At 39.6% G+C, this 122483-nt stretch overlaps 1 protein-coding gene across 1 annotated transcript; it reads right to left on the bottom strand.

Annotated features, from left to right (window-relative positions):
- Positions 1-41508: 41508 nt before the first annotated feature.
- On the bottom strand, positions 41509-117746 carry col18a1a (collagen type XVIII alpha 1 chain a). The gene is made up of 42 exons (XM_054615091.1): positions 117645-117746; positions 117468-117541; positions 72904-73445; positions 70450-70533; positions 67908-67979; positions 63986-64064; positions 61517-61647; positions 60183-60209; positions 59790-59996; positions 59489-59515; positions 58687-58749; positions 58516-58593; positions 58370-58420; positions 58112-58243; positions 57917-57979; positions 56928-56972; positions 56110-56241; positions 55924-55995; positions 55532-55558; positions 52466-52564; positions 51314-51349; positions 50847-50936; positions 50710-50742; positions 50314-50349; positions 49049-49108; positions 48861-48938; positions 48639-48674; positions 48448-48501; positions 48268-48333; positions 47713-47778; positions 47386-47416; positions 46984-47037; positions 46838-46872; positions 46619-46750; positions 46267-46426; positions 46020-46084; positions 45618-45746; positions 45194-45226; positions 44761-45081; positions 43549-43746; positions 43102-43217; positions 41509-42874 (listed from the first exon to the last, which is right to left on the bottom strand). Exons 1-42 carry the CDS (start codon positions 117653-117655, stop codon positions 42661-42663), a joined length of 4059 nt encoding a protein of 1352 aa, XP_054471066.1. The 5' UTR covers positions 117656-117746; the 3' UTR covers positions 41509-42660.
- Positions 117747-122483: the final 4737 nt, after the last annotated feature.

Below are 122483 nucleotides of genomic sequence, written 5' to 3'. Positions count from 1 at the left end.
ACCCTGAAGTATTGGAATTGTGCTAAATCTTCTTTGTTAGCTTTCAGATAACCAGAGAATCAGATGAATATGTGCATTTTTCATATATGCAATATCTGTGTCCTAAGGAGATGTGGCCGTCTAAAATGGATAATTTTTGAGGGGCCCTGTGTCCTGAATGGTTAGTCATTGTGGTTAATCAAACCCCTTTTCAACATTCTCTCATAAGTAAGGAACATGTAGGAAAATAATAGTTTAAAGGTTCAGATTTAAGGACTTGGCCTAGCGATGACATTGCAAAAAAAGTATGATGGTTGATGTAAAAAATGCAACTGGCCCTCTTTAGAGCCAGAGCTTTGTTTGTCCATTCTTGGTAACATAGTGGGCTCCATATTTAGATAAACAGCTAAGTCTAAGGTCACAAAAACACAACAATTCTTATTCTCAGGTGATTACACAGTTAAGAAAACATATTTATCAATATTATATTACATTTCTGCCAATAGATTTCCACAGATGCTACACAACGGCTCTTTAAATCAGGTCAGAAAGTGATTTCTTTCAGACGGAATGCCCCGAAGCAAACAATCTTATAAGCAAACAGCTAACACAGCAGGATGAATATCTTACCATTTTCACGCACACCCGTCCCTGTCCACACACAATATTCACATCTCAATCATCAGTATCTACATACGGTGAAATTACAGGGCATGCTGAATAATAACATCTCAATCTGTAGCGTTATTGTATTTCACCCAAGTGAGCTCTAACAAAAGTTAATATGCAGTTTGTTTGCATTTGAAGTGTCGTTCTTTTTGTTTTTCTTTCTCATGATACACTGAAAATAAATGCTGCTTTCTGAAGTAGAGTACTCAAATAGCAAAGTAAGTGACAGCCTCTGCCTCTTTCAATATCCGTTTTATAGCTATGTTGGCAGCTCCAAATGGGAGCAGTATGTAAATGTTTGAACAATTTAAACTTCAAAATCCAGAATCATGTCACATCATGTTTGTGATTCCGGTCTGTGATGCTTGAAATGAAAGAAGACTTACTCTCTGGATGAATTAATTCCTGGCGACTGATAAACAGTTTTTGAAATATTCAGTTCAGCTCTTACTGTCGGCAAGTACACATATGCCAGTGGCAGAATTTATTTAAATAATTTTATGACTAAAGCGGGTCTACATTGATTTACAAGCCTTTTATCTGACTGAAGCCAACTTGTCAGCAGCAGTCCAGACTGTGGTCAGTCATTTAGTGCGTCTTGTCCAGTTGTGTGCATGACGTTGTGCAACAAATCCCGTCATCATGTCTATCTGACAGTCACAGTTTAAGAAAGCCAAAGAAAAAACAAGAAAAAAAAAAGTGTGAAGATATAATTTGTCAGAACAAAAGAGCATTCAATTTGGAATCCGATGTGTTTGTATGCACTTAAAACACTTAAAAAATAGTCATGCAGCAGAGATGCAACTATACTCAGACTGTCCAATATGCGAACTGACGATTTTTTGTCCTTTTTCACAAAGCCACGGATCAATGTCCTGCAACTCTCTTTGTTAGACTTGTTGGATATTTTGGCAAAGAGTTAAGGGAAACACACACCAGCGCATGACGTCCATCAAAACAACCACATCCATTTTACATGTAAGCCCACACTGGTGGCGTCTTGATGCCTGTCAATCCTCAATGACATCTGACAAATTTATCAAATTCGCCCCTCCGATTTGAAACAATCCCTAATGCTGTATGACTACTCCTTCTGTCTTCATGACACATCCAGTCTGGACTGTGGGCATTGTTTGACACGTGTCAAATGGCTGATGTTGGTGGAACTTTAGTCGGATCAGAGACAAGTGGCCTTTAAGTAGATTTAAATGAATCAAATCTAAGAGATTTAAAATAGATGGTTATTTAAAAACACTTGTTGAGTTTTTTCAGTTTGAAATATCATAGTGTAAGTGAATTTGTTTTGTCCAATCATAAAGTGTCTGCATAGTTAATAGATAACTGAAATGACACTGTTCATTCTTAAAAGCAGAAACCAAGCATATTGCTAAAGCAAACTACCTCAAGCAACATTACAGAACAGCCAAAATCACAAGTCAATCAGTTGTAGAAGGAGCCAATCAGACTGAGGCTCGTATGCAGCTGTGTAGCTTACATATGGGAAACCCCTTGCAAGATTTAAGTCAGTGGGATCATGTCATGAAAGCAAATTTCATCATTCATTTCAGCTCATTGATATTCGACTACATTGCATTGCTTTGGTGCTCATCCTCAGCCAGTTTAGAGATAGTGCTGGAGCAGGATGCAAAATAATGAGGGCAGAGCTGCACTATGACATTTTAGTGCATAAAACGTTGTTCAAGAACTGTCTTTGCTACTTTGGAGGGTAGATTAATCAGGTCTCAGTGTGTGTGTGTGGGTTTATGTGCGTTACACAGTTTGTAATTGCTCCCAATGGTTACTAGATTGCACATCCTTCTTATATACTGTATACTCTGTGGATGTCCTTGATTGATTTATAATTTATTTATTTTGATGATGCTTAATTAGGTGAAGTCTGGGAAAAGACAGTGAATTACATAACCCTCCCTTCTATCAATAATACACCTTTCTCTGTGCCCTTGTCTATGCCATTATATATGAATATAATTTGAATAAATATTGAAATGTCTTTTTAATCATTGTGCCATATCAACAATAAGGTTAACATTAAGTTTAGTTATGACACCACATCAAACTAAAATCTCCAACAGATCTGTAATTTATTTCTCTATCCATAAAGGCAACATGTATTGCAACATTTTTTTAAAACATTTTTCTCCCACTATCAGGACATTGGAATTGAATATGAGAGCACTATACAAGAAGGCTGCCATCCATATGAAAACATTCACATCTGAGCTGAAATCTGTAACACTACTGTACCCGCCTTCCACCAATCTTGTTCATCAGCAATAAACTTATCAAATATTGCGAAGAAGGCAAAGAGTACTATCCAATCAGAAGCAGAGTAGGGCGGGTCTAGAAGGAATACGGGTGCGGACTAAATCAGTCAAACTACTGTAAATAACAGTCCGTGCAAATGCCAATGGCAGATGTAAAGATGTTATTTGACATGTCAATAAGAGGACACTTCACCGTTTCAAGAAAACTCTTATTGCTAAAGTGCCATTGGTTCAGCTGCCACATGCCAATGGTGCCTAAGGTTGCCTACCCCTGGTCTAGTACAACAGGCTACTGACCAGAGCAATGGTACTGGGGCACTTAAAGTTACAATATGAGCAACGGTATCAAAGTGAAGCATGTCATTTGCTAAGACAGAGCATAAATGCCCAGTGAGCATTTTAGGATGAATATGGGTGAGTGCTTTCCTTTTATACAACTCAGCACCTGCCTCCATGTTTCAGTTTAACGTACTGCACTTAGTGGCATTGGTTCATACTAATCCTGTTACTACCTCCACCAAGGAGGTCATGTTCTTATTTCGGTTTGTTTGTTTGTCAACAGGACTACGGAAAAAACTACTCACCTGATTTTTTTTATGGTGAAAGGGTGTAGCATGGGCCAAGGAAGAACCTACTCAATTTTTGGGATGGATCCAAATCACAGGACAGATATACAAATTATTCTTAACCTGTGTTAACATTGCAAGATAGGGCAGGGCCTTGGTGGAGATCTGCACTCTTCAAGGGCCCTTTTAGTAAATCTGATATAATCTTGATCAAAATTTTGTCAACAAGCACTGTCAGCCACACTGTGCTTAGGAGAAATGTTTTCTGAAATAAGGCTCTTTCTATTATCCTCATTTGTGTGAATATTGAAAGAACCAAAAATCAGCATGCTTATAAAATCAATGGAAATCACTATCCGTGGTTGTGCCTGAGCATTTAGGGTGAAACAATATTTTCATTGGAACCACAAAACAATCTGCAAAAGCAAAAAAACTTCTCTCAATCAAATCAGTAAAACATGTGACGCACTGCATGGGATGTGAAATGAACCCACTCAATCAACCTACTCAAACCAGATTGTTAGATGTCTTTTTTAAACTAATTCACATAGTAATTCTGAATGTGAAAGAGTATTAAATTGCCAACCTGTTTGTGTCTAGCCAAAAATATGCTTGCCTTTAACTAGTCATTCGTATATGCATGATGGCTGCTTCACGTATCCTGCATCCGTTTGGAGAGTTGGTTAGAAGCCATATTATAGCCAGAGGTAGCAAAGGCACCGTGTTTCCTGTAGGGTTATGAAAGGAAGCCAGTATCTGCTGACTTGGTTCCTATCAGTTCACAGCAGTGCTCTAATAGAGGGAGCCAGCTTTGATATTTTTTTTCTGAGGATCCATCTATAAAGTTTTGCTACAAGTATTTAAAAGTCAAAACTCACATAAATGTGTATGCACAGACACGTACAAACATGCTCAAAGAATAAGAAACACACCGACAGAGAGACCATCATGTCCATGCAGGGAAATTTAAAAGCAAACTTCTAAATTTCTACTTTCTTTCTTCCCCCCCACTGGTTTGGATGTTTTTGCTATCACATGAAGCAGTTATGGTGGACAGAAAGCGTACGTGAACTATTAAAAGACAGAGTTGAAGCTAAGCAATATCAGTCACCGCTAGAGATATGGGCTTCACCTTGATGTGGAAAATCATGGTGAGCAAAATAATTCAATACAATTTTTAGTAATACTCTGTGACCAACCTGACTTTCTATCTTTGATAAATGTTAAAAAAAAAAATGTGTAAGAAATGCTTTATATGTATAGCATGTCATCTGGAATAAATGTTATATTCCCTTTAAACACAACAGAATAGTTTATAAGTGAAAGTTAGGAGATAATATGAAATATGAGTCAGATGCAGGAAGTGCGTGAATAAGATAAGCTTTGTACACAGCCTGTACATGTAGTCTAACTCAGTTAGCCTCTGTTGTTATTGTTGATAAGCTTTAGATGCCTTCAGAGTTAACTGACTTAACATTTGAGCCACATGTCTTGCCACAATCATTTACTGCCTCTCTGAAAGTCACATGTCAAGGCTTGATTTCATAACGGAAGACAATGCTGTCCAGTCCCCATTGTCATGATGAAGTCTGAATGTTGGGAAATATGATGTGAAGATGTCATATCAACCAGGTCTTTGTCATCAGTCACTGGTGAAAATTTAAGAAATTAATGTTAACATGTGTGTTGAATCAGCAGGGATAACATAAATATTTGAAAGCAATGCAGAATTCCTGATAAACGTACTTCATTCTATTCTGTTCTATTTTTCATGTTTGAATTGTAAATTTTATGTTTTCCTTAACATTAATTGAGACATTTCGACCATAAATTGCTGCATTCAAATTTACCAGAATGCAGGAAATGAAACATTTGACACTGAAAATCTCATGGGGGAATACCCCAAGACTCCCAGCTTAATTATTTTATTTTACCTCATGGCTTTGTGTCAAAGAGTTTGGACTTGATATTTTGATGTGCTATTTTCAAACCAGACAGTGTTGACTTTCTTTGGTAACTCCTGACACCTGTTGCGATATCAAAAGCTGTTACATTGGAATTCCTCCCCACACTCCACAGTTTAAAGTAGTCAAATGGACTTTCAATCAACAAAAAAGGCAGCCCAATCTGGTGATGGACTTCACAATGACATGTCCTAAAATTATTAAGAAATGAATCTGGAAGGTCCATGCATGTAATTCATTCTGGCTTGTATTCCTCAACACACAATTAAATCTAACCTACGCAGATTGGCATATTGAGATGGCAGAGTGGGCTGAAAAAAACAGCTGATAAAAATGTCTTCTAGTTTTTATGAACCCTAGTTATCTCTAAGAGAGATGCCTGCTTGCATTCCAGCTGGATGGATGGAGCGAATACTTCTCACTTCTATCACCTACTGTCACTTTGCTGCTGCAGTAATTATGTCTCCACTGAAATACGGGAAATGTTGCAGAAGCGAGCCATATCTGTAGTTGAGGCAGAAAAATGGTATAGATTTTTTTTTTCTGTCTCCTGCTCTTATAGAAGGCTGGAGACACATCCTGATTTTTGTCATGCTGAATGTCTGCAGAGCATCTTTGCCACATACTGTCATTGGTTCAGCCAGGCAGCCATGGCTATAGTATTAAAAGATGTTCGCTGTGAAATACACCTGTCAACGTTTCAACTGTTCTCTGGTACCTTTTTACTTTTTTTTTGACTGAACTTCATGAGGACAGCATTGTTTTCATCAATGATAACATTTGTTAGCAGCCGGCATCCTTGGTTTTGCTGCCACATGACTCAATTCCGGGTGCTTTTTTTAGCAGGTATGTTATCGCAATGCCTGCTAGTAGTCAAAATCTCCATAAGATAAGATTGTTAAATAAAAAAATAAAACGTGGCTATGTGTAGGCTGCTACACAAATAATAAATCATACCTCACAAATCATCTCACACAACATAGTCTGCTGTGTCAGGTTGATTGGTAAAAGCAGCCAAGTTTGGAAAAAGCCTTCACATTACTATTATGTTTAGGCAAACCACTACCGCATCAGGTTCTTACTGCCAGTAAAAACCCTAAGCCTCATGGGAGATTTTGATTAAACAGTCTGTGTGAAATGGAACTGTGTTTCAGAGGAGTAAATTTGTAACTTTTATCTAACATTCAGAAAAGATAAGAGGAAGATAAAGAAGAGGTAGGAGAATATGAAAAAATGATCAGTGACTATTTGATGTGTCAACACTCTATCTTCCAGTCTGAAACTTCAAAGCAAGGACACCTGCTTGCTTAAACTTCTCCATTAATTTTCCATTGTTAGATCAAATGTTTGTTGTTACTCACCAGATTTGCGCTGGGTGTTGTGGTCCCAGGGCATACAGGACACCAGAGCAATGTGGTCTCACACAGATCAGTTCATCAGCCTTTGGACTTCCCTTCAGGTTGATAACCAGCCCATGCTAAAGCCCAATGAAAAATGATAGACATGGAGGTTTAAACAGATATAAAGAAAAGTATTCATCAGGATTCTGTGCACTCCGATAATTTTTATCATATTAAGATTCTTCAAAATGATATGGCACCACAAATTTGCTTTAAAAACTGTATTGTAGTTTACATTATCATTACACAGATTGTTTTTTTTTCTTGGCAAAGCCTGTGTTTCTGCAGGATCAATACATTTTGAAGAAAACTGAGACTGACCAAACAACCACTGTCTTTCAGTCAGAATGGAGCAACCCATCAATCATGTTGCTCATACTGTGTGCATGCAATAACAGTAGGAAGGTGAAAAATGATAGACATGGAGGTTTAAACAGATATAAAGAAAAGTATTCATCAGGATTCTGTGCACTCCGATAATTTTTATCATATTAAGATTCTTCAAAATGATATGGCACCACAAATTTGCTTTAAAAACTGTATTGTAGTTTACATTATCATTACACAGATTGGTTTTTTTCTTGGCAAAGCCTGTGTTTCTGCAGGATCAATACATTTTGAAGAAAACTGAGACTGACCAAACAACCACTGTCTTTCAGTCAGAATGGAGCAACCCATCAATCATGTTGCTCATACTGTGTGCATGCAATAACAGTAGGAAGGTGTGTCTCACCGAAGAGGGATCCCAAAAGTCTCCCAGCTTTTTTCTTCCAGGTCATGTGACCTGTGGCTGGCAGCCTTCCAGCAGAATGGGGAGACAAGACTTCTGGCCGATGGACCTAAACAGATCACAGGGTAAAGAAATTAAAAAAAGAATGGTAACAAGTTTGCTCACGTGAAAGGGTCAAAAGTTTAGTATTAGCTGATCATTAGGGGATCTAACAGATAAAATATAATGATGTGCCGCAACTAGTAGCCGAGTGGTTAGAGAGCGTTCCATCCAACCGCAGCAAAGATGAGTGGGATAAAATTCCAAAGTCTAAATGTGCAAAGAGACTTATTCACTAAGACTTTTTTTTTATCTGGATTTTTTGCTTGTTAGAAAATCAATAAAAAAATGTACTTTTCTAATACCTGCAATTTCATAAGGTTGGGTAGACTTTTTATAACCACTGAAGATAAATGTCTCAAACATTCAGCAGGCCTGCATTTGTATTGCTACAAGTAGAAGCCAATTGTGAAGAGCATAAAAGTCCAGGCTGTATACTTAAAAAAAAAAGTGGAATCTTTGGAAAAAAATTAACATGAACTCTTACTTTTGTGTGCCGGCCCAGCAGAAACTGATTAGATCAAACAAATTGTTGAAAGTGGATTCAGTGGATCTGTTGGAGAAAGGAAAATACTGCTTTATAGGAAATACTGAATAAGTGAAAGCACACTATGCACCCCTCTGCTGTTGGAGTGAATTATTACATTATCAAACTGAGTGAAGTGAAGGCATGAAGGGTTCTGAATACAAGCAAAATTACTGAATGATTCATCAGCGTAAGTTAGTGCTCATGTTTCTTACAATGTGCAGTTGACTTGTTGACAGACAGCGCTCCAGGGGACAGGAGAGGAGAGGGGAGGAATTCCTGTGAAAGAGATCCATTTATTAATTAATGTGTCAGTGTAATTTAAATTTTGTAACTCGACTTCACAGCAGCAGCTCCTTTCATCTTCATCTGCCTAAACGCCACCCAGTCTCATTCAACCCCAGTCACACACAACTGTATACAATAAATACATAGACACACTCACACACACATGCACACACATACACGCACACACACGGGGTTTGAGGTAGGGTCATTTTCACAGGGTACTACTGCCCTCTACTGGTGCTTCACCTGACAAACACCATTCAGTTAGAAAGATCTTCGATTAATGAACTGTTATTGCTGCACCATTTAGTAAAGATGATATAAGCATTGTAACAAAAATATATGCTTCTTTTACATATATGTTTGTAAGTAATTTTCGAAGTCTATACATTATAACAGTAAAGTGCAACTGATTATTGACAACTTGTGAAGAGTAAAGCTGAATAATGTGTCTATTGATCAGTTTTGTGACATCGATTTGGGCTTTGGCAAACTGTGATAGGCATGTGTACGTTTTTGTGGCATTTTAAAGATGATACGATAAATTGAGAAAAGATTCAGCGGATTGATAGATCATTAAAAAGAATCACTGCAGCCATACTGAACTGAATTCTTCAGAGCACATGAACAGTCTTCCTAACAATAGAATATAAGATGACACTGTTAACACGTCTTTAGTCTATAATTTACTAATACTTGAATTAAAGCAAAAGTACTTGGCTAAATAGTTGAAGCATCACTGCGCGTACAAAAATATCTGAAATGTTTCTCAGGATTAAATACTGGGTTATTATATGCAAGTCCCTTCAGGAGCCTTTAATAGTTTAAGAATAGTTCTAATGCATCGTGAGCCAAAGACAGAAAAGCCGCAAGAGAGAGTGCATGACCTCCAATAATCCACAACTAAAACACTGACACGCTAAGCTTATCCTCAGAAGCGGGGTGGCGATCTGATCTGCTCTTAATTTCAGCGCTGCACCGAGGGCCGGGTGGGGGGGTGAAGGTCCCCAGAGGTGGAACTCTATTAGCACGCAGCATGAAAGTCAATGAAAAGGACCCCAGTGTGCTACAGCCCCCTGACAGTATTAATGTTTAATGATATCTAAAAAGGCTAATACTCATCCCCCCATTCGCTTTTGCTTTTATCCTCTCATTAAATATCCTCACAATATCATCACCTCCTCAGATTAGAGCGCTGACCCCGTCTGCTGAAGGACTCACCCTTCAATGACGATGAATGCATCTCTCTCTCTTTCTCTCTTTCTCTCTTTCTCTCTCTCTCTCGCACACACTCACATACACAGACACACACACACACACAGAAAAGGTCAAATGAGCCTTTAAGATGTGTTAGCGGTTCGAGGGAAGGCTGCAGAGCACCACATATTCGAATATGTAAAATAATACCTAGTGTGCACACAGATAATTTACATATACAAATATACATATTCAAAGTGTAAAGAAATGCATAACTCTCTTTGCACATGTTTATTATGTTGTAACTGTGTCTTGTTTCAGCTGGGGGATTCATGAAATAATAATGGGCCACCAGTGGGGCTCCCCTCCCAGGCACCAGTGGCAGCAAATCTGAAGGCAAGAAGGAAATCTACTCTCAATGAGGCCTGCTTAGCTTTAACTACAGGTCAGAGAACCAGTCAGGCTTTTTGTCATATAAGCATTCATTACAGAATCAGGAAGAAGAAATAAAGCTAGGAAAACTGAACATCACACACGTTCAGCAAACACTGTGACTTATCACAATTAGAACATTAGGTCAAATATTTTATATATTTTATCTATAGATCGATATCAAAGTATCCATTTTGTGCCATTTACTTGAGTGAAGACTCATTAAGACTATGACCCCAATGGGGATGAGTTATGGGAATGTAGCAGGTGAGATTTATTGGGTGAAAGTGGCCGATGAGCAGCTTTTACTCCAAGGCAAATATAACAACGCCTTATTTATTTCAAATATAGGTTAAATTTAGGTTGCCTGTATGTTGTACTTGCAACACAGACAAAAATTGTAGTTGTGCCTATGTTGTTGGAGGTTTGCATGAATAAACATAACACATACTGTAACACAGGGACTGATATAGTACATAATAGTAAAGACGTGTGGAAACATCTTATTATGTGAACACATGTGCCAACCACAACATCAACAAGCCTGAATATGAAGGTGGCACTTTTCGCGTGTGTTTTGTGACTAAACGCTTTATGTCAAAGTGGTGTTGTGTGATGTTGCCATTGAGTATACAGACACACTAGAGGCTCTGTGAGACTTTACTTGAACAGCGTTGCTTTGATTTTAATGTTAATGTCGCCTTTCTAATATTGTCACAACGAAAATCGTCACATGGGGAAGTTAAGCAGGTATAATGCTCACCAAGTCTTGTGATCTTAGTTTAGCATGCTAACATTTTCTAATTAATATTAAACACAAAGTACAGCTGAGGGATGTCCTTAGTTTAGTAAAAACAAAGTATTGGACAAATTAAAAGTATGACCAGATGGAAGCATTGTATGAAAAGTCAGTGGATCATTGAAGCGATAACAATTTATTCTGGAAAGGGGGAATGAATGTCTTCACAAAACTGGATTGTAATCCGCATCATCCAATAGATGCTGAGATACTTAAGTCTGGATCACTGTGGTGGACAGACCAACTGATGTTAGATTTTTGGTGGCCTAAAGACAGCAAACATCTGGGTATATTTTCTGGTTAGTTCTTTCAGTCCTGTACTTCAGACATCTCCACTCCTTCTTTTGAAAATCCTTCAGTGCAGTTAAAGGTGCAACACACAGAAACCAGATGGATTGAGATCATGGGTGTAGCATGGCTAGTGAAGACCTGCCAACACCTTGTCCGCAGTTTGAGGATCATTCATTTGCTAGTATAAAATATGTAAAAAGTTGTTATACAGTAAGTATATAAGGGTCAATACCTTGAAATAAGAAAATAACACATCATATTAAAAGGAGATGACTCATATTTTGTTTGTGGACATTATCTGGGTCAGGGAATGGGTCTGTGAATCTGTGAATAATCTCGCTTTCAAAAGCTGCTTAACTGGAGTAATTTTTAACATGGGGCATAAAAATCTTGTATGAGATGATGCAAAAACATCTCATCACCACCATTAATCAAGGCTACACAGATGTACACCCTCACACAAATGCACACCACAGGAAAAACACCACAAATGCACAAGTGAGCATGTACTTGTACACACACACACACACACACGCGCACACAGAAATACATTCTCTAGGACTCATACAAACAGACAGCGCGAGCAGGCAAAAAGTCAGAGGAAGTGCTTATGCCTACAAACACACTCAGGAGGGACTGCACAGCACTTAAGTGGTCACTTTCGCACACAAAGGCCAATCACTGGAGCTTAGCTGGCCCTATCAAGCTTTTTAGCAAATGCTGCTGAGCTGAAATTGCTTGTTTAGTTAACCCTGTGTGTTACTGACAGGAATGTAGTTCCATCACTCAAGTCTGTGTTGTGGCAAATGCTTTGCTTTGAAGTCAGTCAGAGGGAGACCATTCTTTGTGTGTAAGATGACTAGGCCTTGTCATTTGTGAGGAGGGATTAGTCATGCTATGTTTATTGGAGAGTGTGCATCTGCTTTCTTGACTGCTGCGTTTTGGGGATTTTTCCCCTTGTGAGGTGTTTTTTCTCAGAGTTGCGGAACACTGACACCGAACAACTTGAGCATCGTGCAGACTCTACAACTATCACACAATAGTCATTTTGCATTTAAGAGAGTTAAAGTTTCTCGAACTTTGATGTCCACTTGTTGTGTCACACCATTAAGTTCATGGAGTTCTGCTCTCACAGAAATTATAAAGCAAAAAATAAGTTTGTCCACGTTGGCCATGAGGGTTAGGACAAAACATTTCATACAATAGTTTAGTTCAATTGTTTAATGTTGTTGGGTTTTCATGCTGAATTAATTAAATTAAATCAAATCTGAAGGTACCTGAATACAGGTAATTACAAAGAGTAATACTGACCTTTTTATCTACTTGGATATACCGTGATTCATACACCCTGCCATACATTGCGCTTCAATTCTGTTTAGAACCCATCCATGTTGAAAAGATGATTTGGAATGTCAGTGGTTATAAAGATTAAATGGGATTAAATGTGTCCTGTTGCAGCCTGATCTCATCCCTACTCGTCATATTTTGCCCCTTGGGCAGAAACCCTTCGTTGTGTAGCTTTTGCATAGTATGTTGACGCTGAAGGTTGTCGCATGGTTAATGTTGCGAAATTGTGGCAGTAATGTTTAGGCAACAAAACTACCTAGTAAGGGTTAGTAAAAACATCATGGTTTGGTTTAAACCATGTGTCGTGACTCACAGGACATAACGTCAGCAAAAATCATTCAACGTTTGGTTTCATTTGGGACACAAACGTTGGTTTCCAATGTGTAAGTGGAACAAGTTGGAAATGTGCACTTATACAAGTTAAAGGAAATGGTAAATTCATGGTCTGTTATGTTAAAAACTGTGATGTGGTTAAAAAGATAATTCATAGACAAGAAAAGGGTTTACTAAAACTATAAAGTTATGAAAGAGTTCAAATTCATCATATGTTAATAAGTGGTTAAAATGCTAAATGGTGATTTTCTTACATTGATACTTTGCTCTTTATTGTGTAATTGTAGGTACAATACTATTAAACTGTGATTTACATAGTGGTCTTGATCTTGAGTCTCAGATCGATTGCTTTGGTCTTCGCCCACATACCGAGGCGATACCGCAATCTTTTCCTCATTACAGTAAAGTTCTTACCGAGGAAACAGCATCGCGTCACTCTCGTGATTATTTATCCCCATTTTTCAGGTATGCTGTGGATTGTGAACAGTTAACATGGAATGCTAACATGTCATAAGTTCTAAGAGATTGTTGTAATTACATTTTGGGCACTTTAGAGCTGAGTTTTGCCGAGTTTCTGAAGTGTGTGTGTACGTGAATTCCCGCGCTTTAGCGATGTAGTTGTAGCTGTCTCAATTGTAGCTGCCATTTTTTGAATTCTCATTTACAGATAGTAATATTTAGTAGTAATACCTTATTTATTTTGTCCGTATAATACGTTTTTTGCACTTTAAGAGAGTCCTGAAGAGTTTTATGTGAAAGTAATGAGATTAAGCTATTCTGTGCTTGATGATATAATGAGAAAAGCGAGAACTATCTCAGCTAATACTTTGAATACTGTTTTTACGTATACAAGGTATGCACTCTCTACTCTCCTGTGGATCTCTCCTATGTCAACTGTTGTATTTTTGTAAAAATTATAAATTAAAGTGCTTACTGAGGAAACAGCATCACATCACTCGTGATTATTTATCCCCATTTTTCAGGGGCGTAACATAAGTCCTCTTGGATTGCCTATCCACAACCCCTCGCTTTTGCCCTAAAAGTACTTCTCACTACTAAAACTACACCATGGTAGTGAGATGAGGCTGCGTTTTGGTGGGAGAAGCAGTTGGATCAGGTCACACATGACATTTCAATATCATCTGTACAGTCAAAATAGTACACAGAGTTAAAACGTAGCAGATTTGATTTACATAGACAACGTTTTAAAATGATATCTGTTCACAGTGATCACTGAGTATCCTGGTTCTGGTGGGACCATCCAGACTGCTTCCTTTGTTGTAGGTTGCTGCTCAGCTGCACACGGCATCAACGCACAATGGATGGATGTGTTTGCATAATCCTCAATAAAACTGAGAGGTAATTTTAATTTTGTTATATATCCCTTCTTTGACCCCCCTCATTGTGTGTGTATTTCACATGTCTGTGCTGTGCATGTACACGTGCAAGGCCATGCTTTTGTCTGTGTGTATTGCACGCCTGCATGAGTTGCAGGGAAGGGGCAAAAAGCAATCGCTGAGGCTTCAGCTGGAGATGGAATTGCCAGTTGTATATCTTGACGTTGGACATATTTATGCCCGGAGAGGCTCTCCTTTCTGCCTGCTCATCACAGACACTGGCGGTTGGTGAACTGTGTGTGTGCAGGGTTTGTTTCCGCTGTGTGCATGCCTTGATAATTTGAGACCTTGTGCATGTGCATTATACATGTGGTGTACGCGTCTTTCTTTTAGCATGTTGTGTTGTGTGTGTGTCCAGTGTCTTCTACATTCAGTTACACTTTTTGTCACTGAGAGAGTGCACTACAATTGCATCGCTAGTACGAATTTGCTTCAATGGCATAATCATAAGTACGTTATTTCCAGAGAAGGTTGTAAAAAAAGGTTTTATTTTAATACACCAATGCAGGATGTGAATGGTAAATGGTTTTCACATTATGAATAAAAGTACATTTCAATGCCATTTAGCACCGAACAGACAGTAACAAGTTATTTTACCCAAAAATATGTAATACTAATTGTTATAAGGTTGACACTTCCTACATTTCCTGACTTGTTATGTTGTTTATATTTGTGGAACAGCAGACTTCTGAGTACATGGTGGGAAACTCAAAGTTGCCTTTGAGTGTCTGTTTCACCTCAAATGTTACTTCAGTTTTCCCGTTTTGTTTATCATCACTTGAATGAAAAACTGAAAATTTAAAATATAATAACATAATATGGAAGTCCAAGTCAGCAAGTCAGCAGCTGGTTTTGGGATACTTAGACAGTGTGTTCTGTCTGTTGCTTTGCCTGACTCTACTGCTATGAGCTCATCGGCCAAATCATCCAGGAATTAATCAGCATGTATTGGGAAAGTAAATGATGTGGAAGGTCCCTTTGGTTGCTACAGATCAACGGACAGCATCATATCAAGCCACCAGTCTCTGGCCTGCTGAACCGTGACATGGCCTTTGAGTTATTCAAAGGTCAGTACATCGTCCTAAACTTTGATTAATTCTTCTCTTTGAGCTGTTGCATAGAGGATCTGCCGTGCCATGACATTCGTCCTGGAGATGGGTTGAAAGTATTGAAGGTTCCTATTGCCTTGTAAAGCTTTAGAAATGTGTTCTCAGAGAGCAATTGGGGTATTGTGCAGTGTTCTATTTCAACAGTGGGAAAAATGTCTTTAGCAAAGAGGTACAATTGTCTGTAATTGGTCCTGAAATGGTCGTTGTTACGCCCAAAACACACCAGGCAGCAGCAAAGTGCGCTTTGCCATAAAAATGTTAACTTTCTGGGTTAGGGAGTAGTGTTCATGTGTTTTAGGCAGGAAGAAATTGTAAGTAAGATAGGTTAAAGTGTCATGAAATCATAAAATATCTTAATTTAGCCGCACTTTGCTGCAGAACCAAAGCGCCTGCAGCTCCTTGATATGGAGCAGCTTTGCATTGGCATTGCATGCCCCCACCAAAGTAAAACAATGCCATGCCATCCATACTCTCAGTCCCAAAAACTATGAGATGATGTAATCTTCATTGATTTATAGAGGTGCAGCTGTGATGTGTGTCAGAGTTCAGACTGCACAAAAAATGGTATTTGCTAAATCTGTTCAGTTTCACTTGACAGATTGATTTGCAACAGTTAATTTTTTTATACTAGAATAATATCTACATTGCAGCTGCATAACCCTGAGAGATGTGCGAAAGAGACTTGAGTCCAAGCCGGAGTCAAACCATAAAAAGGACAGAGATAAATATGTGAGCAAACTGAGGCCTGTCAGGACAATTTTAGGGGCCATTACGTCGAGGCGTCTGATAAATTACATTTCACACTGGTTATTCAAATCAGTTCATCCTCTGTGACATCTGTGTGCACGAGCGTTGAGACACAGAGCTTGGAATACAAATGACACATTTCTCAAAAACGCTGATTATTTAATTTGTGTTCTTTTTGACACCTATCACTTTTATCCAATCAGGTCAAAGAAAAGCATCCTCATGCTTTTGCAATATGTTTTTGGTGTTTCAATTTGCCTACATACTGTTATGTGTGGGAAAGAAATGACTGATCGTTTCGTCTTATAACACATTCTAGAACAAATTTGAATGAAGCATATTTCCAATCACAGTGCTTGAAGAGCCAGAAACTCTGGCCTAATGCTCATCATCACACCTTGACATTTCATATCTTGACGGAATCCTGTTTTAAAAGTGCAGTCTCCCCCTGCCCACAGTTGGGGGTCACCCAAAGCTTATTGGTGGTTGCAAGCTGCACAGAGGACTTTTGACAAGCAACTTGTTCAATAAAGACAATTTCACCACCAATTTATTCCACAATCGGCAGTCAATCACATACTCCTTAATCAGTTGTATGAGCATTTCTTAGCTTTACAGTCCCAACAATTCTCTTTTCTAACTGGTATGACATGTATCCTCAAAGCACAACACATTGTTTGTGAACAGATTAAAATTTGTTCCGTTATTTGCTCTGTTTTTATCAGATGTGTTTTGTACATGCATCACCTACCATCTGTTTCTGAAGTCTGATACAACTGATGTTGCTCTTTCAATTGTTTGATATAAAGTATGGAAGAGTTTTTTTATTCCCTTCAATTGAGACCGAGGCATAAATTAGTGTGAATCTTTAAAAGGACACGATCAATGTTTTTCCTGATTATATCACTATAACTAGAGTTAAGCTTATTCCTTATTGCCAGATGAGTAACATTAATGTAATTGAGGATATTAGCCTTATTGATCCTGCCTACATCCCCAGAAGGAAAGAGGCAGATCGCTCTACCACGTATTCATATTTCAGTTTTATATATTTCTGAAAGAGAAGTGGAATTCTATAATGGGCCTTGTCTTACATATCCCAATTCTTTATCCACAGTCAGCTAAATGAGTTTCATGCATCACGAGACATAACCCCCTTATGTGCATGGATATTGCACAGCTGTTTTTTCCCCTTACTAGGACATTTTTCCACAGATAAAAAGTGCCAGCTTTAATAAATCTGATAAATTACCAGTTGCAAACTGTTGACCAGTCATTTTTTTTCTGACAGACTGTATTACCTGATTTCTCCTTTTTATCAAGACACACTGCAAATGGAGCTTGATTGCTCCCCAAGGTGGTGAGTAACAGATTTAATGATGTTGAACTAACTCAGCTTTATTCCTTCTTAAGTGAATTTTCTCACATGAAGACAGCATGCTGCTCCGTTCAATATCTTTCCCTCTCATTTTGACTCTCACACACACATAAAGAGGTCCACACAAAGGAGCCATTCATTTAGAACGGTTACATTAATTGACATGACTGCAGATTCATAGACTGGCTTGACCAATAATAGAACAGCTGACTTGTTAATACACTAAACAGGGATTTGTTCACCTATATGGCTTGTGAGCCTTTAAAACAAACCATTACCTTCCAATAATCACTCATCAGATGTAAAACAGTATCCTCATGTCCAGTGAAAACGTTGTATCTATGGAACTATGAACTATTAAAAACAGCCTTGTTTCAGGCCTGAGGTGTATTTTGTGACCAAGATATGATCTGAACAGGGCTTGTCAGAGCTCTCTGGTGGAGCTCTCTCTCCTCCGCTGCTTTCTACAGTGTTTTCCATACATAGACTTTACTTAGGCGTACCATCCAGGTATATTAACAGACGCCCAAATAATATTTAGCTACCCATTAAAGCATTTACATTTTTTTTTACTAGTAGTGGCGTGATGCCTTAATGCCGCAGTGGAGCAAAGTGAGAGAGACCCACTAGTAAAAACTTTGTTCCTCAGCGCTACTAGTGGTCAAAAACTTTACAGGGTACCTTTAACGCATGTATAGTGGCGATATATCTTCAGCCAAAGAATATTTTCCCGTGTGTGGGTTCTCCAGGTTCTCCGGTTTCCTTCCACAGCCCAAAGACATGCAGCTTGGGTTCATTGATGACTCTAAATTTCCCACGTAGATTGCAGCGTGAATGGTTGTCTGATTGTGATAATCTGTCGACCTGTCAAGGGTGAACCCTGCCTTCGCCCATAGTCAGCTGGGATTGGCTCCGTGGCTACGGATAATGGAATGGAGGTTGTTTTATTTGCATATTGCCCCCCCCCCAAAAAAAGCAAAGCACTCTTGGTAACCTACAAATAAAGGCACAACCCCCAAAACTGTCTTGCAGCCCCCTGCGACGTTCTGACCCTGCGGTTGAGAACCCTGTTGCTAGATGGTAGATAGAAGATAATAAAAGACTGTTTGATTCAACCACATTAATGAGGTCAGCGGCTAAGAAGACCTTTGAACAGCACTGGCGCTCTGATGTACATGCAAATGAATGGAGCTACACATCAAAGGTAAAATTGTTCAAATCCTCAAAACCTTCACGCTGTTCATTGCACCAATGAACTGATATTAAGAGGTTAATGTGCAGATTTAAGAATACTGTAGTTCTGTGGTTTGTGGAAACTTCAGTGTGTAAATGTCCATGTGCTTCCATGCCTGGGAATGTCGGTTAAATCAGTGTGGTGCAATTAAATAGCACTTAGTTAAAAGAGCCAGTCATATGTTATACATAGGCTTAATGTGTGTGGTAAAAATGTGTTTGATTCTTATACGTATATGTGTGTCTCAGGGGAAGCCTAATATCCTGCATCGCTGAGTAGCATTTGACAACTTCACACCTTCCTCATAGAGCCTCTCCTTAACATGGAGACGACACTGAAACTCTTTGATGTTCCAGAGTCTTTAACCACTTAATCCCTAAGAGAGGGGGGAAATTAAGAACCTCCTACGTTTGAATGTCGTTTTTGTGTAGCTTTTCAGTCCCTGAACATTGTACACGCACACAGACAGACACACACACACACACACACACACACACACACACACACACACACACACACACACACACACACACACACACACACACACACACACACACACAAATCCACATATATTTGTCTTTACTAAAGTAAAGAGACATGTACATTGCGCTTTTGTAGCTTGACAACCATGCATTTCCCACTCCTCCTGTGGATATTTCAAAGGGTTCCCTAAGAATTAAATTAAACCGCAGAGATCAGTTTAACCCTTCAAGTAAATTCAGTGAACTCCCCCCAACAGCTGAAGTTACAAGGTTTGCACATGACAACAGAAATATGCTCATGTGTGGCGAAGTGATCGCGTGGGGGAAATCATGATGTCATACTGCTCTCCCACTTGCAGAACGACGAGAGCGAATTAGCCGATGGATCAAGTTCCATCAAATCCGGGTGCGTGGAGATCACACCACGCTGGTTAAATAATCTTCCTCTTTGGGTTCTCCAGCAGGGAAACAGATTGTGTGGATCAGCTCACGACGAGCTCTACAACATGTCAAAAAAAAGTCGTTAGTGCCGTTAGTTAAGTGATTTGATAGGGATGTGACTAGTTTGTCACTAGCTAGTCAAGTGAGATTTCAGCGCCGTCAGTCAAGTGAGTCAAGAGAGTTGATAGTGATGTGACATGTTTGTAACTCGCTTTTAACGTGAGACACGAGCATACAAAATTACGTGAGTCATTATTCAAGTGAGTCCCTAATGTCATTAGCCATGTGAGTTGTTAGGGTCGTTAGTTAAGTGATTTGGTAGTGATGTGATTAGTTTGTCACTAGTTAGTCAAGTGAGTCAAGAAAGTTGATAGTGATGTGACTCTTTGTAACCAGCTCGTTACATGAGTCACTTGTGTAGTACTTCATGTGAGTCATTATTCATGTGAGTCATTATTCACCTGAGTCGCTAGAGTCATTAGTCACATGAGTTGTTAGTGTTGTTAGTAAGGTGAGTCAAATGAGTCACTAGTCCCAGGGCTCATGTCAATGTCACTGCTACTGGCGTAAGTCTTTACACAGTCAAGTAAATGTCTTGCACTTTTCCTAAACTTATCTTTTAGTGGTTTTGTTGTTTAAATCTGTTTTCCTGCAAAGAAATTAGTTTATTTTGAAATAATTATTTGCATGTATCAAGTGTTTATTACACACATTGTCCCTGTCACTTCCAAAACTGACAATAGGAGGTAACCTAGAGTGTCAAAGTTTAAGAAAACTGACCAAGCGTGATTGATTTGACAATGTGTTGTCAATACACAGGGGATACATGTTGCAGAATGTACATTATAATTAAAGTTATGAAAGTGCTGCGTCTAAGCATTGTGTCTACCTCATTCAAGCTTTGAACAAGAGGACAATGCTCAGTTTAAGCTGTCTGAATTATTGCTGCCATTGTTTAGCACTCATCTGAAACAGATGGTGTGTGTCTGAAATAGGCCTCCCAAATGTCATGTGACTAATGTCACCAGGTGATAATACACATCAGAGAGGAGATAAGAGGACAAGGTTATGTCATGCAAACAAAAAAGCAAAGACTACAAAGGCAGTAAAGAGGGAGCTCCAATGTTGCACACCAGGTCTGGTAAAATATCTGAGCAGTTGCAGTGACACAGTTTCAGTATTCCATTAAATGAATAATAGAGGAAGAAGGGAGGGTTAAGAGCATTTCCTCTTTCCTAATATGGAAAGAAAAGAAAGACAGGGAGAAAGGAGCACACAAAAAGGCACATCTGAAAGGGGACATTCTCTTGACAGCTAGTTTAATAGGAGTCAATGCTCACTTTCAGTTTAATTTTGGTGCATCCAGTCATCCAAATATTACTCCTAATAGTACATGATGGAATTGTTAAATATGTCCCCTAGGGGGGTCTCTGAAATTTTTTGGTGATTAATGAATTAGGTTGTACATATGGGTAGGTGGAAAAGCACAGCACAGGCTAATGGGATTTTAAGCTCTCCTTTCTTTCAGACCTGCCCCCATTTCATTACGGCTGCTCTCCCCCCCCAACCCGTCAAAACCCACTACCTAAGATGCTGAGCGCACGCCAGCGGCAGCAACCCGGGGAAGTGTTTTCTCAAGCTCGCCTCCTTTTTCTACATCTGCTTAAGCACACCCGGCTGAGTTCTCGCTGACTTAGCAGCCTCTGCCGCGCATGCTGTAAAGTATGAAAGTATAAATATAAAAAAAATGAAAGAGAGCGTTCAGGAAAAGTGTGTCAGGGAAACAGAGAGCACAGCTATACCATAGTTTCTCCTCTGAGATAGGAGGAGGATGAAATCAGAAAGAAGAGACAGATGAAGGAGAGTAAACATAGTGAAATGTAAAAACACATGCTTTGGAATTTACAGCAGGGTTAACAGACTTGTTGCCTAGTCTTGTTCGCCAGCCTAATAAAGTCATAACAGGTAAATAGAACTTTAAAGTAGCTGTATTTAACAATCATCGAGTTAAGTGGCAATCGAAATGCTCCGAATCTTGTTTCTTGCACCTCAAATTTAGTAATATGCTGAAACCCTGTAATTGCTGTCCTGTTGCAGTTGATTCCCTCAATGACACTTAAATATTCTCATCATTACCTGTAAGGCACTTTGTCATAGTGTTTTAAAGTGCTTTGTCCTGCTGCCTTAAATATTTGGTACTAGCTAACCAAATTCATTGCTCTAAATAGTTCCCCATAGACGTGTTTTGTCATAAAAAAATACAAACATATATATATATATATATGTAGTGAGATAGCGTCCAAAATCATACCAATCAAAAGAAAAATATCGTTTTGAAGATACATATCATATCACCCAGCCCTGAATACAAGCTTTATCCTTTAAATGGTTTGTCTGTTATCAAACCTTCAAATTAGATTCAAGACATATGCAAGGCTGTTGAAGTTGCATTTTAATGCATTAATCCATTGTACATGTCCACTTCATGAGCTGAATCACGAGGTGAGCATCTGCTGTGTCTGTTTCCTGCCTCAGCCTCCAGCTGGGGCCAATCTGTCGGTCAGGTGTGGCTCTGTGGTAGTAGCCACGGCCTTGCCAGCAAGCTGTAGAGTACACAGAGCCCACAAACAGAAAGGGGCAGCTTACACTCGCAGAGCTACCAGTAATACACAACAGATACTAAAGATCTCTGTGGCAATTAATTGTAACCTTTAAGGGAATGTTTCTATATGTCTAGAATGAGGTTTAAATGGGAGCATGAATAGACATGAGTTAGAATAACCTGTCTCAATGCAGTAAAAGAAAAGGGACCGTGATGCAAAAACTATAATGCCAATACAGTGCATGGCCCTTGTGCTATAACAACAGAACAGGGACAGGGAAAGATTCATTTAAACGACAGATCCCTACACATTAAGCAATCACTTGCCCTGTCAACAAAAAGGGTATCATTTGCTGTGATGACAAAACAGCTGTGATATTATGACCTCTCCAGGAGAACATCAGAGTGTAGCAGACAACCACTAATGCATTCAACCCCACTGGAGGGACTTCCCCTTTGGTCTACAGTGTAGGACAATACACAGCCCGGCAACTGCTAGCCAGCTCCGTACAGGAAGTGGGGAGCGAGGACCCTACGCCGCGTGGATTAAGTCTAAATAAAGCCTCGGCAGTGTATGAATCACTGTGTCACTGATCCCCTCTGCTTCCCAGACAACAGGTTTGCTTTCTGCAAGCTGTCACTGGCTTTCCACTCTTTTCAAATGAAGAATAAAAGAGAGGGAGAAATCGAGACTGTGTGAGGGAGAGAGGGGAGTTGACGTTCATCACTCGAGTGCCGTGGCTTAGCCTAAGAGGCTTGAATAATCAGTATGTTAAGCTGTCAGGGTGTGCGCTCGCACCTACCACGCGCTTACAAACTCCTGGGCGCTTTTTAATCAAGCAAAAACGCTGAGAGGCAGTGGCGAGTGCCAAGAGCCCGGGCTAAGAGATGAGCTTCAGAATATCTGTTACACTTTCTACTGACATCACCAGACGTGCATTTTTTACTGTAAGCTGTAGATGCGTCTTTTTCTTTTTTTCCACTTTTCTTTAAAGAAGACACAGTGATTTTTCTTCAATTTTGTATGTGCTGTGAATCATCACATTCAGTGTAACTAGCTCATAGTACGGCGATTCTTTGCACATTCTTCAAACAGATTCCACATTCACTGTGAATGAAGATGTGATCTACATTGTTTTGGTAAAATCCAGCCTACTGTGGATTCAACATGTGGTGACCCACTGCACTAAATGTGAGAGAGTACCGACAGCAGCAGTCGTTAGCATGCTGAACTGTCAGAATCAGAAATCGTTCTATTGCCAAGTACGTTACACATACAAAGAATTTGGCTTGTTGATTAGTGCGTGACAATAAACATTACTACAACACTTAGCAATAATAAAATACATCAATATAAATAGAAAATATGAAAATTTACAATAAAATATGATAAACAATCAAACAAATTGAGAGTATGTTTTAAACAATATGTTATTAAAGTGTCAAATGTAGTAGAATTGTGCAAAGGTAGTTGCCCTGGGGATGAGTCAGTGGGCTTTGTGCCATAAGCAAATAGATTTCTGCGAGTATCATTATAAACAAAATCCGCTTTTGGAAAGTTGACTGAAACGTCTCCCCAAATGATGCATTCATGGGAGTTGCAGAGAGAAAATTGTTTCTTAATCAGATGTTACAGGTGATTTTCAGCACTTAAATGCATCTGATGTTCCACATTGCACATGTAATGGAACTCAACAGAGAAACACTGACTTTTCCTGTGGCACCACGAGGTTGACATCTATTGTTTTAAAATCAAACTAATAAGCGTTTCTGAAGAAGCGCCTATCCAAACAACGTTGACACTGTGCTTCCTTGGGTCCTGATCACACACCCGCCATGACATAGTTGCATCCCCTAGCACGGCTAGAAACATGTCTTTTTAGAGCAAGAGCTCACACGATCCTCAACGGAGAGTGAGCTGTACCCAGCATGGGTTTCTGCAGTGTAACAATTAATAGTGGCCCGCTGGCATACAAAGGGTGTACTTACCCACTATTAATAAATCTGAACTCAAGAGATCACACTCCACACTGCAGCCCCTTGGGTCCTCAGCAATACACCCACCAACTGTGAAGTTGATTGGATGAATGGTTGTAAAAAATGAAAGGCCAGTCATACAGACAGAGACTTCTTCAATTTTAGTTAGATCATTGCATATCTCCACAACTACTGGATGCAGTTCCTTGAAACGCAGCAAATGTTAGCAATACTATGACGCTAAACTAAGGTAAACATGGTAAACATTCCTTAATACCTGCTAAGCTGATCAGCATGTTAGCTTTGCCATTGTGACCATGTTAGCATTTAGCACAAAGCACTGCTCTGCTTAAGTAAAAAATATAAAAAATAAATACATTACATAACGATATTCATGTCTGGTATACACCAGCAGGATGTATAGAGAGGTCAAACATGGAGAGATATGTAGAATCGTTAGAGCATTATGTTGCCTGAGGGATGGTGAAGACAGTTTTTCCAAATTTTGTATTGAAACTCAGCAGGGAGTGGGCACAACTTCTGGGTGCAGACAAGGAGCAACAAGGGAGAACCAACGCTGACACAAGGAGAACATGCAAACTGCACACAGAAGGGCCGCCCAGCCCGGGAATCAACAGTGCTAGCCGCTTCACCACCATGCAGCCCTTACCAGAAAGGTGAAGAATAAGCAGTTCATTATGAACATGAGAATGAAGATGATGAAGAATCTGTATCTTAATTCTTAAAAACTGTTAATCTGACCCCAGGGCACTTATGGTGCTGAGTGACAAACCCTCAGTTTACGACATGGCTGAGATAAACTCACAGTGGAGAAAAAATTCTAGAATAATGAACTAGATTAAGTATCCATTCTTAACATGTAAGCTACTTTATTGAATAATGAATATTTCACAGGCTGATATCTGGTGTCTTTCAAAAGACTCGTAGGAAGACTTGAAAAACCAAACAAAACTAACACTGCCATTAGTGAACATGAACTAATATGCTATGATTGACTTAAAAGTACCAAAGTTTCATTGTATAGTTGGAACTTGGCAGAAACTGAAGAAAGGCCATTAAGAAACAAGCTGCTCCGATTATGACCCCATCCTCCTCCTTTTACTACCATCGTTTGAAAATGTAACCCATAACATCCGAGGTCAAGATCAATACTCCATATCAGCACTTCTTTCCATTGTGCTTATCAAATGTCAAAGTACTGCCAGATTATTGTGGCACATCATTCATTTCATACTTCTCTTGTGAAAAAACATAATTAATTTCACTTGGTTTCCATGAGCACTCATTTCAAACATCATGCTGTTTTCACAGAATTCATGGGAAACGGTCACACCTTTCCTGTTGTTTTAACTAAGAACAAAATACACTGTAAAAAAGTCGACTATGCTCTCCAGTAGGAAAAATAATGTAGGCAAAAATGTGGACCCTTTGGTAGAACGTCTGACCTCTGATCTAACTCTTTAACGTCTTAAACCAAAACACAATCCCTGTTTGGAAATGAATCCAATATAGAAATACTTCAGCAAATATCCCAGCCAGAGTCATAAATGAGCGCATATGAGCCCTAATGTAATAAAGAAATAATAACAAGGCTAATTCTGCCACAGCCGTCCTCCATGGGTATGTGCATAGTTCTTTGATCACTGCAGTTCTCTCAACTCCCAGCCAACAATAATATGTTCTTGTCACTTCACCACTCGAGCTGCTTCTCCAAACCCCCTGCATTAGCGAGTATAAAAATAGCACTAACACAGGGGGCAGAGGGGCTTCCTATTTATGACCATACTTCACCACCCAGAGTGAGCAGCAGGGAAGGCTAAAGCCCTGTTCCTGCTCCACCTTTCCCTTCTTAACCAGCAGCCTCTTCCATTTTTCCCTCTCCCAACTCTTCATCCTCTCTGATTGATCTCACAACCCTTCACCGGCTTAGATTACATCTTTGCACAGAGACAAAACGGACCTCAGGTTTCACAGATCATAATTCACTCCAATAGCTTCCACTTCTAAAAGGTGCCATGTTTAATTTCAGCCTCTGGCACTGCCTCGCAGCTCCAACCCCTCGCATTCTGTTATGAGTTATGACGCAGGATAGATTGTTTTTTAAGTTTACAGCCCAGCTCAGTGACAGAAAACTGCTAACCAATCAAGTGATTGAGAAGGAGGAGCGAGAGGTAAATACAAGTCAGTGGCAGCAGGAGTGTCAAATGTGATCAGCTGTTTGCTAACCCTGTGTTTTGATTTCGGTGCATTACTGAACACACAAATATCCTCTGCTCAAACACACTATTCACTTTAACTTTTAAAAACAACACACTGTTTTCAGTTATGCTGTGAAGATGACTATGGGTGCACTAGTCTGCATCGCGACAGCTTGTCAATCTGAATTCCTGAGCACGGCCACTGCCCGACGTGGAGCTACCACTCTCCAGTAGTCTTTTATTTTCTCATTGTAATGAAGATGGAAAGTGATACCCAAGCAGGACAAAAAGAGAAAAAAGGAAATGCAAATTAGCAATATTCAGCTTCTTTGAGGAACAAAGGTAGTGGAGTTAGATCATGGTGATGGCGGAACAGCACTTGCAGTTGGCAAGTGTCAGAGAGAAGCATAGAGCTACGGTACCAGTAGTGGCAATTCTGGTGGCATATCAGACTATAAGAACTAAAACAAAAAAAAATTCTGCAATTATGTAATAAGTAACATTATGATGATTTTAAGATGAAATAATCTGAAATACCCCTGGCAAAGGCATTGATTTTCATGCGCTGGTTCATTTTTTAAACCTTGACCTTAAACAGCCAGGGTTCAATGGAGGTCGTAGTCCAGCCTTGATTGCAGGTGGTGGTGAACCCCTTTTTACAATGATATTATTTAATAGCCCTTGCATGCTGTTCTGAGTCAGGTGGTCTGTGTAATGTATCAGGTGATCACCTTTAAGAATATAGTAAAGCAGACTGACAAATTATGGAGCAGGAACAAAACATGTCAATCTAAATGTAAATGCTAAGCAATGTGTCTAAAACATTCAGTAACTGGTGATGAAGACATAACTGTATAGCCCCCATGTATTTTTTGATAAATGTTCAAATCATACAGATTCTGGCTTTAGGTATGCTGATGTGTTTAACTATGTGAAGTTATGTACCTGCTCATATTTTAGCTTTCATAATGAATAAACTGAGAAGGGGTAAAAATAAATGTAGAGGTAGAAAGCAGCTCAGCAACTGTCAGTTATCAACAGTTGTTTGACAAATGATATATTGACAATTCACAAAATATGATTTAATTAAAGATACAACACAATATTTAAAAAGTTCAGTGCCTGTTATGAGATATTAAAAAACAGAATTCGATCTAGAAGTAAATAATTCAGTCTCTGCTGTTGCTGTATGACTCACTGGAAAGGCAAATGGAACGTTAAATGACCTTAAAGTAATTAAAAGCCAATAAAAAGTTAAAGCAGGTTTTTGCTTTAATTTTCAAATGTTTTAATAATAAAAATAAAAAGCCAGTTGTTTGTTTTTTATGACATAAACATGACACTTCAGATATAACTTATGCAATGTTCTTTGTTTACCAAAATACAAATAAAGGGGTTCCATGTATTTTTTCTTTCTGATCTGTACTCATCTAAATACATTTTGAGCTTCAAATTGTTTTGGAAAATTTATGACCACATCATGGTGGAAAGTACGCTTCATTTGTAGTCATATTGCAGCATCACAATCTCTGGATGCTTTAACAGTTGTACACTAAGTATTACAAATTTCAGTTCCCCAAATTTAGAATAGAGAAGAGAAACTTTAATTTAGCCCATTAAAAATAATATATACTATGTAAATTAATATGGTGAAGAAGTAGGAACCAGTGTACAGTTCATTTTTCTAATATATGAACTATAAAGTCAGCATCCAAACTCACTAATTCCTCTGCAGGCCCTTTTGTCTACGTCCGTTTGCCCTCCATCATGGTGTGGCAGCTACCAAGACGGCAGCCAGTCAGTGTCAGTGGCCTTTTTCACACTGAGCCAGTCCCTACCGAGGCCACTGCCGGCACACTCTGTGCCCTGAGCCAGGCCAGCGGGAGATCCGGAACGGCTCGAATGGGCCAAGGCACAAAGGGCCAGCTGCTTGCAGAGCATTGGCCTCACATAGAAGGAAGCAGGGCTTACTGAATATGCTGGAAACATGTGATCCATCTTTTTACAGTGTGCTTGTTTCAAATGGCATATTAGCAGCAGAGACAGGAACACACTGAAAAACGAAAGACGTTTAAAGGAAATGTATGTATTTATGTCTAATTATGAGGATTCTCGTCTTTCTCAATGACATAATTTGAAAAACAAAAGCCTGTCCGATCACATTTCATATGCTGCCACTTCAACAACTTCATTTGTGTGTTTCGCTCAGCGCAATTCCTAAAACCTTCACAACACCTAGTGCCCCTGACTGACATCTGTGGCATTATGAGATGTGGAAGTGTAAAACTGGTCTGACATGGAGAGCCACACTCACCGTCTGCATCAATTGCATGCAGCTCAAATTAAGCTTAAAGCAGTGGCTTACGGAGGCATGCAAATGCATGAGCAGGAGTGTGCAAACACACCACCGAGGCTCATAAATATGTCATTCTACAAGGGGTTTTATGTATGCATTCTTATGTGAGCTTACCATGGAAGAGATGACGTGCAGTAAGTGCATTAAATATGGCTGCATAAGAGCTGCTGGGCTCAAAAAACACAAGTAATATTGGCCAGCAAAAGACATTTCCTTTTCATTCATAAGTCTTTCATTCTCTCAGTGACTTTTCTTATCTTTCAATTAGACTAAACATGGACTATGTTACTTTTGTTGATTTAGAGATTTATTATTTTCAGATGATGATTTAAGTTGGTGACATTAAGCTGTCCCAGACTTTTTTTAAGCGTTTGTGAGAAAGAGCCTTTTTCTATCACCAGGAAATAATTTTCCTCTGAGTCAAAACATCATTTGTTCATTCATGGAAATACATAATTCACAAAATACAGCCGAGTGCTGACAATAAAGTCAGTCTGCAGAGTTTGCTTTCATTGTTGACGCACATTTTTCACCTTAATTTGTGGTTTTGTTCAATAAGCAATATAACTTTGCATCCAGCCTTAACTTTATTAAGGTTTAGAGGCCTCCTATCAACATGCTATTTGTGATGAGTCTGGGTTAATACGGTGCTTTAGCATCTGGCCCAGAGCCAGCTGAGCATCTGAGGGTTAGTGCAGACAAACACCTGCATGTTTCTTCATGAAGTAGAGACACCCAATTTACACGTCCTAATAAACTAACAACCTGAATGCATGATTATGTGACCACAGACAACAACATGATAAAAACGCCATTCCCTGACATTTTCATGGTCAAAAACATAATACATATTTTAAATATAAGCGATATCCAGAGTTAGATTTTATGTTGTCAAAGAATTCCGTTCTTTTCATTCAGTTGTTCCACACAAACCATCACAATAAAAGCCTCTTGGTGAAAGCTGCTCTCCCTCGAGGCAGCCTTGATGAGACAACCCGCATTCCCAAGATGCTTTTGTCACAGATGCTTTTTTTTTGGTAAATTAGAAAATGATTATCACAGAAAGAAAGGTCAACTTGTCTGATAGAGAAGGCCAGTTTAATTTTAAAGTTAAAAGTCACGGGCAAACTTTTAATAAAAATAGTTGATTAAAATCATGATCTGGGATTGGATTATAATAGTGTTGTGTTTGTATATTGAATAATTTGAAGACTTTGAAAGATTACCATGATCTCACATAGTTTGGTAGTTCATTTTTTTTAAATTAAGGTGCTATTTAGAAATTGAAATAATATTATCATGTAAAAAAATACAGGAATAAAAACATCAGATTTGCATCCACCTTTGCTCCTCAGTCATATTTAAACATTTAAACACCCACCTCCTCAGAAAACCCTCAGAAGAAACAAAACACCCCACCAGGAGAAGCACTTCCTCGATTGTTGACATTGTTGTAAGGTCCAATTTTCAGATATGATGGAGTGGCTTTAAAAAACTCCAAGCTGACAGTATTGATGTCTCAAGCACTTTAGCAGTATCTCTGTCTCCCTCACAAATACACACATGCACACACACACACACAGACACAAACACACACACCACTTCCCCTTCCTGGTAGAGTACAGGATGTGCGGATGGAGAACTAAGCAGTTTTTTTTTGCGTGTGTCTCCTCTGCTGTTGCCAGGAATGCTTTATAGACCACGTTAATATAGGAGTTCTCTTTCAGGAGGGATTGCTTGATTCAATCAAGCAAGTCAATGCCTTGTAAAGTCATTACACTTTGTGCAATGTCATGCGTTCTGGAGCCAGTGGATGGTCCTGTGTTCCGTCCCGGCATCGGGGAAGTGGCCTAGCGAAAGCACGTGTGCCTGGCGCGTCAGCACCTATAAATAGCCCTCACCAACTAACATAAACACTTTCCAAAGATTAATTAGAGATGCATTTTTTCCGGAACCAAAAATACAGCATGTTGTCCTTCTGCTCTGGGCGGAATTAGAAATAAAAGGCTTTACTCCCTCTCCCACCGAATTTGCACACACTCATAGCCAGAGGGGAGATTCCAAAAGACAAGAGGAGAGAAGATGAAGGGATTGTGTGGTGGAGAGAGAGAGAGAGATGGGGATGTTGATATCAGTGCAGGACATCAGAGGATGAAGAAAAACACAGTGACCTCACTGATATGATCTCCTCCAACTGTGCCACTTTTCTGAGAAGGACAGAAGTGCCACAGGGAAAACTTGAAATATGCATCCAGGAAAGGAGGAGAGGCCAGAGAGAAGCGACACAACCGAGTGTAAAGAAAACAAAAACAAGAGCAGAAGGAGAGGCGGGAAGTACTTTTTTAAAGCCTCAGCAGCAGCTGAGAGAAGCAGAATCTTACCTGCTCAGAGGATTTGGTTTGGTGGGACGGAGAAATGAGGAGAGTCAAAGGGTCCCGGGGTGGTCTGGGTGGTGAGGGGGGTCTCGGTCCGGCTGGAAGCAGGGCTGTAGGGGTGGTCCAGGAGAGGGGAGGAAGGATGGAGTGGCAGGGAGCAGGGAGACGGGGAAGGCTAAAGGGGGGAGAAGAAAACGCTGCTTGCCTCTCCCTCCCTTACTCTCTCTCTCTTTATCTCTGTTCTCCCTCCAGTATACACACACACACACACACACGCACGCGCGCTCGGAGGCAGACACCAAAACCCAGAGTCACTCAGATAATAGGCAGAGAAGGAGTCTTTACATTTACACGCTCTGCCACAGGGGGGAGGATGGGGTGAGCGCTCCTCCCACTCTCCTCCAGGCAGCCAATGGGAGGCAGCACAGAGGGGTCCGGGGCAGCCAATGAAAGGGGAGGCAGCCGGTGCTTTTGCCCCAGCCAATAAGTGCAATAGCTCATAACCAGTTGAAATAATTACAATATGGAAGGAGTCGTGGAAAGCTTTTCCCTTTTTTGAAGGACAGACCTGAGCGCTGCGGTCCAGCCTGGGAGTGTGATTTAGGGCTGCAACCGACATTAGAGTGATTAGATTCTGGGCCCACTTAATCTGGCACAGTATCACCGCATGGTCCTCTGCAGACCTGGCGGAAACCCTTCTGTGCCACACAGAAAAAAAAAAAAGAAAAAAAGATTCAGTCAGCTGGAGTTTGAGAATTACTCATGAACAGTCAAACTAGCCTCACATGCACGAAGCTAGAAACACACGATGACATGCAGTCATGTGTTCACATTCACAGGCTCTCACACACACCCACATAATCAATTCCCTTCTGCCACGTACAGTACATTTACACTCAGCATTCTCCTACGGCGCCCATCAACAACACTGAGCCGAGAGAAAAGTGTGAAATTTCATCAAGCGTTGCTGCCCGTATGTTCACTGAGGAGCATACTTCACTTCCACAAGTCTTATTTTATTCCCCCCCCACCATCCCCTCTCAATCGATGACTGGCAAGCACCCAGCTTGATAAATGATCAATGGTGAACTGTCAGGTTGAGGAATGAAAGGCAGATCACCATTCCACTCCTTATTCTGCACAGGGGGAGTGAAGGAAACAGCAGTTATACTGTTACATCAAGAGCCGCGCAAAGAAGCAGTTCCTCTCCGTTGTTCTTTCTGTCAGCAAACGCAGCTCAGAGACTCGCTGAAAGGTAGACTTTGTGAGGAAGGAAGGGAATTGTCATTCACAGACGGAACGCCGGCTGTGGGGGGTGCAGGGTTTATATATATATATATACTGCTTCTTCATGATGTTTGGCCCTTTGCACAAGAGGCCGGAGTCAACCTGGACAGATCTGCAGTCCATAACACACAGAGACCAACAAGCTCACACTCACATTAAAGCCTGTGTTTTCATTTCACCTAACTTGCACGTGTTTGAGTTGTGGGAGGTTACGAGGCGTACATACTAACTAATGGAAACAGTCAGACAGTGGGTTTCCAGGAAACACTAGTATTTAATACTAGAGTACATTTTTTTACTAACGTCTCCTTCATCTTAAGATCCCTTGTCAACTTTAATCTGGATAAGCTTGACAGGCTTGTCTGCCAACGCTCATAACCCTTTTCTCAATTTCAGATATAGAAGCATAGGTCTCCATGAATTCAGTTCATTACAGCTTTATTTAGACGTGACAGGACCATTTGAGAAATAACCACTTCTCACACAACACTAATGTGACCTGGTGCAGGGAGAGGCAACAGTGACGCATACAACAGCAGAATTCCTGTTATTAGCTGTATTTGAGGCATTTTTTGGGGTCTTTTTTTTGGTAATAAGTTGATTTGATTAACTATTTTCTTTATAAGAACTTATGATTGAGTTTTGGGAGGCAACTAATGATCACCTTCATTATCAATTAATCTGCCATTTTATTTTGTCGACTGACTGTTTGATTTCAGTTTTAATAAACATGACAAATATATCGCAGTATTCTTGAAGCAGGGCAAGATGTGGATTTTCTTCTCTTTCTATTGTCTTATTTCCACTTGGTGGTACCAACTCGACTAAACTCACTTGGAACTGTTATTTTGGGGGTTTTCCAATAGTTAAAGTTGCTGGTGAAACCTGGTACCACCTCGGTCGAGGTTCAGGGCAAGCCGATACCAAAAAGTCAACATAGATCACTGCCGAACACTTATTTTTCAGAGATAATCGTCACCAGCTCAACACAGGACATCCTGCACTAACCCCTCATTTCTAAACGTTAATAGCTGGCACAATGTTTTTATTAATTTGACCCAGATTGTTAAAGAATTCTAGCAAGCACCATGGTCAATTGACAGTGCAGCTATTTCATGCTGATGAAAAGATTCAGCGACAGGATGGAGCAACACACACTGTGCCACGCTGAAAAATATGTCACAACATCGCTATCATCTATATATATTGATTAGGAGTACCGCCTTGACTACATTTATGTACATTCACAAAATATTCTGTTTGATAAGACAATATTCCTGATTAGCTGTTGACATGGCTAATTAAAATGATAATTCAATTTATGCTTTCCTTTAATACACCCTCCATGATGTACGTCCTTAAGCTATGCCCTTTAAAGGAGAAATATTATTATACTTATATTTTAGGTTTCTACTTGAACATGTTTACATGCTTTGATGTACAAAATACTCTTTATTTTTTTTTTTTTTTATATAGAGCGTCTGTATAAACACACGTGTATACACCCTCTGTCTCTCTGTTTTAGTGCCTGGATCTTTAAGCCCCCTGCTAGCTATGACTGTGTAGATGTGATATGATACGATCTTACGGAGGCTGTGTGCATTTCTCCATGAATTGAACATATTGATACTTTCACAATATTCACAGCGTTTTTACGATCGCACTGTATACATATCCAATTAATGCTCCTGATACCCAAATAATATGGGCTAATCCAACATGTCTTAATCAAAAAATGCTTCATTTGGATTAAGGCCATATTTTTAAGAATCATATTAAATTTAGGATATTTTCATATACCAGTGGAATATTAGTGTGCATATAAACGTAAGGAGTGACGGGATACTATCTGCAGTGGAAAACGAATTTGAGAGAAGCACCTGGTATCAGAAGTGTGTACAGTTCGGACGAGCCATGCAATGGAAATTAAGCATATGTGTATTTAACTGTGTGCTGCTGCAGCCTTTACATAAACCTGACATGATTCAATTCAGACTTTCTTTACATTATATTAAATTAGCTTTTAGATTTAGATTCCTTTTATGCAGTAGCTGTCGCCTACAGCTCCATTCCATCATCTTAAACGAAATAAAATTGGATTCAAATCATCTTTATAAAGTACAAAGTACATAATCATCATCAGCTCCGTGAAGAGGTTAGAAGAAATTAAAAATTAAGGAGATCAAAAGAAATTAAGTGTTATTTCTCCATCTAGATAAAACAGTTGTGTAGGGCCTACAGATTATCACATCACTCCCCTTTGAAAGATCTTAGATTAGCAAGGGACCTGAAAATCAATGAGGCTGTCAATACCTGAGTGCATTATGACATGGTCAGATATGCACAGCACAAGTGAGGCATCAATCTGTCAGTTTAGCGGAGAGTAAAATCCAGAAGTTTCTCGTTCTGTGAAATCGATATCGCCAGACGGGGGATGCATGAGAAAATATATCCCATTACTGGACCGTTGCTTGTCTAATGCCAGCCAAGATTAAACATACATGCATGATTCCTTGTAAGAAAAATAATTTCATGGATATTTATTATGTTTGACAGGATTTCCCCCTTTCCTGTGTGCACGAGTTTGGATCTGGCCAATGCAAGGATTGTAAATTTTTTCGCGAATCCGCCAACACTGTGCATTAAATGTCTCTGGACAGAGCAATCAGCAAGAAACCTAAAGTAGTGCGATATACTGTATATCATAGCGGGACAAAAGGGTTGCGGATTCCAAAGGCAACACTGTCATTTACAGTAGCATCCTCTACAGAACAGGGCAGATACGAGTCCCGTCTGCGTGCGAGTGAGAGAGGAAGAGACATAAAAAATTCATTAGAAGATGGAAGGAGATGTCACATCGAATATGTAACCAGCTGCACTGATGACCATGGGCAGTGAGCTGTGTAAGGTTGGCGAGGAAGCTGTGAACTGCCACTGTACTGGAGACCAGACCCAGGGGGATTCTGAGTTACACCATCAGGGAGGTCTCATCAAGAAAGGAGATGCAATAAACGGATTTATGATACATATAAACAGATATTTGTTTTTAGTGGTTATTGTTGATAAAAAGTAACAAACAGTAGCTAAATATCCAAGGAGTGAGCTTCATTTTGGTTCAGAATTTTGGTAAGAAGATTTATTTTTCTGCTTTGCTGCTAAGTGACATTGTCATCCATATAAATACATAAAATATGGGTTAAAACAATTCCATTCATTTAATTGGTTCAGTTATGTGAAAGGCAATCAATGATAGAAAAATGTGTATAGCCCAGCGTGGTAAGTCATGATCTTTTCACCTCTGTCCCTGAAGCCTGTTTGTCAGTAAATTGGCTTCACCATGACTTTGAATTAGGCCTTTTAAATGTGAAGTTCTTGGAGCTGAACCTGGATCAGAGTAAAGGAGAGGGCAGGTATGATGAAGTGGTCAAAGCCAATGCCAGGAATATCCACTCAGATAGCATCCTCCTCATCAATTATTTAAAGACAGGAGGGAAAAAATAGACTTAAATGCCATAAGATTCACAGGGGGATTTAAAGACTGGGAGATTGTTACTCATTATCTATCTAAATGTCAGTGAAATGTGAAAGCCTTGCGGTGGGCCCCAAGTACTTCAGACGCTACACAAATGTTGCTTTAGGCCTCCTTATTACTCTTTAATTTGATGGGGAACACGTTGGTGTAGTTAGAGGCAGAATGAATTAAAACGGTGATATGTGAAGACATTTACTAATCATTTACAGCACGTAGTCATTCTTTACACACTTATTTTCCTGTCTGTATGCTGAGGTAGGTAACACACTAAAATAAGCATCCTCTTCTCTCAGATGAACACAGCACATGGTCAGGAAACAAAGTGGCTGTGTTACCGCGTCCAATCCAGGGTTAAGATATTGTTAGATTTGGGTTAATGTGACAGCGAGTCACCAGCATCCAATAAACACAGACCAGAGATCTGACATCTGTGGCTTTTCGCTTCCGCCCCGAGCGTAATTAAGTCTCCCAATATATGGTTGTCGACCTTGTTGTATCATTACCGTAGCTGGATCATTTCACTGTACTTAGTTATTACTTGGCACCCACTAAATATAGCTTTCCTCAGGCAGACAGTGTGATAGCACCTCGCAGCAAAGCCAGCTGCGGGTTATTACATCCCAACCACCACCCCCCCCCCCCACCCCACCCACCCACTCCAGCCTCACTCAGTCAAGAAGCCTTAAATGGATAATACGCCACCCAGTAAGTTGTGTTTTTTTTCCTTGAAGATTTACCCAACCAAGGACATTGAGGAATCGGATGATGCCGGTCTATTTTTCTTTCAACCGGGGACAGCAGAGACCCCTCCCCCACAGCCAATTAATATAAGCCTTACAGCTCTCGTAAGGCCGCTCAGTTGGCTGAGATGCTTGGGAGGCAGATTTGATGGAATTGAGTGGGAAGTGACGGTATTTACTGATTATTTTTAAGGGATGCTCGCTTTTTATTACGGGGGTGCACTTGGATAAATTCAGCTGCGCCCGATTCGCAAATGACCTGCCACTAAAGATGATGCCTTAAGGCTCCCATCTAATACAGACTTAATATCAAATTCTGCTTTAGTTTATTGAAATGTCAAACTTGAATGACACTGTCCCGAGCAAGTTTCCACAATGGTCACTGTCCTCTGTATTGAAGCACAGGCCTGTTAAGAATCTGTCCAGGAAACTATACAGTATAATAACTTTAACTGTCTCCAAACCAGGCTGATGCAGAATAAATTACGTTTACCGGGTCAAAGCATGTTGTCAGGTTAAAAAACGTATGTATGACTGGATTTTCTGTGATTGTTCTGGATACATATATGTAATGATAACTGGTCAATAATAATATCAGTAGACTGAGCACAGACAACACTATAACGATATGATGTACGGATCATAACCCTAGTTCTATGAAGAGGATCTACTCTACAGAACTGTCTAGTGACACCTAGCAATGCAAATAAGGAGGGTAATAACACACTTTTAGGTGCTGTTATAGTATATAAGAAATTTGGCAGAGGAAACCTTTAAGTTTTTTTTTTTTACCTCAACATCATCTCTCCTTACGACACATTTACTTGAATAATTCCTAATTAAAATATATTTGTATTTCGCCAAGATTCTGCTCCTGGTCCAGAAAATTTGAGCAAACATGTTGATTTATTCACGGGCACTAAGGAGAGTTGATTGAAATTAACAGTATTATAAATAGGCTGATATTTAAACTACAATAGGCTATATATTGTGAAACCAAGCAATTCTATGTAGAATCAGGCATTCCAGAATGGCGTGATATGATATGATGTTTCAGGACTTTTTGCGAAAACGAAACTGCTTATTCAGCAGTATGTTCTGGAAACTGTTTCAAAGCAATTCCATATGTTTATTTTTATTTGTGTGGTTCCTGTTTATTTAGACTTGACTTGCTAAAATAAAAATAAAATCCCACTGCTGGTCTCCATACTTGCTCTTTATCTTTGGAGCAACTTTTTACTGAGCAACTCCAAACTACAGCTGTCTATTTTTGGTATTTGATATTCACTGTCTATCTAACTCAGTTTTGATCATTTGGATGTGTTCAAATAAGTAACCATGATGTGCATTGGCTATAATTTATTCTTGTCAAAGTGCACATACACAACATGAACACATTTTCCACAGTTATAGTGCCTTTGCCATGATGCAAAATATTACATTTATACAGAAATAATTGGTCTTTTCTTTCATTTTCAGCTGCCTTCTAGCATCACTATGACAAACCACCATATATACAGATTATATTTCATATCAACCATACACATCCAGGTCCATCTCTTTGACATGATGACGGTTTCCACTTGGTGGTTGATACATACTCCACACATAGAACATCCCCAGACGTCACCATACCCACAATGATTCTGTCCAGCATGGATATAGAAGCTCCTGAAACTCACTCATTAACACATAATAGCTTGTTTGTTTGCCAGCAGCTTGTCTGGCCACCTCATGGTGAGAAGACTCCAGGAAGCCAAGAACTGGTCACTTAAAATACAGTTCATCGCAGGAAGTATACGCTTCATTTTTGCATGAATGAAACAACTGAGATAATAGGGGTTATACTATGGTATTTTATATGACTAATTTGTGTCACAATCTTATTTTGTACGACTTTGTTATGACATACTATACTTTGATATTTGTATGAATCTTTTATGGCATACTATACTTTAATATTTTTACGACATTTTGTGGCATACTTTACAATGAATTTTTCATGAGCTACTATTATATGGTATTGTATGATTCTTTTAGGACATACCATACTATGGATTTGTTTATGATTATTTTATGGCATACTATACTTTGACTTTTTATGTAATTTCATGGCATGCTATGCTGTGTTATTTTTCATTTAACTTTTATGGCAGACTATACTATGGTATTTTTTGTTAACCTTTTTGACGCTTTTATGGTGTGATTTAAAAAAAAAAAAAAGTATGACTTTTTTATGATCATTTTAAGACTCTTTGATAGTATACTATACTCTGCTATTTTCTAACACTCCTTCATGGCATATTATACTATAATATTTGTTATGACTGTTTTATGACTATAATGTAATCTTTTTTTGACTCTTTTGTGACACTATGATATTTATATGAAATTGTTATGACATACTACATTTTACTTTTAAGTGCATACTTTTAGCAGGCTGCAGCCCAGAGGAGAGAGTGACCTCCTGGTTCACCCACTTCCGGGATCTCCTAGGCACCCACCCAACAGTGGACGGAGCTGAGGAAGAGATACCTGCAGTCCTCACAAACCTCAACATTGACGATGGCCCCTTTACAGCTATAACGGTATCCCCCACTCCTTTCATGGAGATCTGCAACCAGGCATATATATGGTCCCTCTCTAATATATACTATCTGGCTAAGCTATTATTTTGACCTGTGTCATATAAGATGTACAACCGCATGATACTAAACACTTTTTATTCAGAAAGGGAAGGACCACCGTACTTGAGGAAGTGAAGAGGAACAACTTGCTATGTTTCATTGACTTCAAAAAAGCATTTGACTCAATAAACAGAAGCATGATGCTGAAAATCCTTAAAGCTTACGGGGTCCCCCGAATCTACTCCGGGCCACAGAGGCCATGTACAAGGGCACAAGAGCCAAGGTGGTAACCCCAGATGGCATTTCGACATCCTGACTGCTTTTTTATCATATACTACGCGCTATTTTTATGACTTTTTATGACATACCTACTATCTGCCTGGTTCTGACCGCGTGGAGCAGGCACAGGAACTCCTGAACAGAGTATAATGAAATTTTATGACCTTAAGACTAAGGTAATCACCTATAACATATATTACTGGCCGGCCACTGCCATTTTTCTTCAGAGCTGGCCGGGTGTATGGAGAACCGAGAGGATTGGAGACTCCGATGGAAGCTCATACTGAGGACTAATTTTATGAGGCACTATAATATATTATTTTATTATTTTTCATGGCATACTGTACTTAACATTTTTATGAAATACCCCACTATAAAGTTTTATGACTCTTTTATGGCATACCATACTATGATATTTGTTATGACTTTTTATTGAAATACTATACTATGGTATTTTTTATGACTCTTTTATTCCACACTATGCTATTTATATTGACTTGTTTGTGAAACACCATATATTGACTTTTAATTATCACATTTTAATGACTTTTTTATGACGTACTTTACTTCTATGTTATCCTTATGACTCTTTAATGGCATACCTTTCATATACCTCCTGAATGGCAAAATATACTTTGTAAGACATTTTGTATGACATACAATTATATAACTTATGACATTATTCAAAAAAAATACTAAGACTTTTTAATGACACTCTTTACTATGATTTTGTATGACAGACATTACTTTGACTTTTTATGGCATACTAGATAACATTTATAATGACATTTTTATGATATACAACTTTAAATTTGTATAGGATTTCTTTAGCTTTTATATTGCATATTTTATTATGACTTTTTTTCTGGAATTTGAAGGGCATACTTCATTATATTTAGAATGACCTGGTTTTGATATGTATTTCATGACTTTTTCATAACATTCTATAATAAGCTATTTAAAAAAAAAAAATGAATACATTTTCATTGCATACTAAACTATGATTTTTTACATCTATTTTATTATCTCCAATTACACATAGAAAGATAAACACAGTCCACGATAACCACCTGAATGTAAGAATCTCTCTTCTGGTGGGCATATCATTTAAAAAGTAGCTTCTAAATTAGGCCAACTCTGAATAATTCAAATTAATCTTCTTAATCAACTATTATCTTAAAACGCCTCCTAACTTTAAAGAAGAGATTTAAGGGGATTTCATGAGCTATGCCAATGACTGGTGACCCAATTCAGTTCACTTTTAAAATCCACTTTACTTCTACACCTACAGCAAATGTATTCCTGATTGCCTGGTAATTCAATTTATTTTAAATGTCGATCTTAACATGTTCTGCTCAACTCGTGTCCTAATTAGTTCACTATGCAACATAAATGTTTACTTAACTCCTAATCAGGACACATTGATGCATTGTACATTAACTGTTTATGGCAGTACTTTTCATAACCATTATTGTAGTTACTGTTGAATCCTCAATGTTTTATCTGTAGTGATGATGTCATGGTTAAATTTAATTCAATTGCATTTGTAGATTAACAGTGATGATGTATGACCAAGATGTGTTGAGGGCCTCTCTTTACCACTGCCAACAATGATGACAACAATGCCGCCAGCAACAGCTCATTGAACAGGACATAAAAGTGCCAGTCAGGGCAGCTGAGTGAAACCTTTCAAGGACACAGTGCCATCAGGGCTCCTCATGAGATGTTTGTTTCGGCAAATGAAAGTAATTCAACACACGCTATATGTAAAGGACATCACATTATTGTTGTAGGTGAAAAAGATTTTTATTCAGTGCCTGGGAGAAACAGTACAGCACAAATAGTTATAAAAATGGATACCAACAGGTTCAGTCAAGATATTCAAGATATCAGTAGCATTAGGGGCAGGTTAGTCTCTGAAATTCACACAAGGCTACTGCAAGTTTCTCTCTCTTTAACATACTGTTTTTTTTCGGCCCTAACACACGTGACAGCAATCACTCCAAAAAGATTAGCAGCAAACTAATCATTTCCAGCTTACTCACTGATAGGTTTTTATAAAGTGGTAAAAGGAAAAATAATCATTTTTAGATTCATAAGGCTCAATTTTAGCTAGAACGATTCTTGCCCTGTGGATGTGGGATTATTCATTACAGTAGTGTCTGTATCCATCAAGGCTATTTAAATTTAGCAAAAGTAAAAGCATCTGAATGCACTTGAGCAAAAGCTGCTGTAACATTTACATATTTGTAGAATAATGCTTTCCAAAGGAGTGGTTCACTACATGAGCTTATTTTGCAAAGCAGTCCTGGTTGTGTAAAAAGGCACAGTTTCTGAAAGAATGAAATGTTTTTAAATTGTGTAGAATATAAATGAGGGTATTAAGCATTTATTTTTTATTTTTTTCCAAATCATTTTTTTTCCTTACATAACTTCATTTAAAAATAAATATCTATTATCTTCTTTAAAATAGTCTTTAAACGTTTGCTGTTCCCCGTCATTACCCACAATTTTAAAATGAATTGGAAAAAAGTGGAAATGATCAATACCTAATATAAAAATAAAAAATAAAAGGATGGATATAGCATTTTTATAAACAGTTCAAAAGGTAAAACAATGATAACGTCAAAAGAAAATCACAAACAACAGACATGTAATATACAGAATAATAAAAAAAAATGGATACAATTTGAGAACACATTTAGCTTCTCCGCTGTCGTTCCGCACCTCGGAGAAAATATGTGTCAATGCCCCCGAGAAAAAGGACCAACACCCCTCTGTTCGACCCATCTCTTTGGCGTTTATGGAGGGGAGGAGCAGACAATGCAGAGCGTCTCTGCCAGGCAAAGAGCCACAGGGCCAGTTCATTGGACGCCACATGTTCACCAGGCGTGTTCTCGGGATATTAAAACGCTGTTTAACCAGGGCCCAGAACAAAACGAACAAAAAAAAAAATAGGAGGATGGACGGGATTTATTTTTTGGAGTGTGATGCGAGGGCGTTCTCGATGCAGAGGACGATGTAGGAGCCGGAGCAGCTGCTGGAGGTTTGCTGCAGGATTTTGCCGCTCTGTAGTGAAGACGCCAGACCAGTCACAGCGTGGTCGCCCGCCCGCCATGTTTCACAGTAGTGGTCTGTTTGCCGGTGGCCTTTGTTGCTTGATCCATGCCAGACCATTTTCTCTGGCCTGGAGGAAAGCAAAAACAAGAACATGGTTCAGAATATATATATATATATATATATATATATATATACAAATGTATGTGCCCATGGATAGAAAATCAACAAAGTATACAAAATATAACAGCAAAGGAAACAAATTCTGCTACTACTACACTAACAGCACCATGTAAGTGCATAGGATGCTGTAATTAAATGGAACATAATGAACAAATGAAATGAACAAAGACTCACCATGCGCTGTCCCTGACGATGTCTCTACCATCGAAGGAGTAGATCGGTACATTCTCCCTCATTTTGCTCGCATCGTCAGTGAAGATAGACTCCCAACTGCTGAACAACACTTGGTCCTGCAATGAAGAGAATATAATGCCTTATATTTCATTTCTTTATTTTTCAGCAAGATACATAGAAGAAAATGTAGTTCAGACAACAGTCAAAACTAAGTAGTAGACCACAGAATCCTCTTTCCTTTCAAGAAACCTTAAAAATAAAAAGGTGTCAGAGCTTCAGTTGGACTGAAGTGAAAATCACCTTCATGCTTAGGAGCCATCAGGTTTATGTGATGTTAAACTGGAAAATGTGTCTATATCTGAGAGGGTCAGCCTATGCAGACACCCAATGTAGTACAAACAGAAACCCCTCAGCATTGCTGCCACTTCCCCATCAGTAGTAGCTCACCTTGAGGTTCACGATGGGGGTGCTGTCCCTGTCCGACCTGCGGACGATGGTGTAGAGGTCTTGGAGCTTGGAGGACAGGAAAGCTCTGAATGTCCCCTTCAGGCCCACAGCGCGGGCCTGCTGGAAGCACAGGAAGTCGGCCCCGCGGATCCCTCGCATGTTACCGGTTTGAGGGGCGTTCAAGGCGATGAGGTGTAGCTGGTGAGGAAGATACAGGATTCTGTTAAAATAGCACATCGCATAGGATATCTTCTTTTTAATATGTTTAGTTAAGCACATTGTTAACAATACATTTTAAAATGATTGTTGTGATCAGACTCTGTCTAGTGAAAGTCCTACAAGTAATACAGCTAGCCATGAATAGGCAGTGTCCCTGTATCAGCCAATATTAGCTTATTGTAGATGTAAATTTGTCTGCAGAACAGAAACCTCTAATATATATTTGAGGTTATTTAGAAAAAAACATTGTCTCTATCAGTTTGTCCAACAGTGAGAAGTGAAAAGTTGTTTGTCAAGTGTGTGGCTCACTTATGATCCCAGTAAAAAGAAAAAGAAAAGAAGACTGTTACATCTTATATTACTACTGGATATTGGATTCTCTCAAATATCGATATCGGTATCAGCCTAAAAATTCCAGTATCAGTCAATAGGGATGTCAAGTTACCAGAAATGAATCAATACCAGTAAATAACAGAGAAATTCCATGATTCCTGATACCTGATAACAATAAAACATCACGTCAACATGCACCCTTTTCCTCAACTGTTTGCATACTGTTTTTTGCAAATGCATCATATCATGAAATAAAATATTGTATTATATTATATCCAACCAGCATACTACATTATTTCGACCCGAAACGAGTCAACAACATTTCCTCAAATACTATTTCTACTCAGAAAATAGGACAAAAGAAGCACTAATTGGATGTGACAGGAAAGAAAAACAGAGCAGGTGGTTCTTAGACAAAGGTCAATAATGACAACAAAAGAGGGAACAGACATGACTTCAGGCTTCACTTTCATTTCTGTGGATAGCAACAGAGGGAATAAAATCTCCAATCAGTTTACTGAAATAAATTATTTTTTAACCTCCATGTCAAATATACAAACACACCACATTTTCATAACTATCACTGCCTTTAAGATGATACCCTCCATAACTAACTAACTTGTTAACATTCATGAGCCCTCGTGGTTAAACTCTACTCACTCCTGATGCTGTTGGGTCCACATGGCCGGCAGGCTGCGGTACAGGTGGGCTGGGTCGTCGCTGTGGAGTTACCGGGTATCTGTTCTCAGTCTGCTGGGTGGCTAATCTCCCATCCGTCTGGCCTGTGTGTTTCGGGTCTGGGAACCTGGGATCATACTGTGGGGGGTATCTGGGGTCTACAGGCGGGTGTGGTGGAGGCTCAATGGGTCTTATGGCTGAACCCCCCTGGGAGTAATGGCCAGCTCCGTTGTTGTGGGACTGGTCCTGGGACTGGGGGTACAGGATCACAGGTGGAGGCTGGACCTCTGCCACCTCGTTCTCCTTTAAATGAAAGTAAGAGGGATTTAAAAGAAAATACAAAAACAGTCAGTGAATGAAAACGGCTAAATATGTGTTCTATCGTTGTATTCTATTTTTCTTCTGTGGAACGTACCAGATCTCTGAAGAAGGGACTGTAGTCTCCAAGCTGAGAGAGGGACAAACAGCTGTTTAGTTAATACTGACATCTCACCTCACAATGAATCAATCCCCTGATCTGAATTACATAATAATGTAGCTGGAGTATATTGTACTGAATCAAATTACTTTTTCACACAAACATTATTTAAAAAAACAAAGGTATTGTTAAAATGTTTCATTCAAATAATTAGAAATAAAAACGTATAAAACAAATCTATATATTTTGGCATTTCAATACTAAATACCAATATTTAAGTGAAAACACATTTTTGGCCTCCTGATGTATTGTTTGATGGTGTGTTAGCCATACTAAGTGTAAAAAACAGGGATATGTGACTGTGTGAACTTCTTTTGATTTTTTTTGCCCCCTAGTTGTTTTTTGGTGCAAAGTACTGTACCATGACTTGCCGCAGTCCATCGCGCACTCTCAAATAGAGGTCTGCTTTGTCAAGGATGAAGATGAGGCTGCCCTCCGTCTGGCGTCTCGCAGTAGCTATCATGGTGTCATATGACCTCAAAACAGTAATCTGTGGAAAACAAATATACATGGCATTTAGCTTTTGTTAAACATAAATTAAATAACAATAATGAATGGCTGCCAATTGCTCCTCAAATGATAAATTATGATCAGCCCTGAATATTCTGTCAGGCAAATTTATTTTAGACACAATATGATCAATTGGCAACAACTGCTCCAGTATGCAAGAACAATTATTACAAATAACTCAACCTATTCTCAATGCCAGCCTAACAATCACAGAATGGGTTGGATGATATTAAGGTGCAGTGATTGTATTTACCCCAGAAGAGTGACCGGGAGTTCCAGGCGGACCAGGAGGACCAGGAGGTCCAGGAAGATTGAGGGCTTCAAACGTAAACAAAAACCTGTTAATGATTTGGCTTATGAACAGCTCTAGTGGAGTTTTTCTCCAGTAGCCAGTATGTTGAGTGCAAACAGTAGCTTGAAGGTCACCTCCACACTAGATGTAACAGTGTGTAGTTCAGAATGATTCAGAATATCTAAACAGAGGAATAAAAGTTGCTTACAGGGATTGGGCCTGTATGCTCCTGGAAGTGAGGAAGATCCTTGGGGTCCTGGAGGTCCAGGTGGTCCTGGAGGACCTGGACGCCCATCATAACCAATCCCTGGCGTCCCTGGTGGCCCCTGGGGCCCAGGAGGGCCCAATACAGCTTCTCCCTTTGGACCCTAACATGAAAAACAAAATCTAAATGACTGGAATGCATTTTAAAATGTTCATCATCCCGTTCATGACAAATAGTTATGTGTAATAACAGGTGATTTGCTTACTGTACAGGTAAAACAAACAAACCCTCTGTCAAAATAGGATCTGAGTCATTAATAACTGTAAATATACTAGGACAGACTATTTGAACTCACTTCTAGACCTGGTTTTCCAGGAGGACCTTGCGGGCCTTGTACTCCTCCAAAACGTGGGTCATAATATCCGCCACCAGGCTCTCCCTTTTCTCCCTTCACACCTGGGTCTCCGCTCTGTCCCTTCAGTTCATTCTGTTGGAAACAGTTCAACATTATGAAGTACTGTACATCCAGCATACTGAGGAAACCGATCATGGGGGTAGCGATGAGCTAGTTTACCTTGAGCGTGTAAATATCCAAATTAGTGGCTGTTCCTGGAAAAGAAGAATGTGTTTTTAGTAACTAAGTATTAATAATTCTGCAGTGCAGGGTATATGTAGGTCATATTGGTATTGTATGTATGTTTTATGCAAACTTGGATTTACCTGGGATTCCTGGAAGTCCTTTGTCCCCACGCTCTCCTTTTTCCCCTTTGGTTGCTACAGCAAAATATCATTTTTAACATTGGTGAGTTAGACACTATATCCCACAGGTGTATCTGATACGCTAAACTGTGCCATTGATAGTGACGTCTTCTGTGTTTTATCAATTCATTTTTTAAATCTAGTGAGACCTGACATTCTAATCTCTTGACAATAGAGTGTATATCCCCTTCAGGCTGAGGCAGCTTCATCAAACTGAAATTAAGATAGAACTGTTTATCTCTGCAGACCCTTAAAGCCCTCTCTAAATCTCTCTTCCTCGACTGGCACTTTTTACTTCTCCGTTCTGATCCCTCTCTATCTTACAGTATTATGAATCGGTGCGCTGTGTGAGAGAGGTCATACCTGGGTAATTCCTTGAAGTTTCATCATAGCGCTATGGACGGGAAAAAGAAAAGTTCAATGAAGAAAATTCCCAGCAACAATAGAGGAAAAAAATGAATCAAAGGTTTATGCTAAATTATGCAATTAGCGACTGACTGTCTAGTTTCACCATACAACAAGGCAACGGAACAAAAGCACCAGATAATGACTGGATATGGATATAATATGATATTGTTTAGCTGTCAGTCACCAGGTGCTACATGAGAGACATTAACATTTTGCTAAAAAGTACATGTACATGTCCCAAGTTTATTTCATTGTACAAGGTTTTGGATCTTGTGTACTTACATTGAAGCGGTCTAAGGGAGCGGCTGGTCCAGGGGGTCCAGGTGGTCCCGGCTGGCCGGGGACTCCCTGATGAAAACAAAGTTATTTACTCTTTCTTACTGTTTGGTGAGAATGTACAGAATGATTACTGACATACTATTAAGAGCTTTGACAGTATTTTGATATATTTGACAACTGCTGTGACGCAATGATTGCTAGTGTTGATGTAAACATTGTTATCTAGGTTTGTTAGGGCATTCTCCCAGCAAACACAAGTCTGAGTAATGTTCAACTTTCATTGGGATTACGGAAGATTACTGTGCAAAACATATGTACAGTATGTATTTATGTACATGTTATACATATATTTTAGTCAACATTGTGAATCAACATGTATCACATCAGCTCTGGCAAGACACAAATACAGAGCAGAACACATTTGTTAAGTTAAGAAGTGGTTGTGTTTTTTATACCCTGGACCTCATCTTGGAAAAGTAAACAAGATTAACTTAATTTATGCAACTGTCAAAAATGATCTATCTAAGGTAGACTATTGGTAATAATATTAACACTTACTGGGTAGCCATAGCCAACTCCTGTCTCTCCTTTCTCACCCTTGTACCCATTTACACCAGGGCGACCCTGAGGGGAGAAAGTCATCGATTAATATTTCTCTGCACTTGGTAGAACGGAAACAATAGGATTCCAATATAGGTCAGTAGGATGACTATGTGGTACAGAGGAAGGGACACTTACAGGTCTACCAGGCATTCCAATTTCACCCTTTATTCCAGTCGGCCCGTACTGGCCCTATACAATAAATCATGAAATGAAAGACAATGTGAACTGACAGGAGAATGAAGTGGAAAAAAAAAACACATCTTTGGTTTGAAGCTGTTTTGTTACATCAGTGTAGATATATTAGATAGAGATGCTGCAACACTTACAGGGGGTCCAACAGGTCCAGGTGATCCTCTGTCTCCCTATATGCAGATAAAGGAGACAGATTAGTTTCAACAACAAATGTATCACCGAAACCAGACAACACATATAGAAATTAAAAGTAGCAACATAACATATACTTTAGAGGAGAGGTGCGTACATCTTTTTATGAAAGGGACAAAACAGACATACAGTTCGTGCACACAGTCACAAGCATTGAGACTCACCTTCGAACCCGCCAGCCCTTCCTGATGCAGAAGGTTTCCATCAGGTCCGATTATTTGGCCTGGTTCACCTTTCTCACCCTGAACACGGAACAGCACAGACGAGACAACGCAGACTCGATTACAGCAGTGTCTCAATGATGACGAGTGGCTAAAGGGATAGTTTAAAGTACCAATAACCAAGACTTTACCTTGATCCCGTAGCCTGGAAGGCCAGGGTCTCCTCTGTCACCCTTTGGCCCAATAGGACCCTGCAGGATAAAGACAGTTTCGTTTATTAACTAACTTTGGCAGCAGGAAAGTGTTCCCCTAGATCAATTCAGGCCATTCCATTAGTCTCCGTCTACACAGTTGAGATTATTTTGCTGAGTTGACCACTATTAAAACATTCAGTGTAGAATTAGGTGGATGGGATGTTGTGGGCTTCTTTGAGTAGATACAGTGCCAATATGTTATCTGCTAACTGTCGTGCAGAGAAGCATTGTTTGTTTCATTTTGTGGATGCCAAACTTCACTGTTAAATTTTCAGGAGGCATTTTGGGAATTTGAAAGAAATGGAGGAAGAATTGATTAAAGACTCCATAATCCAAGTGAGTGACCCACACCATTATTCAGCATGCTGAATTGGAACCTGTAATTAAAGTAGAGGACCAGTTCCAACAATTAATTGATCCTACAAGTCGGTATTGTCTGACAAGCCAAAGCCTGATAGCTTGATCTATCTTAGTCCTCTTTGCCATAGAGTTTTATTGTTGTCCAAAATCATATTTAAAACTGTTTAAGTGAGCTTATCTAGAATCTATAGTGCCCAACTGTTTAAGGAAATTACTTTAAAATTGTATCTTCCTTTAAGCCTGTCGAAACATGGTTTCATCTCTGAAGTATTTCTCCATAACATTAAATATTAATTCCTAAATGTGAATCATTCACGGTCAAGAGTTTAACACTCTTAAATAAACCCGGAAACCTGCTTCATTAACTACACACAGTGAAGTGGCAATATAAGCAAACAACTCAAACAGCTGTTATCCCTTTTTCATTCAAATGTTAAATCCCGATTGGTGCGCTTTTTTAAACTGAGCACCGATCACTTCACACCGGTGATAATAGCTCAGCCAACACAGAAAAACAAAGACATTTCTCATGTGAAATAGCCAAAACTTTGCCCGATAAAAAGTGCATCCATGTAGGACCCTATCCCTAATAGCATGAAGCCGATTGAGAAAAATAGGTGTTCAGGGCCTTTAATTAACGTGCTCTTAGGAAGAAAAAAGAAAGTATAATTGTGACCTGTTTTTGTAAGATTTGCATTTTTAGTAGGAGTGAATGGTCTTGAGGCTGAGAGCCCCAGACAGAATAGGGAAGTTGGAAAGCACTGAAAGGAAGTAAATAGACTTAAAATGTATGGTTATAACAGGGGCAAGGTACATTAATTATGTAACACAGGAAGACTTACAGGGAATCCAGCTTGGCCAGGTAAACCATCTCCTCCCTGTACAGGACAACATAGACATATAACTTTATTTGACTGGTGTTCTGTGTTTTGTTACATTACTATCAACTTTATAATAACTGTAACACAAATTGTCAAGCAAATCAACACAGAACTTATTCTTGCCCTGATTGATCTGACTCATTCTAAAATGTAAACTGTGAAATTAGTGCAGCCTTCTCTCAGTGGAGGAATTGTGTACAGCTGCTAAAATATAATATCTTTAAATGGAAACAGATGTGTTGTGGTTAAAGTCTGTTAGTTAGCAGTTGGCTTTTCTCAAAGACTATGTTGTAATAGTACCAGAGTTGTTTTGCTGTATTTTTGTATCAGTATTACAGTTTGAACATAAATACAAACCTGAGGCCCAGCATTGCCAACAACACCATCAACCTGTAGTGACACACAAATAGAATGAAGTAAAGATGAATGACATCGCTGATTAAAACTGCTCTTAGTTTATAATGACAGTCTAGAGTATGCTTTTTGTTGCTTACATTGCTAGATGTCTGGTAGATGATTTGTCCTGGTGGTCCAGGTGGGCCGGGTGGCCCTGGGAGACTGGATCCATCTCGACCTGGATCACCCTAAAACCAAAACACACACACAGCAACAAGATTAGTAACTGCCCCACCAGGTATGACATCAAAGACAGGAAATTAATCAAATGCTGGAGGTGACACTGCTCAAGTTTTTTTTATATCTGTATAAACATAAAGAAAAAAGTATCTTCAAAGAGGAAAACAAGTATTAGTTGTTTTTTATGTTTTTCTTTTTCAAAAGTCTTTTATGATCTAAGAGATCAATTGAACTACAAAGAAACATTCAGAAGTGAGATGGAATGTGTGGTGCAGTAGAAAGATTCAATCAACATCATTCGAAAATAGCTTTGTAGTGAACATGATGTTTAAAAATGAACAGAGTTATTCGGGTTGAAAAAGATTAAAATGAAGATGAAATTCACCCTCTCTCCTTTGTTGCCACTGTCACCCTTTGGTCCCTGTAAAATTAAAGAGGAATGAGACAAACGATACGTTAACAAAGGTGAAAGGTCAAAATACCTGCTTCACAAAGATCCAACAGACGAGAATATATTAAAAATAAAAGCACTGCTTCTTTCATATCACATTATATAATCACCTTATAAACCTGTTAAATAAGATGATAAATTAAAGTAACTTAAGACTCAATTCATATTTAAAATTGGATTCACAATACACCTGCCATGACACAGTTGCATGCCCCAGAAATGCTAGCGTGTACGCATCATTTGGGTGCAAAACTTGCACGTACATGGACAGAGAGATAGCTTTACCCAGCATGCCGTTTGGTGGCTTTAGAGTTAATGCTGCAGTGTGTGACGTATGAATAAGTAAGAATAACAACTGAGCCATCTCTATGACAATTAAACATTAAATCAAACACGACGAAGACCATGACATTAAATTGAAAGCTCTGTAAAAAGCTAGTAAACTATTTCCAAGGTCAAAAATTTAATGTCATGCTTATATTGGTATAACCCAATAGGATAGTACATTTTAAAGCAGTTATTGACTGACACTGATAGGCAGCCTGATGTATTGTGCAACCGATGAAGCATTGCTGCTAGACTGTCTTTTAACTTCTCCTTATTGCTGGAAACAGCAGCAGGATGTGTAAAAAATGACGATTCTCTGTCTCTATTATAGTTATATTTTAGCAAAATTGGTTGACACAGGCTTTGTGTGAGTTGGCCTTTTCTTCTGTGACTGCATCTTACCAGCATTTTTTATGACTTCAGGTTGCATACTCGGCTGCTTTTCCTCCAAAAAACAAATCCTAATTTTCTAACCTAGAATGTTCTCAATACAAAGGGCTTTATGAAATTACCTATTGCGGCCACGTGGGTATATGACACAGACATAAACATTTGAGAATGCAATATATTTCTGACCCATGGCTTGTTAGATTATGACAAGTCTGCTACATAACACAAAAAAACAGATACAAAATAAGCGAAACATGAACAATTCCTTGAAAGTCAATTAGTAACACATTGACTCTTCAAACACTGTATGACCTTTGGTATCTAGCTGGGGCATAAAATATTCTTATTTGTCATCTAGATGTTTTTTACCTGAGGACCAGGGAAGCCATCCAACCCTGGACGTCCATCCTTTCCTGTGACACCTTCATTGCCCTTCTGTCCTGGCATTCCAGGCAACGCATCTTTGCCCTGCAGAGGTACAATCAAGACACAACAGTGAAAATCACACTTCAGGGAAACACTTCAGGGAAACTCTACGCAGCTTTCAGCTACTCTCTGATCCTTGTGTTGCTTTAGACAGGTCCCAGTGACACGTGTTTGCTAACACACTAACTTGGGTACACTTGTGCTGTGTTGCTATGAGTTTGCCACCTTCATTTTCATAGGTCTACTTCATGAAATAGTCAGTATACAGTATTCATTTATACTTTTTATTTTGGCATTACATTCCACTGTTTCTTCTATCTATGCATTCAATTAATGCTGGGGTGGCCAAACAACTGCTTGTTTTTTGATGGCCGGTACTTTTTTTTTTTTTTTTTTTTAATAAACTACAGTATAGCTTGGGGATATTTCTAATAAGTTGCACAGTATGTACATTGAATTAGATGTTGACTAGGCAAATTTTTATTTTTTTCTTCGTCTTAACCTCTTGGCGCAAAAAACAATATTTTACAATTTTTTCCTTTTGTGTTTGTTACATCTTGATATTAGACCTAGAGATTCACATTTTACAATCTACATTTGTAGCGTAATCTTTTCAGTGAACTCTTAGGCCATGAACAGAAACCAGAAGAGGTATATGGCAATTTTCGCTCATTTTAACTTGGGTATTTACAGATTTACACAGTCATAATATTTTAAGTGGGCACATACAGTGGGTACGGAAAGTATTCAGACCCCTTTAAATTTTTCACCCTTTGTTTCATTGCAGCCATTTGCTAAAATCGAAAAAGTTCATTTTTTTTTCTTCGCATTAATGTACACAGCAACCCATCTTGACAGAAAAAAACAGAAATGTAGAAATTTTTGCAAATTTATTAAAAAAGAAAAACTGAAATATCACATGGTCATAAGTATTCAGACCCTTTGCTCAGTATTGAGTAGAAGCACCCTTTTGAGCTAGTACAGCCATGAGTCTTCTTGGGAATGATGCAACAAGTTTCTCACACCTGGATTTGGGGATCCTCTGCCATTCTTCCTTGCAGATCCTCTCCAGTTCTGTCAGGTTGGATGGTGAACGTTGGTGGACAGCCATTTTCAGGTCTCTCCAGAGATGCTCAATTGGGTTTAGGTCAGGGCTCTGGCTGGGCCAGTCAAGAATGGTCACAGACTTGTTCCGAAGCCACTCCTTTGTTATTTTAGCTGTGTGCTTCGGGTCATTGTCTTGTTGGAAGGTGAACCTTCGGCCCAGTCTGAGGTCCTGAGCACTCTGGAGGAGGTTTTCTTCCAGGATATCTCTGTACTTGGCCGCATTCATCTTTCCTTCAATTGCAACCAGTCGTCCTGTCCCTGCAGCTGAAAAACACCCCCATAGCATGATGCTGCCACCACCATGTTTCACTGTTGGGATTGTATTGGGCAGGTGATGAGCAGTGCCTGGTTTTCTCCACACATACCGCTTAGAATTAACGCCAAAAAGTTCAATCTTGGTCTCATCAGACCAGAGAATCTTATTTCTCATAGTTTGGGAGTCCTCCATGTGTTTTTTGGCAAACTCTATGCGGGCTTTCATATGTCTTGCACTGAGGAGAGGCTTCCGTCGGGCCACTCTGCCATAAAGCCCCGACTGGTGGAGGGCTGCAGTGATAGTTGACTTTGTGGAACTTTCTCCCATCTCCCTACTGCATCTCTGGAGCTCAGCCACAGTGATCTTTGGGTTCTTCTTTACCTCTCTCACCAAGGCTCTTCTCCCACGATTGCTCAGTTTGGCTGGACGGCCAGGTCTAGGAAGAGTTCTGGTCATCCCATACTTCTTCCATTTAAGGATTATGGAGGCCACTGTGCTCTTAGGAACCTTGAGTGCTGCAGAAATTCTTTTGTAACCTTGGCCAGATCTGTGCCTTGCCACAATTCTGTCTCTGAGCTCCTTGGGCAGTTCCTTCGACCTCATGATTCTCATTTGTTCTGACATGCACTGTGAGCTGTAAGGTCTTATATAGACAGGTGTGTGCCTTTCCTAATCAAGTCCAATCAGTTTAATTAAACACAGCTGGACTCCAATGAAGGAGTAGAACCATCTCAAGGAGGATCAGAAGAAATGGACAGCATGTGAGTTAAATATGAGTGTCACAGCAAAGGGTCTGAATACTTATGACCATGTGATATTTCAGTTTTTCTTTTTTAATAAATTTGCAAAAATTTCTACATTTCTGTTTTTTTCTGTCAAGATGGGTTGCTGAGTGTACATTAATGCGAAAAAATTTTTCGATTTTAGCAAATGGCTGCAATGAAACAAAGAGTGAAAAATTTAAAGGGGTCTGAATACTTTCCGTACCCACTGTATGCCATGCACTGTATAAGAGTTTAAAAGTAGTAGTAGTATTGTTGTGTAGTTATTTTGATGGAAAATTATTGGTGTTTTTTTTTTAGAAACAGCTTTTTTTGCAGAGTAACTGATTGAAAACTACGCCTTTACTATTGTTTGGCCCATGACTCCCTATGTTTTTCTCTAGAAAAGTTGTCCTCCCATGATTAAATGTATTTTTATTTTTTTTCAGTTCTGTTTGTATGCTTGTATTGTTTCTTTTTCACCTGCCTCTATTGCTTTAGAAATGGCAAGGACCTTCTTTCATCATCAGAAATCAATTTAGGTGCAGCTTATTTTTCTCAACAACAATGGCTTAGAAAAACACGAGGGCAAAATTACAACAGAGGAGAGTAGCAGGATAAAACTACCACCTGGATGTTAAATTAACTCTTTAAGTTGCTTGAGGGTGTGCAGAGGCAAAACACTACCACCTTAGAGACCTCTGTTCAGTCCCAGGTAGCTGTACCTCACACTTGTTTGTGTGTTTTCACTAATTTCATGTACTCTAAACTAGACCCCTTAGTTGATCCAATAGTTTGCTTTAAAAGTAGAAAACATTTGTGTTGGAAAAGGGGGCAAGAGGACCAGCTCCTCACATATTATGAAAAATGACTTCAGTTACTTACCGGAAGTCCAGGCATGCCAGGAGAACCCTGAAAGCACACACATTAGCATTGGTTATTTTGCAACTTTCTATTTTAAATATGACCAGTTCCAGTTCAATAACCACAGACAAGCAAAGTGTAGAGCTGTACAAAATACACGTCATATTGTTTTTAAACAAACAATGATTTTGTATAATCAAATAATTTACAGAATGCATGGCAGCTCGGCCAAACAGGGCACAAAGGGGCACAAGGACACACTTAATGGTGGTCTTGAGGATGAATGGGTCTCTAAATTACCAAGTGACACTGGCTTGCAATATAAAAAATTAACATTTAAAGAATTTCAGCACAAGGAGGAACCATCAACTATTCAAACCGTGTCTGTGTTTTTTTTCAAATGCAGTACTGACCTGTCTTCCCTCAGGTCCACTGACACCAGGCAGTCCATTGCTGAAACCTCCACCAGAGGCCTCCATGTCATCCTTCAAACAACAACAAAGAATAAATGACAAACAGCCAAACCAAACGTCTTTGGTTGGTTTGTTTCTCTTTCTCTATACCAAAAGGTTTAATCACAATATCGATAGAGAACTTACAAATCCAACACGATAGCTTGGTCCAGGAGGCCCAGGAGGCCCTGGTTGCCCAACTGGTCCGATGGGTCCAGGCAGACCAGCCAGTCCAGTGTCTCCTGAGGTTCCCGGTAAACCAGGGTTTCCTGGAGTTCCCTGTAGGGTGAAGTGACAGAATAAATAAACACAAACTGTTATAAAAGCAAATACAACGATTTCATCTAACCATGGCAAGGTAGTGTAATTGATTGTCTCACATATCCTGCACAAAACAACTATTGCCGTTCATGCAACATTTCATATTAGTACGTTTGGTTTAATAGTACGTAGATTAATGTAACCCATGCTCATTGTTCTGGGGCCAAATTCAGATGTTACCTAATGTTAAACCAAACCATAGCCAGCACTCAGATCAAACTTTAAGTCCAGTCTAGCTGACAGTATTTGAAAAACATTTGCATATTGTTAGAAGACACAAATCCCCTTTGATGGCTGACGTGCTGGAGCCCAGTTACCTGCCGATGGGAAGGCTTAGGAAAGTAGAAGGAGGATAAATAGTGTGGCAGCAGATTGGTGAGAAAAGAAAAGTAGGAGCTTGGCTGGAGAAATGAAAAGGGATGAGATAAGCTTTAGAAATAGCTAATGGGCACCATTGAACAGTACTGCCATTTCAAAAGCACGCCACCAATTCATGAACCTTGTTTTCAGAAGGTTCTCTGAAAGTGGTTACTACAATGAAGGCAATTTGCCTTAAGTTGTGTTTGTGAGTGTAGATCTCATTGAAATGTGACAGCTACTTTAGGGTAAAACTAAATAATAATGTAGACAATGAAAATCTGCACCTTCTGTCCAACTGCTCCTGGAAGACCCAGATCGCCTGAATCACCCTAGTGTAGGAAAAAGAGAAGGACAAAATGTGTTAATAAAAAAACATTCTAAACTATATATAATATATATATATATATATATATATATATATATATATATATATATATATATAATGTGACTGTTGTCCTTGTTTCTATCATTTTTCAAAAAAGGATTGAAAATATTTGGACATTATCATTGAAACAGCATCTGACGGCAAACACCACCCTTGATAGAAAAAAGTAACATGTAGCTTCAACATGCCACTTTGCCATTGCTCCTATGTGTTTTCGGGGAACAAGCCTGGGAGTCAGTTTTGGTGACAAGTCTTAACCCTTTCCAGCCTTCATATGGTGATACAAGCTATTGTTTCTATGTGTTACGCTCACATGTTGGTTATGCACAATCAGTCCCTTTACAACATTTAACATTAGAGAGAAGGGATTGTGTTGAATTTGCTTCCTACTTGGAAGCTGTGAAAGCTAGCAAGCGGACACTAATTAGCCTAGCATGCTAACGTTATCACTAACTCCCACTAGACATATTTTTCAACACCTGCCGAGTCGTTAGCAGATCCCACTCACTCTCATTATAGAAGGGTCTAGCTAGCTGTAGCTGTCATTCTCTCATGGGTTCAGTTGGGGTCAAATGCTATCGACCAGACTGACAAAAGCCACAGCAGCAGGTCGCCATGTAACCTCTGCACTCCTTTTATTACCCAGTGATTCAAATTACAACACAGTCACGTTGAAACTGACCTGAAATTATCTATATTAGTGCCCGCACGCACACATATTGCACCATTCGCATTACAATAATCAATGTTTTCAACAAAGCTAAGCAAAACTGAATTTTTATTTCAGTTCGACTGAGACAGATACTATGGTAAAGCTTCTAAGGATACTAGAAAGAAACATTTTGTTAGAGTTTACAGAAGAAACAATCAGTCTCACAAGATCATTACCTTTCCTCCCTTTGGACCAGAAACTCCTGGGCGGCCATCAGTACCCGGCAAACCAGGCATGCCCTAGAAGGATTTGGTTCAGGTATTCAGTTGTTGTTGATTGTGTTGGACTCTACAGTCACTTTAATCACCATTCAGAGGGTTTAGAGAATTATTTGGCTAGTGATGCTGAGACACAAACACATTGACACCTACAGGTTGACCGGGCGCTCCGTCCTTTCCTGGTGGTCCGAATGCCCCAGAACTCGATGCTGCTCCTGCTGTAGAGGGATTAGCAGGACCGGGGGGACCGGGGGGACCAGGTGGACCTGGTAGACCAGGGAATCCCTACAACAACAAAATGTATTCTTATATACAGATGCTGGTTACAGTCTTACAGCGACTAAGATGATGTCCTCCACTACATAGTTTGTTTCTGTTCAGAGTAGTATTTAAAAATCAAATTCTTCTCACCCGAACGGATTCCAGATCAGGGAACCCAGAGCCTTCCATGTCAACAAAAGTCTGAAAAACATGGACTGGTATCAGTTGTATTCAACAAATAAGTCATGAAGGCAGGCGGTCTGCTGATACAAGCTTTGAGGCCGAGATTAACTCACAGATCTGAGTCCTGGTCCTGGGGGTCCAGGAAGTCCTGGGGGTCCCCTGGGACCAGGCTGACCATCTCCACGGTCTCCCTGTATGCACAGGAGTCATTATTATAATCATGTTTATAATATTTAAAAAACAATAATAATATGTGTTTCTGTTAATGTAAGTGAGCTTGTTACCTTATCTCCTTTATGTCCAGAGTCACCTGGGGTTCCTGGGAAGCCTGGTGGTCCTTCAGGTCCCTGTGTTGAGGAAACAATAATGTTAGGGCACTGATGGTGTTAATACAAGGAAAATCTAAGTGTAAAGGAGTAGGTATCTACTAAAGGTGATCCGATCAGGATTCTTTGTGTACGATCACCGATCGTTGGATGCAGCATTGGCCTTCATCTTTATCCAATACTGAAATACGTCACTTTGCATAAAGTCGCCTCATCGCAAGAATAGCTGTGCTCAGTTAAAGCATGCATTCCCCCAGAGAACAAGCTGCAGCTAAATACTTTAGAATAATCAATAAATCACTCATTAGCTTGATTGACTAACAAAAAAAGACGAACTGATGAAAGAATAATTGTTAGTTGCATCCCTAATCCAGTCCATTTCAATCCTTCTATTTATGTGAAGCATTATTTATTTATTTAACTATTCCTAACAATGTATATTAAGTATTCAAATTAGGAGATGAGAAAGTAAATGAACTGTCAGCTCTGTGTTTATTGGCGGACAACTTGTGCAACATGTTCATATAATCCACTCGTTCTCTCTTAGCCATCTTTGTTTCATCTGATCTGCCTTTACAGAGAACACCAATCAAACTATTTAGAATGAATATCGGCCGATAACAATCAGTGGTTGATCGATCGGAGTAACTTAGCATCTACTTAAACATCCATCAACACATAACCTTTTGACAGTTGTTAGGAGTATAAGTCATTGTGTCGGTGTTCATGGTTTAGTGCAGGGGGAAAAAAAGCTACTTACGATTTTTCCATCCTCACCAGGATCCCCCTGTGAGAATGAAATAAAGAAATACACGTCCTCTGAGACAAATTTCAAGATTGATTTGACGAGTCCTAATTACAAATACAAAACTTTTTTAACTTTATATCTAACCTATTAAAATCATCATATTTAAAACTTTGGAATACATTTTCTTTTTAGAGTTCTTTACAGTTCAAGAAAAACAATCACACGCTGTGACAAATACAGGAAATCCTGCTTGGACAACCACAACGCATCTGTTGTGCTTGGTGATTTCACGAAAATAATTCAGTCTACTAACTGGCTCTCCATCAGCTCCTGGTGGTCCCTGGGGGCCCGCAGCACCTTGTGGTCCGGCCGGTCCTCGGGGTCCGGGGACTCTGGGAGAAACTAAGCCGTCACTGCCAACTGAGAACTCTGTTGATGGTCCTGGAGGGCCGGGGGAACCAGGTGGTCCGGGGGGGCCGGAGTCTCCTTTCTTTCCTTGGTAGCCGAAGCCTGCACTGCCCTGGAGAGAAAGAAGGTGGGGACTAAAGCTTCTCCAAAAAGTACAACAACATAAGATTCATAAAGTAATACTGACACCTGTGCCTAATAGAATAACAATAAAAGTAAGATGAATGTCATTAAAAATTAAGTAAACTAAAATAGAGAACTAATATTGCACATGATTCTTAGATAATCTCTAATTTACCTTAAATCCCTTTTCCCCTGGTTCTCCCTGGAAATGAAAAGAAGAAAAAGTGCCAAGTCAGTGCCAGCAGTCTTCATGGGCTGTCACATTCATATAAAAGCACTAAAATGCACTGCCATACATATTCACAGACACATCCACATGCTGGAGAAATTTCACATTTAGTATATACACTTCCATTAAGGGTGGCACCAGTGGAAATTGAATTAGCTACACACTCAAATTTCTGCATTAAAAACTTTTGAAAATAAAATAAATTGAAAGCAAATCCTGTTTCAGTAACACCACCTCATTAAATAATATATTCTTAGCCTAATCACAACAGAACTATAACTTCTGTGTGTCAATAGAAACAAGTCAGATGCATAACACATTGTTTGTGGTGCCTAAGTGTCTTTTAATCTTTATGCGTCCCTTTCCCCTGCTGGATTGAATCTGTGTGTGACAGAAGGGAATCAAATCAATGTGAGGCCAACAGATATGTACCCACTTTAGAGGATTTTCTAAATCTTACAATTATTGTAAAATAAATGACATTTGGCCCTCATAAGACACAAGAACTATGCATATACACACAGCTTGTCCTTAAAAAATGTAAAATAAAATAAATCAAATATGTAATCTACAGTATGTGATCAAATGAATAAAATAAAATCAAACCTAATAAAGCAATGGCTTGACATTATATTGCATGTGGGCCCTTATGGAACATGCTCAAATAATTGGATTACATAGCAGGTGTTGGCTGCTTTTACTGAGTTTGGAAAATCCTGTTTTCCTCTTTGTGAGACTGCAAACTAGAATAACATGCATTTTTCTTCTTAGGGCTATTTAGATTTTCCATTTCATATTTCACTTCCAGTTGTAGTTGATTCATTTGGTTGAAATTTTATTTGCTTTAATTATTCTTATGGGTTGTATTATTTTAATTAATTTGGCTTGTTATTATTTCTGACTTTTTACTGTCATTTTTATCAAAGCTTCTCTTTTGTCTTTCTTGGTGTCTAGATTTTTTTCTTTTTTTCTTTTTACTCAGTTTTATTTTAAATGAGGTCTCTATCTCAGTGTATTTCTGAGTTAAACTAAAGGTTAATTGAATGAATATGCTTGCATTAAACCAGGACTTGCAGCTCCCTCTAGTGTTCCTTTGAGACATCTCAGTAGAGCCCATATCACTGCTGGGACTACCCCTGCTCCTTCCCATTGCAACCTTCACAAGGGCAAACTCTGGTGTCCTCAGTGCATCCCACCCCTCACACTGCATGACAAAGATGACTTGTCTCATACAAGTATTCCATTCACAATCAAAGAAGATTTCATAAAAAGGTCCAAACCTTCTCTCCACGGGCTCCACCTCGTGAGCTGGAGCCAGAGCCAGCATCTCCCTTCGGCCCAATCGGACCTCTGTCTCCTTTCATTCCTGCATCCCCCCGGTCACCCTTTTCTCCTGAAGCACCAGCTGGACCTGTAAACAGCGACAAAAGGACGGAGTCATTAATGCCCCCATGAAAGGACCTTTCAAAACTGATGAATGACTGTATCCCACATCCCAAACAATGCAAAGCCAAAAGCAGAGGAGAAAAAGGGGAAAAGAAAACTACGTTTTAATTGTGTGTGTGTGGCTGTGATTTAAAAGGCCACTTGAAGGTTCTGAGGTGGTAACACCTTCCCACTGCTGCATGCACTAGCATCCTGGTATTTTTACTCTGGTGTGTAGACCTAAACTCCTCTCACAGAATGTGTTGCTTTCGGTCGAGCACGTATGAAATGCAACCCACTACCTGAGCTATGTAGAAGTAGCACATCTCTGAAGCCGCTGACATGCACAGCAACATGATGTGTTCAGGTCCAGAGATTAGAGTTTAGCAAAGGAAAACAGAACCCCATGCCCTCTGAATGGATACATGAGCATGGTATATTCACTGAAAACAACCTCATATCATAGCGTTGGTAGCTTAAGGTAATATGCAATGTTTTCCTATCCTTGTTATATTCAAGAAATAATAAATCTATGTGAAGTTCCACCAAATTGTTTTCTTACGCCTTTGACATGCTCTTGCTCTCTCTCTCTCTTTTCTATTTTCTCTTTGTCTATATCTTTCAGAAAGATAACAGCCTGAACGGCCCAATCCCCCCGCCCGCCCCCGGCTTATATACGAACATGTCCGCCACCCTGCATGAATTCCAAAGCATAACGTAGATAGATTCATTCATGCTCGTGTGCTTTTTAAATCCATGTGAGGTCCTGCACGAGGAGTACACATGAGGTAGGCAGAGCATCAGACCAGAAAATATAATAAAAGGAAGTAAAACACGGATGCTTGTCTCTGTGTTTTAAACTACCCTCAACCCACCTGGTGACCCAGGAAGTTCTCGCCCGGACTCCACAGAAGGTGAAATGTACTGGGAGTCACTTGCTGAACACAACCCAAGAGACAGTGTTAAATGAACTTTCTGGAGCAACAATTTTTCAAGTCAGATACATGGGTGTTCCAGGATGTGAGGTTAGCTATTTAGTTATTTTGTCCATTCAGTCATGATACGCTTTTTCTTGTTGGAGTCTGGACTGTTTGACTTAAGAAGAATAACATTTTATTTTGTATAAAAAAACAGGAGGGTAATTATCCAAGTAATATTTTACAATGTGAAATTAACCAGTTCCCAGTTAGTCAAATGAGAACACAAGATGCTGTTTCTTTGACATTCAATTGACCCACTTTACTTGATCTAAACCTAGTTCATCACAGCCCCTTTTGTTATCTTCCCATCTACTAGTTGAATTTTCATAGTGTACTTGAATTGTCTGAATAGTCAGCGCTAGTTGGAATTTTCTCGCTAAGACAAAACTACTGGTTTTGTCTCTGTCATGAGCTGACATGAGCATCCCACAACGACTACTGAGTTACGTTGAGTGCTTCATCAGAGACCTATATTGTATTAAGCATGAGTGTTGACGCTTAATTAAAGTCAATATGTTTGTATACTTTATATTGCAACCATCAGAAGATACAAATGAGACCACTGTCATTCAAGCCTCTACCACCAGATGGTGGAAAAGAGGGACATTTTGAAATGTTACAGCCTTCATGGCACAATTTCACATACAGTATGCTCCACTGGAATACCATGTGGAGTATATAATACTGTAAATGAACTACATAACAGACAAGAATCTGTGTCATGTTCTCTGTGGATTAATCAATTAGTAAGATGGGAGTGAATTATCCTCAAGTCAACTACAACCCTGGATGGTTAAAAATATAAATATCTCTTTGCTCCACGTTATCTATTTTAATGTAATTCCCACAGAAAGCAGCTCCTACCCCTGACACTTCAGTGCTCATTACTAATGAGAGCCTTCCAACCACTGTTGCATTAATCACTATGTCCACTAGATGGAGACATGTGTCATTGCGTTTCCTTTGTAGCAAGCTCTAACTAGCTCAGCTATGTACGTTCAAGGAAGATGAACTCTGTAACACCATGTGCCATCACAAACATTCCCCCTCAGTACCCAACAGGTGAGCTAAGTCACGTGTCAGCATGTGGAAGTACAATACATATTTCCCATCTTTTAAATTATGAATGTATGAAAGACAGTGATACAGCAAGAAAACAGTACACTAAACTTTGATATCTGTCCAGTATAGAAATGTAACAGAAACAGAAACAATATGCCATCTCATGTTAGTGCTGATCTCTCTCTGCTAGCATAACTTAGAACTGTGTTTGTGAGTGATCTTTGAGTTAAATAAAATTCAGTCTCTTGTCAGGAAGTGTTGACTGTGTCCAGATAAACTCACCTGTTTCTCTTTCCATTGACACCTCCTCTTTCCTGGTCAGTGGTGGCTGCGGAATGGGCCGGGAAGGTGGAGTAGGAGTCTGCAGAGGAATGATCATGCAACAGAGAGAGATACATTTTTTTTAAAGGGCCAATGGATTACATGTACTGGAAGCTGCACTAAGCTAACTCTAGATTGTATGGCTCTGTTTCCACTTGTAGCCCCCCACATTGAATAAACAATGCAACAGCCATGTACCCGCATGGGAAAAAGTAGGCATTTTTGCAATTCAATCCCACTTATGTTTATAGTTTGTGCAGCCAAAGCTCTCTTCCTAACGAACAAGGTCATTTCCCAGCTCTGCGCGAAGCCTTTTAAACAGGGTAAACATGATTGAGTCAACATGTGCACAGTAAACCAAGCATAGAGTAAAACTTTTTCTATCTTATTTTGGCGGATCCTTATTGTTTTCGGTAATTGCAGTTTATGTGTTATCGCTGTCAGACATCTCATGCCTGGGCCCTGTATGTGAACATTATTAAGGCTGTCAGGGAACACAGCCCAGAGTTATCATGACACCCAGAGTACAATGATTGAGTTTGTTTACAGCAACCTTCATTAGTATTTGTGAGTCTGTTCAACTTATTGCTGCAACTCTTAGCCCCATTTTTAACCTGCTGAGCTAAACTAGAAAAACTACATAGTCTAATACTAACTTACGAAAAAGATAAGGTATTTAGTTTTGTGTGCGTGCATCAATCATCACATTTATGACCACTTTAAAATTTCCTAGACCTTTGCACTGCCTTTTTATGACTGAATTAATACATCAGATGAAATAGCTTAATATATTTAGAAATCATACTTTTTTTATGTTTTTGTGTACCCTGTCTAGTAAAGTGTCTTTGTGGACATAGGAAAGACAGATCAGTCTGTTGTCTACCAACAGTCCTCCGTCACTAACGACACAGCAGGACTGAGAGGAGCAACAGGAGTTATTGAAGGTCGGGGGAGGAGGGCTCACTTCTGTTGGGCTCCCAAACTGCCTGTGGGTAAAGACCAGAGAGGGGGAGGAAATAAAGCAACTACCCCCCAGTCAAAAGCTCATTCTTCACCGGTGACACACCTCGAATTGTCACCTGTGGAATTCAAGAGAGGAGTGGGATAAAGAATGTAGGAGAGGGGGCAGCTGAGGGGGCAAAGTGAAGCCACTGTTGATAATTAACCGGTTTCCTTTCTAAAGGAATTCTCCCCGCTGCGTTGCGCAGCGCTGGCTATGCTAAGAATTTGGCCGGACCGCTAGTGACGGCTCGAAGTTGATATATGTATTAATGTGATAAAGAATACCCTGCTTGTTCACTCCTTTACTTATCCATCATAGCTGGGGTTGAAGGGTGGGAGGCTCCGATCTTTAGAACATAGTGTTGATGGATTTGAACCACATGACCCCGTGAATCTAAGAGCAGGTATGCAGCTCCCTCGGCAATGAAGGTATTCCACCTCTGCAACAGTGTATGTTTTTTTTTCTCCCTATTTCTTTACTTTATTGCATGTCCTACGAAGTATTGCAGAGTGAACTCACTGGATTGTTTTTCTGGTTGCTATAAGGATAAAAGAAAGGAAGCCTGGCTGTTTATAATCTGCAGCACCCAAGGTTTGCCTCTCAAGTGTTTGACTCCCATTGGCCATGGCATTGTAAAATGGAATCTGGCTTTGGTAAAAATATTTTACAGAAACAAACAAGTATTTTCCTTTTTTCCCACAACATTGCTGCCTTTGATTGAGAATTGCATACTAAATGCAAAACATGCCTGTTGGCAAATCAGTTAGCTACTTTGAATTTTGAATTGAGACACAAAAGCTCCTTCAGCACTCGGTTTAACTATTGCAAAATGGATCAGCTGTCACATATCACAGCAACAATCAGGTCAACAGCCCCTGTTCAGCTCAAAACCTGGTCAAAATGTCTGTTATTTGTGTGTTATTAATAACATTCATGAGAACGACATTCATTAGAGCAGTTTTTAATAGTCAACAGTCACCAAGTTAAGTCTCAAGTCAGGTCGAGTCTGAAACCTCTTAATACACAAAATCCATAGATGTGTTCACATTTAGTATTCATAAAAGCCGTCTTAAAAGGACAGGACAGACAAATTGCTAATAAGAACCAAGCGGTTGTCTACCTGAAACGATAATTTGTGTCACATGCAGCTAGAAATAAGCCCTTGAAACATTTCCTCTTTGGGTTTCATGCTGGAGGAGACACTCTGGACTGCAACAGTGACACTGCTAAGGGTGACTGACTAGCTCTGCCAGCTATCATCACGAATTCCAGGATGACAAAATGGAAAGTTTTAGTTGTACAACTCTCCCGGTGTAACTTGGCTCTGCCCGGACTTGCCTTAATTGCAGCGGTTGGACAGTTCCTCAGAGTGTAGGTTCTACCTTCTGTTCCCAGATTTCGGAGGGAAAAAACATCAGCAGGTAGGCATTAGATGCCAGCTGCTGTGATACATTACATACTGCATGATAAACGCCTACTGAACAGATGGAAAAGCCCCTTATAAAAGTTATAGAGCCATATAATGTAATGTTAAGGAGACTTCTGACTTGCGGTGCCTGACCCAGCCCCCCCTCCCTCTCAAACTTTCTTTCCACCTCTGTCAGCTACAGCACACCGTTGATAGAGAAACCAGTAAGAATAACAAAGCCGGGGGGGGGTGCTCTGACTTGGATCAGATCGAGTCCAAATTGACATCTGTTTTTTCTAACTCTCCACTGTAATTGTGAGTGGGAGTGCATGCACGCAACAGAGGCGGGTGGTGCAGACTGATGGTGGAGGCTGTGGTACATTTCAGCCTGCGTGGCTATCTTTGAAGGGTGGGAGGATGTGAGTGGGTGTCTGAAGAATCTGATTGCGTGTGTGAGTGTGAGAGAGACAGAGAGCAGAGAGAGGAAGACAGAATGACAAGGGGGTGCAGAGAGAGTGACAAACGGAGAGATGAAGGAAGACTCCGTAAGATAAAAGAACATCCAGAGTATTGAGTATCTGAAAAAGAGGGGGAAATTAGCGTGGGCATGACAGTGTGAGTGAATGATCCAGTGCAAATGTGCATGGTGGGTAATAGACTAGTATCTGTGGGTCTTCTTGCCATATCCATTAGGTTAGGCCTTCATCCAACTTAAAAGTCACAGATCTATTCAGAGCACACACGCCTCACCTGACACCAGGTAAATCCCTGCTCTTAAAGAATACACTTCATGCCAAATAAATGCGCTGAAACTTCCATTAATTCGAAACTGGACATGCTTCTTGCTGACCTTACTTTCTTTCTAGGCCGCTATAAATTTCAGAGGAATGTAATTAACTTCTAAATTCTAGAAAAGCCCAGTTTTAACTCCCCGAGGTAATTTCCCTTTCTAGTCTGACAAGAGGAAACTCTCTATGTAAAAAGTCTTTGTCCCCAGATCTATAAGACAGAAGCAGCCCCATTTCCAGACATCAACTCAGCAGTTTTTAATCTCTCTTGAGGGATGAGTGTTCACTCACTTATAGCGAGTAACTGGAGACATCGTTGGTATATCTAAGACTGGGATGCAGAAGCACGGTCCGCTGCTAATAATCTTTGTCGGCAAGCTTTGCATGTCTGGCTTGGTCAGCTGTTTTGATACGGTATTCTTCGTTTATTCTTCTTCTCACTCCCCCATTTCTCGATTTATAGTTTTTTACACAACTTCCCAGAGACCAAATGGTAGACCAAACCCATAATGTTTCAATATAATGTACCAAAAAGAATAAGAGCAAAATAGCTGCAAGGAACAGTACCGTTATTAATTAAACATCAATTAACCAAGCTTAAATGATGAAGAAAAACAAAAGTGTAAATATTGTCCTTTGTAACAAGTAAAAGAGCTCAATAATAAATACAAAGTTTTTCCATACCGTCATTCTACGGTTCTCCACAGCTGGCTGTAGGGGTCTGGTTTCTCTGTAGCCGCTTCCTTCACCTGAAGCCTGAGGAGACCAATCAGACATTTTCAATTTTATGTCAGCAAGATCTTTCGTTGTTTTACTGAGTGCAACGACAGTTAAGAACCTGTCATCTTCTTTAAAATGCATGTGTCCTTCCACCATGTGTGTCATTTCATGAACTCTACTTTAAGTTCGGTAAAATTCGAAAGGAATTTTGCTGTTTAGTTAGCAGTGTTTTATTGAATATGTGTACAGCACATGTATGTATTTTACATAACTACATAACATCTATCAGGGTCAGCTCTAGACAACAGGGGGCCCTAGACAAGATTTTCTTGTGGGGTCCTCCTTACTTTTTGTGTTTGGGAGAGAGAAAGAGAGAGAGAGAGAGAGAGAGAGAGAGAAAGAGAGAGAGACAGAGAGAGAGGGAGAGAGAGAAACTCACAAACACACACCAAACAGTCATGAGTTTGGGGTGGGATCATATTTTCATGTCTTTCAAGGTTAATGTGATTTCTGTCTGTGGTTAAAAGCAGAAGACAACCATTCATTCATTTTCCTTCTAAAACATGAAAAAAATGATGTAATTGTACCTAATTATTGACTGCATAAACGCGTCAGAGCAGAGTGTTTTAATAGATATGGCGATATACACAATAACAATAATTTACAACATAGTACATTGCTATATAATAAAACCTAAAATAAACTAGCTATAATTACAACCACTGCCATTGATTGGCTGTTTGTCCCCAGCAACTATCTTTATTGAAAAAAAAAAAGAATTGTAAGGCCTTACTCAATTGTGTATAGGGCGTGCTTACCTCAATCGTCGTTACTCTATGTCTCTCTTATAATGTCATTAAGTCAAATGCTTGTATATTTGTTGTATAAGACAATTAACAGATAGTAAGTTAGGTCTCATATACTGCCCTAGGATTCAAAATGTCTTGGTAATGCAATTCCTTGAATGTGTCCTCTGAACAGCTGTGTGTGAGGTTAGCATTTGAGATAAAAGACATTTGAAATGGGAAACCTGTCATTTCCACTTGGAATGTGATTCTCCCATCTAAACCAGACAACATCTAAATGTTTGATGACAACAAGCGGGAAAATCTTGAACCTTGTTCTGTCAGTAAGGTCGAGGTTTTGGTGGTCTCAGTGTGCAGAGCAGCTGTGAAGGCAATGTTTCACTAAATAACAGTAAAGGCTGCTGGTGGGCTGCAGAGAGGCACCTGTGTTTGTGTGTGGGTGGTCAGGGTCGGCGCTGAAAAGGCTGCTCGGGCTCTTATCTGTTACAGATTTAATATTGCTAATAATTTATGTAAAATGCTGGAATAACTCAACAAAGAACAGTAAAATAGCAATACTTAAGGCTTCTCCCTAATGCAGTTGTAGATCCACCAGCAAAATTCTTAGTAATAGCCTATTTGAAAAGATGGGTCCCTGATTTCAGACAGATGTAGACTAAAGCAGGCTTCTCGTTGCTAGCCAGCGAACATCAATTTTGGCAGATGCTGGAAGATTTCATCAGCTGCAGCTTGTTAGCCAATTAGCTTAATCTTAGCTCCATGACTTGGTTGAAAACATTTCCAGCTGACTCTTTTTAAAAAGCTAATCTTGTAAAGGGGGTTTAACTATGCACATGATGGCTGTAAATCTGCTAACATTAGGCCTGAACTCTGATAGCATCCAGGACTGGCTTCACCCACAGCGAATAAATACTATTACAGTGGTTCTGCTAGATGTGAAAAAAGTCTTTCTTTTGGGACCTGTAACCCATAGACTATATAGAAGAAGTGGACGGTTTCACTCTGACGTCACCCATTGGTTTAAGGACTGCCGTTTTGAAGCCTTGAGTTTGGCTTTTTGCGCGGTCCTCATCTTGGTGTTTGGCCGTAGGCAACCTGTTGTTTTTTTTTGCACCAAGAAGTGGCAGGACAGGGTGGAGCACCACTGAACGCTAAAAAGGATATTCTTAGACGACCAAAATGTTACAATTAATTGTCATGAACTGAAAACACACTGTGTAAGGATTACAGATTTAAGACCTGGACACAAACAACACTCAGGCCTGACATCGCCATGGTAGCAACCTGTCAATCACAAGGTTAGGTTGCCTGCTGCAACCACACAAACTAATGTGACCTCGTTAGATATTGATACTCTATGGTTGTTATGCCAAGTAACGCTTGGTTAGCCAGGACATGCTAATGCTCTGAACTAACATTAGAGAAGATAAACAGAATCAATTCCTCACACTTCGCTCATTTGTTTTGGTTTTGGATAAACTCGAAATTACCTGCAATGCCTGGTAACTTTTGCTAAGCTATGATTGGACCATAATTATTTGGGGGAGGGGTTGAGCTCAAAGTTGAAATGTGTTCACAATCTGGACATCAAATACTGTTTTATATTTCTATCATATAATAGGACTATTTATTGCAGTCACAGCACAGCGTTTCATCACATGTTGTCAAGTATCTTCACAATGTGATTAAATGTAATTTACCATATCTGAGTCGTCGTCATCCTCTTCACAGGGCATCTCGGCAGCTCTGGGGTCTCCCACCACCCTCAGCTCGCTGATCACCCCCTATCGCAAAACATTAAATAACATGAGATCAGCATTTGTTCTCAAACACACACATACACACAGTATGTCCTACTTTCAACATAGAAATATGCTTATCTTATCTTCTATATTTCAAGGAATTCCCCCATTTCCGTGAAATCAGGGCGGCTATTGATGTCTCCATTTTTAGCGTCGGCCTGTGAAGTGCCGCTATCTTTATCTCACACACTTAATCTGATACATGTTCCCATACAGGATAGTTGCACAGACAGCATGAATGCTATCTGAAGGCCTATCAAAGGGCCATTAGGACTGAATGAAGAGGTGGCTTCTCTGCTGCTGAGTTATTTGAAGTCGACTCTTCAGGACACATTTATGTCCTGAGAAAAACCTCAAATGGATTTTTTAAAGAGGACTTTGAAGATAAACACTGAAGGCTCTTTGACATTGAAACCATTTCTCTACACAGGCTTTTAATGTTCATTCTTTCTTTGTAACTTGCACAATGTTTAGTCGTCGTGTCATGGTCTTTTCTAACAAATTGCTTTAGATCTTCACAATAAGTCTAAGATCCTATGCACGAGAGGGACTAAACTGTCACTGCAACATGGTTTCCTAGTGATGGATAATACAAAAAAGGGACATCCACTAAACAAATCAAGTTTCAGCATGAATCTTCCTATTTATAAATGCATAATGTAAATATTTAGATGCAAAATAAGCTCGTGAAGTCTTGATTTGATTGGAGAAATTAAATTTACAAGACCTCTCCAGCTTAGGGCCATGCAAAGGTCAAAACATGGCACATGGCCAACATGTCCTGAAAGAAGAAAGAAGGTTAGGTTCCCCATCCAAATAAGCAGTTTGTAATACATCCTTCTGACAAAATAACCGACCACAAGGAAATACCACATATGTGCAGTTGGAAAAGCTCCAACTGTGTGTAGCAGAGTTACAAAGTGGTTTACAGCAAAACAGGCAGCTGTAATTAAAATGATTAAAGGAAGTGTTACAGCTGACAGAGGAAGGAGAGATAATGTTACAGCTTGGACAATACTAAAAACATTATCTCAAGGGCTTGCAGTCAAATGGGAAGTAATCATTTTGACTTTTGACATATTTAGCAGTGTAAATATCTCTTAATTTTTTATGATGTAAAAATATAATAATTGTTATTAAAATATACTCTTAAGCAGCGGATGGAGTATCCCCAGAATATGTCCCTTTTTTTAGCTCGCTGGTAGGCTTGTGCCGCTCATTGCTTTATGGCCTCAAATCAGTCTTAATAACACAACACGTAGGTCATTTATGCCCATTGAAGCAGCAGGACTCGTACTTGGCAACACCGAACAGTGAAATCGACAAAGAAAAGCATCATCGTCATGTTAAAGTGTAACTCAAAAGGTGAAAGGTAATGTTGGAATGCTGATAAAAGCAAGCCATCTATTAAAAGTCACTGAATAGCTTCCATCCAAGACAGTACACAATTTTTAAATAGCATATTTCTAAGATAAGCACAACAAAAAAAACATTTAAGATATCTCCACACCCTCAAGGTACCTGGATTGTATTTTTGGCTGTCACTTCAAAAGATTTTAAGTAATGATCCATCTTTTATATCTGGGATTATAGTTGTCAAACTATTACTAGAGTCCAAATAGTAATTTCCCTCCAGGTTGTAAGTAAATAATGAATCATAAAACAATCAGTCAATAGTGACTGTTTGACTCATTGTAAAGTGCTCCCAAGTGGGTAAATAACTTAAGCTATAAAAAAATAAGAGTGTCTGGAAAAATAAGAGCGTCAACGCCTGCAGCAGTTGCATGTTCTGTCCGAACAGGTAGCTGTGGGTGAACTACTATAACCCTTTAAGGTCAACAGTTGTTGCGGTCAACTGCTGGGATTTACAGCAGTCAAATGACTGAAGTTAACTACATCCCAACTGTGAGGTCTACCAATTATGTGCAGTCTACTCCCGAGAAGATGGTGAAGTGATTCAGACATTTATGTAGTGGTTTAGAGTAGGCCAATTTAAGCAATGAAATCATATGAGTTATTCGGTCAAGAAGTTTCACATGATTGACTGTGGAAAATCAAAACATGACACTGCACTTCACGCCGCAGGAGTCTTGTCTCTTCACAGCTTATGTCGGTCCTAGAAAGAAGTGTGTGATGATGGGAAATGTGCAGTCTCCCGACTCCAATACAAGAATTATTCTGACTTATTCAGTGCAGAAGTGTCATGCAAACATTCCTTTATCTCTCATGAAAGCTTTTAAAGATAAATCCAGAATATCTTTCAATATTACATAGCCCTTAAATAATTTATTTTCCTGATTTCACGGGCCTGAATATTGTTATGTTAAAAAGAGATGAAGCCTGTGTACACACCAGAAACTTGTCAGGATCAGCTCCTCCAGCTTGCCCGACAAAGACCCCAGCACCGGCCTGCAGCTCCATCTCGTCCGGGGACCTCTCAATGCGTTTCACCAAAGGAACCGTGTCACAGTTGAGGTAGAACTTCACCTTGTCATCCCTCACAGCGATGGCAAAACGAGTCCAGGTGTCCATCATGGAGGGCACAAGGAACCTGGCCGCCTCGTACGACTTCTGCGAGTCGGGCTCCGTGTAGTACAGGATGACATTCTGGTTGCCGCCCTGCACGTCTGACAGTTTAACACCCACATACATGATCTTCTGTAAGGTATCTGTGACGGAGAAGATGACGCCGCCCCGTTCAGAGGTGGGTTTCAGGTTGAAGATGAGGGCGAAGTCTCGGTAGAATGGGTTCGGCAGGTGGGCACGGGCCATCTGTCCCGTGTTGGCTTCAGGGCCAAAGACATAGCTGGGGATGCTGTCGGGCCCATAGACCCGGGGGATCGTATTTGGAGGAGGATCCCCAATCAGCTGTAGCAGAGAGAGTCCAGTGTCTTCTAGAGGGGGAGAGATAAAGGATGTGAGGCCACAATACGCATGAAATATGTAGGAGGTTAGAAGAGAGGGCTGCATGGCAGGGAACATTGTTAGAACAGGCTCTATTAGGCTGCTGGGGGTTGACTTAAAGTGAATGTGCCTGATGGATGCAGGAACAGCTGCTGCTACTTGCATAGGACCGTAGTCTTTGTTGCACAAGAACATACAAAAAAAAATCATCAGCATAATAGGTCAAAGATTTTTTCCTTTCAGAAGTGATGTAAAGGGCATTAACACATTTCATAAAATGTGGATGGAAAGTACCACAACTGCCTCCAACCAATCTGTAGGCTTTTACGAGAAGCATTGGCAGAGCTACTCTACTCAGGGGACCAAAACAAACACAAAACATTTTAGAACTTCTAGACCGACATATGGAAAAGGTCTACATGACCCAAAGAAGCCAAAGGGATAGGCCATATGTGACTATGAACAGATTATTTAAGCAGACATTGCAAGGGAAACTTAGACTTCCAAATTTGAAGGGAGAACTAAAAAGGCATAGTCTAGAAGATACATATAGTACATGAAGATGTGACTTAAGAGTTGGCTGATTTCGCTCTCAGTATCAAAGAAAAAACAACTCAACGTCTAATGTGTCAAGAAAACAATCTTTATTTTCCTGCTCTATCGTAGTCAACTGAAAAAGGTCCAAGCCTTATGATCTAATTTAGTGATAGAGCAGTCTGAAACAGAGGTGTTATAGGAGCTATAGCTTTTAGATGTGGTCTCTTGATTCGGATCCATCACATTCCTGAAGATACTAAAAAAACAAACAAAAAAACAAACTTCCGACTTGTGTGACATCTGTTAGATGCCACTGCTCCGGGGCGCACAGAGACCAACAGCTGGGCCTCCTGCATATCTTTGCTCACTCTTCCATCACCAAGGGTGACTTCGGCGAGGTCACTGCATAATGATGGGAGACGTTTAGGAAATAAAAGGATCACAAAGAGTGATGTGTTCACATAACGGTGGAGATGTTTTACTAGCATCAAACTTGAGACTACAGTTTTTCGGCTTTGATCAAAAATAATGTTTCCTCATGTTAAAAGAGAAATCACTGTTTTGGGAGAAGACAACGTCGTTTCGGGTGCTTTGAAGAAATGCTTTGGTTTACCACCTGGTGACTAATGTGCGAGCTCCATCGTCCCGGTTCAAAGCCTTCCCACTGGAGATCAGTGAGGTCTGCAGTCGGCTTTGTTGAGAGCTCAAACACACGAGGTGTTTAGCTGAACCCGAGGTCCTGCTTTCTGCTGTACAGCTATAAACCTTTTTTTCTGAACGCTGTCTGAGAACTGAAGATGCTTTCATTTGAATCCGAGCTAACAGAGAAACCAGTCACACTGTAACAGGATGGCTATAAAAATACTTTCCAGTATGAAATATGAAGTTCTCCTCCGCACCAATCAGACGGACATTTCTGAAGAAGATGCCTCCCCAAATGCACAATTTAATATGTGACCAGAATATAAATAGATTAAGCACTGATAGTATAAAGATGGCTTCAAAAATACCAAGCAAATCTGGAGAAGCATGTTTAGATAAGTGAAATAAATGGAAAAAAAAGTTTGAAAGACTTTTGGGAGATTTGCTGCTTAAGTTGACAGTAAAAATCAATTTCAAAATAGTACAATGGTGGAAAACCAATTACCATATATCCAATATAGCATGCTTGAATCCATATTAAAATAGAATCAATAACTAAATATTTGTCTGTAGAATATCTACTTATAAAATACACTACAAATGTTGTTTGTCCAATGCACTTGATAAAACCTTGATAAACCTTTCTTAATTTTAAAATCCTGAAACAGACATTTTCTATCTAACTTAGAAAAAGTTCAACATGAAAGGACTGACTCAGACGGATACAAAGACTGCTAGCTTCAGAGCTCCTTAAGTGGACTGTGAGTCCATGACTGCTACATGAATGGCAGTTAACAACTAGCTCATTTGCACCAGGTCTACCAGATGTTTGCTCTGATGAAATCAGAGTGAGAAACCTGGAGGGTCTCTACAGTGGGCCTGTGCTCACATGTCTGAACCTGGCTCCCTCTTATTTGCACCATCTATGCACATTAGAGTAGGGTTGAAAAAGGCTAAACTATGTTATCCAGTTGTGAAATACATTACGTGATAAAGCATGCCATTTTAGATTTGTAATCCTCCTGCTATGGGTGCTGAAGCTGACATGTGAGCAATCTTTAAAGCAGAAACGCTCCATAACTGAGCATGTGTGAATGATAACATTTGTACTGAGATTTGTCAATGCTAGCTGCAATTCACTTGCTTCAACAATTTGAATGTTTTCAAAGAAATTTGTGAACCATAAATTAGCTGTTGGTCATAACTATCTATTAGATCTGTATGCAGATTAAACTTCAAGGTCAGTGATAAAATGGAATGTGATGTCTCTCAAACAGAGTCTGGTTGTCCCATCTCAAGCAGAGATGGTCACACATACTTCAAACATCTGATTTTCTTATGCATTTGCCAAATGAACAGCAGACATCCTCCTCGTGCAGACAGCTTCCAAGCTTCCCAAACCCCTTATTAGCAGAACACATATTAGTCATCACTCACAACAACCAGATGTGCACTCTGTTAGAAACGTGTTCAGAATTTTCCAAAAGGAGACACATTCTCATGAACCAGACGAACACTAAAAACAAAAATAATCAACTTTTTCAAAAAATAAATAAAAGAAAGCTTGGATAAATAATGACAATTTCATCACCAGATCTAAAGAAATAAAAAAAAGGGTTTGACCTGCTTTAAGCTTGCAAAGGAATGCTTTGGCTAAAGCCTGTTCAATGAGCCTGTATTGTCAGCAAAGGTCTAGCCATTCCTTCTCAGGGATCAAAAATGTCTGGGTATAAACAAGGTTCACCATTAGCATTTTAAGTGCAATCTCAATTCAGGTTTTTCAAACAGCTTTTGTTAACCAATGACAGCTTCAAAGCCAACCGGGCAGAGAAAAGGTCTGCTGATGAATGGAGCGGTGCTGGGTTTATGGTGCTAGTTTGTCTTGTCAAGAAGGCGGCTTACTGACCAGGAACGCGGCTCTTGTTCATTCCCTGAAAATTCCAGGACGGGGTACCAGAGTTTGTGATACCCTGTTGATAAAGCTGTATATACAGTGTGAGGCTGTGTATACAGCTTTGGGAAGTACAGGATCCTGTGTAATCCATGGGAAAACATTTGAACATCTGGACAGTCCCAGAAACCTTTGCGGTTTCCTTGACTACGCTCCATCACCATTTAAAACCTCCCTTGAGGCCTGCTGACAAGGGGAATGATCTCTCCACTCAGTCTGCAAAAAAAGCTGGTCAGTGGTCTGACCTGTGTTCAGAGAGAGTGTCTGTTAGAGTTCAACTCTGGAGACAAAAAATTACTATCCCATGATTGAAAAAGAAAAAATGTCTACAATTTGTACGCATTTGCTGGATAAATTCTGTCAGCCAATTGATTTAAATGTGAAGGTAATGAAATTTGGTCACATGATATGGTGGTTGTGTTTGATTTCTGCTTCATTGATCCCTGTTTGATCTTAGTTCCAATGTACATCAGTCTACCGACAGAGCTAAAAGTAGCAATGTGCAAGGCTTATAATGTTAGATCAATGAAAAGTACTTAGTGGAACCAATTTTATCTGGAATAATTTAATACTGTACATGATTCGTTTTGGTATGACATTTTGCCCATTTTGTTGCAGAAGGAATACATCCCAACACTCAGCAGCACTTAAAAAAATTGTATCTTGTCCAAGAAGATAAAGTACCAAGATTACTACTTACATACTATATAAACTATAACAATATCTATAGTGGAATTACTACTCTTTAACAGCTCCATAACCATCACCAGACTCCACTACAAGGAATATCAATTATTATGTCACTATATTAAAAACTAAATAAAACAGGATGTTTTAAATATCAAGGTACATATTAACGCCACGGATAAATGGTCCTTTCTTTGTGCAGAGGATGTTTTGTGAACCCCTGGGCAGAGTTTGTGGTATCTCTAACCTGATGATGCAGAACGCACGGAAAAAGATGTCAAACCAAAAACCACATCACAGTCGAGGAAGGAGACTTCATGTTGGCTCGCTGTGAAGATTCAGCTGTGATCCTCAAACCACAAAGAGGAAGATGGGCCTACCGCAAGCTTTGCACTTTACTCTTTGGGGAAGGAGTAATACGATACTGTTCAAGTTCTCTACCTGTAAGTGAGGAACTCTTCATCAATATGCAAGGTTTAAACGAACCCCTTGCCTCATGCCACTAGCTGCATAAATATCTGTCTTTTTGGAACACTGGGAGAAAATAGTATTCATGATATCCCAAGATACACAGTGACAATGATTCTTTATTGGTTTAGAGCTCATTTAAAATTCCGAAACAGCAGTGCTCGCCTTAAGAAACTGATAGAAACATTTTAACAGTGTCACAATAAGACTCTAATCAAACTAGAGAAATCCCTGTGCTTCAGTACTATGTTTTGAAACACTGCCTCATCAGTTCTCTTTTTGTACCAGAGCAACACACACTGCAGGGTTGGCAATGAGTTTCTGGCAGCAAATAAAGTCGGGCTACGCTGTGCCCATAATTGGAACCCTACTGAGAGCCAACCTAAAATGATTCCCTGGCAAGCAGCGAGCTGCAGAACTGGAGCCAACTTTGGGCCTTCCTGTCATGAGATACGATATCAATCTCGCCTCAACTGAACCTTTGAACTTCAAATCAGTGTCAAACCGCCAAAGGGGTGCACAATCCACTTAACAACGACTAAATGTATACAGATCACCAAAAGACAGTCTATATCTTAACAGGAAAACAATCCTTTTCATGTTTTTTGGACCACCACAGAGGTGATCAAGGACAGGAATCACTTTAATTTAAATAAATCAACCTCAACTGACACAAGAGTAATGGAGTTTCTCATACAGGATATAGTTTTACCGCCGAGAACTAACCAAAATAAATTGCGGTTGACCTCTAGACCCCGATATGAATGACTGCTCATCTTTCAAGCAGGAGACTGGTAACCATGGAAAAACATCATTAAAAGGGCTATTGTGCCCCAACAATCCTGTCTGACCACAAGGGTAGAAGTTAGATTGCTTGGCAACGTCTTATTGACTTTATCAGTTATCTTCAGGATGTGGGGGCAAAGGGACCTCTCAGGGGCAGAATAGGTCAATAGCAGGGTAATTTAAAATATCAAGCCTATTCAGCTTCACTTAACCATCACTACAACAAGCAGTGTCCATTAGTAGATTTTGAAGATTGCTGTATTTGAAAGAGTGATACCAGATGGTCTTGACTGCAGTGGCTTTTCTGTCCATCCAAGAATGATTTAGAGGGACTGAAAGCACTCCAGTGATAACTTGAGGGTACTCTAACAGGTGATACCCAACACGCACGTCTCACTGGAGAACCAGCTTCTGGAGAGCCTATAAAAGCCGTCCCTGGGTTGTAAAGATGGCAACAATATCATACCTTTTAATTTGCCTAAGGTTTCAAATAGCTATGTCAGAGCTGCTGTGTCTAGAGGCCACTACATACATCTTGACATTTTTTTGGCTTTCTCACACACAAAATAAGGAGCAGTCAAAAACTCCTTACGCCTTACTGAACACTTTGAACAATTGAAGAGTAAAGCTATGCAGTAAAAGCTTACGCTACACTTATGTGGCATTTGTAAAAAGACAACATATAAACCCTAACCCTAGCTTCAACCCTAGCTCCAATGATGTACTAAAGTCCTGCACACCAACACACAGAAAGTGAAACAATACAAACAAATCCAAATCTATTTGGGCCCAGAAGCATCACTTAGTCCTGGAACCAGGGATATCTTGTCCACTCATGTCTGTCAATGAAGCGAGCTGTGAGAAAGATAGTGAAGCTGTAAAAAGACAAAGTCTTGAACTCCCAGTGATATGAAGTGGAAGTGTAGGGTTGGGCAGTAGCCCAGTAAAAGGAATTTGACTTTAAAGATGTTCAGAATTTAAGGCTTGCTCACTGAAACACATTTTCTCTTATTCGATTCTTTGATTGATAAGCTTAAACTATTAACTACTAGAACCTTTCTGACATTTACATAACCTCCCAGCTCTTACACTGCTGTTTGAAAGAGACATTTCAAACCACAAATTAGCTGTTCTGGTGTTTCACATGCCACATTCACTGAACAAAATTGAATACACCTGTTAAATGTTTTAACTGAAAACTGACTAAAGCAACTTTCCAGCTGTGATAAATACTTTTGCCTGGCACAGTTATAAAAAGTTGACATCCCACTGAAACCGTTGAAGCAAGCATGACTGCTTACCATGCATGACAACTTGATCTGTCCATCTCTGGACAACACATCAAGAGGCCTGAAAGTCACTCGCTGTCAAAAGAGACATGCAATTCTACATGCCAAAATTATCTACAGTATTTCATGCACAAGTTGTCGACAGAAGACAGGCCTCTACTTTGCGCAATTTTCAGATCTATTAAAGATTAAAAAAACGTGCTAAGGCTGAAAAAATACTATTTGATTAGTACTAAGAATAACTATGTGTGGAAACGGAAAATAAATATATATAAATATATATATATTTCTACATCTTTGTGTTATCTGACGTTACTATAATCTGTATCTAGAAACGCTGCAGTTAAATTTGAAAAGGGGATTCTTTAATTCACATTTCATTTTTGTGGCATACATGCTTGAGGCTTGTTTAACACTATAGACTGTATGTCTGTTAAGGCTATATTTGCATTGCAGAATAGGATATACGAAACTTACAAAACAGTGTTACCTCCCTCTGAGCAAAATATCACCCTTTGAATGAATAACTTACAGGAAACGCACATCAGTTGGTTTGGTAATGACCCATAAACCCACTGTCCTGGGTGTGTGGGTGCATGTGTGTATGTGTGTTATAACAAACTTCAAGTAGTAAGTCACATGCCATCCAAAGGACAAGGGAAACACATACATGCAACACTGTAAGGAGTGCTGGCACCATGCTTGTTAGGCTCTAGCCAGAACTTTTTACCTTTTAACATCAGGACAAACAAACATGTGGCATGCTTATCTTCTGAATTGTTTTGCTGTTCATGGGAATCAAGATATTGTTAATGTCTTTGACTGCGCTGACAGGGATAAATGTCAATTATTTGGGTGGGTATCTGTTATTGGGAAGTGGGAGGAAACACCAGACAAACTGGGGAGTATGGATACTGAAAACTGGTTCAAAATTAATCCTAAAACCAGGATTAATTTGAACCAGTAGTTACCTTTCTGGTTACTAACTGACAAGCACTGATACCCATCATCCTCCTCGTCTGGTAGAGTGTGGCACTCCAGAGGGAGGCGTCCCTCATCCAGGAGTGACCAGCAACTGTCCCGCAAGACTTCGCAGAAACTCCGGCAAGGCAACACCGGCAGCGGGACCGGAGAGCTGCACTTTGGTACCAAGAGAAGGCAGAAAAACCACTCCAAACTATGGTGGCAATGTGTATTCAACAGCCATGCCCATTCGTCTAGGAGTACCTGGACTTCCTCCACACTGCTCTGGTTGAGGTAATTGGGCACAATAAACCTTTCCCCAACCATGTCGGAGCAGAAAGGGAGAGCAGTATCAAGCAGCAAGCATTGAGGGGATTTGGGGATAAGGGCTGATTTAGCTACTTCTGTGTGGCTTTCAGCTGGTGCCCACCCACTTACAGTTGTTGGTCTAATTATGGTTGCTTGGCTAGGCTCTTGCTCACTTACTGATGATTGAGTAGCATCTAGGTTTTGGTCTATTTGGCTGTTCATCACTTTCTGGCTAGTTGCTAATGCTGGACTGGGTACTTGAAATTGGGCAGCTATTGGTACTGAGGTAGTGTTTGGTTTCTTGCTGGCTGTTTGTGGTTGGGCAATTATCATTTCTGGAGTAGTAGTTGTTGTTTGGGTTGTAGACAGTGCCTGACTAGGAAATGAATCTTGTCTAGTCTGTAACACTTTGTTAGATAAGGTTTGCTGGTTAGCTGTTAATTCAGTAGCTGGTAACTGACTAAAGTCCACTAGTTGGTTGGCGCTAGGTACCTTGCTAGTCTTGCCTACAACTGGGGTAGATATTTCATGGGAATACTTTGTCAAATTATAGTCATTAGCATTCCAACTAGAGCTACTGTTAAGCTTTCTATTTACTCTTGTGTTATTGGTGGTTTCGACAGAAAAATCTAGATCTTTCTCTGATTTTGTGTAACTAAGTTCATGGCCCTCTTCTATGCTGTTATGAATTACCCAGGCACTCCTTTGCAATTTCATCTCATTTGTTTGGGACACCACACTGCCTTCACTATCTAACCCCCTATCATCAGTGGGCTTTACTACTCCTTGATGGTTTTCCTCAGAAAAACCCTGGGTTTGAAAGCCGGCTCCCCAGCTAGTTTCAGATCCTGTTGCAGATCCAGATTCAGAATTGAATCCAGAGCCAGACCAAAGACCTGACCCAGTGTCTGATGCCAATTCAGACTCAAACCCAGATCCAAGTCCTGAAAAGTCTCCTGTAAACCTCAAATTATCAGATCCTCCAGAACCCATACCCTTTAGAGAAGATGTGCCATTACCAGGTTCACGTATGCTTGACGAAATCCCTGCGGTTTCCTTTTCTGATTCACGTTCATTCTCTGGTTGTGTTGTAGGTATTAGAGTGGTCAGTCGAAGTCCCTCTGTTGTCTCATCCTTAGTCTGCACAATTTTTGGTATCCGGTGTCCCTCATCAATAATTTCCGCTCGAACACTTGCAATATTCTCTAATGGTGGTTCTCCACTACCTGCTGGACTGCCAGACCCCTCATGGTCCACTGTCGGGGGAAAAGTTGTAGTACCAGTCCGGGCCCAGAACCAAGCATCAGAGTAGACCACCCACAGGGTCAACAAAAACAAAACTCTGAACTGGGTCCTCATCTTAGGCATAATATCAGGTCTTGACCACGTCCACCCACTTGATCAGGCTCTCAGACTGAATTGTGTCATGTCCACACTGCCACTACACTCCTCACACACTTTTCAGCTCTGTCTCCACACAAACTCCACTAGGCAGAGAGCAAAAGTGAAGAGGAGTGTCCCATTCAAAAGAATAAAGGGGGAGAGCAGGAGGAGGTGCCCTCCGTATTGGCTGCCCTGGCAATATTTCCTCTCCTAACTCCTCCTTCTCCTTTTGTCACAGCAGTGAAAAGCGATCTCTCCTGCTGACTGATACCTTAGAATTACGCCTGCTCTGCCTTTCAGTGTACAATACTGATGCTTTCAGTGTTTTACAGAGAAGGGCAATTTGTTCCCCTTGACTCGTTCTCTTTGTTAAAACATGATAATAGGGAAACTACAGCTCTAGCGTTAAAAAACTGCAAACTCTATGCAACTGAGCAAAAGTTGTACTCATGTGATTTGCTGATTTAGGCCAAAAACAAAAACATTTTTATGCAATTTTGTGGAGATGGTTTAACATATAGGGAGCTCTGCTGAATTCCCTGCTATGGATTAAACGAGTCCCATTCCATTGCAATAATGCAACCAATTGCATGTAAACATGTTTAAATATAATCTAGCAACTATATATCATTACAGCAATTGTATTATTTTATAGAATGATGGTAAAACATATCTAAACAGCACAATTCAAAACCACTAAATGTAAATTTAATCCACCGGGGTCAGCTGAAGTTCCTACAATCTGTCTTTGCATTTCAAATTCAAGGCATTACTTTGTCATTTTCTTCCGCTCGTTCCTGCCTACATTGCCCCTTCTCTACATATATATATACATCTAATACAAGTAAGACCCCTGTTTTTGGTGCTCTGTGGTTACACGTTAATCCAGGCCTCACTTTCTTGTCCAGACTGGTTTCTCACACTGCCTATGTGATCAGTTGACAGAGACCCTCAACATCTGCTAATGGGAGATCAGTGATAAAAGGAACAGGAGGTTTGTGAAAGTGTCTTTTTAATAGTACCAGGGTTTTAAATGAAGGCAGGCATTTTTTTTGTTTTATCCTGGGTCATTTTGGCCAGCATGCAAACATTCCTATGAAAGTTCCAGAAGCTTATGTTGAGATGCCTAATTGTCTTGACACAAGCTTGACAACTTTATCCTGTAGCTCTCCGTCATGGCCCGGGGTCACTGATGATCCATCTGACCCCTGTCTGCAATATAATGTTTGTTTAGTCTAACAATGGGGGAGGGTGGACACCAGATACATTACAAAGTAAGAGGGAAAATATGGAGAACTTGCAAAAAAAAAAAAAAAAAAAAAAAAACACAGTATACCTCACTTGTATCACAAGGCCAAGCTATTTTGCACTTTTTGCCCCGATGGCAATTTTAATGAAAGAAAAATATTGTGTGTAGTCAAAAATGACTTCCTTTTGGCCAAAAATGACGAAGGGACTTGTGAATATCATGAGTTAGTCGACTTTTATCTACGAATCCATTTGTTCCTTAAAGGAACAAAAAAGAAAGAAAAAGTCTATTGGCCACTTCTTAAATAATGTATAAAAGATATATAAAGAATACTACCTCAGGATTGGAAGATCTAAGGCTTTCTATTCTCATTTTCTATTCAGTGGCATAATTCAAAGAGACTCGTTGCAGTAACAGTAAATGTGGATTAGTTCACCTTCAAGGCAAAAAAGAGTTAACACTCTAACCAAGCAATTGTTCACTCTAAAACTGCCAAAAACAGACATTTTAATTATAGCAGTTGCTAGACCAAAAAATGAGGAGTGACAACTTTCTGTGGGAATCTCACTTTCAAGGTGACTTTCACGCAACGCTATCCAAGAGAGGGACCATCACAAAGTGTTTCAGGAAACATTAAAAAAGTGTACCGCAGATATCTTCTCAGCCACTTGCAAACTGCGGTCAGACAAATTTAGTGATCAAAGTAATCTTGAGTCAGTCTGTAAACCAAAATTAACACAATGTATATAGTAGGGGCTTGGTTAATAAATCCCAGAGTAATAAACTCTGTGATAGGTAATGATTAGCCTCAAACATCAGCTTTACCCCTCTAATGGTTTACTGTCTTATGGTATAAGTTAGGAGGAACAAACATCAAATAGCACACACTCTCTGCAAGAATTTCCACATGGCTCATTCAAACCAGATCATTGTAGCTTAATAATGGCCCAGGTGCCTTTGCTGTTTTACACTTTCCATCTCCTGTGGGGAGTCCCAGCAGCATGATTTGCTCTTTAATCTTGTCCCTTTCCGCTCGTTTTACTATACAAGATGCCAAATCCTACGGCCTTACAGAATCTAGACAGAAAAAATAAACTTTCTGTGAGAGAATGAGACTCCAATCAGTGTTCGGAGTAGCCTGAAGATGTTTTTGTTTGACACTAAAAGATAAAAGATGGAACAGAGTTTAGAAATGTTCGTAGACACTTTAAAAATGGGAAACTTGCCAGAAGGCTTGGGTGGCCAAGCATATACCCTGTCACCTTGGAACTAGAAAACCTGAAGAAGAAAAGGAAAAATTGCACTTAATGACGGTAGGTACTTTTGCGCTTTGGGAGTGACAGTTTTTTTCTGTACAGTTAATCTTCAGATATCATAACATACCTTTAACTTTGTCAAAATTCTCTTCTTTCAACATCCCTTTAATGTGCACTGCTGCCAGCATAGAGTAGAGGCTGTTGTCATTACGGTTACCGGTTTTCAAGAGTGGCATTTGTAATTGGAACAGGTAATTATAGTAAGAATGTTTGAAAAGTTAGCACTGTGATATATGACGAAGGTGGTAAAAGACTGAACAAAGGAATGCAATTATTTAGCTGATGATAAATCTTTTCTGGGGATATCAAACTCAAAGAGGTCTGATAAGTGGTCCTTTCTATATGGGTTATTTCATAAAAATGAAAAATATATATAACAATTAGAATTTTGTTGTTAATTGATAGGAATAACAGCTGGGCAATTGTTGTTAATGAAATGAAGTGCATTGATTATGTCTAAAAATACATTTGTCAAAAAATGGAGTTGATATTTGTGACCAATATCTGTTTTAAGGGTTTCAGAACTTTTCAAACCTTTTTACACAGTTCACATGCTGGTCACTGCAGCCTGCTGACAGAGGACCATAGTCTCAGCAGGGATCTCTTGTAATGTAAAGTGTCAGTTCACCCAAATTACAAAAACAAAAAGAATGTCTCAGTGCTTTTGGCATCACTAATAGAATTACATTAACTTCCATTGTATTTGTGTGGTGGTAGTAGAAATATTTTCCCCATGAATACTGAATATTTCTCCTCCTTTAAGAAAAGAAAAGCCTTTATCGTACATGTAAATAACGCAAATTGGTATTCCTTGTGTGTTATGTCTGCGGCCTGTGAAGTCCTGAGATGTTTGAGCAGGGGATGAACTGAAATTCCAGTCCTCCCAGTGTCCGTCCTCACAATACACAGACAAAAGCATGAAACCCAAGACCAGGAATGAGTCTGAGGGCTGAGACCATCAATGGGAGGATGAATGATCGGCTAATTACAACACCAACAAAACCTGCTGAACTTAATCCACCAGGGGCCAAAGGTGTCCAATTATCTGTCACTGCACTGTTGTTCAGATCTTTAATTTCGTATACAGAGTGGTGATGTCATCTGCGCTAAATATAGCTTTTGTGAGTAACTTAAGAATACAAAAGCTTATTAACTTAATGTCAATTAGCTTCTTGAAACATCTAAAATATGCACTTAAAGTGTTGCACCTTCATTCATGGGCTTCACAGGCATTAAGGGTTGCAAAGAAACACTCCAAGTCAAACAGAAGAGTGCGAAACTAGACGTACGTTAAAACAGAGGTTGACAATGCCCTCCGTAGCCCTTGGAGCTGCCAAAGGGCCTGTTGGAAGCCCTCCCTGCACCTTCACTGATGTTATTTCAGCCAGTGGGGGTCGCTGAACTCTCGCTGTGAGTCAAAGTGTGGTCACCGTTATACAAGCATTAAGCCCCGAGGCACTCAGCGCTGGGAGTTTTCAAATGGCACAATTAGGATGTCCACAAAGACAACTCATGGACGAGTCAGCCCACATATGGTTGAAACAAGTGTTCACACACACACACACACACTCACACACAAACAAACTTGGACTGCAGTCGCACAGCATGTCACAGCTGAGCAGCAGTATAAACAGTGGGACACAGCCGCAAACTATAGTGAACATATGGCTGAAACACACACACACACACACACACACACACACACACACACACACACACACACACACACACACACACACACACACACACACACACACACACACACACACTGGACTTCCCTGCTTTAGCTGCAGCCATACAGCATGTCACAGCTGAGCGGCAGCATCAACATATCTCAATTTGAGTCAACCGCAGAAATAAAAACACATGAGGAAATGCCTGCAATATCTAACTAGATGATCTTCTACACTGTGCATCCATTCTCAAGACATGCGTGGTTTTATTATCCTGCTAGCAAAAAGACAAATTCTCTCATCTGAATCCAGTATCCCAGAGCAACAGGTTGCAACAGAGTGCTGAATCGCCGTACAGTTAAGGCACTATTCAATGGCTCTCCAGCTAAATTAAAGCCCGTTGTTAATCTTGAAAACCGAGTGCATTCATTTATCTTATCCCCTCTTTTAACGGGACAACCACCATTTTATGGTCATGTACTGGGCCCTAGTGTCTCCATTCTCATGGGAATTAGTGTCATATACAGTATGTGCCAGAATGTAAAACTTTACTTGCTATCGAGTAAAGGTTAGCCTTGCTAGATGGCAGGCATGGTGGCACCAGATAGCGAGACAGCAACTGATCCTAAGATCATGAGAATGGAGGATAAACTGCACTTGTGTCAGACTCAGTTTTTGGGCTTACTGAAAGACCCCAATTCAAATGGCGTCTCCTCTCACATCTCTAAGATCTCCAACCAGTGAATGTGTGTCACTGACTGTGTGAGGCAGCCAGAGAATGAGAGGTGGGGGGTTGGATAACAAGAGTGGAGGTCAGAAGGTCACAGCTATCAGATTAGGGGGGAAAGGGGTCCCGTTTCCCACAAATAGAGACTTATCGCAGTCCTGGAGTGGCCTGCAGGAGCAGGTTATTAATGAGAAGCCTTGCCTGCAGTGTAAATGCCTCCCATTCAGAAATGATGGCTATTGTAAACCCAAACATAAATTCATCTCTTTCCTCTATGGAAGAGCTGCAGATTAACTAAAAGAGCTGCAGATTAACTGCTTCTCCTTAAATGGCTGCATTGGTGTGGGCATGAAAAAAAGAAATATGAATCTAGTAGTCCAGTGTGAAGGCTTAACAAAAGTAATCTGTAATGATCCGTTTGAATTCAAAAATTCTCAGAATATAAGAACTAAGCTAATAAATTAGGCAGTTGTTGGTCTATTTGCTAAAGCAAAATGGAGAGAATCAGTGAGTCATGGAAAACACCATCAATGAAAAAACTGTGCATAAAGGTAAGGCAGTATACAACTTCCTTTCTTAAGTTTAATGAAATCTTAAGTAAAGAGGTAAAAATGAAACACCAAAGTATGGTTTACATGTTTTACTACCTTGTCATTTGCAAGTGCCTTCATCATTTCAAGTGTTGACTGTAAAAATAAATGATATTTTAATTGCTAATTCCACATTGAAGCTTTGACTATGTGGGTGGCTTCAGATTAATATGAATGATTTACTTGTCACTTCCTATTCATTCAAAGTTGTTGCAGCCCTCCCACCCCAACGCAGCAGACTCATTGAAATGGATGAGGAAACCTACAGTATACGTTTCCATAATGCCAGCAGCAGTCTGGAAGCTCCATTAGTCCTTTTTGTGTGTTTGTAGGTCGATTAAACAGTTACAAATTGGTGTTTCCCTTTAAAAGAAAATGAACAGTGATAGAACTTGTCTTACAAAAGTCTCTAGAAATAAATCTTACCAAAACTTAAAAGAAAGTGAGTTTGAAAACCAAAAGCCCATCACATGGCAAGGTAAAACTGAGCTGTCAATAGAATCTTTTCAAATCCTGAATATATAAGCGATGTTTTGTGGAAAAGCACTAATTAAACTATTGATTGCTTAACAGACTGCTAAGCAAGTCAAGTACATTTTTAATTATATTGTATAGCATCATGAATTTTCCTCAGGGGCCTTTACAATCCATACAGCAAACGACACCTTCTGACCTTTCCGACCCTCGCTTTGAATAAGGAAAAAATCCCCCACTCAAAAAAAAAACCTAAGCTAGGCCGCATCTTTCAAGCGTCTCCACTGAACAATCCAGTATCCTGTAGAAGAGACAGCCAGGCAGACAGAGCCCTGCAGGGTTTCCTCGCAGTCCTGCTCAGGCAAGCAGAAAAAAGCTTGGCTGTCACTCTGAATAAGACAAATTCCATAACAACAGTAGAATAAGTAGCCTGTAGGGGCCTAAACAACAGTTACAATATTGGAGAGAGGTACTGTATATGGAATAGGAGGGAGGCACACGTGTTTTACCGTCTCTAATGCATTGAAGAAATGTAATTTTCTCTGTAAACACTATCACTTATCTAACAGGGCAGATCAAAGCTACACTGTTGTTCCGCACATGAATTGCACCCTGAACTACATGTTCCACTTAGTTTGAAACACCATGAAATTTGCTATTGAATCTTGGGTTTGAGATTTTATCAAGCATGAAACATATATATTTTTAGCTACCCATGCACCAGCAAGAAATCAATTTATGTAAATAAACTAAAACTATATTAACTAGCTATCAAGACATCATTTTCAAATTGTAATAAAGAAGTAACTAGGAAATTTCATTTTCATTCAGCTTTATTATCTACCTGAATATTACACAGATTTAAATATTTATTTTTAGTAGATTATAATTTGGAACATAACATGGAACATGACATGGTCTTAAAAAGAGGGGTGTTGCAGGAAAAAAATCCCCACTCTAAAAGGACTACTTTCTTCTACCTGCCATGACGCCACTAATTAGTGCACTGTGAAGTCAGAGCATCCGGAAATGTCTTAACTGTAATTGCCCCACGATGCCTGGGAGGTGTTGTCTCAACTAATGACAGAGACACAGTATTGATTCCTCTGCCTCAAACAGAACGTCAAAGAGGAGACAAGCTCAAACTGCAGAGGACGTTACTCTAATAGATGTTTACATGTGAATGTGTGTTGGCCCAGAAAGGCTGCTTTTTACACTGCTTTATAAAAGTGTTTTGAGATTTTACATACAATCAGCGTATTATTGCCGTCTATTAAAGGTGTTAGGTGTTTTCTAGCAATGTTGGAAAGGTAGAATATCCCACTGTTCTGCAGAGCTCCTAATTACACAATCTTAACCACTAAGCAGAGGACCACAGCTGCATCACAAATAACTAGCAGCATGTAAGGAAAATCAGATTGTGCTGGTATTTAGTATCAGTTCACATCACAAAGTTGGTAGTAGCTGTGGGGAAATAGCTCCCTCTACTGTCCACAATGTGAGCCACAAGCAGTAGCAGTGACGTGCTGGGCTGACCACACAGCCTTGCGTTAGCTGTCTATAATAAACTGATTTATCTCAGCCTACGTTTAAAATGCAACCACAATATTAATGGAAGTTCTTTATGTTTTTTCATCCCACGCAGCGTCCCGAGACAAACAGTTTACTCTTAGTACACATGGCTGCATTGTGTCATGAAGACAAAGATGTTGACAGACATCAAAAGTTCACAACGATCGGTAAAATCAACGGCTCTTTGAAACGCTGTCACACATCCTTGCTGCCGCAGATTGCACTAAATGATGACAAAAAAAAAGCAAACCTCGTTAGACAGGTGGTGCTCCCCTAACGAAAACCCACCTGCGGAAAATCAAACACACCGTGCATAAGGACTGTCAACAGCAGACGGCGCCTCAGGGCAGATAAGGCACGTGGTCAAGATGCTGCATGAAGATTGTTTGCTTGTTCATGATTGTGCATAGTTGGTAGGTAAGAGTGCACACTTTTTAATATAATGCTCACTAAAGATAACAATCTAATCACAAGGTGTTTATTTTCATCAGCTACAGCGATGTCGTAACCTAGCCTCAGGCAAAAACTCTCAACACACCGGCAAAACCACAGACGTGTTCACAGTGATCATGGTTCCTGAATGATGCTCAACCTAGAAGATTACATCCTTAAAGGTGCCAGCTTTGACATTTAATAGTGCATGAGCCGACTTGCAAGAAGACATATGGATGGATTAAAGTATTATCACCGCTGCCAAAGTAAGTAAAGCTGTCATTAAAGTAAGTAACTCAAAACAGATTTTCATTTTGGTGCCAAAAATAGACAGAAGATATACATAATGTCATGTACTCCAAAGACATATGAGAGCACTTGTACTGTTCACCGTTTTCATCAGCAGAGGGAGACTGAATCACTGTGGGGTTCATGATGGGGTTCAAAGGGACACTGGCCTCATTACAGTCCAAAGCACTTAGGTCACAGGACTGTCATCAGCACACACACACACACACACACACACACACACACACACACACACACACACACACACACACACACACACACACACACACACACACACACACACACACACACACACACAGATCAGATGAGAGACAGGCGGGGCCGACACAGAGGATAACAAAGTCTATTCAGGTCATCCCAGTAAACGGAGCTTAAATATTTTGTTACTCAAACCTGCAGCAAAGTGCCATGTTGCTGAACTTTGGACAAGGAACTTCCTCCAACCTGTTTTTAACAACATCTTCCTATATAATTAATAGGTTTTTTTTATGTAAAGGTATTTAGTTTCCGTACTGACCATTTTAACTTCGCTTATAATGGCCATATCCTTTTCTGAATAATTAAACAATATGAATAGAATAATGTTGCTGACGATAAACTTCCACCTAAAACAAGTTTATTTATTACAGTATGTATTTACAACATTGTCCATAAAACTTTCCCCACTAAATCAATACACCTTACTTCAAAGGCTGACTGAATTTAAATAGCAAAACAATGTCAAATCTGAATAAATATGCCAAAAAAAAGAATTGAATTAACTTATTACAAGTGTGATCTCTTACAAATCTAAAAAACAAGAAGAAAATATAAAGTTTAAAAAGCAAAAAAAAAAGGGCCACTGAAAGACATTTTTATATAGAACCCTTTTCTTTTTTTGTGTGATTCATTTCAAAAACCAGAAGGTTAGTTCAGTCAGTTCTTTGCTGGCATGAGTAAGGACAAGTCAAAAGTTGATTGATGAATGGTTGAATTGAAAGAAGTGAATAAAGTAATTTCCCTATGTCTGTGTGGACCCTTACACAGATATAGGGAACAAAATCTAATGCTAAGAAAACAGATACATATGAATCTATGAAAAATAGACAAAAAGAACAACTCAACCAAGATTTACTATTAACCGCTGGCCACCAAATGCTACTTATTTGTACTTATTCTTAACAAACCTTTAATTTACATTGATGTTTTTGTTCATTTCTTTATCATGTGCATCAAAGAGTATATATTCCTGCCGGAACTTTTGGTGAACTTGAGGTAAAGGGTCATCCCACTCTGACAAATCATTTACCTGCTCCCTAGACCTGAAAAGAATGGAGAGGGACTCTCCCACACCTGGAATCCAGACACTCTGCTTGTCTAATATGTGCAGGGTTAGAGGGTCACAAGGTGAAAATGTCAAAGTCAGGTTAGCTACATATTTACTACAGAATACCTGAGTCTGATGATCTAAATAACGATTTGCAATCGTGAATATTTCCGCTTAGTTTTTCATTTTTTCTTCATTTTTTTAAACATTGTGGGACTATTTTGGGGCGTATTATTAGTGATTCCTGTCATTTCAACAGGGTTTTTCTCCTCCTTGTGAGATAATTTCCTGGTCATTTGCAGGCACCAGGTGGCTACGGGTCAGAGAATTAGGGCCTTTTGGCTGGAGGCTAACAAGTTTCACTCTGAAGACCAGCTGGGAAAATCTGGATTGAGGGAATAAATGTGTCACGGTGTCATCTCCTTTGATGAACAGGCATGAAGATGTCCTTAAGCAAGGCACACCAACTGGAGCAGCTCAACGCCTTGGCTCTAGTTTAGCTCAATTTTCTATTGAGCTAAACTCTATTTGACAAACTACAACCCTCAATCACATCACCTGTGTGTGCGGTACATACAAATTAAGTTAAGTTTCAGGCTGATCAAATCCATCCTGTTGATGTTTCTGTTGGGAAAGCCGCACCAAAATTGACAGTCTGCTTGAGAAATGAGAGAGGAAAATAGTTCATTTCTCATTACACCATTGGTAACCGACAGTTGAGGGGAGTCCGGAGGTGGAGAGGTTAGTAAAGGAATTGCACATACCAGCTGTTTCTCTGTGACTCTCTAGCAGGACAGTGCACTGCAAGTCTGAACTATTCCTTCCTCAGACATCTGACACACATGAAGGAGGCCAAGGGGTCCAATTTGGGGCCAAATGTTGAGCCTTTTTTTTTTTTTCTCACCTCATAAAAAATGTCAGATTCCAACTAAGCCTGTATTTAAGAAAGTCAACAAGAATGCTGCTAAAACTGAACAGCAGATGCGTTTCCAGCGCAAACGGCCGTAGATCAGATGGTAAATCATTTCAATTTTGCATCACCAGCTCATCACCAGTCAAAGAGAAATCCCGATGGCTGCTATCCGATCGGCTACGGTGTTGTGTTTGGGGCCAGCTGGTGATGACAATTCCGTCATTCTCACTTCCCGCAAAGATGAAACAACGTGGAGATAGGAAGTCCAGCATTAGGAGTGTTGACTTTGGGGATTAGGATCCATAACCGGATGGGCAGAAAAAAAAGAACAAATTATCCAGATGCTTCTTTGAGAGGCATCTGTAAGTGACTGAAGGGGAACGGAAAAACTTTGGAATAATCCTTTGACCTTTTTGTTTGCTCTCAAAAAGGCTGCGTCTGTTACTCTGACATGTCTTTGCTAATACTATGCACGTTGTTTGTCCCCTGGGGAGTCTTTCATGCACATATTTATTTTTGTTATTCTTATTATTATCTTTTCCCAGATGAACTGGCACAACGAGAACGGGTTATGAGAATTTCAGTGAATACAGTGTTATCTCAGGGGAATGGAAGCAACACCATGACAAACCCAAAAAAATCAACTAAACTCAACCTATGCAGCCTTTGAAGAAGGGTAATACTGCATTTAGGTAATAATCTGAGAAGACGTAGACACTCAAAATATGTATTTAACTAGCAAAAATTGAAAACAGTACCTTGGACATAGATTTCTATGTCGACCTCACACCTTTTGTCTGAGTTGCTGCCTGTTATTGGCATTATATTTATTTATTTTCATTTATTTTACCTTTATTTAACCAGACCAGGTCATTTACAATGACGAACTGGTCAAAAAAGGGAGCCAGAAATGAGATATTTATAGCATGGTGAAAAGGGCTGTTGAAATTGAAAGATCCTTTTAAGGTTCATAAAGCAAGATGTACAATGGAAAGCACCCTCCATGTTAAAAGAATAGCTTGTGTGGGTAGGATAAACGCTGGTTGTTTGTTTGGGTTGCTTTGTTCCATTAACATGATAACCAAAAAAAAAAAAAAAAAAAATCTCCGGATTTCTCTTTTATGTGCAATTTGGCTTCATCTTCACAACAATTCTTCTAAAAGTGGGTAATTGTGCTGTTTACCCACATTATACAAGAAAATTCCCGTGACACACTGAATGTGTTTAGCTGGCTGTTAATGGTGACCTCTTCAATGTCTCTCACCCATGTAATAAAACAGGCATGGCAGACAGGCTGGGAGACCTGGCTTCAGTACAAACCAACTGCCATCCCTTTGCCAGGAATGGATTGAGACCGCGATGTGCCGAGGCAAGATTTTACAGGAGAGGGTTTTTTCTTTTTTCATTCATCATTTGTGGGTATTAACTTTCATCTCATACTTTGTCCACACCATTGTCTTATTTAGAAAACTGCCTTATGTATAACACACACAGCGCTGGCGATTTCTTATTACTGCCACTGTCCAGAGTGTGATCTGTAAAGCTCATAATAAAGTTAAAATTCACTCCATGTGTCACAGACACTACAGCACAATCGAAACACAGCATTTTAGATTAATTACAGATGATATCTCAGCCTCGGCGTCTCAGACTGTGTTTTTTTCCGCTCACTGACTCATGAGTAAAACTTGAGTCAAGGCATGAGTCAGAAATTTGCAAACAGATGGGGGAAAAATCGGGTCGCTTATTTTACCAGTCAATAACACCGGGGACTGGCCTTTTGTGTGAGAAGTATTTACAAACATTTACGCTGTTACAAACATTTATGCCATGTTCACAAAGAACCCTGCTGCACAGCATATTTTTCAATCAGAATAACTTTAAAGAGATTGGGAAACACGAAAGAATGATCATATCCTGGAAGAGGCTTGACATCTCTAAATCTAATGACTTCTCATCGGTAGATAGCTGCCCAGTTGTTGTGCTGGTTGGGAACCACCCAGATGGTAATTCTAGCTAACAGAGATTATGATTAAAAGCCAAAAGAGTCTGGTTTTGACACTATTATGTACAGTTTGTGTGCGTTAAGGTGTGCCAGTGAGGGCCAGTTGATGCTAGACGGGCAAGAATAAAGCCTTGGACTTTACAAATCATTGGGTAATTCCAGCAATGTCAACCAGGCCATTTCCTCAGCCTCTTAATCCCAAAATGAGTGAAGCATGTGTTTAAACATCAAAAGGTCCTGGGACCGTGGCCGTTAGGGGAGCATTCTTCTGCGTCCGTGCCAGTGAATGGGGGTCATTTCCAGAAGCTTTACTCAGCCGACCAAGCATTAAGTGCCCTCAATTGGTCTATTAGGACCAATATATTTATATAATATATATATATATATATATATATATATATATATATATATATATATACACTGTTTGGTTTACTGGACAAGTGCAAGGCAGCTTCATCACCATAACACGCTGAAATCATTAACTTTTTATTGGGCGTCACACCTGCTTATTTAACATGCTCCCAAATACTGAGTTTGAGAAAAAACGAGGAAGAAATGTGCAACCTGTATTATAGGTTATATTGTGTTATGCTGTTTAATATTCTAATAAAAAAGATATATTATTGTTGTATAATCATTGAAAAAAACGTTTTATTGTAAATATAGTAAGGCATTTGTTTTACATTGTCAGTGCACAATTATTTTTGAAAATGACCTTGTCTTATATTTTCATAGACGGGGAAAATGCTTATCACTGAGTTATTGAATATATATATATATATATATATATATATATATATATATATATATATATTATATATATATATCTATTATTGCTGACCCGCAACCAAAGAGCACCTGAATTGACACTTTCCTTTTATTTCTACCTCTGTCTGCTGTAGCCCTCTTACATCGCAGCTCCAGTTACACTGCGCATGTGTCATACCCCAAAGGTCAAGACCGTGTCTCGGCCTTCATTTAATAGCCTTGAATCAAGGAGGAAGGGTAAGGGAAATGTAATCTATTTGTCATATTGTTAATCATGTGTGTAAAGTAAACATGAGATCTTATATTACGTATACATGTTAAATTATCATATGAAAGATTTACAGTTTTACTCAGGATGTTTTTCATGAAAATCTGTCCTGGTTGGGGGATCTGAAGGGAAATAGGGAAATAAGTTTGGAAAGATTGTTCAATCAGCTTAAAATGCATCCTATTGATTATGTATTCAGAGTATTCAACTAGTACAAACACAAGTTTACCATTTATAAAAAATATATAAACTATTTATTGTCATTTTTGTTTTGTTAAGTTTTTGAGTTCAGATATTCCATTTATTGGAACAGATAGAAAATAATAACAACTAAAGTATCCTAATCTATTTCTTTATTGCTAATGATTCGCAAGTGCATTCAGAGTAGAAAAATCACCATTACAGTATTGTTTTTGTGTGTGATTGGAACATAATGGGGTTTTGAAGGGTTAACTGTAACAGTGGCACATGGTAGATCACAAAATTGTACAACTGTATGAAATGATTACAAACTAAAAAGATGCAATCAATCTGGTGCCATCATTATCAGCTGTATACATTTAAAATGACTCCATCTATCAATCAAATAAATAAAAGGTCCTAAAATAAAGCAGATTTATGATTGTGTGCAAACAACACTCACACAAACACCCCTCCTAATGACCTTTACCCGGCATTGTGCAATGATTAAGATGGCAGTTTAAGCCATATTTGGAACGTACTGAGAAAACAGAGAGTTGTCTTCAAAAGTTGTCTTGAAATGGATGTTTTGATAGATTTGCTCCACTATAAGAAACTACTTACTGTCATGACTTTAAGTTAGAATCTCAATGAAGGATTTTAACCTTTAACTGCCACCTTTGACGCCTACAGAGGGTGAATGTTTAACACTCCAAAATAACGGTCTGGGTGTAATATCAATTGAAATAGATGAACAGTATTGGTGCTCTACCATAGACTCATACTCACTTTGCCATCCGTTTTACTTAGAGATAAATACACATAAAAAGTAGTTTAATCACTGCAGTTTTTTTATGTTTTTCCAGAACCTGGGCTATACTCACCATATAACCCATATTCTTTGTGGAAATACTTCAGATACAAATACAATGGCAAGAGGTTCAACACGGAGCCCTGAGGTGCGCAAAGCATTCACCATACATATTCAGAAGCATAGCAAACGTATGAAACACACATTTTCCATAAAAAGGGATATCAAAGGGAATTGTTCTAAAGTATGAGTTGTGGAGGAAGAACCGGGATTAAAAAAGAGGAAATTCTGTGGCTTTACATGCTCAGTGGAACTTCATCTCCATAATCCACTGTAAGCACAGAGACTGTTTGCAGATGAAAGCTTTTGTGCAAGACAAGACAATACAAGCATGCAAAGGCAGTGGTAATAAAACCCAAGAAAACTGCTGACTCATTACCAGCATACAGCAACAATCAAAAAAAAAGAAGGTTACAGATGAGGACATTTGGTGTTTTTAGCAGTTCCAGAGCAGTAAACTGCTGTACAAGGAATTCTAAAATATTATTTATACTTCAGTGTTGGGCAACTTTAAGACAAGAACAACCACCAAAGCGAGGATAAAAGAATAACATGTGATTCTCAGTTCTGTATATTCATAATTGCAATTAAAGGCTCTTATTTCGACATGCAGAGAATTAATGTGGCAGCAAACAATTATTTGCTATGTAAAGATATCGTGGATTAGTGTCTACCTGAGCAGAGAATGAACTCACTCTGCGTGTTGTTTTCAAAGCTTCTCCGTTCTTTGGTGACACAGACAGGTTGACCTCGGATGCCTTTTAGTCTCCCACTAAACACATGGTGTTGATCTGCTAACACACAACTCTAACAGTGGTTTGTAATTAGCGAGTGAGCAGCTCCAGTTGGTGTGCCTTGCTTAAGGACATCTTCATGCCTGTTCATCAAAGGAGATGACACCGTGACACATTTATTCCCTCAATCCAGATTTTCCCAGCTGGTCTTGAGAGTGAAACTTGTTAGCCTCCACAGATGACGTTGGTTGCACTGTTAGCTGCACACAGCCTGCTCAACCATCACCAAGTTGAGAGCCATACTCTACATTTTTCAATTAAGCATCTTTACTGCAAATATTTCTTCTTTATTATAATGATACGACAGCTATTGCGCAAGTGTGGTTCAATTAAAGAAACTTTTTATCCATTTACTTCCATTTAAGTCAAGTTAAGTTATCAGCCCAAAAATAATGTAATTCATTAGTAAAGCTATTTATTAACTAACTGGGCAGCTATCTACCGATGAGAAAACATTAGATTTAGAGATTTGAAGCCTCTTCCAGGATATGATCATTCTTTCGTGTTTCCCAATCTCTTTAAAGTTATTCTGATTGAAAAATATGCTGTCCAGCAGGGTTCTTTGTGAACATGGCATAAATGTTTGTGACAGCGTAAATGTTTGTAAATCCTTCTCACACGGTGTTATTGACTGGTAAAAACTGACTCTATCAGGCCTTTAAGACTGCTTGAAAAATATAATATCAGGGAACTGTACACTTAGACATTTTGATTCAATTCAAATAACATTTGGTAATATTTCAGATATTTTGGAACACACATGGCAAGCCACGACAGAAAATGTTCCTTACTTTAATGTTTTGTGCTTTATTCTTTCAACTAATGCGGTAGCTTACATTCCCTTCAGTTATATCAGGTCTCACCTTCCCTTAATCATACCCAAGTTAAGTCAGCAGAAAAAACAAAGCCACCGACAGACACAATTGCGAGCTTTGAGCTTCCTGTTGTGACAGAAAAACAATAGTATATTTATAAAAATTATAAATTTAGGTTATGCCTATTACAGTATGATAGCAAGAATTTCTTACAAAGAAAGAACAGCATTGTATATACTATGCTGTGTCAAAGCTAAGTAAACAGTCAAGACAAATGGCCCAGTTCTAAGATTTTAATGAAAGAAAAAAAGCAATGAAGCAACAGGGACTGGACTAAATTAAACAGATAGGCCAACTTCTGCAACATCCATCTTCTCAATCTTCACTGAGAGCCCTAAGCAGCGCCCTCACACCCAAAGTGAAAACATTCCTTCTTAAATTATCCCATTAGAACAAAAGAGCCTCTCTACAAAAAAATGGGACAAAAGAGGGAAAAAAGCATTCCAATCATGTTGGTTCAGGCTTTGCAATACCAAAATACTGCATGTCAAAGAGGAACGGCAGGCAGGCACACCAAAAGTATCGCCCCGGGGGCTTTGGTTTTGTGTGGTCAGTCAGAGAGGGAGGAGTTTTCTACCACCTACAGCCTCCTGGAAACGAGACAGTCCATCTCAGTTCCATTGTTGGCCGCAGACAGCTGGAAACAGTGTTACAGTCGATGTTTCGGCCTTTTGTACCACATCACATCCCTCAAACCCATCAAAGTCAGGTCGTAGCCAGGTTGCCAAGCATTTAAAAAACACTACGCCCCTGTGTTGTAAAATGGGAATATCAGAGAGCATTATTAGTCACTGCTTACGCCTCCCATTTCCTTTAAGAAGGGCAAACTTCCAAGCGGGGGAGTCACAGAATCAAGTGTCAGTGATTGATAAAACATGTCCAGATGATTTTTGAGGGATTTGGGAGAGGGAAAAGATGGAGGTGTTTTCAAACCATTACATGATTTACTTCACATCTGTAACACTTTCATGAAGCATTGGGAATAAATACAGCTGACAGTGTAGAAGGGGAGAGAGACAGAATAAGAGAGGTTGCGACACATAACGTTACAACTGTATTACTGAGGGCTGCGATCATTTAAACAGACGTACGGGGATTTCCTTTACCGCTGCTTTGCATTAGTCATGTCGCTGAATGGCTACAGATGGCTGCAGCAATGTTTTTTTCCATTGCGGGGACATAATGAAGTGATTTTTGTACAGTCTCATTTCAAATATAATTTTTTATACATCTAAAATGACCAAATTTTATCATTTTGGTTTAAGCACTGATATTGAACTTCCTGGGTGTTTGAGGGTTTTCACATTCATACTGGGCAAACATTGCTGCAGAACAAAGTCTGTTTAGTCATTTCCTAACTAAAGACCAGATGGAGAGCAAAAAGCCCCTGAAGCATTTCCACAAGAAGTGAAGCTGGCTTCGGTCTGGTCCTGGCAGAGCATCACCGGAGAACCTGGGTGCATGATTTATGCAGAAATATTGAAATTGTTGGCTTCATTTGAGTTTACTTTCACCTGTCCAATCATTTTCAGTAACCTAAAGTTGGGGATAACGGAGTCCTATGCTGTTTATGTGGATGAAGACACACTGAAATGCAAAGTAAACCTTTTAATGCCAGAGTTGCTTGATTTCGAATCAAATGAGCTGCAGTATAAAAGCCAACACAACAAAAAAATGTGTCTCTGCAAATACTTTGTGACCGTAGATACACTCACAGGTTCTTTTAAATGCTTCAGTACCGAAAGTTGCAGTAAAAGACCTGCTCTTTTCACCTCCACAGCAATTTTCAAAAATAAATATAACAAGTTGACATGTAAGCACATTTAGAGAGATGCTACCCTATAAAAAGTGGAAATAATCAAAGAATATGTAAACAAGACAAGAATCTGACCAAGCATTTGCTGCCATCTTTCAATACTTGACCGTTTTAGTCAAATACTTTGTACTCAAGACACATTTCCTTCTGTACCGAAAAAAGATTAATGTTTTATACCTTGCCGTACTCTTTCTTTAACCTTAAAGACGAGGACAACTAAACAAACAGTAAAACTGACAAACATCATCAACAACTTACAAGGTGGCAGTTATAAAAACAGGAAGAGTCTTAAGGGATTGTGTCATCTAGACACAGTGCTACCTTTTAAAGTCTGGGCGGGGTATACGAGTCTGGCCAATCCGAATACCTGCTCTCTTTACTTGACCCTCTATCTGTCCCTTGCATGTTAACTTTTATGACCTGGTCCCTCAGAGAAATGCATTGGGTGTGGAGGACACTTAAATGTTCACAGGCTGTCCTTGGAGACGAAAGACAAGATGGGAAGGTTGCATCCTTTCATCCCAAGACATCAAAGATTTGACAGAGCTGAGTGGGCAAACCCAGACCCACAAGTACAGAGCTGAACAACTCACACATTCCACTGGTCACACACCCACACACACACACACACACACACTAGCAGCAGTGGGCCACCACAGCAAGAACACTACCAGCACTGCTCTCGGTCCCTTTACATGGCACATAATGGTCTGTTGTATTTGTACTGTGATTGACATCACACAGTGTGACTGAATTTTTTTGCAATGCTATCATGCTATTCTCTAACTTTGTCTTCTTGTCTTTTGTAGTTTTCATGACATTTGTAGTCTAACAGACCAACAGAGGACATGCGAAGTCTGCCACTTCCTCCCCTTCAGCTATCTGCACAATATATTTTTTTTGATATATTTTATACAATTATATTTTGTGATTGTTCTTTTTAAGAAATACAAACAAGCCAGTGCATTTCATTTACCCCCTATACAGGAATGATGTGTGGAGCCAGACCTTTCATTGGAGCTGACAAGTGTTTGAGGTCGACCGATTATAAGGATAGGACTGGTGCTGGCACTAATTTTAAATTATGTTTTAGATATTTATTATTTAGATCGTATTTAGATTGAGATATTGTTTTCAGAAAGTAATTCTCCTCCCCATTAAAAATCACTCAACGCCTTATTCTGGCAATAGAGTTAGAAAGTACGCGCTCAAGCTTTTTGGTCTCTGATTCTACAGCAAGCTGACATATGTGAGCTGTTTTAGTTCATTTCTCTCATTAATAGTTGTATCTCCAATAAATAACGGAACACATTCAGCTCCTGATAGGTATCTGTACATACATTTGTTATCAACCTTTTTCTGCTCCAAACTATTGTTAACGTTATTGTTGTTACCTTAAAAAAATCTGTCAGGCTTTAGTCACCATACTGGAATTCTCAGAGGTGCTAGCCATCTTGTCTCCTAATATCTGATATGGCAACCATGTTTCCATATAATGGGTCAGTCAGTAACTATGATAACAAAACTTGCTTCAAATACTTTAAACCTCCACCTCTGCCATTTTCTTTACCTTATTTAATTGTGCTCTTTTTTTCCCCCTCTGAAATTATTCCCAACACGTTTTGGTTTGGTCTCAGTCCAACCGCCCTGGCTGCCAAAGTAAAGACAGGTTAATAGTGATTATCTTACTGTCACATGCCTGGCATTTGCTTTTTCAATATTTTAACTTATATGTTTACTTTACTTTGGTGCTACATTTCAACGCAATTCAGATGAAAACAGTGTCAGCAGCATTTAGCAGCTCTCGCTGGCCAACTTACTCAGATCTGAGTCACTAAGGAGGAACACAGACTGGATCTCAGAGTCCTGCAGTGTTTCGGTTGGATGGTTGGAGAAGTAAGTAAGAATACATGGCTATTGTCTGCTGTGAGGCATTCCCCACAAGCTGTGACTATTCACCAAGGCGACTCCACTGTGTGTGAGTGAGACAGAGAGAGCATGCCGGGCCCTTGCTTTGACTTTAGCCACTGAGCTTATGGCCATTTGGACTCACTGAGGGGGAGCAGAGATAAAATAAAGTCAGGCCTTGGGAGGTGGGGTGAGGGAGGGGTAAGGGAATGTTTGGCCGCGAGTCACAGATATCCTAACAAAACACGCGCACACACACCACAATTCCGAGATACACACACACACGCTCAGCTTGACGCAACGGCGGGGTAGGAGGTGGAAGTGTGTGTGTGTGTGTGTTTGTGTGTGGCCTCATTTTCTTCTCTCTGTCAAACAATGCACCATTCAACTGTGGAACAAATACAACAAAAACTACAAAAAGTATGCGGAGACAGCAACAAATTGATACAGGATGGACAGATACAGATACAGTCAGAGGTCGCATTTCATAAACCCACACAAGAGTTAACAATTTTCCCAAAAGCTTTATGAAGCAGTAGGATTAGTTGTATTTATCTTCTTAATGTTTCCATTTGATTTTTTTGTTTCAAGCTTACTATTTACTACCAAGGACTTAATGAAAATAACTGACTACTTTTCACATTTCCACCCATCCCCTGTAATGCATCCCACCTTCATAATAAAAGTCCAGGAAACTATCCGTCATGGCTTGTTAGAATGTGATGAGCGTTCATGAGCATTTAATAACCCCTGGGAGGGCGCTGGGCTTCTACTCAGCTGTATGATGTCTCACGCCTTCGCCGGACCAACTTTGATCTTTTTGGGTCTTTAAAGGAAATGATACAGCTCTCTGGTTTACCTGGAAAAATCTATTTGAGCGCTTTATTTCAGTGAAACGTTTGGCACTGCGATTTTAACCTGCAAAAAAGGTAAGAGAAGTAGATTTCTATAAGTAATAAGAGAGCCGATCTTATGACTATGCTACCCTTTTGAGCCCAGATCAGACCTATTAGGTAACGGCGCAGTAACCCAATAGCACTGTCCCAGCGGCGGTATGCACGGTCGGAATGTGTCCAAATACCTGAGCGGTGGCGGGAAGAAAAAGGCGTATTGGAAGCTAAGGAGCAGGAAGTGGAGGCCAACGCACAAGTCATGCTAGCCAACAAGTCCCAATGGCTCTTTCTCCTGACGCAGTTCAAACACTATAAACGCCCAACTGAACCTATTCAACACCCACGGATCCACTTCGTCCTGCATCCTTAGAAACTAAGCGTCTGCCATGGTCTCAGCTGAGTTAATCTAGGAGTCATTTTTTGCTGTGTACTTTTTCACCCCATTGTGGAAGATTGTAACTCTTGGAAAGTGGCCAGCCTCTTAAACCGAGACCCTGTGGACCCCTGAAGACACACCTCACCATTTTTTTTTTCTGTCCTGGCCTGAGACACGGTCAGGAGCCTGAGGGTTTGGGGTTTTAGAGGGAGGGGAAGTGAGAGGTTTGACTTGCCTTCAGGGTAAGAATACTGCAGTGGTGTTGGAGTTTGGAAAAATAAATAGAAACATCCATCATCGCAGTGTTACACCAGGGTTAAAAACATTCAGTGACAGACCTCTAACAGCAAAGCAGAAGTCTTTTAGTGGCTTTTTTAAAAGATGTGAACAAGTTGAAGCCTGTAAAACGACTGCGGTGGGATGTGTGTCTCTAAACTGACTCTGCATCACTTCATGTTATTCATGGTTATAGACCCAAAACATTAGAATCTGATCTAGTTTGCTCCAACATAATGAGTCAGAATTTCATTGTTAACGAACAATGAGGATTTATTTTCTTCCATGGTAAGGTTGGAAATATATTGGTGGGAGATCTAATAAGCAGCCAACAAGATTGTTACATGCCAACGCCTGAAATAAAATCCTTTCAAAACAAAACAAACAAAATGACACAGTACATTCATATGTTCTTAAGCTAAAAATCCACATTTTGGCTATACTGTACTAAATAATCCAAATATACTCCCTGAAAAAAATGTTTGTCCTCAAGTCATACACAGCTTCTATTATTATCGGTTTTAACAGGCAGAATGCATTCAGTCAGAAAACTCCTAAGGGCATGCCAGATTTCAGCAGCTAAAACAACAATCTTTAAACAAAGAGCTGAAGACAGCTTTTCTTCAACCAGTCTGAATTATAGGAAGTGAATGGAGAAACATGCTTTTCCTACACAAATGGTCAGGCAAGAACAAAAAAACTGTACACAGTCCAACCAAAATGTGGCTATAAAATGAACCACTAAACTACATGGGTCCAAACCACAGCCCTTGGGGTTCACACATTCTAATCTTCCCATTGACCCATTTTCACAGCCGGTTCGTAACCCATTTCACTCAAACAGAAAACCAAGAACATATCAACAAGGGAGTGATTGAAGAAAATGACTTATGAAAAATATATTCTGTTCATACAGGTTTTATAAAAGGCAATAAAATATAACCATAAAATACATAACACACTTTTGAGCTTTATTAGGCGTGTTAATAATAGCTCACTGGCATACATTCAGCTTTACTTTCTACATTTTACTGTCTCAACAGTAACAACGGTTTTCCAGGAACAGAGAAGGTAAAAAAAAAATGTGAAAGCTGATACCTTAGGAAGGTTAGAGAACCCAGCCAATGTCTGACGTTGGTTAGACATTTCTTCCGATGGTTTAATGATTGTAGGAGGTTTTTCTCCCAGATAATTATGAGTGTTATCAATCAACAGAGAAGCATCAAAAATTATGATTCAAAACATTTTAACCTCAAATTAAAATCAAAGAAACCCAAGTCAAGTTTCCCCAGGTGACTGTACAGCCTCGCTCTGACTCACTGATGTTTAGTCTGAATACATGCCCCTGAGCACAACTTACATTGTGGACATAATGTTGGCACATTACAAGATGCTTCTGTTTCACAGTGTAAGCCTTAAATCCATTCTATTTGCTTGTAAGGCTCAATAATAATATTGACTTTAATTGAATGATATAATTTCAGGTTGTTTTACTTTAAAAAAAAAAAAAAAAAAAAAAAAAAAGAAATGTTGATAATAGTTCGCCTGAACATTTTATCCATATTAGTTCGCCTGAGTCATGACAGTCCTGTAAACTGTGACATGAATAGTAACAGTGTATGGGCACTTTACGGAACAAATCCTTGGGTAAAAGTTTTATATCTGGGATGTGTGTAAAATTAAGACTATAATGTGCACTTTACACAATTTTAAGAATCACTTGTTCGATTAATAGATAAATTCTGAGAAGGGTGCTATGGTAAAATATTATTTATCTGATGTAACTGATTTATTAAGGATCAAATTGATTGAATCAAAATGAATCATTTCTAGACTTTGGAAGGAATCAGGGTGCCGATATCCAGCCCTATTTGCCTGAGGGTTTTTATTGTGAAGCAGCTGCAGAAAGTGTCTGCATGGCTTCATACTATCAATAAATGCACCTGCTTTTCTGACAACGTTTGGTACAGGCAGTGTTGTTTCCTCCAGTCAAAGAAAATCCTTTGGTGGAGAAGTAAACCTATAGCGATGTGGACAAAATATAATGGTGGTTAGATGTTTGTCATCTACAGAATAATATCTTACTTTGAGCGTCGACCAGCATGTCGAGAATTGGCCTTAAAAACATTAATGAAACTCCTATACATGAGTATTTTTGACAAAAACTGGGACTCAAAGGACTTGAGAACTCCACAACTTACTGTCCCTTGTTGGCTCGATGAGGTGCACTATGATCACATTCCAAGACATGCTCATATCTAATAAAATAGAGGCCCACCTCTTTGGTGTGCAGACTGTCCACTGACAAACTTCCCAGGCTATCAGCATTCTTCAGATTCTCCTGCCAGTCACACAGGACAATTTATTGACTGACCATGTAACAACCTTGACGCAGTGTTTCAACACAGAAAATCCAAGGTTTATAGTTCCCTAACATTACGCAATGACAATTTTTTCAATACAGTGCATTGTACAGTAACAATATGCCAACGACTCCATAACACTGGCACCTTGGGGGGTTTGTCTGGAATAGGTTAGTTTTCATCACCCTGAAGGATTTAAGACGAGACCTCAAACATCAAAGGCGTTAGACAGAAGGCTAGATCATTAGCTACAAATTATAAAGCCCATGTCTAGGCATGTGCCGAGACATTGATTGCTCAAGCCATTTCCAGATGCTGTCATCCAAAATAAGAGAGAAGCAAACAGTGTTTGCACACTGGGTTTTAGCTTGAAAAGTGTTTTCATTAGCGTTTGACGAAGACCTTGAATGTTTTGGAAAGATGGACCATGAATAATCAACAGTCATTCAGTGATTGTTAAGTAGAAGTTTAACAAGTCGTTGGCAAGATTCCCATATGTATATTTGATCAATTTATAAGATAGAGCATCAACATTTTAACATTCTCTGAGACATTTCGCAATTCTAGACAGATGCTGACATTTCTATGGTATTTATTTTCTATGGGGCCCAGTGACAAGATTCTGAACCATGTCCATATCTGATTTCAGTTTAAATATAGAGAATGAAACTACGAGCTGTGTGATGTCTTAATGCTGTCAAGATTAAAAGTGAAGTGAGTTTAATTCCTGGGATGCTGTCTGTAATTTAAACCTCCTCTAATTTCCCCCTTTTTTCATCATTCTGAGTATTCTGAGATTAGAACCTTTTCTGTGCTATAAACTCGGGTCTCCTCTACTTACAGTATGTTAAAAACTGTTGTTTGACACAGTCTAGTTTAGATTATATTACAGTTTTTAAAGCTTTGAAAAGTTTGAATTAGAAGGAATCCTTTCCTGTGAGCTTCTTTGACTCGATCCTCTCTGGAGATGGAAAGGAAAGCTTTGAGAAAGTGACAATTATAAATAGTATTGTGCCCTTCAAACTCCCTCACTTATCTATTTCTTTTCAAGGAACATCAGACCCTCACATTCACTGAGAATGCACAATTTCTACTTGCCTCCACAGGTTTAACAAGCAGCTAGAAACGCTGGCATAGGTGCAAATGCATATGCACATTCTATCAGCATTCAGTATGAGCCAAAAAATGAATTTCTCCATTTCTGTTTGCTGCTCCTGAATACATAAGTAAATAACATCCTCCACTGAAGGCGTGGGTTTCATGTGGAAAGAATGTGCATGAAGGAGCAGATTGTTATATCAGTCTGTTGGCCGGTCCCCGTCTTTGTCCCGATGCTGGTTCTTTGAAAGCGCGAGGCCTCACTCAAGTGTTGAGTTTCAGCTTAGCACAGCACTTCAAGGACGCGTCAATGCAGATCAACACTTTGACAGTAAATCCAACCATGAAAGAGGGACGTATAGTCCTTCTTTTCTGTCACAAAGCTTCCTCTTTGCATGGGAGGGAATCATGGGTTGCGGACCCTTGACATCCGCAGCAGACTGATACGAATTCCACAGTGAAGACACCGCCACAATAAAATGAAAGCAAATAAAAGCAGGTGATGTGTGTTCCCCCACTTATCTACCCTGCACTAGACAATCGCATGGACAATCACATATGGAAATGTATTTTTAAGTGCACAGTCATTGAGTTGGTTGAACCGACGCTCAAAGTCGGGCTCACCACTAAGAGCCACTACCCATTTCTTCTGTCCTAATCCTTGTTACATGGCTACAGAGGACCAATCACATCTAATTAACGCAGATTAACGGGAAGCACAGACTTTGACCTTTTCTCTCTGTCGATCCACCACAGATCTCAAAAGGCAAAGTTTCATCCTCAACAGGAGGAGGGGTGTTGACGGGGGCACAAACTTTTTAGCTTACGAGGCACAACACCTTCAAACACCGCTCCGTGAATAACGCCGGCTAGCTTATACTTCACCTTCAGCTGACACTTTAATCCCCTGTAATGAATGGTGACAATGGCTGGAGGGGAATGACGTTATGCCTGTGGCTGTATCAGAGGCCCGGGGGGGATACAGTAGATGAAGAGAAGTGAGTGGGACAGAGAGGGCTTTCATCGACAAGACAATATCAGGGTCCTCAATTAGTACGGGCCAGACTAGGGTCCAGGGTGCCAGCGTGCATTGTTCCCCCCACTGGGCACTTTAGCACAAAAAGCCCACAGGTCATGCTCTTCCTCTGTTTCAGCTTAAGCCAAGCAAAGGCATGTTATAATCCACGTGACGGGGCTTTGGTGAGCTGGAACACCAACTTGATCTAAAACAAGTGAACTTACTGAACCAGCTGAGAGGTTTTTTGACCCCGCAGCCGAGATGTATATGACTAAACAGATTTGTTTTATTTAGCTAGGTATTTCAAAAATGATAGCCAACTCAAGAGCTAGGACATAATACTTTTTATCCTACCTGTATAAATGGTATGTTTCTTGCCCAATGTAAACATGGATAATGCTCTACCAATGTGGCCAACAGGAAATATTTGGTTTCAGGCCAGAATGCAGACATGCAAAATGACTAAGATAGAGATCAAAATATGAACTAAGGTTGGAGAATTTATTCTCAAATAAAACCTCTCTCGCTCCAATCTGATCTATGTATATTGTGCCGAACTACAGATCTAGCTATTCCCACTCGAGGGCATTCATAGAGTTTCACTGAGAGAGAAAGAGAAGAAGGGAGGAAACAAGAGAGTGAAAACAAGCACAAAACCCTCCAAGCCCCAAGGCTAGCGTGTGCCTGTTTAGGGGTCCAGACTCTTCTTGCCAAAAGTGGGCTGCCAGGTTCAGTTGTGTCATGTACTGTTTTGCTCACCAAATACAGACTTCTTATTGGTTATTTCCTCTCTCTCTCAGATGCATAGTGTATGTCCCATTTGGGAACCAGAAGGCCTGATGCTTTAGTCTTGATAAGTCTTCTTTTTTTTTGGCGTTCTGGACAGAAATAATTGAAGCCTTCAGATGATATGGATGGATAAACATGTATCTATTTACATTGTCATTGCTATATAACAGGTTGTCTAATCCGAAAAGGTTTCAATTCGGTAAAGTTGCAAAATGGGGGGGGATCGATATCGTGCTTTTGAGCGTGAATCGATATTCTGATTTTGATTGATAAATTTGACCAGCTGGTGATAATTGGCTGAGTGTGTAGTGCCACTAACAAGCTTTTTGCACACAGGATGGGTTCAGGTCCTGTTTTGAGTGTAGGTCACTCGCGTGTAGGTCACTCGCGTGTTGGCAGCGCTTAGAGCCCAACATACAATCAGTGTAGTTATGAGCCTGTGAAGAGAACTGTGTTGTTTAAAATTGTATCTGCTCTGTCCGACTCGGTTGAGACTGAAATACACGGCTGAAACACCTTCTATGTAGACATGTCCTTAGTTTAGAACAAATCCAATTTTTGCCTGGAGAAGGGTGAGGAAATCAGTCCACTACAGCGCAGCCTGGATTGATATTGACACCTTTACTATTTTGCAGTATGCGCCATTATCTGCATTCTTACCTTCTATTCTGCCTTAAACTTGGTCGGACACATTCAAGACCGGAAACTCGAGGTTACAAAGACTTTACACAGCCAAGTCTATCATCACTCCCCAAATAATACGGTTATAAACTGGACTTGTGAAACCACAGGGTGCTGTTGAACAGAACACTAACTGAGTTTCACGGCATGTTTCACTAAGTCAAGTGGCCACCGAGGGGGGAATTTGACAGCAGTCCTTTCAGCCCATGTCCCAGACTGATAGTGCCACTGTTTAAGAAGAGAAACAGCCGTTCACATCTTTCACTGGACCTCTAAATGTTTGACGTCCCCATGGTTGGCCTATGTTCCTCCTTTCTAAACCTCTCAATGGATGGCACTGTGCCACCTGGCCCATAACAACAGTCGAGTGAATAGAGGGCACCCTTTATTGTCTGCGGGCTCATGATTCACACAACAATTAGCAGCTTCCAAGTTACGAGCGATCGAGGCATTCACTTTTTAAAAATCCAGGCTCAGCACATGATCCGACAGGAGCTTAAGTCTTCTGCAGTGATGGAATGTAACTAGATTCTGTAACATTTTTGAGGCACTCGTATATAATTCTACTTGATACTACTGTTCCACCACATTTCAGGAAAAATATTGACTTTTAGTCGACTGCAGTTGTTTGACAGCTTGATTTACTAATTATTTTTCAGATAAAGAATTGGGATAAAAATGTGGTTATACAATAAAATACAGTGTTGAAGATTAAACCAGTGGTTTCCCACCATTTTGACTTGAAAAAAATCAGCTGGGACTCCTTGTCACATTTCATATGTCAATGAATTGTGAGCAGCAGGGTCACCCTTCTCAACTTTTCACACGGTTTAGTTTAAAAACCTGTTTGAGGTTTGATTCTGAGAAGTATCCTATATTTCACGGAAAAATCAAAGATTAGAGAAAAGTCCCAAAACAAATACAGACTTGTTTAGCACAACTTGGTTTTTTTTTAGTCTTTCCTCTCACATTGATCTCATGACTACACAAAATCACCTTGTGACACTTTAGAGGGTCCAGACAGCTAGGTTGGGAACCGCAGGACTAAACTACCAAACTGTATATAAAGTAGTAAAAGCTGGCACCACCTCGACCTGCTACAAAATGCTGCGTACGGAAACTCTTGTTTTTCCATTTTTTTATCTTTAAATTCAATTCCACCACTCAAGATTACACCCAATACTGAGTGCACCTGGAAAGTCCACCTATCAGTTTGGGACAGGTACAGAGAAAACCGGCCATGTCACCGAAATCCCAAACCTTGCCCAAAGTCCTACTTCCGGCAAGTCCATACCAAAGTGAAGGAGTGAGGTACAGGACTCAGCAAATCCCTCTTTTGTCACAGGAGCTCTGGGCTTGATGGTAATCTCTCCGTCCCATGGGATTCTCCTCAGTTCACACCCCCATGGTGTGAGATTTGTGAGGGGGTAAAAAAGAGAAGTGCCTACAGACATGGCAGCCCCTTGAAGGACGGGTGAATGAGTGGAATTCAAGGATGCCCTGAAAAGCAGCCTGCACATCACGAGAGTCAATCAGGAGATAAGAAGACGTGGAGAGCGAAAAGAGGGATATAACCACAAAGTGAGGGTCGAAACGCACAATAGCATTCCCCAGAGGGGCCTCGTGAAATGCTCAATGGTCTATTCATTCATTAAAAAAAAAAAAAAAAACGCATTGGGTGGTAGCCGGTGCTTGTATTAACAGTGGTCACATCTAACAGCTGAAAAATGCCTATTTCGGGGTCTGAATCCGAAAAATGCCTTTAAAATAATGTCAGCAGGCGGTCTATATGGTCTCGGCCACTCAGGATCAGCCCTAGTTCACGGAGAGTGAAAAGCTTATGGTATAGATTTCTTTGGACAGGAGAATGTAAATGGGTGGCGGTGGGTGTGGGGGGGTCTCTAGTTTCATGCCTCCCTGTGTTCAGCAGGCTGTCAGTGAGGACAAGTGAACACTCCCTAACGCTGGAGACGGGGGACAAAGTGCCAGGTAGACGGATCTGGTTTCCTTTGCTACAGCCAAATACTGCTTTGTGGTGGAAAAAAATCTGCACCTGGTGGCCATGGAAACCAGTGTTCACCTAGGCTACAGCCTACGGTGCTGACGGACCCACCACAAGCAGTATGAGTAAGCCTAACATGAGGTGGCCTTTAAAGAGGCTAGATGCCTTTTGCCTGCTCTACAACAACACTACGTTATTTTTACGTAACAGCACACGACTGCAACTGCTGCTGTGTTCACCCTCACAGATTTAATTCTTTTTTTTTTTTTTGCTGATTATGCCTGCTTGGCTTGGTAGCTTGCTCTGACATGCTGAAGTCTATTAGTACTCCTGCAACAAAGGTAATGGAATCAAAATCTGCATATGACGAAAGCAATAGTCGGTCTTGCTACACAACTTGTCTCCTAAATGTTAGAAGAAATAGAAATGTTTTCCGAGAGCAAATGCATTTCAAATAATCTCCAAATATGCATCACTGTGGTTCCAGAGATGGACAAGGCTAACTTTTACTTTTATTTGTCGTACGTAAGGTTTTCCATTTTGCTGTAAATGTTCAGATACTTAAAAGAAAAGCTGCCTATACAGTAGAGTCCTGTTATTTTGCAGAGTTTCACACCTTCCCCTAGCTGTTACCTCGATTGCGGCTGGGAAAGACGAGCGAATAAGTGAGGGTTTCGCCGCAAACAGGAAAGAGGTGCTGAGAGGTAAGAGGGCACTCAGTGTGCCATTAGTGCTGGAGATGGTTGGGTGTAGAGAACAAGTGGCCCTACAAATCCTCTTCTCTTGGAACACAAGCAGTAATTATGGTGTACCTCTGTATTTTGCCGCTGTCAACCCGGCATTTGGACATCAGGGATGGCATGAGAGAACAACCGAGCGCACCTGAAACGCTGAGCGGTGGGAGCACATAAAAATACAAATAACAGCTGTCAGCTACATTCAAAAAGATGCTCTGGCCCTAGAAAGCAGGAGGGGGATCACAAATACTGAGCAGAGCCCTCTTTAAACAATGCGAAGCTTACAAAACCATGTTGTCTTCATAATCAAGTCACTGTTTGCATTTAAAAATATGTATCACAATACTATTTTCCTGTAGAGTCTGATTCGTAACATCAGCTTACATTCAGTTAACTTTCTTATATAAGCAATTGCAAAGTACAAACCTGGGTTAGATGTACCACATATATACACATCACCTTCAGAATTACAAAATAATGAAACATCACTCATGAAATGTTCTTATTTCATATGGCAATAACAAATAATCCTCCATGCAAACTGATTTCAGCAAGCAAGACGCGTGCTTAACTATGATAAATACGTTCTAACTGTCAATGTTTTCCATTTGTTGGTGTGTGTGGTCGGGTGGGGTCGAATAAGATAAACTCCTATGGTAATCTTTGGTCAAATCTGAAGAATTTAAGATGGTATCGTCTACTGTGGAATGGCCTTAAATATACCAGCATTTTAGGGAATACACAATGTTTAATTGGTAGACAGAACTCATGAAAAAGAATAGGAACATTTTAGTTTTTACTTCCGTTGTGTACACCCAGCCTAATTAAAAAAACGTGCCTGGTGACGCTGGGGTGACTCTCAAACTGGGCCATGTTTTTCAAAGTCCAGCACAGATACACAACTCCTCAGATTCACTACAGGATCCAGATGGGTTGAATTAAGTAATCAAAGCAGGATGTGACCACCGTGGTTATCCTTATAAAAACACATGCACATGGAAGTAAACTACACCATGTCTACATTTCCTTTTCAGTCTCCTTAGTAAGCGTTTCTCATGCCGAGACACACTTTTTTTTGGTTTTTGTCCCCGGTCTGAGACAGCTGTGCTGCGTTAGAGTGTGGTCCTGTTACGCTGCGTGATTTTGAAGAGCCAGGCAAAAATGACCTGATAAACCTTGTTATGACAGTCTTTATGAAACAAAAAAAACAGCTACATATGGGGTCTCCAGTGTTTTTAGAGCAAAGCAGCAAATGGGATTTTAAAAGGCTGGTTCAGTCCATTACTGCAGTGTTTGAAACTTATACTGAAATGATCAGCAGAGGGCTTGATTCTCACTTGTGCCGTCATGCGTGACAGACAAAAGACAGTTATCTCAGTGGGCACGAGTTATGAGCATAAATGCATAAAGGAAATGTCAATCGCGTTTGTCAAACTTAAAAAAAAAAAAAAAAAAGATGAGAAAAGGAGCCAGGGAAGTTAGGTACAGATACCCACTTGACATTTTGAATGATCCCCACCCACAAACTCAAACACACGTAAGCCAACACTGAAATTCACGAGCCGAGCTCGTCACTCAAAGATATAAAGGTTATAATGACCTTTTAAATGCTGGTGGCTGACACAATACATCTAAACAATGCTAGATGGAACTTCCGAGCCTCGATGTGAGGGCACCTCCAGAGACGTCGATCATGAATAAGTAGGTTTACTGACTAGAAAATCCTGGGATTAGACATCACAAGGTTCACTGAGTCAGACGAATCCGTGCACAGTCGCTCTATTTATTTCATTTGAGGGTTACAATGATCCTAACAGAGGCACCAATCTAATAGTTGTTCACCACAGGACACTGTTTTATTCTTGAAGGGGTGGACTTTTACAAAACACAGCACATACTCTGAGGCCTAGAGTTCACCACAACCATGTCTTTTGAGGAATTCAGTGCTCGTTCATGGCCTCCATTGAGAACCTGTGTTTCTAGGATTTTTCTCAACACACACACTTACACAAAGTGCAGAATCCCAATTATGTCACAAATCGCTGTCCCTATGATCAAACAAAATACATTTGACGTTTTTTTTTTATCATTCCTTTTTTCAAATTGTCCTTAAATGCCCGTTCATTTGAATATATGAATATCTATATGCTTTTTAGAGGGATGTCTATTAACATTCAAGGTATCTGATGGGAAGTATGTTAAGCTTCTATTAACAATTCCAAAATACTTTTAGACAAGCCACTCTATAAAAATATTGTGTCTGCAGACTTTGAGTAAATATTGATCTTGGATGTTTAAATCAATCAAAATTTATGATTTTATTCTCTATGTATTACAGCTAGAATTTAATATTTTCTTAATTTCAATCACATGTCCCAAGAGTTCCTGTCAGTCTCTCTGCTATCTAATAAAATGTCATAAGACTCCAAATTCCCAAAAAATCAAAGCAGATATTCTGCATAATAACAAACTGCAGTTTCCTCTTACAACAGTGCTTTTATTTACACTGATGATCATTCACGTGTCTTGCCCTAACTGACTTCTATTAAAAACCACAATTGTGGCCACTGTTGAAGCTTAAAAGAATCCATTCACACTGCAAACGGAGATCTTGTAGTAGATTAAATGATATGGTATCACAACGGCTAGAAGAAAATATGTCAAAAAAAGAAAAGAAACTGAACTAAAAAGTTGTTAATTTTGCAGATGCAGACAGTAAACCACCCCATCATTCTCAGGACACTACTGAGATGTGGAAGCAGATGTTTTCCTACGAAGCTGTAACTATGCATGACGTGTCAACACATGTTTGTCAAACAGTGCTCTGCTTCCGACCTCTTCCATCACATGCAACAACTAGGGCTCAAGACAATCAGATGGAAGATGTAGAATCACTTTAAATTTAGAAACTGTCAATAAAAAATGGCAGTAAAAATACATACTATGCTGAAATAAAGAATATTCTATATGTTCTGAAGCAGATAAAGTACTATGGAGATTTTAAAAAATGTTTTGTTATCCTTTCCCAGCACTCTCATTTACCACTTTTTTCACAAGTTTCAAACGGCTTTCCTGTACATTCAGCCATCATGCCCTCTGCACTGAAAAGGAGAAAACCCCAAGCCAGCTGTGATTTTCAATGTGGCATCTAATTCAGCCATTAAATGGCACGGCGGGGTGTCCCCCTACAGCCGTTCCCCTCCCCCCGCCTCCCCCTGCTCCCCTTCAGGCAAAAACCACGCTGGGTGCATGTCAAAGATCACATGACAATAGGGATTCCTGACCCAGCCAGGGACTGGGAATGAATCAGACCTAATTCAACCATGTCGCAGGCAGCCAAAGGCATTGCTCTTGAGACAGAGTGGCAGGCCTTTTTTCAATCTGGACACACACACAGACGGGACAGCATTCCTGTGAAAATGTCACATTGTTTGAGAGTTACGTGAAATATGTTTTACCCTTTTCAAGTTTTGTGGTTTTTACCTGTTCTGATCTCCACTTATAGGAGGTTAAAGATTGAGAATTGTCAAGAGCTGTAATGTTGATGTAAAAGAGAAGGCCAACAGAAGGTGGACAATGATTGATCAAACCTGTTCATAGAACTAGATGGATTGGCCTAGATCCTAAATACAAGACGATGAATAATAAAAGGGTGCAGTCAAAAGTGTGACTTCCCCCAAAGCCACTAAAATACTCCATCTAGCTGCTAGTGATCGTAGCCAATCAAATATTAATCATCCTCTCGGTTTCCTCTCCATATCATCTGACAGCAACACAGTTCTCCAACTCAACGTTAACTAAATTAAATGAAGGACATTAGTGAGGTTCAAATATAAATTATTCAGCAGCAGAAGAGAGTTCTTTCTTTCAGTTGCTCCTGTAGCTCTTTAACACCATTACCACTGTGTGTTTAAAATAAATGATCATTTGTCGTCTCCTCTTTGTTCACATGTTCTAATGTTAGAACAGCTGGACAGATACAAGTAAGAATTCTGCTTAGGTCATTAAACAGGATTAAAAACACAACATATTTTAGTATTTAGATGCAGCCAACACAAGTAACAGTTTCTTGTCAGAAATAGAGCAAGACACAGGACAAACAGAGAAGGAATGTAGGTTTTCTGAGCGCTGCAGACTTTGGACTTGAGAAAAACCTGTAAACAGTCACAAAGCCACTTTGACCTTCTCAGAGCGGACAAACGGCTGTGTTTTATCAGTGATTCATAACTATTTGCATTCACAGCTTTGATGTGTTGTTGTTCAGTCTGTTTGTGACAGTTTGAATAAACAGTAGACAAATGCAATCCAAGCAAAAGAAGAGACAGCAGTGAGCAAACATCATGCCATAAGGGACACATGCAGTGGCTTGCAGTTTTAACTATCTGAGTCCTAACTTTTTCATAAAGGTTACAGATTGGTGCTTAATTGGGCAGAAAACTTCCAGCAACCTTGCAACAACAAAAAAAAAAAAAAAAAAACTATTCTCAATGTAAGAAAGATTTTTTCTGTCCTTTTTATTGTGAAGGAACCCAAAGTGTAAGCCTGTTAGAATATATATTTACCAAAGGATATTAACAATGCATAGGAGGTTGATGGAAGGTTGAGGGAAGTGGCTACACTAACTTTTAAGCAGCCATCAGAGCATTTATATTTCAGCATTTATATTTCAGCATTTATATTTCAGCATTTATATTTCAGCATTTATATTTAGTTCTTACCTGGCCATGGCGATGCAGCCGAGCCGACAAGAATAAGGACGCAGCAGAGAAGGCGCTCCAGCCATGAGGAACACCTGCAGGGGCAGCAAGCAGTCACATTCACAACTTCATCGGCTCAGTCAAAAGCCACATAAAAAAGTTAAAAAAAAAAACAACACAAAACGCGAAAAGAGGTACCTCATCGTCATCTCTTCTTTCGCAGATGTCGAGCGGGAAAAGCTCCGGTGAGTGACGGGGGTGCGTAAAGTGTTCACAGCTTCCCTGGTCCTGGTCCTGCACCGCTGCTGCACGCCGCTAGAACAGCTGATGGGGGACTCGGCGCTTTCCGCTGGAGACAGAAGAAGACGTGGTGGGGAGGGAGAGAAGTGACCTGCAGGAGTTCACAGCAGGGACTTCCGCCAGGTCCTAAAAGGGAACAAATTCCAACGTTCGACAAGTTACAGTCGCCCGTATGATCAGAACAGACTTTATTACATAATAAATAACAAAATAATACAACAGTAATAATATTATTATTAATAATAATAATAATAACATTACATTACATTACAGTCAACAATAATAATAATAATAATAATAATAATAATAATAATAATAATAATAATAATAATAATAATAACAATGAAATTATAATAAATAATAATAACTTTTTTTTTAATGTGTGATAGTTTTACAAATATTTCAATTTATAGGATTTTTACAAAACTCTTTCCCTGGTTCTCACATTTTAACAAAGATGACAGAACAGACAGCCAGTGTCTCCAGTGACAAAACCTGTCAAGCTAAAAGGAAAAAAGTTCACCCCAAAACAAAAATGTTGCTTTTTTTTAACCGGCATTGCTATTTATCAGTCTAGATTGTTTTGTTGTGTGTTGTCTAGTTTTGGACATATCAGCCGTAGAGATGTCTGCCTTCTCTCCAGAATAATGGAACTAAATGGCACTTTGCCTGTTGTGCTTGAAGGGCCCAAAAAAAAAATACTTTTGAAAACTCAACAGCAAGGTCCCTTTCCAGAATTCTTGACCTGGTAACTCAAAATAATCCACACACATTGCTGTGAGCAGCTTCATGTAGGAACGGTGGTAGAAAGAAAATAGTTCCTATACATTAAACTGCTTAAACCGAATGCCATACGGTCCCATCACATTGGAGAGAAAGCATCTCTACGGCCGATATCTCCAGAACTAGGCAACTCAAAAAACAATCTAGACTGAGAAATAGCACTACAGGTATGAGGAAAACAATATATACATTTTCTTATTATTTGGGGGTGAACTGTCCCTTTAAGGTCATGCCCCTTTACTGACATTAGCTGAAGTGGATGTGAATAGGTGACAAACTACAGCATGAGCTGTGTAAACCTAGGTTTTCCACCGGAAAAGCTTCTGTCATTCATGCAGAGTTTACACTGTCACTACCCTCTTCAGCTGTAGTGGGCTCACAAGACCGGACTTGACAAGATAATGACCACATGTAGTTTCAGTGAAGGCTTATTTACTTTGGTTTACTTTGCTCAGAGGTAAGAGAGAGGTGAGAAATCCATGAGAAAGAGACATTTTTTTATCTTTTCTTTTTTCAGAGCAATGTAAAAAGGAATTCAAATGTATTCCTAAAACAAACAAAATAAAGAAAAAGTGAGTTATTCCTTATAAGACTTCAATATAAGAGATCACATACAATATAACTCGCTTGAAAATGCCCACTCTGCAGAAAATGCATCAATGTTTGACAATACATGACAATATATCATATATTGAAAGAACAAAAGTAAGAAGAAGTGGTACTATCGACACTACAGACCATTCTGTTTGTAAAAATGCTCCCAAGGGTGATCTTCTAGTCCCACTTACATCTTAACCCTTTGTTCTGATCAATGAAAAAATGAAATAATCACCTAATATGGATACATATATAACCAATCTTGGTATTTGCCCTGAAAAGTATGAGCATTAGCAGAGTTGTGAAATGTTGCACTTACACAAGATGACCAGCAGAGGACGAAGTTGGTGTTCTTGTCTGCAGAGGAAAGATCTGATCCTGGACAGGCCTATACAATTCATGTGGGCACTGATGTCACCCAGCAGTACACACTGTTGATTGTGTTTGGTTGCTTCATATTTTCTTCTCGTGTCTCTGTGTTAGATGTAAACACAGCTTGTAAGACTGAAGAAACAACTGCAATCATGAAGTCTTAAACTTTTTTTGTGAAAGGTCCTTGTATTTTTTTTTTGTTTTAATTATTGATATAAATGTTTCTATGTTTGTCAAATACACCAAACCAAAAACAGAGAAAGGAAAAATGAGGATGCAGCTAAATATCAGTACTGCTAAATAATGCCTCAATCCCAGACTCAAACCTCAATCCAATCCCTACACTGCCACAAACAAGACCAAATACTTGAACTATTTATGTTTTCTATCAATGCAGCAGTTCTAGCTGTACAGATATGTACTGATGCATGTCTTGATTCTATAAGTTATGCTTTGACCAACTTATCACATTAATAAAACGTGTATTCATAATGGCACTGTACCAGCTGCTACCTAGTTATGACTTCATAGAAGGTGAGTTTGTTTCACAGGAAAGGGCTTCAGTCCTCTGGCACTATGTATTAGACTGTATTAGCGGCTCTATCTGTAGGCCTCCAGGCTACTGTCTGAACACGTCCACAGCTCTGTGAATGTCTGCTTTGCTCACATTCCAATGTCAGGGAAAAGAAAGGCAAAATTGTCTGTTAAATACTATGTTGCAGTGTAACCTTACAGAGAGCAGGACGGGACTCCTTCCACAAAGAGTAACATGTAGTGCCAACTGCAGCTCTATAATGAAAAGATAACCTCAATTATTATCACCTGAAGAGCAATGTGTCACAGCTGCAGTCATGCTAAGTGTTTTGACCTTTTTTTTTTAATACTGGGAAGGAGCAACGATGGAAGACTCGCTACGGTACATGATCGCAGGGTATATGAAGCAAAATGACAGCCTATTTAATTATTTATGAATAATTTAGTAATTTTTTTATATTTCTTTTAATCTGATCAAAATGCTCACCTCTATATGGAGTCAAACAGCACCCCAAGTGGTCTTAATGCTTGTATAACGGGTTCAGTGTCCACTCCGTTCTGAGGTCCTCAAAGTACTCACAAGCAAACAAACAAGCCTGAAACATCTGTTAATAGGGTAACAAGATATGTTTTATGTTTTTTTGCAGTAATCCTCTGACCTAATTCTTTGATAGGCCAGTTGCCCATCACAGTATACCTTTGAAAACTTACCAGAGTCCTCGTTGGAATAGATTGCTTTCTTTGATAACTTAAATGGTCAATGTGGCTTTATGAATGCAAAACAGAATACTTTGAGTTGAACTTCGAAAATAAGTTGGAAGTGGAGTTTTATTTTAAGGTGCCTTTCTTTTTTTCAAAGCATTTATTTCAGTGTTCGGATAAATACCTTCTTGAATCTTCTTTATCTGCATTAACTCTTCAGTTGTCCAAGAACACACTGTGCATGGGCGCAATGGTTCACAGCAACATTTTAGCTATCACAACCACAACATCCATGGCTGAAAAACATGAATAAAAACATGTCAGTGTTTACTGTTGTAGAAGTGAAAGCATGAGAGACAGTTTATTTTGGTTAAACCAAACCCTTTTGTGTTGTTAGTAGTTTATGATAGCCGATATACATTCAAAAACTCCTTTGCCTGGATCTGATACCACATAGAGAAATAATGAACACTTTAATTCTGTTTGCAGTTTCAGATATGTGAGTTCTGATAACATAACAACCCTTTGAGTTGCGCCTCAGTCGTAGGCACAAAGCGTTTCATAACCAGCTACAGGGGTCTGAGTTATATCAGATTACTTCCAACAGCTGAAATCAGGGAAGGGGGGGTGAGGGGGTGTGGGGCCACTAAACAGCTGAAGGGACACTGCAGCCCACACTGAGACCAGGTCTCACAATCACACAACAGACTCACACACTACAAACCGCAGAGCTACGTCCTGTCCAATCCCCTCCTTAGCACAAGGCACAGCACAAATACTGGCCATTGGCTCGTGTAAAGGAAAGGAAAGTAAGGTCAAACTGCATAAACTGTTGATGCTGGATAGAGCAGTATAGAAGCATTTTGATCTATGACCCTATACAGAACATACTGTTAACAAAATCCTTGGTTAAATTAAAACTACTTGGCTTACTAACTTAACTCCTGCTTACTGAAAAGACAGAAAAAATGTAATGTCACGAAGCACGAATTATCAACAAGGAACATTTTTTATTTATGCATAGTTACATTTCAATCCTCCAAAAGAATACTTGAAACTAGCGATTGAGACCATAAACTCACGTTAACAATGTTTACTGAGGTAATAAATCAACCTGAGAAATCAGGTTATTTTCTCATAGACTTCTATACAATCGGATTTATTTTTGCAACCAGAGGAGTCGCCCTCTGATGGCCATTAGAGAGAATGCAAATTTACGGAACTTCCGCATTGACTTCACTTTTAAGAACCGGAGGTTGCAGCCTTACCTGTACATCATCAGCAAGACCAATACTTACCTTTTATGTAGATTCTGGTACATATTACCTTTCCTCTTGTGGGTGATCAGTGTGATGCAGGACATTTAGGTCTCTGATATACAAATACATTCTAAATCACTTGCTGGATAATGAAAATACAGCATATTATAATAACACTAAAAACATAACTAAACAGCCAAAATTCAAGAGATCAATATTTATAATGTTTAACTGTGTATTACTGTATACATATGTATGATATAAATCTAATTTAAATACAGTTAGTACACATACATAATATAGATTTTAAATATAATTTTAAATGATAAATAAATAAAACTGAAAAAGTGTCACTAAACACCTTTATTTCAAAAAATATTTTTCCTGATAAATATTTCCAGTGTCAGGCTGCAGAGGGTTGAGTACATTTTGTTGCACGACTTATAAAGTATTTTTATAATTAGGTATTGCTAAATTGCTACTTATGATT

Source organism: Anoplopoma fimbria, chromosome 16 (assembly GCF_027596085.1).
Source record: "Anoplopoma fimbria isolate UVic2021 breed Golden Eagle Sablefish chromosome 16, Afim_UVic_2022, whole genome shotgun sequence".
NCBI classification, from domain to species: domain Eukaryota; kingdom Metazoa; phylum Chordata; class Actinopteri; order Perciformes; family Anoplopomatidae; genus Anoplopoma; species Anoplopoma fimbria.
The sequence above is the reverse complement of the archived record's forward strand: the minus strand, read 5'-3'. Positions and strand labels throughout refer to the sequence as shown.

Excerpts from the sequence above, each read along its gene's own strand:
- col18a1a (XM_054615091.1), bottom strand. Across the intron at positions 60,210-61,516 it reads GTGGAGCCCGTGGAGAGAAG|GGAGAACCAGGGGAAAAGGG; the intron begins GTTTGGACCTTT and ends TTTCATTTCCAG. Across the intron at positions 56,242-56,927 it reads CAGGAGCAGTTGGACAGAAG|GGAACTCCAGGAAACCCTGG; the intron begins GTGCAGATTTTC and ends TTCACCCTACAG.